Raw genomic sequence first — 143,167 nt, forward strand, 5'->3', positions numbered from 1 at the left:
TAATTGTCTTTAATTTCTCCTAATTTGTTTCAACTTCATTTTGCAGTAAATTGAGATTCTTCCTGAGTTTTATAAATCTAGCATGCCACCATCTGGCCATTGCTGTAGTTACACATTGTCTTAGCACTCTGCTGAGCAGCCTATTGTGTAACTCCATCTTTTTAATGCAATAGAAACTATTTGTCAGACATAAAATGCATTCTAGTTCCCTCCGATAATATAATGAAGCAAGAAGGGGTATTGGCGGGGGGCAGCAGCAAGGGAGCAGAGTTCTGGGCCTTGATCTGGTTGGCTACATGCCCTTCTGGGATTCTTTTTTCTTGCTTATGAGTTTACAGCTTTAACTCAAGCCAGGCTGCAAAGGAAAAATCTTCCTTTGCAGATGTGGCTCATATTCAAGCAGGAGATGCAGGTAAAGCTGGGCTGAAAAGGGAATTAAAGAATTCAGAACACCCTTACAGTTTTTCATTCTATAATTCTTATTAACTGTTGTTAATTCTTAATTTTAAATTGTTGTAACCTACATTGGGAACTGCTAATGAAGGGCAGATTAAAATTAAATCAAATCAAATCAAATCAAATCAAATCAAATCAAATCCAATCAAATCCACAGCAGTAATTAGAGGAAAAATGACCACTGGGAGGAGTGCAGAGAGAGTTTTCTAGCACAAAACTTTGGCAATAGAACCAGAATTGGGGGTTTGTAGTCAAAAGAGCTTCAGACTACAATTGGTTGCATGGCATGTCTCTTCAGACAAAATTTTTTAATGTGTAAGGAGCCCTTCTTTCAATCAGTTTGGAAGTTCTGTGGGAAAGACATGTGTTTGTTCAGTATCCAACACAACACAGAACTTTTATGTATTCCTATGAAACACTATTACTGCACATTCTTGTCTCGATACAGCAGTCCATAATACTGTGCTCTAGGAGGTATACTGGGTCTCCTCCTTCTTTCCCCATGAATCTATCTTCAATCCTCTCTTATTTGGGGCAACATCACAAAGAAGCACCAGCTATGATCAGCTCGTAGCTTCAACTGGGATTTGCTCCTCCTAAGCTTTTGATGCCCACCTCCCAGTTTCCGAAATTAGCCTGAGAAATCGGATCAAGTCAATCCAATCTTAATTAGGCTGTAGGTCTGGAAAATGGATTACAGAAAGTTTCTGACATCGTAAGTAGCCCAGGGGTTAAATCAAATTGGAGGGAGGGGGTCAGTTTCCTTCTTAGAGAACTAATGGCAAGATTCAATAAGAAGAAAACATCTCTGAAAAGTGCACCCATAGATTCTTTTTTGCAGAATCCCTGTTTCATAAATGAATTTAAAAAGCTTTCAGCTGAGGCCCTTTCTTCTCTATTTTTAAATTTTATTTTATCCCACTTCAAAATGTATTATGCCCCAATTCTGAGTGTCTCAAAAAGAAACTTTTTTAAAAAAAGGAAATTTAGCTGTTACTGTGTATGTATGTTTGATGTCCAAAGTGAATTAAAACAATTGTTTCAGTTCAACCCTATGGAGAAGCGTTGTTTTCACTCCCAACAAACCACCATCTGTAGGCAAGGTTTGTTTTTCCTTTACTCACAGTAGTTTTTGGATCAAATCAAGCTATGATATCTGGTTTGGATGTAACACAGAGGCAGGGATCATAGGCTGCTTCCTTTGCATGGGAGCCACGTAGAGTGGAGAGGAGCAAAGTAGGCATAGTTGACTGGTGCATGGGGTACCTCAGGGCCAGGAGCCAAATGTGGCCCTCCAAATCCCTCTACCTGGCCCTCAGGACTCTCCTCAGGCCACACCTCTATCTCTCTAGGCCACACCCCTGACTGGCCGGTTCTGCAGCCTCCTTGTGTGGTGTAGCGGTTATGAGTGGTGGACTCGTAATCTGGTGAACCGGGTTTGATTCCCTGCTCCTCCACTTGCAGCTGCTGGGTGACCTTGGGCCAGTCACACTTCTCTGAAGTCTCTCAGCCCCACTCACCTCACAGAGTGTTTGTTGTGGGGGAGGAAGGGAAAGGAGAATGTTAGCCTCCTTGAGACTCCTTTGGGTAGCGATAAAGCGGGATATCAAATTCAAACTCTTCTTCTTCTTCTTCTTGAGTGATTTTGCTTGGCTGGAAAGTTTTCATGAACTATGATGGTGTCTTTTACTTGTTTGGATGGAGGCTGACGAGAGAGGTGTATAGAAAGTGACTTTTGTGTTGTCGGAATGAAACCTCCTGCACAAAGAGAAGAGCCACATCCACTGCTCTGACCACTTATGTTTCTGGCCTCAATTGACACTCGAATGCGGCCCCTGGAAGGTTGTCCATGAGGTAATGTAGCCCTCAGATGGCAAAGCCAAGTTTATGGTTTACTATGAAGTGTGGACATGGCCTTAGTGTCCTTCAAGAATATCCAGCTTCTTTTGTGCTATTCCAGGCACAGAAGAAAGAGGTCCTTTTATCCCATATGTGCCCACACGGCCACTTTGATCAAAGGAATTGGCACTTTTATAGGTGCCACATAATACCTGCACCACATCTGTAAGAACTCAGTTGTCTAGGACAGTGGCACCAACACTTTGGAACTCCCTGCCTATTGATATCAGGCAGACATCTTCACTGTACAATTGTACCTTGGAAGTTGAACAGAATCCATTCTGGAAGTCTGTTCGACTTCCAAAACGTTCAGAAACCAAAGCGCGGCTTCTGATTGGCTGCAGGAAGCTGTGCTGGACATTTGGCTTCCAAAAATCGTTCAAAAACCAGAACACTCACTTCCGGGTTTTGATTGTTCGGGAGCCAATCTGTTCAGAAGCCAAGGCGTTGGGGATCCAAGGTACAACTGTATTCTTTTTGGTGCCTGCTGAAGACATTCTTATTTAAACAAACCTACCCTGTTGTTCCGGGAGTTTGAATGTGTTTTATTTTAGTCTGCTCTATTGTGGTTTTAACTTTATGTTTTAATTAATGGTTGTAAATCTTTAGTGATAGTTATATTGTTTTATCATTTGTGTAAATCACTTTGAGGTCCCCCCCCTACACTGAAGCAGTATAGAAGTTGTATCTAACAAACAAACAAACAAATACAATGTCATTAGAAAAACCCCATAATGTAAAAAGTTTGTTTGGTTGCAAGTGAATGAAGATGCAGAAAGTTAACATACATAATAAAACTTTTAGTGGCACTTTTCATAAAAGATATATTTTCTTTGATAGTAAAGGCAAGCATATTAGAATGTAGAGATATGTCAATCACACTTGTACTGGATTACTGAAAACACTGGTTTTATTTTACCCACCCATGTACCAACCCCAATGCCCCTAAATGTAAGAAAGCAAACCAAGTATGTAAAACTCAGACACTAAAGAGAAGCAAAGGGTTTATAACAAAAGGCCACAGAAATATATATACATATTATTCCAACCTTGTACAGAGCGGATTTTGTCTTATGAGTCTGAAGAATAAGAAAATGGCAAATAAAATACATTCAAGGTAAGGTGAGAAAATTATTATTCAGCTGGTTTAGTTTAGCATTTGGGTCTTCTTATTGTATTACACAATTCTACCAGAATATGATATCTCTGATAGATGTAACAGACCCTTCCCATAATTACATATCTATGAATATTCAAAAATATTGCCTATATGACTTTATTTCTGGTGTTTCCACATGCTTTACAAATTGAATGTGCAGCCAAAGAGTTATGTGAAAATGAAGATATTGAGTGATCACGAGAATGATCAGTCTGTTGTGTGCTTTGGGCCAGACCATTCCATGCTATTGCTATACCGTCCAGCGACTGGGGTCAACACCACCAGGCCATTGCTAAGGGCCTGAGCCCTCACTAAGGAAGCACCACCAAATTCTGATTTGGCCACTGAGGCCTGGTGGTCCTCTCAGCGTGGGCTCCCACATGACTGTGGGTGGCTCCTTTCATTTTAACCCCCTCCCCCAGTGTCTCTGGAGCTCCAATATAGCATCGCTTGCTGGCTGGACCAGCTTTTTCTGTTGCTGGGTCTGCAGGTTATCAAGGCAAGAGGGGCACCTGTGCAGTGCCAAGTGCCCCACTAAACCTGGCACTGATCCTGGCTTGTAGTCTCTGGAAAGCTTGAATGTAATGCAGGCCACTCAAACAAATGAGTTCTTCTGTATTTGAAGGGTTTTAATAAATATAATACAATGTCACCTATTTGCTAATGAGCACTTATACCTAGTATTCACAGTGTGCAACGGGCTCAGCAAATGGAGCCTCACCTTATTTATTCACTAATTCATCTGCAAACTTTTAGTGCAAATGTGACAAATCTGCACTGCTCATTTCACAATTAGCATCATTTCTCACCAGAACATGCTGCCCTGTCACCATCCTCATATTCAGGCCTGGGCAGACATCATGATCCAGTACTCCAAACCATGGTTTGGAAGTTTGGGAAGGTACCAAGTGTTCTTGCACTTTCTCTTCCCCCTCTCACCTCCATTGATGCACACTGAGCCACTCGATTATCAGGTTTCCACTAACCATAGTTTGTTGTGATGTCCAAAGATGGCAAACTAAGGGTAATACTTGCCTGCAAACTATGCCTTGAGACCATAGGCTTGCAAATCATCGTTTGGAGTTAGTCATGGTTATTGCTAATCACAGTTTGCCCAAGTCAATAATTATGGCAAACCATGGTTAGAAGAAATAAGGAAAGGGAGTGGGAACCGCCACAAGAAAATGCAAGAGAGAGATAGCTACTGCAAGCGCATGATGTTATGTCACGTTTCTGATTTTTCAAACTGTAGTCTGGAGGATCATCTTAACCAGACCAAAGTTTCCTCAATGACACTAAAATGCCTAGAAAAGGGTTCCGAAGAAGGATCTACCATGTAGAGGAATCTGCCCTAAGACAATCAGTGAGTTGACAGAGGGAAATAGACTCAGAACACAATAGGTGTATGATGCTACAAGTTCAGTATTCATAATATTCTGCACTTGGTCTAGTAAGAGCCTGTCCTCCCTGCAGTCTCATTGCATATAGTAAATAGGTTATTTTCCTGTTTCCAATTCCATATATGCTTGGCTGTGCATTTGCAATGTTACAAAAAGTTGGAACATCTCACTTGCGATTAAACAGCCTCCAAATGGTTTAGGTTAGCAGCAGAATATTAACATCAAGTAAAACCCTTGGAACACACAAACTCAGAATCAGAACAGACTAACCAGCCATCTTCTCAAACTCTGTTACCAAAGAACTTCCTCTCTTCCAGCAAGTTCATCTCTTTCTCCTCAGACATAAAATAGCAGACATACACCTACAAAGAAAGCATTGTGACTCACTAATCAGTCCCTTTGTGCATCTGAGCATCAAATGACACTCGGTGTTCACTTTTGAGACTCTTCTAGGGCAGTCCCTTTTGATACCTGGACCAGCAAACAGGACAATATTTATGCATATGGTTATTTCCTAGCATGACTGGCCAGCCATGGCTCACATAGGTTAGTACCCGTGGTACTTTCAATACACGTGCTTCACAGAGTTGCTGGAGAATGCTTTCAGTTAAGCAAATGATTCTAGAATGAAAGGAAGCACTCTCCATTTGGTTACAACTGGAAATGCAACACACTGAACCACCCGCTGCCCCACACCACATCCTTCCGGTCACAGAGATTTCCTCCTCTGCTCAACAATCCATCCTCCTGGGTTCACATCCATTTGTAGCATCTTCATCACCCACTTGTCTTTTCGGGCCCCGTCAATGAATTCATCCAGAGAAAGCTGCCCTAAAGAATCAATGCAATAGAGATGTTTATCAAAGATGAAAGGGAACAAAGGAAGCATGCCCTCAAAGCTCTACCTATTCTGTACATCTGCATGCCAGCACTTGGGTCACTGCACCTCTTTGCCACCATGTGCTATCAAAGACTCTCCTGCCACCTACAACCTGCCATTTTCATTGTGGAGAGAGAAGGGAATGGGTATCCTCATGCTAGTGGGTCCCAAATGGTGCTTCTGCACTTATTCATTGTAGGAAAACAAGTTATCAGAATGTTCCAATATAGTCGCTTCAGATTCTTACCAACCAGGACTATGAGTGTTGAGAGCATTTAAGTCAGCCAGAATCTCCTTAAGAGAGTTTTCACTTTCAGACACATTATTTGCCGAGTTCCCCCCACCCTGCCCTGAGTGCTCCTCAAACATTTTCAAGGGAGTTGTGAAGTGCCTGAGCAAGTCTAAAAGGGGAAAGCCAAGAGTAGGTGCTCAGGTGCAAATCAAACATTCAGATTTGGCTCAGCACCAGCAATGATTGGATATGATGGTCCACAGAAAATCTGAGTAAAGGTTCAAAAATGTAGAACCTTTTATGTAGACCAAGGGTGGGGGGACCTGTGGCACTTTGGATATTGTTGGACTCCCAGCTCCAACAATCAGAAGAAGATCAGTCTCAGCCAGCAGGGTCAAGGGGCAGAGATGATAGGAGTTGTAGTCAAGCCATGTCTGGAGGACTACAAGAGCCCAACCCTGATCTAGGGAATCATAGAATCGTGGAACTGTAGAGTTGGAAGGGACCATGAGGGTCTTCTAGTCCAGCCCCTGGAATGTAGGAATATTTTGCCCAACATGAGACTTGAACACACAATCCTGAGATTAAAAGCCTCATGCTCAACCAAATGAGCCACCCAATGCCCTTACATTTTAAATCAGTTGACTTGGGCTGTACTAAAATGCATACAATGCTCCTTCCCGTGAGTTTTGGTGTAACCATTAATCATTGGAATGGCATAAGTATTACAGATCCAGACACAAATATCACCCAAGGTGAAAATTTCTTACCATCTCCATTCTCATCCACTAACTGAAATATCCTGTCCACAACTTCTTCTGGAGTGAGACGAGGTGCCCCTTGCTCTTCATCAGGCTGGCATACTTGCTTAAGCCTGTAAATAGACTGGAAGACAGAAAAACAGCCATGGTTTTTAAAAACAAACAAACACTTGCTGGTAAGAGAAGACCAGAAAAGAAAGCAACTTAAGTTTCCGAGACAGAGATGCAGAAAAATCTAATGAATATTTTGCTCACATTAGTAATCTGGGGAAATAATCTGTGCGTGTCAGGATCTGAGACATCAGAAAATGGCACAGCAAGAGACAGCATGTCAGATGGGGTGGACATACACCTCCACCTCCTCAATTTCCTTTAGGTAAGTTTTGTTCATGGTCACTGAGTCAGAACCATCTTGAGGATTAGTACGTAAAGTCTCCCTGTCTGCTTTGCTGGGACTTCAGTGCAGTGTACCTTGCTTTCTCCTGTTGGTTGCACAAGGAAACATGCTCCTGGGATGCTCTGAACAGAAAAACAGCTAGAAGGTGCTATTTGTAGCAGGAAGGGAGTGGGCAGCGAGAGAGGTTAAGGATTTACCCCTTCTCTATCCATAGTTGCCCTTCCCAAAATGACTTTTCCAGATTGTGTTTTGGTTTTTTTAACAAGACCACTAGGCTATTATGAGATGCAATCACATGTAATGCATACCATTTGACCCATGCTGGTCTAAATTATGATCTAAACAAAATGCATTGCAATGCTGTTCCTGAGCTCCTTTATTCAGTGCACTGGGGAGGAAACAAACCAAAGGCTTGCTTGCCATTATGTGCAAACCAATGCTCATGATTTGTTTTTCTCCCAAACAGCTACTTTGGAAAGTTATGGTTTGTTTTGGGCTTACCATCATGGTTTGTTAAGAGAGAAATGAACTATGAGTGCTGGTTCACACACAACAGCAAGCCAGCCTCTGTTTCTCTTCTTTCCCAGACGCAAAAGAAAGGAGCAGAGAGGAGAAGCATGCTGCTCATTCACATTAAACCACAACTTAATTTAAACAGTACAGTACTTTAATGTGGTGTGCAGATTGGTCTTTGAAAACATGACAAGCTGATGGAGCTGTTGTGTGATTAAGGACTAAGCTCAATGGCCTTTGATCACTTCCAACTCTGTAATCACCCATCCTCCTCTAAACCGCATATTCTCTTTTTGAACACTACTTTTTCTTAGTCCTGTGCTTAGGATAGCAGTTCCATTCAAATGTAAGTGAAAATATAACTTCTGTATAAAATAGAAATCGAATGTGTCATATGACAAAGAGGTTGATAAAGATAGTGAGGAGCTTGGGGAACAAGACCTAAGAGGAAAGGTTGAAGGGGTTAGGTATGTTTAGCCCATGAAAGAGATGATTAAGAGGCTTTATTTATGATGATCGTCATCAAATATTTGAAGGGCTATTGCACAGGTGATAGAGCAAATTTGTACTCTCTTGCTCCAGAGAGTACAAGTAGGTTCAAATTTAAATAAGTTATTTAGACTAAACATCATATGTTGTTCAAAAGTGGGACAAACTGCCTTAGAAAGTGCTGGGCTCTTCTTTGTTAGTGGTTTTTAAAGCCAAGGTTGGGTGGCCACTTATCAGGGGAGCTGGAGTAGTGGTTTTCCTGCCTTGGCAGGTGTTGGGAATACATTTGAAGTTCCTTCAAACTTCATGATTCTACATTCTGATGGATTTGTGGGATTATTTGTGTGGGTTTTTTTTTTTTTGCAGTTTTGGGGATTCTGAGTCATGGCCTCTCTTTCCCCTTTAGGCTTAAGAATTAGAATTCTCTTCTCCCCTCCTTGATTTTCTTTACATCTTTCAACAAGGGCCAGGCATCTCACCAGACTGTGGATTAGCCAGGGCATGACCCAGCTATGGCCAATTCTCTGCGGACCTTAAAACTGGGACTGTGAATCTGCCTAAAGCAGACCTCTTTGTTGGCACAGGTCATTGGCTGCTTATCTTCCTGATGCTTATGACTCACCAAAGGAATTATGGCTTTGTTTTACTTGAAGCAATTAACTACTGCATGCAGTTGGTCTTGGATACAGGAAAGAAAGAATGGCTAGTGTGATAAGTGCAATGGCTTAGTCCTGATTTCTCTCTCTATAATCCTTATTCTTACGTAATGCTAGCTGAAACAAGAATTTTTTCCAATAAATTTCCAATCACTCCTTTACACTGTTTGCTCTTTGTTATGTACAGCATGCCGTGTGTGTAAAAAGAGCTCCTCAGATCACATAGCATTGTTTTTCTTTTCTGGTATATATTACCAAAAAACAAAAAACAAAAAACAAGCTAGCTGCATTTTCTCCATTTGGATTGACACTGTTCTAATCTCCAGGGACCTTTACTTGTCCATTGTGAACATGAGAGTGCTGGATCACTTAAATGTACAAATTACTATTGGAATGGCATCTAAAAGTTGAAGAAGTCAAATCAGTAATGATACATTGGGCGAAAGATATAGGACATAATATACCAATAGATGATTGGGGGAGGTTATGGAGAGAGGGAATACATTTTACTGCCTGCAGCACATTAAAAGAAAATATAATGAAAATGATGTATAGATGGTACGTAACACCAGTGAAACTAGCTAAAATGTATAAAACGAATAATGTTGGAAATGTAAAGAAAAAGAGGGCACATTTTACCACATGTGGTGGGAATGCAAAAAAGGGAAGACTTCTGGGAAATGATCTATAATGAAAGCAAAAAAATGTTGAAATATACAATTCCAAAAAAACCAGAAGCTCTTTTACTGGGTATGGTAGGTACAGAAATTCATAAAAATGATAAAAAAACTGTTTTTATATGTGACCACTGCAGCAAGAATACTATTAGCCCAAAGATGGAAGCAAGAAGAAATGCCAACAAAAGAAGAGTGGCAAATAAAATTGATGTACTACGTCGAGCTGGCAAGACTTACAGGGAAAATTCGAAAGCAGCGGGGGCGGACTTTCCTAAAGGACTGGAAAAAATTTATATTGTATTTGAAAGACAACTGTAACTACTTGACATCGCTTGTAGGATTGCAAGAAGTTTTGTAAGGAGGACTATTCAAATTATTGTGAGAAGTATTAAGATTAGTGATGTAAGATTGAATTTAAAACAATAAGCATAGTAATAAAATGCACAATTAGAAAGGAATTCAGAAAACCATCAGAAGGGGTTGATGGAAGCCCTAGGCTATGATAGCTGAGGATTTGTTATGTAGTTGGAGATGTTGTGTTGAAAAATTGTGTGAAACTTAATAAAAATTATATTGAGAGAGAGAGAGAGAGAGAGAGAGAGAGAGAGTGTGCTGGATCAGGCCAATGGCCCATCTAGTCCAGCATCCTGTTCTCACCGTAGTCAACCAGATGCCTATGGGAAGCCCACAAGCAGGATCTGAGCACAACAGCACTCTTCCCACTTGTGAATGGAAACCCATTACCATCTCCTTCAGACTGTCTGGAATCCACTGCTATCTCTCAAGACTGTGTTGCCACCTTGTTCAAATAAAGTGGTACCTTGGTTTGCAACCGCTTTGGATTACAACCGTTTTGGATCACAACCACGTCAAACCTGGAAGTGTGTATCCCTTTTTTTGGATTACTACCCTTTTTTTATTACAACTAATTTTGGGGGGGAGGCCCCATTGGCAAAAGCGCGCCTTGGGTTACAACCTGTTTTGGTTTATAATTGGACCTCTGGAACAGATTATGGTTGTAAACCAAGGTACCACTGTACTTTCATCATGATCAGAAGCATTACAGGAAGGCCACTGCATCACCCCCGACTTGTCAGTCTTTGATAATTTAGAAGAAGCTGGATCCTTTCCTTGATACTGAAGCCCATTCCTTGTCACTGCTCTTTCTGACCATGCACATAAAATTAAGAAAGCATGTGTGCATATTAACATGATAGACAAAAAAGTTAAGATTTTTAATTTACTGTCAATAACATCAAAACAAATTCCTTCCAGTAGCACCTTAAAGACCAACTAAGTCAGTTCTTGGTATGAGCTTTCGTGTGCATGCACACTTCTTCAGATACACTGAAACAGAAGTTTCCAGACCCTTCTATATAGTGAGAAGGTGGGGAGGGGTATTACTCAGAAGGGTGGTGGGAATGGGTGATTGGCAGATAGCTGTGATGAGCCTGTTGACGACTCTTAACTACTGCAATAGGTCTTACAGGAAAAAGCAAGGGGTGAAAAGGTGAAAAGTGGCTTTGTCATGTATAATGAGATAAGAATCCAAGGTCTTTGTTCAGACCAGGTTTCTCCATGGTTTTGAGTTTGGTGATAAGTTGTAATTCAGCAGCTTCTCTTTCCAGTCTATTTCTGAAATTCCTTTGTAGTAAAACAGCTACTTTGAGATCTTGTATAGAATGTCCTGGGAGATTGAAGTGTTCTCCTACTGGTTTCTCTGTCTGTAACTGTCAATAACATCATTTGGGAAACCTCAGTGAAAGTGAACAGAGCAGAACAAAGGCACCATTTTTTAAAAATCAGATTTCAAAATCCCAGTCCGTTTCCAGGGCCAGTTAAAGTGCCAGTTTTAACCTTAAAGCCCTAAATGGGGTTGTCCAAAAGACCACATTCTCCCATCTGTATCTTCCCAAAAGCTTAACATTTTCATTGGAGGCTTTGCTCCTCCAGTGAGGGCCTTTTCAGTTGTGGCACCCTAGCTCTATAGTCTTTCCAGGGAGCCTTTCTGGCACCATCTTTGTGGCCTTTGGGGCACAAGAGGAAGATCGTTCTGTTCACCCAGGTATTTAAAATAATCTATGTAGTCTGGTCCAGGCTGAAATTCACACCCTGGGTGCTCCTACTGCTTAGTGGTGTGAGGGGGTCATTGCGACATCTGCAGCCCTGATGCTCCCATGATGGGAGGAGGCAGGCAAATTGCTTTGGGTGATTGTATGATGGCTTTCCTTGGGAGTCCTCCAGGCAGCTGCTGCTGTCGCCCCTGATCTCTAAGCTTCCCTCCACCTCTGCTCCAAAGATAGGCCTGTGAAGAGGATACCCCCAGCCTTAGTGGTCCAATGGAGAATAGCCAAAAGTGACCATGAGGCCATCATCTTACCTTGGGAGGCAGCAGTGGGCACTTAGTTCCCAGGCAGGCCTTGCACACAGCAAGCACAAGAAAGGCCAAAGCAGCGCTTATCTGCCCAGCCTCCCAACAGCAAGGGCTGGTGGACTGGCTGGCTGGGCTCCCTTGCCTGCTTGCTTGTTTACTCCGAGGCCACCTCAGCTTCTGGTAACCAGCACCCCCTGGTCAGCCCGAGAGGCACCATTCGCTTGCAGAACTTGTAGCCAGGGCTGCTGCAACAAACAGCTGTGCAAGCCTTTGGGAGGCAGAGACATGAGAGGGGATCAAAGGAGGGAGGGAAAGAAAGAGGGGCAGAGGCCAGTGTTGCCCGCGACACCACTGACCATCCTTCAAGGCACCCCAGGGTGCCACAGCACACTGGTTGAAAACCACTGCTGTAGGCAAAGACTGGCAGAATCAGGATACCCCCCCTCCCAGTTAAATGGGCTTTGGATTATGGTGCCCATTTTTCAATCTGTGTTTTAACTTTGAGAGTATTTCTTTATATGTACCTTTTGTTTTTATGATTTCATGCCCTAGGTTGCATTTAAATTATTTTGTTTTATGTATTGTAAAAAAAAAAAAAAACTTATACAAATGCTACAAATAAATGAAACAATTCAAGAGGGAAGGTGAGCGATCAACATCATAGGTCTCACACTCACAGCAGCAGATCTAGTGTCATGACAGTGCCGGACACTAGGTTTCACATATCTCTATGGATGGCTGAAATGTCCCATTTTTGAGAAACCCTGCAGCAGTTCTTCAAGCAGGACTGGGTTTATAGAAGCCTCCAAACTCAAGTTATGAAATCAGACAGAGTGTCTGGCAGCAAATACTAAATTCCTACTCACCTCAACTATTTCTAAGAGCTCAGGTTTGTCTATGCAGCCGTTGCCATCCTTATCATATATTTTGAACGTCCACCTCAGTTTGTGTTCCAACTTCCCTCGTAAAACAAGATTCAGAGCAGCCACATATTCTAGGAAATCAATGGTGTTGTCCTGTGGATTAAAAAACATGGAGGGGTTAATTTGGAAAGAGTGAAGCAAAATGTAGAGTGAACTTGTCAAAAAGATCTTAAACTAATGGAAATGGAGTTAGAATGATGGCTGCATGCCATAATTTCAATTCCCTGATGAAATCTAAACGTAGTCATTATGATATTTACTCATGTGCTATCTACTTTTGTTTTCTCCTATAACCTTTGGCTGACGTAATTACTCAATGTAATCTTAAAATCTCTTAGATTATCATTACCAACCAGTTGTGCCTTACATCAGGTTTCTATATTTCCAAAAGGAATCCATTCTTCACTTAGTGCTTTGTCCCAGGAAGCATTTGTGCACCTTGAATCTTAATCGCAAGAAGTCTTTGTGGTAAAGTCCTTCCTGAGGCCAGATCCCATCTCCATTTCTGGAGGCAGCAGCTGCCCAACATTTTGTAGCAAAAATACAGCTTATGTTATCAAGCGCACTACGTTGTACAGATTCCTGTTATCAAATGAAGTTATCAAGTACACTTCTTCATGCTTGGTACCATGTGTCTGCATGCACACACGTTTATCCACACACCAGGTCTTATTATTGTGTCTAGCATATGTTATCTTCTGACTTGTTTTCAGTCTTAGGATAGAGGGAGAAAGCTGGAACCCTTCACTATTTTAAATGCAGGCTGTAGCAGTAGGCTTTATTTGGATTATTTGTAAAGGTCTCCGAGAGAGAGCTTATGTGGTCACCACCCCTGATGTAACGTAAAAGATCATTCACATTTGAATCAGGGTGTCTTCTCACTTTTTGTGTGTGTGCTATATTCCAAATGATCAGCATGGCTACAAATACCGGTACTTTGTCAGCTATTTATAAATATTGCCTTCCTACTGTGTTTCCTACCGAGAAGAGAAGACTCCCTGGAAAACCCCTGGTGTTGGGAAAGATTGAGGGCACAAGGAGCAGGGGATGACAGAGGACGAGATGGTTGGACAGTGTTCTCGAAGCTACCAGCATGAGTTTGACCAAACTGCGGGAGACAGTGGAAGACAGGAGTGCCTGGCGTGCTCTGGTCCATGGGGTCACGAAGAGTTGGACACAACTAAACCACTAAACAACAACACTGTGTTTCACTCTCACAAGCTTCATTCTTGCCTAATGGTTTTTTTGTTTTTTGTTAAAGACTATATAGTGTTTGAAAACTTACTTTAAAGGGGGGGAACCTTTGGAATTGAAAGAGTAGTTTCTACTCTTCCCAGTGATCCTGTGATACAACCTAATTCATGATAATCTAGTCTAAAGAGTTCCTTGGGTGTGGCAGTAACCCTGCAGTGGGTGATCCAATGTCTAAGTATTTAAGTTTTAGATTCTAACAAGGATAATTTGAAGATCTTTTAAAATTGATTCTTATCACAAAACTCAGCTAATAAAAAGTGACTTTAATTACATTTGAATTTTGAAAATAGTTGAAGATTAGACCTTTAATCACAGAACACAGCAGACACTAGTGGTTTCTGTGGAAGTGTGCAATGATTCCAAATGGTGCAATCATCTTTTGTATATTTGAAACAACAGACGTGGACTTGGGCTATGTGCAAACTATACCTTAAAAGCACATTTGAGCACATTCTTTCCATTTAAAGAATTCTGGGCACTACAGTTTTCTCTCACAGAGTGAAAATTCCTAGCAACCCTTCACAAACTACGATGCTCAGATTTCTTTGAGCGAGGGTGCTTTAGATGTGCTTTGGATGTGCTTTAAAAGTATAGTGTGTGGTACACAACCTTAGCATTTCTATACCATATTATCACTGGCATTCTGTTCTCCTTGCTCCTGTGTGGCCGTGCTGAGGTCATGTTTCCATTGTTTATCTAATCCTATATGAAGCGTATAATCCCTGCTTACTCTTTTGACTTTCTTTTCCTTACTTGGCATATCTTCTTGACTTTTGACCCTGCACTATTGACACCTAGTTTCCTTGATCTATATAAACCTGATTTGACTTCACTATCTTGATCCTCTTCTGGTGCTGATACACAACTTTGCTTCCCATGTCTGACTTTCTGGCTCCTATTTTGATGTCAGTTTCCACATCCCTCTCCCTACACAGAGTACCAAACACCTGACACCATATTCTATATTGACAAGCACATGAACTGCCTGCATGGATTAGTTGACCTGAATGGCTACATGAATGGAGAGTTATTCTCAAGAATCTTCTCCACCAAAGGTTCCATTCAGACAGAAACTGAACTGGTTAATTCAGATGGCAACTGTGTCATACATGCCGAGTGTCCCAGAAAAAAGGGGCACCCTATTTTTTAAAGCAAGACTGTGGCGGCCATTTTGAGTGCTGCTCTCTCTTGCACTCTCGCCCTGAAAAAGCACTTTTTTCAGGGCAGGATTGCGAAGCATGTCACGTGACTCACCTGGGAGCATGTCGCAGAAGACGCGTGTCCTGGTTTTTGAAATGAAAAAGTTGGATGGCGTGCTGTGTTTTAGAAACACTTCGTACCATTATTTGTTTGTATTAACATGTTAGATAGAAATCACCGATTGCATATGCTATATTAAAAATCACAGGTTCTGCCATTGGAGGACACTATGTAAATACAGTGGTACCTCTGGTTACGAATTTAATTCATTCCGGAGGTCCATTCTTAAGCTGAAATCGTTCTTATCCTGAGGCGCGCTTTCTTTAATGGGGACTCCCACAGCGCACGTGCCTCTGGCGCGTGATTTCCGTCCGCATCCTGGGGCAAAGTTTGCAACCAGAAGCAGCTACTTCTAGGTTAGTGGAGCTTGTAACCTGAAGTGTTCGTAACCAGAGGTACCATTGTACAGAATATAGCGCCTTTTTCTTTGGTTTTAAAGGAGCACTGGAAGTTTGAAAACAAATGTATTTTTGCTTATTCTAAATTTTAATTGGCCCTCTGCTTGTCAGCTTCAAATGTAGCCTACATTTTTGTTTGTCTTAATCTGGCTCCTAGCATTGGGAAAATATTGTAGAACGAATGATGAATCAAAATGAATCCATCACCAATGCACTATTATTTTGTCAAGGATATGTTGCAGAATACACCTGTAATAAAACTCCTAAAGGTAGGAGGTGCCTACAATCTCTATGTCTGGCTTTCCTGTTCTTGTCCTGCATACCATTTAACTATACTGAACAGGAACAATGGACAGTAACCTCTTTCTCAAAGCCAGTCTTTGGCATCCTGACTGAAGGAAAGAAGAGAGCAGGATTCATTATTGACAGAATCAGGCTTTGTGAGATAAGGATTAGAATAAGTAGGGTAGACAGTGTAGCTGCTGTAGCACCCTCCATAACTAGTCTTCAGACTGTTTTCGGTTTTAGTTTTTCATTGCATCCACTCAGCTCTCTGTATAGCACAATCTTTATTTAAATTTGTATATGGTCAAATCTGATTGAAGCCAACTTCCCTCAAGAAGAAAAGTTATAGAAGCTTGCTTTTCCAGTTCTTAAGCATTGTAGGAGCTTGCTCTTCCAGTTTTTTAATTGTGAGCCATGCAGTGATAGGTCTGCTATAGTTTCAATTAGCTGGGCTTGATCTTCCTGCCATTAAGATATATGTGAACTGACCTCAGGGCTGAACATATACTTATGCTAGGTAGACCATGATGTCCTGTCAATCATACAATGTTCTCAAAATTGGAGCATACACCTAAGACAGTTGGGATTTTGCCAACCCCCAGAGCTTCCATTTACCGTATTTTTTGCACCATAACACTCACTTTTTTCCTCCTAGAAAGTAAGGGGAAATGTCTGTGCGTGTTATGGAGGGAATGCCTACGGGTGGCGGGGGGGATCTGCTGCAGTCGTGAGCAGAGGATCCATGGTTCCCCTTCCTTCCCTCCTCCGTGGCTCGCTTTGCAACAGCAAAGCGGGAGAAGAGCCGCTGAGTGGGGAGGAGAGAGGGACAGAGAGCCTGCTTCTTTAAAGGAGCAAAGCGGGAGATGAGAGGAGCCGCTTACACGAGTGTAAGCGGCTCCTGTCCGGTTGGTTCCTTTAAAGCAAGCAGGCTCTCTGTCCCTCTCTCCTCCCCACTCAGCTCGCTACATAGCAGCAAAATTTTTCAGCTTGCTAAACTGGGGATGAGCGGGGAGGAGGTAGAAAAGCAGAGCCTGCTTGATTTAAAGGAGCAAAGTGGGAGAGGAGCCTTCTTCTCTTTTACCCCTCTTCTTCATTACTAACCGCATCCTTCTCCATACACCCCACTAACACCCTTAAGTGTCTTTACAAAGCTTAAAGTGATTGCCAGCCCAGTCTAATGGGTAAGGCTTAAGCTAGAGGGGTGCAAGCAATAAATTCCTCTGCAGTCCCCAAAGTGCATTTCATCATATTTCTTCAGATAGAATACACTGCTTTCATTGCTGTCAGCTTTAAGCAGTGCACCTCTGTGCTCTCCTTGATTCCTATGGGAATTTTTCTGCCTCTGTTCCCCAAGCCAATGGCTCACGTCCGGCCCAGAGGCACTTAATACAAAAGACTGTATGAAAATTCTTGCACGGCAAGCCAGTTCGAGCTGATACCAACACTGAAACAATCAGGTCAAATTCTACTACTCTTAAGAGTGGAGCACTTTTTCATAAGATCAGGCCATGCAAAAGCCTATACTCCCATTCATCTCTCTTTCTTGGGGTCTGTTCACTTTTTATATTTCAGGCACAAACCTCAAGCTGGTATGAAGGATGGCATCTAACAATGCAGCTCTACTGGCACAACAGATTTCTATGTGCACACAGAACTTGTGCTCGGGGGTCACTTGAGAATTTGTTTGACTACTGTGAGAACAGGATTCTAGACTAGATAGGCCATTGGCCTGATCCAGCAGGCTCTTCTTATTCTCTTAACTTCTTCTTCCTCTCCTCCAGCCCTTGTGCACCCTCGAAATCAGCTCTGGAGAACTGGGGGCACTAAGGAGCAACTCCTGCAGCCAAGCTGGTGCCAAACGTATTGCTCTGCTTTCCTTTGGAACACATCAGCAAGGCCAAGAGGTGGGAGTCTTGTTGTCTGGACAGCTCGGGACCTCCACACACACTGCCGAGGCTTGTGCCTCAGGGAGGTCACTTTGGTGCTGCTAATATAGCAAAAACAACGCAGGAGGCAGCAGTTATGAGTTATCAGTCTCTGCAGCCACAGCAGGTGCTGTGATTCTCCAGTGGTTTGACTTCAACTTGGAGGCACACTCCATTGTTTCCTGAGATGGGTGGATGCCAACAAGAACAATCTGCGCTATCCAACTGCATATGCATCTTTCTTTCCCCTCTGCTCTTACCCTTGCTGTGAATTAGTTAAAGCTTGCATTCAGTATATGCAGTTGTGCAATGTCAATGTCAAACTAAAAAACACCCAACATACAAAATGCAAATTCTAGAATATTCTTCCTAAGGACATTTACCTCTCAACTGTGTTATCCATTTGTAGCCTGTTGCCCTGAATTGGTGCTTTCCTGCTGGAAATTTCCCTTGCCATCAAAGCACATGATAATTATGTGTTGGAAGTAACAGGAGTTGGGTGGGATCTCCCACTAAGTTTTACTCAGCGAGTAGACCCATTAAAATTAATGAACATGGCTAAGTTAGACCTATTAATTTCAGCAAGTCTACCCTGAGTAGAACTTAGTTGATGACTACACCTCATTTTTAATTAATTGAGCCGGTTTTGTGATTAGTTTAATTCACTCCCACACTGCAACTCAGCCCATCTAAGTTGAAACTTCTCAGAACGTGTTGAGTCACAACTTGGATACAAGCTGCATCTTTCATATGTCCAGTTCAACACAATGCACTCCTTCTATGTCTATATAGTGGTACCTTGGTTTAAGAACAGCTTAGTTTACGAACAACTTGGATTAAGAACGCTGCAAACCTGGAAGTAGGTGTTTTGGTTTGTGAACTTTGCCTTGGAAGCAGAACATGTTCCGCTTCCTGTTGAGTGTGTTCCATTTGTAAATTGAGTTCCCCGCTGCTATGGGAAAGCACGCCTTGGTTTAAGAATGCTTTGGTTTTAAGAATGGATTTCCAGAACAGATTAAGTTTGTAAACCAAGGTACCACTGTATAGTGCTTCTCTTCTTGGAACAGGGAAAATGAAGTTAAACTGATATGAATTACCATGACATTTACAAGAAGTGTGTAAGATAGGTATGGAGGTTGGCTAAAAAATATCTTCAATATTTGACCTGCACTTGAACAATAATAAAAATGTGGCATTCCAATGTTATTTACAGGAAATTCAACAACAAAATGGTGTTCTGGCTACTGATTCTTTGTTAGTTACAAAGCGTCTTGTCCTAGTGGTGCAGCAATAAAACCATTAGCATATCTGCAAAGCTAAGCATGGTCCAGTATGATTTCAAATTGGATAGTGGGGGGGGGGGTGCTGCGTATTGATATTCCTGCATTGCAGTGGGTTGGACTAGATTTTATAATCTAAGGCCCCTAAGTCAGCAGAGTACCTTCCTCTCACTGACGTTTAGAACATAGTCAAGTGACATCTTATGTAACAATAGTCAGTGTGACCTTGCAGTGACTGCTATAAATCAGTGCACCAAAACCACTCTCCCTCCACTGTGCAGTGACAACAGCCTGTTTCATCAGAAAATCATTTCACTACACAGATAAATGATTATCATAAAAATATTAAAGTTATATTAATGGCTACAACTGAGAGAACCCCTTTAAATGTGTCCAGCTTTGTTTTTCTGAAGGTTGTTCACTGTGTATCGTCTTGAATCTGAAGTACATTTCATAAGTCTTTAGACAAGAATGTAAAATGTAGGTTCCTAGAATTTGACAGATAAATCTACGGTTCAAAGAACCCAATTTTGGGGTGGGGTTGGGCTGGAGGGAATATTGAACAAAATTAAATTTTATTAGTTGACTCTCTGTGAAGTTCTGGAAATTATTACCCACCTCCTGCAAGTTTGGCACATCGGTAACTCCTTTGAACAAATAACACTTAACAAATAAGGTCTAGTCCAAAGGAAAAATCCACATTTAAGGTGCTTCCAGAGTGTTGCAATTTTGGGGTGGGATGCAATCACATATCAGAAAATTCAGGTTGTGCAATTAAAGTTGATTTGGAGGTCTTGCGCAACATATCCACTTCCTAAAAAGATCCAGAAAGTGACAGGCAAATAAAATGGGGAGTGTGGAGTAACCCATGTGTGGTGCAATGAATGCTCAGTAAATATCCAACATTGTTTAACCTCCCTGAAAACAAATCCAAAAGATGGTTCAATATGTGGGTTGTCTGGAAGCTGCCTCAGAAAAGAATGGAAAGTGACTTTTCTTCTTTCAATATAAATCTAAATTAAATTAAATCAAAAGCTTTTTAAAACAGCAAATGCTGGAATGATGCTTACCCCATTCTTATCAAAAGCTCTGAACATGTTCTCCACGTATTCCGCTGCCTCCTGATTATCCTGTACTCCGAAGAATCGCTTGAATTCATGCATGAAAAGGGTCCCGCTTGGACATTCCACCACAAACTTCTTATACCATTCCTGCAGTTCAGCCACATCAATCTCAACTTGTTCCCCCTCCTCATTTGTTAAGCGTTGTCCCATGTTGTTTCACGAAATGGAAGTGGTGGGATTTTCCCCCTTCTCCTCTTTCAGCTTGGTATTTTCTTTCTTGAATAACTTTAAAAAAAACTTACGATGTGAGTTTTCTTTTTCTTGCTTTGGTAAATATTGCACGATTATGCTGGGCTGCTTCTCCTTATCATTTTTCCTCTTCTTTTTACCCGTCTTCCATGCAGCGGCTACTCAGCCTTCCAGTGTCATTCTCATACAAGCGCAACTGGGAGTGGATCCCCTGAGTTAATCCAGCACAAGATAAGAAAGTATAAGAACATTAGGAGATTCCCCCATACACGTCACAGAGACCTTCAGAGGTTCTCAGGTCAATGTCTCATTTAGAAGTGTTTCCCAAGTCAGGTCACTGGGGTCTCTGATGCCAGTCTAAAGACCTGAAAGCTCCCCTGTTAAGACTATTTATAACACTTTTCTGAATGATTCTGCATTTGGAACATATCAAAGCTATTGCAGCTGTTCTCAGTTGTCGTCACAAATACAGGTGAATGGGGTTGCTTCTCTTAAATCATATGAAACAACAACAAAGAAAAATTAAATGTAAATCACCATTATCTATACGTGGACCCAACATTTCTGTGGATGCAAATTTGGTGTGTATATCCTACTGTCTCTGGCGTATGAATCACGATGTAACTATGTACTTCTGAAAATCAATTGTAAATCCCTCTTCAAGTGTATGTAAGTAAACTAAATAAAAAAAAACAGAAACATTTCGCATTCTTCTTACAAATGAGCATTTTGCTTTGAGCTCCTTAGTAGAACTTCAGGGCTAAAAGTATTATCATACCTGACAGCTCTTTGGATACAGAAATGACTCCCCTTTCCCATAAAATCACCTATATGCCTAAGTGAAACAAATCCTCATCAAAGTAAAATCTGAATGGCTATATTTTATAGCAAACAAAAATCATATTATATTATTATATAAAATATTATAAGTACACATTTACTGTTTTATTTATTCAGTATTTTTCATGTCATCCTTCCTCCAAGGAGTATAGCCTCCATGGCCCTCCTAATTTATTCTGATAACAACCCTGTGAGGGAGGTCAGGCTGAATTGTAATAGCTTGGCTGGCACTGTTTGTTTAGTGGCTGAACAAGGATTCAAACTCAGCTCTCTACAGTCCATGCCCAACACATTTTCCAATACACCATAGTGGCTCTAACAGTTGCTGTAAGGCCTTATCCACACATATCTTTCCTCCACTCTTTCCAGACATAGCCCACAACTTAAAGCTCTGTGTCTCCATTTTGAGGAGCTTTCCCCACAAAAACCTGCTCTCAAAAGCTCATGTGGAACAAACAACAATCCAAGGAAACCTCGAATTGGTGTTTGCTTCGATTCAGCTTTAAAGAGCGGGTTTTCACAGGGAAAGCTTGGGGCAAAAAGAAAAGCATTTGGGCACAGAGCGTTAAAGCCTGGACCTGTGTCTGAAAACAGTAGGGCAAAAGGTAAGTGTGGATAGGCCACAAGTCTGTGCAATTCTCTGACAACCTTATGCGGCATTTTGGATCTATTTGTTTGAGTGAAATACTTCTGCACAGCTTCTGCTCAGTTGTGTCTGCTCTGCTCCCAAATTCCTGAGGGTTTTGTCAAAAAGTTGGGGGCTGCAGGAAGCCACATCATAAAGACAATGATGACCAGGAACATGATTATTATTACTGTTATGAGTTTGTGGGTGGAGTAGGTTGAGATCCTTCTAACCCCTGGATCCAGCAAGCATTAAAATAAATGAGATTCACATATAAAATTGTAGATTTATCAAACACACCTTTTTATCATTCAGTTCATTATTACTGTTACAAAGTGCTTAAAGTGGTCGAGTGCTGTACAGATATTAAAAGAATCCTAATAATATGAACCTTAATACAGAGAAATTTCAGAAATGAAAACAAAAAATGTGCAGTAGAGTATTAGTTCAAAGGAAAGGACCCCTGTTTCTATAAATGACCCTTTAAAAAGAAAGCCATTGTTACTTTGGGTTATCCAAGACTAAATCTATGTTGTTATGTTATCTGGAAACAAATGACCTGTGGCTATAAATGTACTTGATCTCTCCTGATAAGCAGGCAGGATTCCATTCTAAGAGGATTGGTACAGTGTTAATAGGAAACAATAGTCTCTGCTGTAATAATAGTAAGGCACTGATGATTAAAAGGGGTCATCTACAGAGCAGGTCATTTTACATAAAAACAAGCTAATAAAAAACACCCTCTACAATCAATCAATCAATCAATCATATCTACACAAATATCTGGCTAGTTAGATTACATCAGTATCAGGTAGCCGTGTTGGTCTGATGCAGTCAAACTAAGTTTCTTCTTGGTATAAGCTTTCGTGTGCATGTAAGTGGGTATCTTTGTAAGTGGGTATCTGAAGAAGTATGCAGGCACACGAAAGCTTATACCAAGAGCAAACTTAGTTGGTCTCAAAGGTGCTACTGGACAATTTTATTTATTTATTTTAGATATTTCATCAGTATCAGGCATTTGCCTTTATAAATCATGTTAAACACAAACTGGAAACATGGGTGGCACAGATACTTTAAAATAAATAAATACTTAAACCAATTCTGCTCCTCCTGTTTTGTTCACGTCTTTCTCCCTTCTCTACTCCTTCCTCCTTTGGAAGGAAAAGCGGGATAGAAATGTAAGAAGAAATAAATAAAAACCCAGCATATAAAGCTTGCTTGCTCGAGAATGTCCCTGGTGCTATCAGTGGAGAGCCTTCCTGTTCCCCAGTGCTGTGCTTCCTTCTCCCTTTTTAAACTACCTGCTCTGATTCACTTCATAGAGCCAACTCTGCCTTTTAAAGATCTGTGTCTGTGCAAATAATCCAAATGAGATGGGTCACACTCATGCCTTCATGACCCGCTCTCATGCAGATATGACCACAACATTAATACACTAATGTAGTGAAATTTGAATCTTCTCCACTGTTTTACTAGTAGTATAGCATTTGTTTAGTATTTTTATTATCTTTACAAAACGGTGCACTGTAATTATATCAAGACTTTGTAAGTGGATGGGATCAAAAATAGGGAGAGAGTGTACTGAGACCTGTTACTTTCTGCTGTTCTGTTGTCTGTGAAACTGCTGTGTTTTGAAATTTAGCTGCTAAGAATGTGCAACAGGATTCCACATGCCCAGATTCTTATCGCATCACTTTGTTTTGCACCTCTCGGATTCTACTTATTTCTTCCCAGGTAGGCAGAAGAGTGCTGTTGCATTCACTTTGAAAAATAAACCAGAAGGAATGAATTGCGTTTCCTGAATTGGGCAGCTGGTCTTTTTAAATACTTGTGTAGGCATTAGATTGAACATTCTTGCAGTTACTAGTTGGGATCCTTTATCCTGTGAACCTTTTTTCCTCCCTACAGCTTTGTAGAACAGTTTTGGATTATGATAATCCACTGAATTTGTTCCACTGTCATTTCAGTGCAGGAGCTAGATGTAAAAAGAAGTCACCATCAAGACAGATGCACATATAACAAAACAAAAATGGGGGACTGGAATGTAAAATGTTTATCATTTCCTTGTAGTGGAGATTCTCCAATCCCGTGATTCAAGTAGCAGGAACAAAACAAATTCCTTCCAGTAGCACCTTAAAGACCAACTAAGTCAGTTCTTGGTATGAGCTTTCGTGTGCATGCACACTTCTTCAGATACACGGTATCTGTGTATCTGAAGAAGTGTGCATGCACACGAAAGCTCATACCAAGAACTGACTTAGTTGGTCTTTAAGGTGCTACTGGAAGGAATTTGTTTTGTTTTGACTATGGCAGACCAACACGGCTACCTATCTGTATCAAGTAGCAGGAGTAATAGGAGCTGCAGAAGGAGAAGCTGTAGTAGAAGGAAGATTAGCTACAGGGAGTAGTGAGCCTTGTTCTTTAGCTTGCTTACCTTTTTGTGGCAGCCCTACAGAAGATGTTTTTGCTCAGAAAGCTCCTGCTGAGAGGCCTGTCACTGACCTGACTCCAACAGCCCTGCTTCACTGGACTTTTGTTCATTGGTTGCTGCTAGCAGGTTCTTTTGAGAAGCTTAGAAGCTGAGGACACCCCACTCAAGTCATAACTATTTCAAATATCTGAGGAACTATGTGGGAAGCAGCAAGAACGTCAGGGGGTGCATGTAGTACACTGTGCAGAAAGTGGTCTGTGAAGCCATGCAGTGCAGTTCTTCATATGTTTACTCAGAAGTAAATCATATTATTTGCCTTTATTCCCAAAAGAACATATGCCAAGCACCACTGGATCAGACCAGAGGCCCATCTAGCCCAGCCATCTGCTCTTACAGCAGCCAACCAGATGCCCAGGGAAAACCTGCAAGCAGGAAGGACCTGAGGGCAACAGCACTCCCCCATGGGTGGTTTCCAGCACCTGGTATTCAGAGGCACTGCCTCCAAACACTGGAGGTAGTAGATAGCCATCATAGCTAATAGCTATTGATAACCTAATCCTTCCGGAAGGTGTTCTTAAGATTGCAACCCACAGGGCAATCCAACATGTTTAATGAAAAGCAAGCTTCGTTGAGTTCAGTGGGGTTTAGGTTGCTTCCGGATGACCTGTTTATTAAGCAGTCGTTCTGATTTGTTTGCAGGGAGATTAGATGACATCATGTCAAGTAAGTGTTATTCCACACTTTCAAGTGCATTTCTCGATCACTTTCCTTATTGCAAAAAGCACAATTATTTTAGGGATGTGTGTTTGCTATGCAAAAGCTTTAATTGCTCGATCTGAATTTGCCAGTGTGTGACTGAAACCCACCCCAGAATAGCAATGGTCTGGAAGTACCCTTACTCCTATATAAGGATTGCATCCAGAGTCGCTGTGGAAAGACTTCATGTGTCACCTGATGCCATATGTGCTTCTTTTAGTTTCTTTGAAATAGTGCTGTAATTTCCTGATAGAACACTGTTTTATGAAGCCAAGTAAAAGAATTAATCTGTGTGAGAGCCTGATGTTAGTCAATCAAGTAAGGAAGCATGTTAGACAGATGCCACAGGGAGAACTACTTGGGTAACCAAGGTACAAAGGAACAGATTACATTCAATAATATGCTCTGCTAGGTGAGTCATATTATTAACAGTGATGAGAGCAAAGATATTTCCAAGCTGACAGCCTGGGAGGATTCAGCAATACAGATTACTCATTTTCCTTCAGACTGCTTATGGAGCATGTTCCCACATGCCAGCTATATTGAAGCCTGAAGGAAATTCAGAAAGTAGCTGCAGTAAGGACAGAATCATCTGCTTGGGATCTGCACTAACTGGTAGGTTTGCCTTTGCTGGGCAGAAAAACAGGCAAAGGAAGAGGATTCCAGTCTGGATTCCATGCCTGTGGCCTGACAGCATCTAGTGAAGGTTAAGGATGAAATGTTTAACAGTGTCAAAAACGTAAGACCATGTGCCACATATGCTACTTAAACTAGCTGTTTTATTTAGGAATGTCCTACAGCTGAGAAGCATCCTTACCCAGGCTGCCCCTGAAGAAGAAAATTGTATTTCTGAGATGCATTAGAATTCAATAAATGTTGGCTCTTTTGAAAAGCTTTTTCTCCTTTGCCTTCCTTTCATACACAGTGCCTTCCTTCCCTCCCTTTTTCTCCCCTGCAAATTATTGTAACAGGAAAAGAAGGGCATGTTCCTTTCTCAAGTGTGCTTTGATCAATACTGTACCCACCCATTTTGTATACCTTTTCTTCTTTTCCAAATTTTAATCTGAAAAGGAGTTCTTTGAAGGCAGTGGCTGCTATTCAAAACAGACAAATTCCTTCCAGTAGCACCTTAAAGACCAACTAAGTCAGTTCTTGGTATGAGCTTTCGTGTGCATGCACACTTCTTCAGATAGGTATCTGAAGAAGTGTGCATGCACACGAAAGCTCATACCAAGAACTGACTTAGTTGGTCTTTAAGGTGCTACTGGAAGGAATTTTTTTGTTTTGACTATGGCAGACCAACACGGCTACCTATCTGTATTCAAAACAGAGTTAGGGAGGCTTAATCCCATTAAATTCAAGTATGCCGTGTGTGTGTGTGTGTGTGTGTGTGTGTGTGTGTGTTTCTCTAACGTCGGAATACAATCTTACTTTAAAAACAAACAAGAGTGAAAGCATGGCTACATCTAGAACATTGTATGGCTACAAGCTATAACATGTAGCTTCCTGCAGAAGCTACATACACAATAATGTTATGGTGATGGGCTATATTGTGAACTGCCCTGAGATCTTTTGATGAAGGCTAGTATATTACACACACATGCACATGCACACACACACACACAGTCTAATGATATTGATTCAAGGCTAGCAGAAAATAGCAATGGGGGGGGATCTAGGCTTTAAAATCTTCCAGAAATGCCTCATAACTAATTTTGAGTTTGTGGTTTTGAACCTTGCACAAGCCCGTCTTTCCAAAATTAGCAACACCTTGGAAGCAGACTACTGTCTGTGTGGGTAGAAGCAAAAAAGGAAAATGCTTTCCTTTTTCCTGATTCATTTCCATAGAATTACAGTGTGTTACTTGCTCTCTCGAAACCAAGATTTGTTGAGTCATAGATCCCCACCTTAGTTTAAGGTAATGTGAGTGAAGAATCATATCAAGAACATACTGGAGAAGACTTTGTTGGAGAGAAGAGTATGCTGTCCAGAAATTACAAGCAAAGGTAAGCTGCTTCGTACGAGGGGAAGTGAGAGTAGATGGAGCATTTTGATGCCCTTAATCTTTCAATTGTTTTCTATAAAGGTTCCAGAGGATGGCACTAAGGAATACTGGCATACTGTTTCATTCTGAAATAAGGAAGTTAAGTGTCGTAGGCTTGCAATGCCCAAGTTTTGTTTTGTTTTTGTAAAGAACTACTACAAAAGATAATACCGTTCATTAACTATATTTGAACTGGAATATTTCACTGTAAGGTGCTTCCAAAGCATTTTGTGGGTAGGGAAAATAAAAATAAAATGCAGGGCCAAATTAGGAAGAGAATGAAAGGACAAGAGGAGACCCAAACATTTTGTTCAGTCATATGTGTGCCTGCCTGGACTTCGAGATCTTCTGTGAAGGCCACTAAGTGGCTGTTGTGGCAGGGTCTTCTGAGGGTGGGAGTTGTACTTTTTTCTTTCTTCATTGTCGTGCTTTTTAATGGTTTTAAGTGTTCAAATTCAGTGGTGTTTTAATATGGCAACTTATTTGTTTTTTTTTTAAAAAAATTTACAGTGGTACCTTCAGGTTACAGACGCTTCAGGTTACAGACACTTCAGGTTACAGATTCTGCTAACCCAGAAATAGTACCTCAGGTTAAGAACTTTGCTTCAGGATGAGAACAGAAATCGTGCTCCGGCGGCACGGCAGCAGCAGGAGGCCCCATTAGCTAAAGTGGTGCTTCAGGTTAAGAACAGTTTCAGGTTAAGAATGGACCTCCGGAACGAATTAAGTACGTAACCAGAGGTACCACTGTATATTGATTGGTATGTTTCCAGTTGTATCTGTTTCAGTTCAAGTTTTGAGCCTCCTTGAGTCCTCTACTGGGAGGAAGGTGGGATATAAATAAAATAAGGATAAATAAGAACATAAGAAGAGCCTGCTGGATCTGGCCAGTGGCTCATCTAGTCCAGCATCCTGTTCTGACAGTGACCAACCATATGCCTGTGGAAAACACTCAAACAGGACCCAAGCATAAGAGCACTCTCCCCTCCTGTGATTTCCAGCAATTGGTATTAAGAAACATACTGCCTCCAACTATGGAGGCAGATCATGGCCATTAAGCCCAGAACCTTGTATTTAAACACATCTGTAAGACTCTTTTGTGACATGTTCAGATTATAGTATGCTGCATGCAAAGAGTAAAAATGAACAAAACGTTTCTCCGAAAAGGTGACAGTAAAAATGGCAGAAATGAAAAGGTTGCTGCTTGAAAAAGTAATGTGAGAGGGTGTATAGTAAAAATATAAAGCAAGTATTTAATTTATTACAAACTCTTCTTACCATATTCTTCAGTCTGAACACCTTCAGAATGGCTTGCATCAATTTCAAACAGCGAGAGATAGCCAACTAAGCCATAGTCATAGCCCACCCACTGAAATCAATTGACTCAAGTTACGCAACTCCACTGATTACAGTGAGTCTGCTCTGCGAATGACTAACATTGGGTATCATGCAGTAACAATAAACCATGTAGTGTATCATGTGGCTCTCTGATCTACTGATGGTGCTGAAACCAAAAGAAATAATTTAGTTTACTGCTTTGTGGATCAATGCTATCTGGCATTCGCCCAACTAAAACGGATGGTGTTTAAAGGAGGCTACTGTGAGTGTGAACAGTTACCGGTAGCCGCTAACATATCACAACTATGCGTGTAAACACTTCTTCCCTCTCTTTTTTCATATTGCCTGCCATTGACACTTATAGGCTGTGTAAACAGACACTGCCTCCAGTATGTCCCCACTGCTGGTCTGGGAAGCAAGTTTACCCACAATCCATTTTGAACCTGTATCTATCTTGTCATTTCTTATGAAATACTGCATTTTGATGTATTTCCCTCCAAAGCAGCTTCAACCCAAATTGAGAAAAAGAATGATATTGAAGTTGATAATGTGTATACAGCAATGTATCCTCAGAGAGAATTTTATTTGTTTTTTAAAATTTGTTTGCCTCTTTATATTGCCCAAGGAAACCCAAAGCAACTTTGGTATTTTGTTGTATTTGGTTGACTTCATTGTCACAAACAACAAAGGCTTTTGGGGCACCACAAACATTAACCCATTTACAGCACATTCTTATGCGTGACCCACAAAACGAAGTCTCACTATATTCCAGGAGACTTATGTTCAGGCAAGCATGCATTGCATTGCAATCACATTATTGTGGGAGCTATTGCAGGCAAGGGACTACTTCATCAGTTGTATGGAGCGGAGAGAAAATATGTGCACACATATATGTATGCGCTCAAGTCTTGTGCAGGGAAAAACTAATATATTTTTATTATCCTCCTTGTATGTTTGTGGGGGGGGGGAAGCTATTTATTTTTTAAAAAAAATTATAGTCTGCTGTTCATCGCGTACTAATACCAGGGTGGAGTACAACATAAAACTAAGGACACAACACACACACACACCCTCCCCAGGTACATATTCACTTGTTATTGAAATGATAACAGGATCAGCACTTGACATACCAGTCTGGAAACGGAACTCCACAAAGGAGGCCCTACTCCACATCAGCACCTGAATGAGTCTCCCTGAAAGAGAACTAGGATATGGTGGCAGTTTTGTGTGGGGAAGTGGCTAAAAGGAGGGGAAGGGTTCAGCTCTGAGGGCCTTCTGGCAGTTCCCTCACTGTGAGAAGTGAGGTTACAGGGAACCAGGCAGAGGGCCTTCTTGGTAGTGGCACCCACCCTGTGGAACGCCCTCCCATCAGATGTCAAGGAAATAAACAACTATCTGACTTTTAGAAGACATCGGAAGGCAGCCCTGTTTAGGGAAGTTTTTAATGTTTGATGTTTTATCGTATTTTTAATATTCTGCTGTGAGCTGCTGAGAGTGGCTGGGGTATAAATAATAAATTATATTATTATTATTATTCAGCAGCTCCACTCTCCAAGCTTGGTGCTTCTCACAGTTGCTTTTCATTCAAGAACAGGACAAAACCCAACAGCATTGGGAGACAGTTACACATATCTACTGGATGACATCTAATTTGACCCTCACAATTTCAGCAGCAGAATTCCCCTCCAGCGTGGCTGATGGGTGTGTTTCATCGGAGAATTGCTCATCAGCAATTTTATGGGAACCGCTCTTATGATGCCGCGCTTAACTTTCAAGGAAACTGAGAAGTTTTGAGTAATTTAAGTACAGTACGAGTAGCAGCGGCAGCCAGAGTTCTGCAACTCAAATCAAGTTTTAAACCCGCAAGGCAGAGAAGCAAAAGAGACACCTGATATTGGAGAAGGGGAGTGGGGGCGTACTGGTTAAACCAGTTGCACCGACACCAACACTTTCCCATGAAAACGAGAGGGTTTTTTTTTTTTAAAGCTCCAAATACACTACATCCTTTTACCTCTGTTGTGGGAGAGGGGAGAGAGAATGAAGATGGTCAGCTTGTGCTTATGCCGCGGCCCCAGAGAAGAGCACTCTGTCCATGCGCAAGGACCACTTGGTTTACAGTCCTAGGCTAGCTCAGCCACGACGTGCCTCTCCGCAAAGCGGCCCGTTTCTTTGTCCCGCCTCTCCTCGCCCCTTTCGCCTCCTACTCCCTTGCTCCTCGCCCGCGCCCCTTTCGCGCCCTCCTCCTCCTTCCTGCAGGGGCGGAGCCGGCAGCGCCTGCGCCCGGCAGCACCTGGCTCAGGTGAGCGCGCCGCGGAGCAGAGCCGCAGCCCAGGTGAGGAGCGCCCGAGCGGTGAGTGTCGCGGGAGGGGGGCGAAAACGCCGAGAAGGAAGCTTCCCCCTCCCGACCCGTCTCTTGCAGGTAGGCTCCGTCCCCTCCTGGGCTATCGTCGACGGTCATTCCTCCTCCAGAAACCTGCCCGGGCCTTTGGCGGCTCCAGCTTCCCACCCTCGTGCGCTTTGCTTATCCCCCTGCTCTCTGCGCTACCTTCTCGCCCATGTGTTTCCTCCTTGCCAGGCCCTCTGTGGACTATTATTACCTCTTGCCCTTTCCCCCCGCTCACTCTTCCAAAGCATTTTTTTTTAAAGGCTGGTGTTTGTTTTGTTCACAGTTTCTGTTTCCCAGAGTCCTCATTTCCCTCCAAACTTCGCCCTCGTTGCTCTGGGCTCGAATCTAATGGAGGCTTCCTTGCAAATAATGGCTTGGTAGTAAGAGGACACTGCGAAAGCCTGAGGGAAAGAAGGGCTCCTTTGACTATAGCCTTGGGTTGGAAGAAAAGTTCCTGCTCTGGGGCCGTCCATACAAGCAGGAGTTGCTTTACTTGGGGCAAGTGAATAACCTCTTGGGATTTAAATCAGTGGACGATCTACAGGACTGTTGTGCTACACGACTCTGGCGTGTTTACTGTGAAGTAGATGGGGAAGGCAAGGGCGCTGCACTAGATAATACTGAACTTGGTAGGAGCTGCTCTTTAGTGCATGTAGCTCCTGCTGCTGGAATGTGCCTGAGCCTAAAGTTTCCAGGTGATTTGGGGAACATTGGAAGTTGCCCTGTGCCCAGATTTTTGTCAGCTCAATATTGTCTACAGAGCCCCCCTCCTCTGGCCTGGATTTCAGACAGGAGACTTTCCCAGCCCTACCTGGAGCTGCCAGGGCTCCGAATGGGAACCTCTGTATGCAAAGCATGGGCTTTGCTATGGAGCTACTGTCCTTGTATGCTGGGACACACAACTGGAGCAGAGTTGGCTGGGAACTGAACTTCCTGCCTACTCCTGAGAACAAAGTAACTGGGTCCAGTTAAATGGATCCAGGAAGGATCTACCATGCTTCCAACTCAGTCTGAGGATAATAGGCTGTCCTCAGTCCATTTTTCTTGTGGGTTATTTGAGTTAAGACAGACCTTTTGTCATGGTAACTGAAGTGTTTGATGCAGGTTGATTAGTTAATGCCAAATTAGTTTGGCATTGTTATGCAGATTGTCCTCAAGTTTCAGATCTGAGATTAAAGCCTTCATTTATAGCAGGCCTTGTGCAGCTGCACCAGAGAGGAGTTGTAAACACTTATGTTACCTCATCATGTGTATTTCTAGAATGACCACTTTTCTTGTGCCTCATCAAAGGATAGGGTTTAATAATATTTAATATAAGGGCTTAACTTTGTGGTATTTGGTCTAAAAAGCCAGATAGCCTAGTTACAATAAAGTGGGGAGCTTTATCTCTGTGGATGACGCTTGGTGATATTCAGTATGGAATAATAAAACTGAAAACAGAGCTTTAAATTTTGATAGTTTATTATGTTAAAAATTAGTATTGGAGGTACGACCATGCAAAGTAAGGGGTGAGGAGCCTCAGGCCCAGGGTCCTCCAGGCCTCTCTGTCTGGCATGTGGTCCTCTCCCCAGACTGTACATCCTTCTCAGCCACACTTCCTTCCCTAGTCTTTCTTCATACCCTGCCCCCCTTGATTTTTTTTGCCTCTCTGAAGTGTTTCCTTGAACTCTGAGTGCCTCTTAGTTGGTTGGGGGTGGGGGAGTACAGCTTAAAGATAAAATTTGCATTTGTTTCTTCATTTTGCTTTTGGCTCTGCCCATCACTATCTTGTGGCCTAGAGATGTAACCCTCATTCTGAAAAAGGTTCCCCACTCTGGATGTTTAGAGAAGCATTTATTTATTAACTTCTATCCCATCCTTCCTCCCAAATGAGCTGGGTAAGGAGCTGGACATCGAAGTGGTAAGACATTCTTATTTAAACAAACCTTACCCAGTTGTTCTGGGACGCGAATCAGAAGGTCGGCGGTTTGAATCCCTGTGACGGGGTGAGCTCCTGTTTCTTGGTCCCTGCTCCTGCCAACTTAGCAGTTCAAAAGCATGTCAAAGTGCAAGTAGATGGTGGGAAGGTAAATGGCGTTTCCGTGTGCTGCTCTGGTTTGCCAGAAGCGGTTTAGTCATGCTGGCCACATGACCCGGAAAAACTGTCTGCAGACAAACGTCGGCTCCCTCAGCCAGTAAAGCGAGATGAGTGCCACAACCCCAGAGTCGTTCACAACTGGACTTAACTGTCAGGGGTCCTTTACCTTTTTAGGTCTTTCAGCTATCAAATATATATGTGAAATAGAATGTTCTTAAGTTGCTTCTAAAACTCAATAATGATAAATTAATAACAATAAATATGCCACTTCTTTCCAACCTAGTTCATAGGCATAAATATGCTGCAGATAAGGGCTAATGGGTAGGATATTGGTCCCTGTGAACAATTTTGAGGATAGGGTTGTGATCTATTACGTGATGTCTCCATATGGTGAAATATCCCTAACATTGCATCTTTGTGCTTGGAAATTCTGCACCTAATGAATTTCTGCCTGCCTGTTAAAGGCACTGTATCTCAGTTGGGAGTGGGGAGGAGGGAAATGAAGCAGTCCTTTTTGGATATTTGCTGCTCCAGACAAAGTTTTTACCCTTTGAGGATGGAACACTGAAATAGTGTTGGTCTGTTTTCCAGCAGTCGTTCTTTGAAGTATAGCTCCCAAGGAGACAAATATGACTGGGGGATGCATCTTGCTTCTAGTGCACATGCATATAAGTATGTGCACATGAATGCAAATGTGTTTATGTGCTGCACAGGCTGCTATTTGACACACCGTAGGCGAGAACAAGAATATTGGAAGCATGTCTGTATTTTTCTTTGTGGAATGTTTGAGGGGGTGTACTTGAGACAACTTAAGGAAAACAAAACTGCATTTGAGATTGGTGACGTAAGATATACTGAATGTGCAGCAATGACTTCACAGGGTCAGAAAAGTGTTGGGAAGGTTTATTCAACTCATTTAGGAGCTTAATGATAAGAATTGCATAAAACCATTTTGAGCCGCATGCCTTCAAGCTACGAGCATGGGGCATACATCTGAAGAGCATTCTTAGATAACTGTCTGCCTAGTTTGCCGACATGCAAGTCTGTGAAGCAAGAGGTGGGATTTGTACTTTCGGTTTCCCTAATTTGGTTGTGCCAGAGCCCTGCCTAATGTTAAGTGACTGCAGTACAGTAGTACCTTGGGTTAAGAACTTAATTTGTTCTGGAGGTCCGTTCCTAACCTGAAACTGTTCTTAACCTGAAGCACCACTTTAGCTAATGGGGCCTCCTGCTGCCGCCGTGCCACCGCTGCATGATTTCTGTTCTCATTCTGAAGCAAAGTTCTTAACCCAAGGTACTATTTCTGGGTTAGCGGCGTCTATAACCTGAAGCGTCTGTAACCCGAGGTACCACTGTACTTTGAATACTTCTCTACAGTACTTCCTTAGCTCCCATGAGGAATTTTTCTTTTCTTTTATGATAGGGCTTGTGATCAGTTGTCGTTGTCAGAGAAATATCCTTCAGTATATATTTGGTTTCACTGTAATAAAATCACCTTTTTAAAAAGGCTGGGACAAATTTGCATATGGTCAAATTTTGTCTGGGCTAAAATAACCAATAACTATTACAGAAATACCTTTTTTCTTTAAAAAATGGTATTTGAGCAGGAGGGAAGCTGCATTTCAACAGGAGGGACAGAGGATGCCTTTTATCATCAGGCACAGTTATGCATATACATTATGTCTTCGTCATTGTGCCGCACTAGCTAAAACCTTTAAAAGGAGATTCCAGCACACAGCTGTAGGAATTCATTTACAAAACTGAAACTATCAGACTTGGGTTCACATAAGAGACTGGGAGTGGCTAGCTCCCTACAGAAAATTGTTGTCCCTCTTTAGGTGCTTATACATGTGACTAATCTTCCTTTGCCAATTCATCACCGGTTGAGAGTAAGTCACGCCTACTATGATTTCATCTCTTAGTCTGGCCGGATCACCTTTTCATTTGTGCTCTGCATGGTAATCTTTTACATTGTTTGGCTTCACATTCCTTCCTGCCCTCATTTTCTTTCCCTTCTCTCATGGTATAACTGATGCTGACATTAACACATGCTTCTGATGAAGTGGCTCGCGAAAGCTTGTATGAAAGCAATGTATCTGTTAGCCTGTTGCAGGAAAAATGAGGAGTTGTGTGGCAACCCCTCTGGCTGGCTTCTTGCAAGGTGTTTGGCGAGCACTGCCTACAAATATAGTGTTTTGAGTCTTCCTCTGTAGTTAACCTGTGCACTTCATTTCACTTATACTGCACGTAGTTGGAGAAACTGTGTTTGCTGCTGCACATGCCTGCTGTAAAGGTTTGCAGTCAGTTTCTTGAATGCTTCCTTTTTTTTTGTATTGATTGTCATTTTCGCTACTGTGGCTAACAGAATAACAATAGCAATCTGCTTATTTAAATTTATACACATCCCATCTTTTTGCAGAAAGCAGGTCTCCAAAGCATCTGACAATAAGTGAAAAATAATAAACAATAAACACAAGGTTCTTTTTAAAAATAGTGGTGGGGAGAGTAATTGAAAATATCTGCTCCCCATGTCTTATGGCTTCAAAGAATCATAGAATTGTAGAGTTGGAAGGGATCCCAAAGGTCATCTAGCAACCCCCTGCAATGTAGGAATCTCAACCAAAGCATCCATGATAGATGGCCATGCAACCTCTACTTAGAAACCTCCAATGAAGTAGAGTCCACCACCTTCCGAGGGAGTCCATTCCATTGTTAAACAGCTCTTACCATCAGAAAGTTCTTCCTGATGTTTAGTCAGAATACTTTCTTGTAACCTGAAGCCATTGGTTCAGTACCTACCCTACGAAGCCGGGGAAGATAAGCTTTCTCCATCTTCCATGTGACTGCCCTTTAGATATTTGAAGATGGCTGTTGTATCTCCTCTCAGTCTCCTCTTATCGAGGCTAAACATACCCAACTCCCTCAACCATTCCTCACAAGGCTTGGTTTCCAGACAGTTTATCATCTTGGTCACCCTCCTCTGCATATCCTTCTTAAATTGTGGTGCCCAGAATTGGACACAGTATTCCAGGTGGGGGTCTGACTAAGGCAGAGTACAATGGGACTATTACTTCCATTGATTTGGACACCATACTTCTGTTGATGCAGCCTAGAGGAGCATTAGCTTTTTTTGCTGCTCAATCGCACTGTTGACTCATGTTAAGCTTGTGGTCTACTAAAACTCCTAGATCATTTTCACATGTACTGCAAGTAAGTCAGATGTCCCCCATCTTATTTTCATGCAGCTGGTTCTTCCAGTCTAAGTGTAGAACCTTACATACTGGTATGTCTCTACTGAAATTCATTCTGTTAGTTTTGGTCCAGCTCTGCAATCCATTAAGGATCTTGAATCCTGATTCTGTCTTCTGTGTCATTAGCTACACCTCCCAATTTGGCGTCATCTGCAGATTTGATGGGCATCCCATTAATTCCTTCATCCAATCATGATGAAAAGACCACCTGTGCCCCAAGTCCCTTCAGGAACCAGGAACACCATTCATATCAATTCAATGTCATGTCCTCAAGGCATTAAATGGGATTTGTAAACACTCCAGTGTTGCCACCTCCCCCCCCTTCTGGCCTCTGCATGGCTCAGCCTTTCTTCCCTTTGCCAGGTTCCTCTGATGCTGCTGCTTTCCCTGGGGAAAACTGCTCTTTAGTGGTCAGTTGGAGCAAACAGCAATTGAGTTTTCCGTGGATTGCAGTTTGTTCTGGCTTAAAGCTAGAGAGTGGGCTTACCCTGGGAAAGGAGCGGGGCAAGGGGAAAACTGTTTGGACCCGTTTTTTCTAGACACTGGACGAGCAGAAGTGGTGGCAAGGCCTTAGATATTTCTGCTGCTGATTTGACTATCCCAGCTGCTGCTGTTCAAAGATTCTCTAGTGGACTTCCGGGTTGACGCGATCGGTCTAATGGCGGATTCCCTCCGAGCTCCGGAGGGAATCGGCTCTGCTGAAGACGGGTCTTGCCGCGCCGGCGACGCGGGGACCCTTAGAAACCACAGGTGCTGATACCTGTGGACTTGGTGACTCAGTGGGCACCTTAAGCGCCCTCCTCGACAATCGAAGAGCCTTTTTAAAGGCTGCGGAGAGGGTACGAGGAATGGCGTGGTGCTGGGAGTAGACCGCTACTTCAGTGGAGTGAAGCCGCAAGCCATTACCGGAGAGCGTCAACTTTCTTCCCGACATTTGGACTGGAAATAAATACCCCGTGAGTAGAAGGAAATTTGGACTTTAAAAGAAATTTATACCTTTAATTTGGAACGAACTGGGGGATGTGCTAAAGGGAAGTCCGCACCCCCCTACATACAGACAATTTAAAGCAAGGAGTGAAAACCTAAGATCGGAATAAAAAATTTCGTGTCTTTTGGGACTGATAAGAGATTCCATTAATTTGTGAGAACAAGCTTTTATTTATTCTTAAGTTGCGCTGGAGGGAAGAGGTGAACTTTGAAAACTTTTGTGTACCCCCCCCCCCCCGGACCCGGGAGCGTCCTGCATCAACCTAGCGTGAAAGAACAGGAGATTGACAGCTGTTAATTGAGCTGTCAAACGGCTGGATCAAGATAAGAACTGCATTACTTTATATCTCTCTGATTTAAAGGTGTTACATTTAACTAGAAGTGGTTGGAAACAAAGTAAATAACAAGGTATAAGACTGTTGGCAAAGAACTCTAACAATGGCAATCCCCCTAGGGGGAACCAGTGACACTACAATGGCTGCAGAAGGAAAATTACTAGCACAAATAGAAAGAGCCTTTTTTCTCGTGGGAACTTTACAAGAGCAAGCTATGGCTATGAATAAACAACTGACGACCTTGATCGCTAAAACAAGCAACCTTGCTGATGGAACTAAGGATCTGACTCTGAAAGATTCTGCAGCTGAAACAGAAAAGATATCTTTGGAGCTGGTGGAAAAGGAGGCTGGAGGGGGAAAAGTACAGATAAAAAATTTCGAACAGGACCTTTTGCAGTCAGGGAACAGAGAAGTTTTTTGGATTACAAATCATGAGAAGAGAAAAGCAAGGGAGGAAGCCATTGGACACTATGGAACATGGGAAGTTAAAAGAGTAAAGAAACATAACTGGGACTTCCTCCTCTTTTCTGGCTTGGATGACTTTGAAATTCGGGGACCCCTGGCAGAACCCTGGCAGCAAGCTTTTCCAATTAGGTTTGATTTGAGAAAAGATGAAGTGACTGTGACAGACATCCCTCGAGATCTGAAGACCAACAAAAAAGACTACCAACAGAACAGACAGAGAGAGACTGAAAGAGACTTAAAGGCCTCTGATGTGAGGAATCCGGGCTAGGAGTTTCATGGGAGGACAGTTATTTGGGAAGGGACAGATACCTGGGCAGGGAGGAAGGGGGAAAAACAGAATTCAAAAATTTTATGATTTTGGGGTTTTATAATTTTGATTTATATTTCAATATAAAAAAAGGGAAATTTATGGTATAAGAACCTTGATCGATCTTAGATAAAGGATCTAATGTATATAAGTGAATGGGACAATAAATTGGGCCTAACAGAAAGAATTAAGTCTAAACATAATAAGAATAGGGTTAAGGAGAGAAACAAGAACTTGCTGAATTAAATATGGAAATTGGGATGTATGGGGTGGGTGGGGGGAAGTCAGGGAAAGAGGGTTATGAAAGTATTTTTATTTTTTTGTATGTGTTGTTATAAAATGTGAAAATCCAATAAAAATTAAAAAAACAAAACAAAACAAAGATTCTCTAGTGATCATAGTCACAAATAATGACTATGCTGTAATAGTGGTACTATTTATCATGTGTTGGATGCTTTGTCTTTGCACTATGGCCAACAGCCTAATGAGGAAGCTGACCTTCTTTCTCTTCTGTCTTTTGTCCTTTTTAACCATCCCTCTTCACCACTGATCCCTTTGTTTTTCCTCTTGTCTGTCATATTTGCTGTTGTGTTAGTTTTCTGTTCTTATAGGGTTGTCTTTTAGTGGGGAATGAGCCTTGTTCTGTGTGTGTGTTGTCTGTTTCCTTATTGCTTTTATGTGTGTTTGGGCTATGATGTCACCTGTTGACGTACCACTGCAGCTCTGGCAGTACACCTGAGCAGTTGCAGGGATTCATTACTGGGTGACTGGGTGTCTGTCCACTGATTCCTTAAGATTTTGCAGTGGTGGATGGTGTCTTTGCATTGGAACTTCAATCTTCTGCGTTGGCACATGAAGTCTAAATGCCCAATCATACTTTGAGTGTAAGGCCCTACTTTTGCACTTGAGTATAAGGCATTGCTGGGGACGCTGGTGGTGCTGTGGTCTAAACCACTGAGCCTAGGTAGGTCAGTGGTTCGAATCCCCGCAACGGGGTGAGCTCTCGTTGCTCGGTCCCAGCTCCTGCCAACCCAGCAGTTCGAAAGCACATCAAAGTGCAAGTAGGTAAATAGGTACCACTCTGGTGGAAAGGTAAACGGCGTTTCTGTGTGCTGCTCTGGTTTTGCCAGAAGCAGCTTAGTCATGCTGGCCACATGACACGGGAAAACTGTCTGCGGACAAACGTTGGCTCCCTCGGCCAGTAAAGTGAGATGAGCACCGCAACCTCAGAGTCGTTCGTGACTAGACTTAACTATCAGGGGTCCTTTACCTTTACTTTTTTATAAGGCATTGCTGCTTGGTAGTTCTGTTTGTGTGGCTCCACTTCTTCAATGATGGAGCTGTTGACTTGCTGTGGATCATATGTTCCTCCCCTGCTGTGTAGCATCATGCTCTGGTAATGGATGCTTTAGTGGACTGCATTGATGAGTATTTAATATTATGATGAATAATTCTGAAGAAAAAGGATGCTGTAAGAACAATCAGAAAAAAGTGTGTTGGTTCAGATTTTAAAAATGTGTTTTATCTATGAGGAGCACTTCCAGAAGTATAATATTTAATGAAAATGTTTCAACCAAGTGCTCCAAAAAAATTAAGTATTTTAATGCATGAGGAGATGTCGTGGTGGTGTGATGATTTGCTGGGTATGGGAGGAGCAGAAGAAGCAAGAGGGTCAGAGGGCGTCTTAGAAAACAAAGGTTGAAACAGGGGGTGCTGCAGAAGAGAAGAGATTAGACCCAGGGAAATGAAGGAAACTGAAAAGAGTGAGGAAGTTTGCAGCAACTTGAAATAATCGGTTGTATCCATTGGTACAGATCTCTTAACATTATTGTGACATCACTCTGGTTATATTTATGTTGATTGTTTATTTCATAGCTGAAAGCTTACCCAGGGCAAGTAAACATGTTATTGCAGCTGCCTGTGCTGTGGTGCCCTTTCTGGCTAATTCGTTTTATTTAAAAGCATTTCTAAACCACTTAATATTTAAAAATCTCTATAAACAGTGTACAAAAACATAACATTAAAACAGGAACATAAAAACAGAGACATAATCTATGGCATATTTCTAAGGAGTGTACACATTTATTAGGCCAGGGGTGGGGAGGCAGTGTTCCTCCATATGTTGTTGAACTTCAATTCCCATCAGTCCTTGGTTGCAGATGATGGAAGTTATATAGTCCAGCAACATCTGGAAGACCTCAGGTTCCTCATCCCTGTATTAGACCTATTATTATTATTATTATTATTATTATTATTATTATTCAGATTTCTTCTTGGAGCAGAATAAGGTTGGGATTACATGTGTCCTAGATAGAAGGGCTCAGTGGTAGGCCACATACTTCACATGCAGAAGATCCCAATTTGAACCCCACAGCATCCCTAGGTAGGCCTAGTAAAGGCTCCTAGAGAACCCTAGAGAACTCCAGTGTTGACAAGATAGACAATGCTCTTACTGATTAGCCTGGTTTACAAGCCACAGTAAGCAAAACAAAGACTTCCTGGGACTGCACAAATGTGCTGGCTTCTGGCAAGAAGCTTGCAGCTGCTTTGTTCCTTCCTGGTCTTTCCACCCCCTAAACATAGCCAACATTTGCTGTCTGAACCTGGGCTCTCTTCTAGCTAGCCACATGACCTGTACCTTGGATCATGTTTGGATGAAACACTTTGCCAAATCTTTACTTAGCTCAGTGGGGTGCAAAAGTAAAAAATACCACAAAGGAACAAGGTGAATTTAAGCTACTCTCTGGAATCCTACATCTTTGTGCAGTACTGGTAAACCATAGTTATTGTGATGTGTGAACCAAGCCACATGTAATGTACAGAGGAACTGCCATTTCAAAGCAAGTCAACTTCAGACCATGACCTATGAAGCTGATGGGTTTAACCAGAGTTTGTTTTAAGCCAGGATTCCTGATTCATACTATTTAACGAGCTGACTGGGGGAGCCCAGTGTATTGTTCTACCATGGCTTCGCATTAATTTATCAGTATGGGTAGTATAAACCATTTTCCTGTGTTCCTTTGTGTGGCTGCTGTTTTCAAATGGTCTGTTTCAGAGACATGCCCCACAGTGTGATGCAATGACAAAAGTAAAGTGTCCTAGATGTTACTGGTAGGAAGAAAGAAGCAGACACAATTTTGGAGGGGCTAGAGGCCACAGATATGTTGCAGTATCTAGTTGTGGTCTTAAAGACCAACTAAGTCAGTTCTTGGTATGAGCTTTCGTGTGCATGCACACTTCTTCAGATACACGAAAGCTCATACCAAGAACTGACTTAGTTGGTCTTTAAGGTGCTACTGGAAGGAATTTGTTTTGTTTTGACTATGGCAGACCAACATGGCTACCTATCTGTAACTAGTTGTGGTCTTGTTAGTTAAAAACTAAAATTAAACTGTACCATATAACTTAGTCCCATTTGTTCAGCTGTTCTATCCCATCTTAGAATTGGTGTCCTCAGTGTATTAAAAACGGATAAAGGCTGAGATTTTAAATTAGAATTCTTATTTATATTTTGGGGAGCTATGCTCACCTGAGTTCAGCTACTATTTCCAAGCTTATCTTGATAAGTTTAACTTGACTGGATTCTCCCCTCCCACACATTCAACAAAACTCAGGGAGTTGGCATGGTGTTTAAAGCAGCCACAATTGGTTTCTATTGCTTTGTTATCTAGAAAATGAAATGCTATTTGCATTTGCTCTCCCCCCCACTCCAGATAATGGCGTTACATCCACGGAGAGTTCGATTGAAACCCTGGCTGGTAGCTCAGGTAGACAGTGGTATGTATCCCGGTCTCATATGGCTTAACAGGGTTGCAAAGCGATTTCAGATCCCTTGGAAGCATGCAACTCGGCACAGCCCTCAACATGAAGAGGAGAACACAATTTTTAAGGTAATGAAATAATTCCATTCCACTTTGGAGAGCCAGTATAGATGAACTAGTAGTCATGGACCGGTGAAATCCAGATTCATGTTCAGCCATGCACTAACCTTGGTCAACCATTATACTGTCTCACAGAGTTATTACAGGGATAACATAGAAAAAAACCCCACCCTTATTTGCCATCCTGAGCTCCTTAGAGGAAGGGTGGGATGCAAATGTAATAAAAAGTATTACAGGTGACTTGCAGCAGCTAAGACCATTGTTTGCTAGCACCTTCTGCTTCATACTCCAGGAGGATCACTGCTCCAAATGAATATGCATTTGCCTCCACTTCTTCCATTTAGAAGGCTAATGCATTTCCTACTGTTCGTTTGTTTTGTTCATGTGATAGCAATTGCTTTAAACTTGGACATCATGGCATGCCACTGTATTCTGTTACTGAATGGTGTTTTAGTTACCATGGGATCAAATTGGTCAGCTGTGCTTTTAAAGCAAATATGCAGCACCAGGAATGTGTGCTCAGATCATAATACGACTTGTACTGGGAAATACAGTGGCAAAGCAATGTGAAAGGGGCTGTTCTATTTAAATCATTCATCTTTCAAGTACTTGTGGGATAGAGAGATGCCTCGATAGTTTCCGCAATCAGTTCTGTCACCTTTTTTAAAGAGATTGATAATTTTGGCGTAATGCTGGTGGTCAACAGAAAAGGTTTAAAGACTGTCTCAACTGTCTCAAGGCAAAGCTAAAAAAATGTAGTATAAATACCGACAACTGGGAAACACTGGCCTGCGAGTGCTCCAGTTGGAGAACAGCCTTTACCAAAGGTGTCATGGACTTTGAAGACACTTGAACTCAGAACGCAAGGGAGAAATGTGCTAAGAGGAAGGCACGCTTGGCAAATCCACACCATGATCAACTCCCGCCCGGGAACCAATGTCCCCACTGTGGAAGGACGTGTGGATCCAGAATTGGCCTCCACAGTCACTTATGGACTCATTATTAAAACCGTGTTTCTGGAAGACAATCTTAATCGGCTACGAGTGATCGCCAAAGAAGAAGAAGACGACCTGTGGGATACAGCTTCCTCCCTCCCAGTCAGATGCTTTTTGCCTTATCATCACTCTGTGTACTCCATGCTCCTGCAGAGTTGATTTTCCTGTCCTTTATCTGGTTGTTGACTGTTTCTCTTTGAAGGTAGCTCTTTAGTGGCTTCCCTTCTGAGAATCAAGGTTCTAGTTATCTACTTCTTAAGTCTTCCTCTCTTCTCAAGTTAAGAGTCCTGTGGCATGCCAGCTGAGTCCCGTAAACCTGCATAGACTTGCACTGCACAAGGCTCTTCTAGTTTATTGCTGTTGGTTTTTGACCTTGTTCTGATAAACTGTTTTTATGTTGGTTCTCAGACTGAACTGAATTTGATGCAGAAATTATTTTAGATCATTTTATACGTTCTGGAAGCAAACTCCTAGGCATCAGCAATGGCTACTGTTTTAAGGAGAATTTTACAATCTTTCTGTGTTAAGAGATTTTGTTAGAAGATTATTGAGCAAAGCCATGCTTTTGTGGTAACCTGTGAAATGTGGAGGCTTGCCTGGCACCTTCCTTACATATTTTTAGGCACCAGACAAAAGCACTCCTCTTCTCTCAGGCTAAGTAAACAATCTATGGCCTTTTATATGAGAGGGTTGTTTGTTACTCTGTTATGTATTTTTTTGTTTTTAGATTGTAAACTGCCCTGTGATCCTCAGAAGAAGGGTGGCATAGAAAATTAATAAATAATGCTACCAGGATAAATCTGGGACCTTAATCCCACATACAAATAAGTAAATAAATGAGAGCCTGGTTTGCCATTAGGTTGGGTTCCTTTAGACACAATTGGGTGGTCTCTGTTGGAATGGTCTGTCATACCATGCATAAAAAATTGGTTTGGCTAATCCTAAAATGATTTGTACTGCTTTTGTCTGTTTGTGTTGGGAAAGGGAAAAAACAGTGCCAGTCATGTCTGGCTGACTAGCTGCTGCACTAAGTATTTACTGCCTAGACTTATGTGATAAATGCAAGTTTGTTTGGTAGCATGATTCAACATTAGCTGGCATGATGACAGTACTTAACTGAGCATGATGTACTTTGCTCCCAGGCCTGGGCTGTGGAAACAGGAAAGTATCAGGAAGGAGTTGATGATCCTGACCCTGCGAAATGGAAAGCCCAGCTCCGGTGTGCTCTCAATAAAAGCCGGGAATTCAACCTGATGTACGATGGCACCAAAGAGGTGCCAATGAATCCTATTAAAATTTATGAAGTGTGTGACATTCCACAATCCCAGGGAGCAATAATTAATCCAGGTGAGATGCACAGTGACTCTGTTGGTTTTTAAGGAAGTCTGGTAACAGGAAGTCTTCTATATGCCATGATGTTATGTTGTTAGTGACTCCTGCTGGGTAACTCGTTTTTAATTGAGTAAGCACTTCACCTTCTCATTTGTGCAACGTAACTAACACAAAGTGAACTGTAGGTGACAGTTCTACCTAGTCAAGGTTGCTTTCTGCTCACCCACAAATTCAACACATGGATGTTATTAATTGTTCAGCTTTCTGTTTTGTTTTTATTCAAGTCTAAAAGAGAAAAGATTTCAGGGGAAAGCTTTGCAGATCAGGTGCGTGCTACTAAAAGCCAGACACAAGAGGGGAAAAGGCATGGTGTCTGGGCTTAAGGGCTTTCACTTCTTCATGGCCTTCCTTTCCCTTGTTCCCTCTTTTGCACATTGTCCCTAAGCAAGCATTCTAATAAGATGGCAGTCTTTAAAATTCCATTCTTCCAGAAATGAGTGTTTCGTTAAATGAAATTCACTGGGAATTTCTCCTGCATGTTTACCATTGAAAGAAATGGGCCTCACCGGGCACATGTTTATGTACCTGGAAGAAACATTTTTGGAGTTAGCTGTTGGATGCAGAAGGCTAGCAGGTTCTGGGATTAGGTAAATGTTCATCTGGCCCTCTGTGCACCTTTGTCCAAACCAGCTGAGAGGTTGGATGAGGCTGGTTGTGGGATTCTGGTTGGATAGTACAAGGGCTGGGAGAGAGTTGCTTCATGATATCATGTCTTCCATGCATAAGCTGAGAAGCATGAAAAGACTATTGGCTCTGGTGCTGTTTCTGGAGCTATGAAGCAAACCAAACAGTACTTTGAATAAAAATCCACAGGAAAGAGATGGTTATACACAGCGTTACTAGTAGAATTTTCCTGTGTAACTTCTGTGGGTCACACAAATGTCCATTCCACTTCTTTATTCTTTTCAGTTGATAAAATTCCATATTACTTGCTAATTGTCCAACTGCACTTTTTCTACAGGTTCTACTGGTTCCGCTCCATGGGATGAGAAGGATAATGAGCTTGATGATGAAGATGAGGATGAATTAAACCAGCCTCAATCTCATGTAGCTATTCAGGATACCTTTCCATTTCTTAATATCAATGGTTAGTAGATAGACCCTGGCATAGAGTGCACATCCAACCCTATCTTTTAAATGACATTTTTCTCTTCATTATTACAATATGAAGCAACCATGCTTTCAGAAAACAGTCTTTTAAAAATCTCTGGATTGCAGCTAAGCTAGCAGTTGCTTGACTAGTATGCTGCAGAAAATGGCAAAAGGAGAAAGGCAAAGTCTGCATTATATGAGAAGTACAAGATTAGTCTGAACTGAAATATTCTTATTGTTCTGTGTCGATATGTTCATACACATGTCTAGTGTGGTCTAGTTGTTCTAAAGCTAGCTAGTTGTAAAGGAAAAGGCCATTCCCTTGAAATCTGTCCTGCTGTCAGGGGTTGAACTGGGCCCTTGAGAGTTGTGAGACCAACTGGGGCAGGGTGTGGAGAGATACTTGTGCCTTCCCCTTTGGTTCCAATGATGCTGTTCCAAGTGAGGCAACAGGCTGTTGCAGCGGCTCCCAACAGAATATAAAAAATAGAATCAAACATTAAAAATTTCCCTAAACAGGGCTGCCTTCAGATGCCTTCTAAAATTCAGATAGTGTTGTTTATTTCCTTGACATCTGATGAGAGGGCATTCCACAGGGCCACTACCGAGAAGGCCCTCTGCCTGGTTCCCTGCAACCTAACTTCTCGCAGGGAGGGAACTGCCAGAAGGCCCTCGGCGCTGGACCTCAGTGTCCGGGCTGAATGATGGGGGTGGAGTTGCTCCTTCAGGTATACTGGGCCGAGGCCATTTAGGGCTTTAAAGGTCAACACCAACACTCTGATTGTGCTCGGAAACGTACTGGGGGCCAATATAGGTCTTTCAGGATCGGTGTTGTATGGTCTTGTCAGCCACGCGCAGTCACCAGTCTGGCTGCCACATTCTGGATTAGTTGTAGTTTCCAGGTCACCTTCAAAGGTAGCCCCACATAGAGCTCATTGCAGTAGTCCAAGCGGGAGATAACTAGAGCATGCACCACTCTGGCGAGACAGTCCGCGGTCAGATAGGGTCTCAGCCTGCGTACCAGATGGAGCTGGTAGACAGCTGCCCTGGACACAGAATTGACCTGCACCTCCATGGACAGCTGTGAGTCCAAAATGACTCCCAGGCTGTGCACCTGGTCCTTCAGGGGCACAGTTACCCCATTCAGGACCAGGGAGTCTTCCACACCAGCCCACCCCCTGTGCCCCCAAAACAGTACTTCTGTCTTGTCAGGATTCAACCTTGGCACTATGCCAAGACCACACAAGTCACTGTGACAGTCACTTAGCTAGCATTCTAATAAGAGGGTTAATTCCCACAGTGTAGCAAGAGCAGACACACCTTTTTGCCCAGTGTGTAGCCTATAATGATGATGCAGCTTTGTAAGTCTGTTCCTTGGAGTGTGGTTCTGGTTTAACAGGTTTTAACAGTAATATTGTCTCAGCAGACACATTTGCATAAATTTCCCATGAACCAGACCTTGTTTAAAGTTATATTTTGATGGTGATGTGTTTTGAAATAATATTACTAATCCACAAATGGTGTTTATTATGGTGCATTTTATAGTATACACTTTTCATTCAATGAACCTTTTTTAAATGTTTATTTTCTCTTACAATCTAATTGTCTGTCTGGCGCATCTCTACCACTATTAATTCTTTGATCTCATAATGGGGTACATATTTTACTAGTAAACTGTTGAGTTATAAGTGATAGGCAAGTTCACTTATTATTGCATAGGGGGGAGTTTTCCTTCAGTAAGTTTGCAAAAGGCCTAGAGACTGATCTTTCTTTTTCTGTGTACGCTTTGAAAGACATTTTAGGTCAAGTTGGGACATGTTGGCTGTGATGTTAGAATTACACTGGAGAAATCTGAGGGCATTGACATTGTGTTCAGTAAAGGAAGTTGCTTCTGATTAACCTTGCCAATTATTTCCAAGATACTATACTTTTTACAGCATGAATGCTAGGCATATGTTGTTGAGTATATTTTGTACAGAAAGATGGGGTAAATTATTAAGTGAGATAACTCCTGTGGCCATATCAGGACTTTAGGGGGTCCCAATGTGTCTTCTAGAAGTTCTTCCATGCTACATACATTATTAAATTAACTTCAGAACTGGGAAGTTGGTGTCTTTCCCAGGCAAAGCACTAACCACTCAGAGCTGCTGTTGGATTCCACAGCAGTTGGTAGAATCCAACATTGTGCAAATGGCTTTCTGCTTGCGTAGTGGGACTTCACCTTCCTCTCCCTGCACCCCCAAATGTGCTCTGCAGGATCCAGGGGGCTGCACCGGAGAGGATTAGGTTATATCTCCTTTCCTATGTATTGTTATAAGTATTGCATTTTTTGTTACGTTCATATTATGAATGGTTAAACATAGGTAACTTACCCAATCTGCAGGGGGCTTTTTAAATTTTCCCAGTGCTAATGTCTAATTGAGGCATATTGATAGTTCAATGTTAAGGTCAGTTGGAATTGGCACTTTTAGTGAACAGTTATAACCTGGCCCTAGGGCATCTGCTGGATAGGGGATTTTGTTCTCCAGGCCTTCTCGGTAGTGGCACCTTCCCTGTGGAACGCCCTCCCACCAGATGTCAAAGAGAACAACAACTACCAGACTTTTAGAAGACATCTGAAGGCAGCCCTGTTTAGGGAAGCTTTTAATATTTGATGTACTCATGTATTTTAATATTTTTTGGGAAGCCGCCCAGAGTGGCTGGGGAAGCCCAGCCAGATGGGCGAGGTATAAATAAATTATTATTATTATTATTATTATTATTATTATTATTATTATTATTATTATTATAATATTTTGACTGTGACACGCTTGCTTTATAAATGCAACTGGGGGGAAAGGAGGAAGAGCTGGTGGTTCTGCCCAATTTAATTTATAAACCGAGTTCCTAGATATCCTCACTACAATTTACAGAAGTATGAGCCATGGATCCCCACCCACCCTTTCTTGGCATAGCAGTTGCACCATCTTGATCACCAGTGCTTTTCAAGTCATTTGTTAAAAACCTGGGAAATGAACTGTCTAGAGTGGTCTTCAACTCATGGGCTGGGACCCATTGCTGGGTCACAGTTTGACCCGGCGTGCAGCAGCACAACCACCATTCAAATGTAGGGCAAAAAAATTAAGTGGATCCCCAGTTGCATGTGTGGGCTAAAGGCGAAGCCTTGGTTGGAAAAGATTGAAGTCTATTGATCGAGAGCATACATTTAGTGCTGATACCATGTCATTACAGTGCTTGGAGCTAGATAATGCAAGCTGCATTCTTGCTTCTTACCAAGATATTACTTACTGGGGGGGGGGGAGTTGTAACCACTGGGGTTCCTTTGCTGATTGAAGGCACTTTGATCCAGTGGAGGCTTCCAGCAGCAGAACAAAGAACACTATTTCTGTTGATTCTTCCCTTCTCCTGCAACTCCTTTGACCACCAGCTCCAAACTGCTTCAGAGGGTTGTGAGACCTTTTAGAGCAGTGTGGGAGGTGCTGCAGAGGGAGTCGGAATGAACAAAAGTTGCCTCCCTCTCCATTCAGCTGATGGAAACCTCTGGACACAAGCCAGAGTATCCAAGCTTTCAAGTTCTTTTTTGTCAGACTGAATGAAAAGGAAGATAAATTACCATTGGTAGAAGGTTAAATTCTTAGTCACATAAAGTAGTCGAGCTACGCTTGCCATTCCAGTATGAGAAGTGTCCGAGTGACATCTTGAACTGTAATTTTAAAAATGTCAGCAGTCCCTCAGGAAATAATAATAATAATAATAATAATAATAATAATAATAATAATAATAATTTATTATTTATACCCCACCCATCTGGCCGAGTTTCCCCAGCCACTCTGGGCAGCTCCCAATCAAGTGCTAAAAACAATACAGCATTAAATAGGAAAACTTCCCTAAACAGGGCTGCCTTCAGATGTCTTTTAAAGATAAGATAGCTGCTTATTTCCTTCACATCTGATGGGTGTTCCACAGGGCGGGCGCCACTACTGAGAAGGCCCTCTGTCTGGTTCCCAGTAACCTCACTTCTCGCAATGAGGGAACCGCCAGAAGGCCCTCGGCGCTGGATCTCAGTGTCTGGGCTGAATGATGGGGGTGGAGACGCTCCTTCAGATATACAGGACCACAGGACCGAGGCCATTTATGGCTTTAAAGGTCAGCACCAACACTTTGAATTGTGCTCGGAAATGTACTGGGAGCCAATGCAGATCTCTCAGGACCGGTGTTGTGTGGTCCCAGTGGCCACTCCCAGTCACCAGTCTAGCTTACATAAAATGTACTACTTATGCTTAGATTCCCCAATGGCACCCACCAGTGTGGAGACCTGCAGCCCTGAAGCTGCATGGCCAAAGAATGAACCTGAAGACATTGAGATGCCTATGCCTCCTCCGGTTATGCCCCATGATATGTTCAGCTCTCCTGAAGTCTGGATTAATTCTCTTCCAAGTAAGTCTGTTTGTTGACTATGTCGCTAGATACATCTAGATTGTTGTGTGCATGTAAAGTCCACATAGGGAGTATACTACATATTGCAAAAACATGTTGAACATGTACCGTTTCCCCCCTGCAGTTATTTCTGTTTAGATTGGTGTAGCCCAGAGAGCCTTCTGTGTCTGAAAATGTAATGTACTCATTGACATCAGCAGATGAACAAAAGAAACCCAGCTGGAAACTGCTGTTGAATTTGGCATAGTGTGTGTCAGAAGTAACTTCTTACACTAGAAGCTTGTGTAAGAAGAAGCTTGAGGTGGTCGTAATCAGCCATACCAACTGATAAGTTGTGTCTTCTGATCAGTGCTGCATTCGTGTGAAGAACAAGCCTCTCTGCGATAGATTGAAAATGAAGTACTGCTGCCGTTATTTGGTGTTATCTTGTGATCACCCTGACTTTGGTGGTTGGCTCTTGGTTTCCTTGACACTTGTAAGGAAGACTAATAATTCTGCCCCTATTCTGTACAAATTTCATTCAGCCCTAAAAAAGAGCCATGATAACCGGAAGAATAAGAAATTAAGATAACAAACTTTTTATAAAAAAATGGAAATGGTTTATTGAATATTTACAGATAAATTGCAAACAGATAAAAACACTGGCAGGATTATTGTAATAACCTGCAGTTTCATAAGAGTTTATATTTAAAGTAGATAATTAAATGATCAAATTAAATGAATTCGGATATGCAGAAGATATTAAAAAATAAATTTAAGGAACCACAGAAAGAGGGGGAAGGAAGTCAAACTTTGAAATGTTAAAATGATTGGAAAATTAATGAAATGTATACATTTGCAAAGTATAAATAAAAACTTTTTTTTTAAAAAAAAGTGCTATGATAGACAATGCGGGTTGTTGGAATTATGGATCCTGTTGCAGTGTCTGATATTCTAACAATATATCCTTCTAATCAAGTGACAGACCTAGAAATCAAGTTTGAGTATCGAGGCAAAGAGTTTGGGCCAACAATGACTGTGAGCAATCCCCAGGGCTGCAGACTTTTCTATGGAGAACTGGGTCCAATGCCAGATCAAGAAGAACTCTTTGGTCCTATCAATTTGGAGCAAGTAAAGTTTCCAGGACCGGAACAGATCACCAATGAAAAGCAAAGGCTCTTCACAAGCCGTCTGCTTGATGTCATGGACAGGGGGCTGATCCTGGAAGTCAGTGGCCATGCTATTTATGCTATCAGGCTTTGCCAGTGCAAAGTGTATTGGTCTGGACCATGCGCACCTTCTGGCACCACACCAAACTTGATTGAAAGACAAAAAAAGGTCAAGGTGTTCTGCTTGGAAACATTCTTGAGTGGTGAGTAATTATAATGCTCTTGGTTCACCATCACAGAGTAGCCAATATGTTCTTTTTAATCCCTGAAACATTTTGTATACCCGATTATGGTACTGCAGCCCATTGGGATTGGGTCCCAACCAGTTAAGTCACCTGGGACTGTGTCTGGTGTTACTGGTATGGTGCAGGTAACAATTTGTGCAGAACTTGCTGGGCTCACAATGTGCACCTTATAGTGTTTGCATGCAGGCATTAGTGAATGGGCATTGGTTTGATGTTTGTTGTGCTCTAACATAGCTGGTTGAAGAGAAGCAATTCTCTCTTCTTCCTTTATTTTTTGCCCCAAATCAATCACCAGAAGGCATAGGTGTGGTTGAAGTTCTCACCTATGGTCAGTGAAGTGGCATCCCTTATATTTGTTATAGTATACAGGGTCAAAGGGAAAACAGCATTGATAGCTAATATCATTATGGCATCTCTAGACAAAAAGATTATGGGAGAGAAGATAGAAAAGAGAGTAGGAGAATTGGGTTTTGAACTAGAAGAGGCAATATGTGGGAAATAGTGTGGCATCCAATATGTGGGAAATAGTGTTGTACATCACAAGCTTTGCTTTCCCTCCCGCTTAGAACTGATTGCTCATCAGAAAGGACAGATTGCTAAACAACCCCCATTTGAGATCTACTTTTGTTTTGGGGAAGAATGGCCAGATGGAAAATCCAAAGATAGGAAACTGATTGTTGTTCAGGTAAGAGAACAATGAATTGCTAAGGAGCGTTAATTGTCAGAACTTACTGTGAGAACATTTCGTTGACTCCTAGTTTTCACAATATATAACTATGTGCCATTTTATAACCCATAAACTTTAATTCAGCAGCCTATGTAAATGTACACATTAGCATGCATTCTGCTTCTATCAGGCATGGACAATGCAAAGAACAATGTGTGACGCTAGAGCCCTGGCCACTGGAAGTCTATTGTCTACAAACATTTAAGACTTGGGGCAGCCTCGATATTTGAAAGCTGGGGTTCTTATAGTGTTGAACCACTGTACCGATACCAGTTTCAGCACTTGCGTATTCATCCACAACACAGACACACTTATTTGCAATATTTATAGACCACCTTTCCAATGAAAAGGTTTTACAGCACTTTAAAATACAAATAAAAACCATTCATACGAAACAGGGGGAAATATAACTTAAGTAATAGTGGTTTAAAGCTACCTAAAAGCATAGTCTTTCCTCTAATGCCTGAACACCCAAGAGAATAAACAAATATCAGGGAAGAGAATGTGGATGTCCCCTGGGAGAGCCACCTGGCAACTTGGAACATCTGTGTAAATAGCCTCAGTCTGATAGATAACAACGTTGCCTTCCTCAAAGAAAGATCCTGAGGTTGGAACTCATGAGTATGGCCCTGTGGGGTGTGTATCTGTATGCGTTTGGGAGAAGGCACTCATTGAGTTGCTTAGGACAAGACAAAACCACCAAAAACTGGTACCTCTGAATTCTGCCCTGAAACAAACTGGTTTCAATGTAGGTGTTATGGAATAGGTGTAATGTGCTTGTGCCAACCAATCCATGTCAATACAGTGGCACCTCTGATTACGAACTTAATTTGTTCCGGAGGTCCATTCTTAACCTGAGGTACCACTATAGCTAATGGGGCCTCCCGCCGCCACCGCACGATTTCCATTCTCATCCTGGGGCAAAGTTCTTAACCCAAGGTACTACTTCTGGGTTAGCAGAGTATGTAACCCAAAGCGTTTGTAACCTGAGGTGTTTGTAACCCGAGGTACCACTGTAGATGGCCAATGACCATCACTGCCACCTGAGAATCTAGGAGTAAAGACAGGTCCAGGAGCACCCCCAGGCTAGAACCTGCCCATGAAGGGCCAGTGATTTCATCAGTGATAGGCATTTTCTTAGCTAACAGGTCAACTGGGTCCCCAGCTACCATAAGAATAATTGAATAAGTTTGTTGAGTTTGTGCAGTAGTTCATACTACTGCTCTTTCATCTTGGCTGCATCTTGGCTTAGCATCCTATCTGTCTGCAACCAATTCTACTTGAAAGGCAGTGCTGACCACGTGGGCCAAATGTTTTATCTGAGGCCTGGATTTTTACAGATGATTGGAGCTAACGTCCCAAATTGGTAGGCATTTCAGAATAGTTACCAGTGCATCTACTCTGCTCACATTGTGAGAACATATGTTATTTTATTTATCTTACATCCTTATCCTATCTCTCTTCTATCATGACTAATAATGACTCAAAATGAAAATGAATGCAAGAGTGAGAATTTTTGTGTGTGTTGCTATTACACCTTCTACTTGAGCTTTTAGCTTATTCTTTTCGGATGCAATTGAAAATCCCATCTGGATTGACGCTGCATAATTTCTTTCCAAACAGGTAATTCCAGTTGTAGCTCGCATAATCTATGAGATGTTCTCTGGTGACTTCACCCGCTCCTTTGACAGTGGCAGTGTGCGGCTTGAGATTTCTACCCCTGATATCAAGGACAACATAGTTGCTCAGCTGAAGCAACTCTACCGCCTCTTGCAAAATCATAATGAAGGCTGGCCAATGCAGCCACCAAGCATGGAGATGGCCCCGCCCCTTGCAGCACAGTGATGACCTGGTTTTACCTAAATGAGGAATTAGCTGAATTAATGGATTGTGTGTTTATATTTCAATTAATTTTAAATGTATTTTGAGTAAGTGCAACAGGAATGTATTATGTACAACATAATCTGTTTTAAATTTATACTTTGCAAAAACTGCTCTGGATTAATGCATGTAAACAAGAACATTTGTCTTTCTCTTCAATTAATGTAAATATATCAAATGGCATTTAATTTGTGCCTTAATTTGTGTGTTAAATGTTACACAGTTTTCTCTGTATATGTGATCAGCGGTCAAGTGCTCTTTTTAAAAAGTAGTTTCACGAGGCTAACAAAAACACTTTCACCCTAGTTTTCTCTTACCCACTAGCTTGATAACACAGTCAAATTTATTACATAAATTGCATGTTTCTGTATATTTTTTTAATATATAAAAACCCCCAGTGCTGTTGGCACACATGTGAAATGTTAGAACGAATGCAAAACATTTTTTTAGTGGCCGTAATTCTAACTGTTCAGTAAAACTGCTTTGCAAAGTAGTAGTAGACTGAGAAGTTATCTGGATTTTCCACTGCTATTTGATAGTATTTCCTGTCTGTATACACTACAGATGAATAGTGCAAAATAATGACTTAAGTCTTAAAAGGCATAGTTCTTATTAAAGTTACTTTACAATCAGTTGAGCCAGATCTTACAATAAATGAAGTACAGCCAAGGTATTCGGATGATAATAAACTGTTAACTGGAAATCCAAGAAGCTGCTTTTATTGTAGTTCCACGTTGTATGCAGTACAGCAACTGGTGGCGCCTTCTGTTGGACTAATCTTTGCTAACCTGGATTTGTCCAAAAAGTCTCCATTCTTTGTAAGTATATCAGATTGCTAGAAGATAGGGAAAAGCACCAAAGCCCTCTGCTTGCTCTGTGCAGGACCTGTTTGACATAGATGTAAGAAGACTGTGGAACCTAGGAAATTTGAATACTGTTTGAGATGTAATATAGCTGGCTTTAAATATGACAGTGCTTTCAATGCTAAGCTTTGTTCTGAACTGGTTAAATGGCGGCATTTTTGCGTGTTTCTTTCCTCTGCTGGAAAATGCCTTAAAATGTCCCATAATAAAGTTTCTGGTTAACTATAACGTTTTCATGTCTCTTTTACTAGCAAGAGTTAAGTATCTTTAACTTGCACATTCAAGAAAACTAGTATTCAGATCTGTCCTATGTAGCATTTTGTTTGAAACATCTTGAACTGAATGGAAGGAAAATATATTGTGTACTGCAAATGTTTTCCTATGGTGGAATTCAATGCTATGCTATTACAGACATTCCATGTGCGCAATAATTTCAGCTTGCCAGATGGAATGATCCCCCTTAATGTGTTGTTCTGGGGGTTCTCCCAACCCTCTGAGCCAATTGCAGGAGACGCATGGAATGTGTGAAGATTTTTAATTTGTAGGCAGTTCTGGACAAAATGCAATTATTTTGTGGTGGAGACAAGGGAATGCAGAACTGTGGTTGGTATTTAAATATCTGTGATGGTGCAAGGATGCAACAGGGCTCACATCCTCCCCTGTGTACCCCACACTATCCCCAAAGCTACCCTAGAGGGTCAGAAGAATGTTTGGTTGTGCAGGAAAAAATCCTTGCACTGACATGCTGTTCTCCGTAGTGCTACTTTGTAATTTTTTCTTGATTTTAGGGTGTTATCTTTTCGTAAACCACTTTTGAGTTCTTTTACAATAAATTTTATAAAATAAATACTTTGAATACAACCCTAAAACTATGCTATACTAATTACTTTAGGAGAGTGAAGGTGAAGGGGTGGATTACCTGCTTAAAGCTGCTTTGCTGGTATGATGCTATAGCAACAAAAATAAAATGCTACAAGGCGGCTATGGTTAAATGTTTAGTTTCAGCCCTGCAATCGGGAGAGCTGGGTGAGTGGGGGAACATTGTCCATAGAGGGCATCAGAAATGCTTCTCAAAATTATAGTAGTGTTATTTTAATAGCTACTGAATGACTTCATATTTGCTCTAGATTGAATAAATATATATATTTAAATATGTGGCCTGAAGTGCTCTCCCTATTTGATGGCAGTAATCTAGTCCAACCCGCTGCAATGCTGGAATCTCAGCTAAAGCATCCATGACAGATGGCCATCCTAGTTAACATTGTATGTCTTTTTAAATGTGTTTGTGGGAGCGGTCATTATTTACTGGTTGTTTTTTGGTTTTGTTTTATTCTGCATTTTGTCTTCTCATCTTGTATTTTTCTGTTGTGAATTGCCCCTGGGTCAAGGGCATTATTATTATTATTATTATTATTATTATTATTATTATTGACTAGCTCACTGCTTGTGAACTGAAGAAATGAGCCCCACTGCATTCAATGAGATGTACAGTAGTTCCAAGTACATCTGCCTAAGTTTGCAGCCTTAAAAGTCGTAGATGTGGGGCTGATGGCCTTAGTTAAGCCACTATGATCTCATTCTCAACTTAAGTTTCCTGTCTGCAATATGGGACGACCCACTACTGGCCCTGCCTTATGGGGCTGCTGTAAGGTGATGTGTGCGAAAGTCTTTGAACACACTGACATACTGTACTTTGTAAATGCTAGAAGAGAAACCATGCGGAAACCTGAGAGCCTGCGAGAGAGAACTTAGCCTCCTCTCTGCCCTATACCAAAGAAACGCAAAAGGTAGATAGCGTTGCATTTCGTAGACACCAAGGCGATGAAGAAGATCAGCATGTCCCTAAGCAGTTCTAGTGGAACTTGCAGCAGCCATAAAAAGGGCTTGTTACAGCAGTGAGAAAACCAGTCCTCTCCGATTCCCATGATCCCCAGCCACGCCCAGGATGATGGGAGTTGCAGTCCAGCAACACTTCGGAGGCCACGGTTCCCATCCAGGGAGAGCGACTCGCATGCCCCGGGCCAACCTTCGCAGGTGGAGCCTGCCCCTTGGTTTCTCCTAACCCCCGACGGGCCGGATCTGCACAGCTGGGCGTCTCCTGCTTGCCGCCGGACTCGACCCGGGCAGGTCCGCGAGACCGGCGCTCTGCACATGCCCCGGCAGCGCGTCGACCCGCGGGATGCTGCCTCTTTAAGAGCCGCCGCCTAAGCGGACGGTGCCCCTTGCTGCGAACTCAGCGTCCGCCTCCTCCGCTCAGGCGAGGGAAGCGGAAACGCCGCCCGCTGGCCCGGCAGGGCGCATGCTCGGGCTGGAACGGGGCGAGAGGTGAGTGAGGCGCGTGCAGAGGGCGGAGAGGCGGGAGAAGCAGTTGGCCGGCTGCCCGGCGTCGCTTCATGTGCCGGTAGAGGATCCTCCTGTGCACCTGAACTCCGACCCCGGTTGCTCAGGGAACCGAAGGAGATGCAGCATCCCTGTGCAGATAACACGCATAGCCGGATGCTTCATCAACACACGCATTCACACATGCACACTCCCACCTAGCGGGAAGGGGATGCCGGGCGGGGAAGCAGGGCTAAGAGCACGTTCTGATAAGAGCCCCGAATTTCAGAATTAAGAAATTACCTTCAGGCGTGATCGCGACTTCGAATTCTTGCAGCTTTTCTCCTTTGCTACAGAAGTTTTATCTTTGGAGATTGCTGGCGAGTTCAACCCCAAGAAGGGGCTGCTTAATTCTGAAAGGCGTTGGGTCTAATAAAATGCTTTGGGTTAATGCACAAGCATTGCAATTTGGCTGCTGCTAGGGCATGCCTCTCTCTAGCTGCAGCTTCTCCTCCCAGGTAACTTTAAAAATTAGAATATAATAGGGCATTAGAACTGTAGAATTGGAAGGGACCACAAGGGTCATATACTTTAATAATAATAATAATAATAATAATAATAATAATAATAATTATTATTTGTATGCTGTCCATCTGCTGGCTTGCCACAGCTGCTCTGGGTGGCTCTCAACAGAATATAACACGATAAAACACCAAACATTAAAAACTTCCCTAAACAATCTAGTCCAAACAAAATAAAAAAATTCCTTCCAGTAGCACCTTAAAGACCAACTAAGTTAGTTCTAGGTATGAGCTTTCGTGTGCATGCACACTTCTTCAGATACACTGAAACAGAAGTCACCAGACCCTTCTATATAGTGAGAAGGTGGGGAGGGGTATTACTCAGAAGGGTGGTGGGAATGGGTGATTGGCAGATAGCTGTGATGAGCCTGTTGACGACTCTTAAGGACTGCAATAGGTCTTACAGTCCAACCCCCTGCAATGCAGGAATCTTTAACCCAGTGGGGGGCTCGAACCCATGACCTGGAGATTAAGAGTCTCATGCTCCAGCGACTGAGCTATCCGGCCTGTAAAAACACTATTCATTTAAGTGTTTCAGAATTAGAAACATGAACCGACCCAGACCCTGTGATCATCTGAGGCCCTTCTTCGTAGCGTCCCCCATGAAAGGTCTGGAGGGTGGCAGCAAGAGAAGAGGCATTTGCTGCGGTGGCTTCCTACTTGCAGAATGCTCTCCCCTAGGAGGTTCATCTGGTGCCTTAGTTACATAACTTTAGGTGCTAAGCAAAAACATTGCTCTTCTCGCAGGCCTTTGGCTAACTAAACAATCTATGGCCTGTTGAACTGTGTGTGTGGCAGGGGGTATTGTTTTTGTTTGTTACTATGTGCTTTTGTGTTTTGATACCACCCTATGATCCTCATATGAATGGCAGTACAATAGTACCTCGGGTTAAGTACTTAATTCATTCCAGAGGTTCGTTCTTAACCTGAAGCACCACTTTAGCTAATGGGGCCTACTGCTGCCGCCGCGCCGCCAAAGCACTATTTCTGTTCTCATCCTGAAGCAAAGTTCTTAATCTGAAGCACTATTTCTGGGTTACCGGAGTGTGTAACCTGAAGCGTATGTAACCCGAGGTACCACTGTAAAGTTAAAAGATCTAGTTAAAAAAACAAATGGAAGTTCATGTGCCCTGTCCTGTTTATATATGTCATGTGTACTAATTTAATTGTTTCCCCAAGTCCTTATCAACTCTTGAATAGCTAACAATAGTGGATGTGGCATACTTATCTCTTCCATCACTGAGACTCCTGACCTCATATTAACAAGAGTCTCCACCCTCCCTTCCTTCTGTCTGTGTCACATGCATATATAATACTCGCAGACGGAGGTTAATATTTAACGTTTAATAAAGTAGGCTCTGCTCTAAGAAAGCTTGTTGGTCTTTCAGGCGCCACCACACATTTTTTTGCAGGGGAAGTGAACCTAGACAATTCAGTTACAGATAGGTAGCCGTGTTGGTCTGCCATGGTCAAAACAAAATAAAAAAATTCCTTCCAGTAGCACCTTAAAGACCAACACAATTCAGGTTCTGGAAGGGTCTGGAAACAATTCAGGTTCTGGAAGGGTCTGGAAACTTCTGTTTCAGTGTATCTGAAGAAGTGTGCATGCACACGAAAGCTCATACCAAGAACTGACTTAGTTGGTCTTTAAGGTGCTACTGGAAGGAATTTGTTTTGTTTTGACTATGTAACTAGACAATTCAGGTTTTAATGGTGAGATGCCTGTCTAAGTGGTTGATCTTAGGATGAAGTGGTGAATATTTTTATTGGTTGTTGGAAGGTGGGCTGTTTTGCTAGTCTTTGGTGCTGAAGTGGTACAGAGAGCCTGCAGATGTGGTTTAGTCCTCAATCCCTTTTATAGCCCTTGTTACAGCAAGGCTGATTGATCCATTTTCATTTTTGTAATACCCGTTTTCCACTTCCAAGATGCAACTACTGTGGCTTAAATGAGGCCACATGTTCATAGTTTCATCAAGATACTTCTAGCTTCCTAAAGATAAAAAGTGCACTGGTTGTTGTTACTTTAGCTATATTGATTGCTGTGATTTTTATTCCTAGATCCAGGTTGAAGCAGCTGATGGTTAAAGGCCTGATTGCAATGAGGTGATTCAGTTCCCTAAGCAAACCCAGTCTAGGACTTCAACGCACAGAGTTAAGAATGGCCGAGCCCTTCCCTCAACTCCTCATCGCTGCAGCCCGCCAACACCTCAGAATCGGGAAGAAGAAAGTCTTATCCCGCTCAGCCTCCTTGAACCTCGCTGGCGAGATACTGGCTGTAGCCGCCGGCTTGAAGCCAGCTTTCCTGTACGATTACAATTCTGCTGGGACTTCTCAGATCCTAAGCTACGTTCAGCAGCTTCAGACCATCAATCCGCTTGGATGCCGGCTACACATTCTGAGCATAGCTGAAAATGTTCTGATTGTCAACTTGGGGCTGATGCTGCTGTGGTTGGAGACAATCTTGCTTAAGGACAACATCCCCTTTGTTGACGTTTCTGCTTCCAGGACATGCCCTAGCCTTTGTGATCTGGAAGACGTGGGTTTCATCAAAGTCCATCTGTCGGAGATACTCAATCATATTAAAGCCCAGGCAGCAGACACATCTCAGATGCTTTCCTCCAGTGCGGTCTTTTGCTCAAAGTGGAATCTATGCACTCTCTTTGGTGTCTTGCTGGGCTATCCTGCTGCTTACAGTTTCCCTGTTCAGAAGAGCTTTGACAATTGCCTTTCTCTGACCCCACTGAGGGTGTTTACTGTCCAAGCCACATTCTGTAAGATAAGCAACGATTTTAGAGTACGCTTTTACTCCTTCAGCATCCCAGAACTCTTGTATCCCGTCATGAAAATAGGCCTTGACGCGTGGTGCGAAAATCTCAAGGATGCTTTTAAAGCTCAGAAAGACTTTGCAGATCTTTGTATTACAAATGAAGTCGTTGCTCTGGCAGCAGTGGCCTTGTAAATGTGGGCTGCAATCCAGAGGAATGCAGCAATTTTTCCTCACGCCATATTTGAGCAGTATTTTGGGGAGTGTGACTCACTGCTTAAGAAAAGGAAGTGGGAAAATGGTGCAGCTCTTATTCTGTTGGAGTCAGGGGTAGCCAATATGGTTCCCTCCAGATATTGATGGAATAAAGCTCCCATCTTCCTTGACAGGAGGCTCTCACTTGCAAATTTCTGTGGGTGTCTATACCCAGGCTCAGCATATATATAGAAGGTGGTATATAAAGCCTCATTTTGAAAGCCATCCTGCATTCAGTCTTCTCAAAATGAAGACCAGCCTGTCTGGTCTTAATTCTGTGAGGATCAGGATTAAATTGGCAAAATAAAAAATGAAGCCTTGTTAACCCCAGCCAGAAATATTTCAGCTGTTTGTTTCTTTGTTTTTACGAGTCCCAACTCCTAGGCCTGGAATGGGGAAGCTGCAGTTCTTCAGCTGTTGAACTCCATCTCCCAGCCAGTGTGACCACTGGTACAGTCAAACCTCGGTTGCCGAATGTAATCCGTTCCGGCAGCCCGTTTGGCTTCTGAAATGTTCAACAATCGAGGCGCAGCTTCCGATTGGTTGCAAGAGCTTCCTGCACTCAAGTGGAAGCCGTGTCAGATATTTGGCTTCCGAAAACGTTAGAAAACGGGAGCATTTACTTCTGGGTTTTCAGTATTCGGGAGCCGAAACATTCCAAAATGGAGGCGTTCAAGAGCCGAGGTTTGACTGTATAGGATGATGGAAGTTGTAGTTCAATAACATCTGATGGGACATGGGTTCCCCAGCCTTGTCCTACATGGTCAGACAGCACATAGCTGGATTGTGGGTTTTGAGGTTTCCAAAGCTATGGGACAATTGTGTGATGTTTCCATTCAAAACCCTCTGGAGGGTGGATGCATCAGACAGGCACTGTGCTTTTTGTATTGTAGCCTTTAATTTTTTTTAAAAAAAAATAATACAACAGCCAAATGAAGCAACATACAAAGCCAAGCAGTCCAACAAACTTCTTTAGGAGATAGCAAAGTTCAAAATTCTTTAAGAAATTAAAAACATGTTTGATACAAAAATAGTCACTCTTTGTAGACAACTCAGAATGCCCAAATGCAAAAACAGTAACATAAGCAAAACTAAAGGTAGGTTGTACTCAGGGTACAAAATTTATTAAGTAGGATACTACAGCTGTTGCCATCACTACCACTAGTAGAGGAATCCAATGATCCTGCCATCTCTAGAAAAAAAAAAAAAGAGAAATCTAATAAGATAAACAAACTAGGGTATAATGTGTCTCTCTAATTCCTCCCTCTATTCGATCAGCTACACTTACATCTCTCCTACACTTCCCTTTTGTATTTTATTCCAACAAAGTCTGTGGTTCTATTTGCATGGAATGGTGATATTAGTGAATTTTTGGGAGTTGAATATTTCCCCCACTTTGCAAAGACAACAAATGAGACTCACTGCATAGATGCTGAAGACTGATTAATTCAGAACTTATCATAAATAAAATACAAGAACTGCCAAAACCCACCACTCTAGTGAACCTAAAAGAGTTGCAGTTTCCTGTATCTTGCTGGTCCACGATGGTTGTCCTAGCGTTACTGTTTGAGTTTGTGCTGAAATCTAAGACCACTGACTCACATTTTGACCTGACATCATGGGTGTAGCTGGGAGCGGGGGCAGCTGCCCTCCCAAATCAATAAAAATAAAAATACGTTGCTAACTGAGGTTCTGCCCCCCCCCCCAAATCCTGGCTGCGCCCATGCCTGACGTGGCACGCTCTATCAACAGACTATATCAACAGTATGAGGTAGCACAAAGGGGGCATTCAGAGTGAATTCCTACTTTGGTCTTTTTGCTCTGAGGGTGATTGATCTCATCTCGGCACTGCTGTAACTTGGCAAGGCAGCTGCGGTACTCGTCACTCAGAATCTCTAGCTCACAACGGAGATCTATGCACTGGGCAAGAAAGCAAATAAGTGTTTAGTATGGTTGTTCACTCTGGTTTTTTCAAATGGTTTTGAGGGCAGCAGTTACCAATAAGTTACTGTGGTGGCACCTTGAGCATCCCTGATTCTGAACCAGGGTGGTTAGTTCTACTGTCCTAAACCTGGCTTTCTCTCACACCTTACTTCACAGCACATTTAGGGCTTCCTTCACCATTGGCTAAAAACTTCCTTCTTGTTTCAGGCTATGAATAAGGTAAACGCAGCATGTAATGCCAGAAAATGACATTGAACCTGAATGACTTCTAGTTCCTATAAATGTTATTGTGAATGAAGTGTATTGATACAAGTCTTCCTATCCTGATGAACAGGCATGGCATTGAATTCAACAAAGTCATTGCACAAGCAGAACAACTTCCACAAGTAAACTTTCCCCTGTAAACACCTGCCTGTTTTCTCCCCCATCCCTCCAGAGCAAGTTTGGGGTCCGTGTGCAGGGAGAGGGGAGAGGGAGAGTTTGCATTGCATTGCGTGAGCAGAGACCTTTCCATTTGCACAATCGCTTTGTGGGATTCAATCCATGGTCTTCAAAAAGTATTCATTGTCAGCTGCTATTCATACAATTTCCCCTAAGAAAGAAATGGTATCCGGTCTCTCCTCCTGACTCCAAGGCCTAGCAAACAGTGGGGTTTGCTGTTTCTACATTAATATTTGAACATGCATAGTGCAATTGGGTGTGATGTCCTGTGAAGATGGTTCATGTGCCTTTGACATCACCTTTAGTTCAGAATATTGGAGAATGCCATGCATGTGCATCTATTTGTAGAAACTTTGGTTTGAAAAATCTGGAATTTCTAGTTATTGTGAAGCCTTTATTTTTAATAGCCCGAGTCTCCCTTGTTTTGTGTTTTTAGCTCTTAAAGCCAATTCATACAAGCATTCAAAGTAGGCACCAGAGACCCACCTGAACAAATCACCTGTTATCTGCTGGCTGTCCACAACCAGCTAGTCAATAGTATGCAGGTGCCATCCTGGGCAATATTTTTGCATGCTGTGTGCAGGATTTCAAAATGAATTCAGATGGTCACATGAATCAGCAGTGATTTGTTTTCTTCAAGCTGACGTGTCCTAGGGAATCACAATTTGGAAGTCTACACATAAGATGTTTGCCTGCTTTTTTTGTTTGGTTGCTGTTCCATACATGTCCAGGAGGGTGCTTGTTCCAAGACAGAAAGAAAACTTACACTGGATGTGGGTCATTAGGATGAGCTCTGATAGGAACATTGCTATGAATATTCATTTCACTGGATAGCTCAGTTGATTAGAGTGTGGTGTTATTAGCACCAAGGTTGCAGGTTTGATCCCCATATAGGACAGCTGCATATTCCTGTATTGCATGGGGTTGGACTAGATGATCCTCAGGGTCCCTTCCAACTCTACAATTCTATGATTTCTATAAAGCACAGAAACAACAATAACCTCTAAAAGCATCTAAGTCACCTTTCAAATGTCCCTTCTGCTCTCTTGTCACTCAAGTTGCATGTACTCAGAAAATACTCTGTTCCAGAAGGAAGCAATGATCTCATGAAGAAAATGTTCAGAATATTTAAAGACGGTTGATAATGACTCCCAGCAGGATATGGAATATTTGCCAACAATCAAAATCTAACAAGGGCTAGAATGTCCATTGTTCATATGCCTACAGCCTGTAATTAAAACTCCCACCTTTTGTGTGCCATAGATTTATACTGCTAATAAAATATTTTACAATTGTGAACAGATCCTTCTAAGAATCTTTTAATAAAATTGTAAACTTGTATATTTTTTGTTTCCTTGAACTATGGAATGCAAGCTGTTTGAAAACTCCAGATATGCAGGTAACAGGCTTACCTGTGTCTCCCTTACCTTTCGGCATGTTGCTTAGAGCAGTGTTAGAAACTGAGATATAAAAGCTAGGAGCTAAATGGCACCTTAAACCTAGGTTATGGGCACAATAATGGAATGTCTAGGCACACTTTTTTATAACAATACAAAGCTGAAAATGAATGAACAGCTAAAATACTGTGTTCATCTTTTACATGGTCTAGTCCTTCCCTTGTCCACCCTGCTAATATTCATATGAGGCTTCAGAGAATAGCTGTAAGTGGGGAGGCAGAAAAAGGTCCTCCTTTCCTTCCACTCTGCAGTTTTAATCTGAAAACTTGGCCTCAGTACTGCACCCAGAGCTCAGAAACTGCTTGAGCTAATGAAATTCCCTGTTGCAAAGTGTGCCCAGAACAATGGGAGTTTCGAACACTGGCTTAGAGCCAAACTAGACATGAGTGCAGTAGATTTAAATATGTTTAAATCTGGGGTATCCAATCGCAAGAGCAAAAGGAGGATGGAGGTAAAGTCTGTTAAATCCTCATGTACCTGCAGCACAATCCATGTAGTCTGCATACTCCCAATGCTTTCCAACTAACCACAGGTGAGTGGCTGGGAGAAAGGCAGTGGGGGCAGGGAGCAGCAAGCAGAGGGAAGGTTCTTACTCAATACCCAAGTGCCTCTTTAGATGATAAACCCAGAATGCCACCACCATGGGTTGTATTCAACTAAGTTATACTCTAAGTAGCTCCAAAGAAATAAATAAACCGATGTTAGTCATTCCATTAACTTCAATGGGCCTACTCTGGCATTGAGTACTACAGTGATGTAACACAGGTTTGTCACTACCATGTCCAGTTCAAATGGGGACAGGAAAACTAAGGCCTGGGGGCCAAGTTTGGGCTATAGGCTGGGGAAAGTCAGTCTGAATGCAGATGCAACCAATGAGAAAAAGTGGCTGAAAGCAAGCTTTTCAAATCAATGTGCTTATTTTTATTATTTTTTTAAAGAGTTTTCAGCCGTCTGGTTTTCAGCCTGTGCATCAGGTATACACACTGAAATGATGCACACATAGCAGGTATCTGTTGCCATCCAGAGTTTTCAGATGTGCATTGGAAGGCACTTGAAAATAGAAGTTAATCTCCCAATGAGATCCTTTAATCTCATTAGCTGCTTGAGTCACTTCCTCACCTCTTTTTCCTTAGCTGAAAGCTGGGATGTCCTCTTTTGCAGCTGGTCCTCCAGGCTGCTTTCTCTCCCCCCTTCGTGGTCTTTGGACTGTTTGGTTCTGGCTGAGCTGAGTCCAGAGCTGCTAGCTACAGAACAAAATGGATACTTTCACAATTCTCTGAGCTATCTGGGAATCTCAGCAGGCATCACAGCACCAGTGTGCTCTCCTCTGTTTATACTTCATAGTTTAATTTTTTAAAATAAAAAAATCAGCAAAGCTGTACATCTCTCCCCAAACCTTATACTGTACTGTATAAAACATTAATGTCTCACATCAAATGTAACTGATCTGGAGAAAAAACCACTGAGTCTAGAGCTTGCCGATCAGAAGGTCAGTGGTTCGAATCCCCGTGACAGGGTGAGCTCCCGTTGCTTGATCCCTGCTCCTGCCAACCTAGCAGTTCGAAAGCACGTCAAAGTGCAAGTAGATAAATAGGTACCGCTCTGGCAGGAAAGTAAACAGCATTTCTGTGCACTGCTCTGGTTCGCCAGCTGCTGCTTAGTCATGCTGGCCAAATGACCTGGAAGCTGTACACTGGCTCCCTCAGCTAGTAAAGCGAGATGATTGCCACAACCCAGAGTCATCCGTGACTGGATCTAACGGACAGGGGTCCCTTTACCTTTACCTAACCCAAGAAAATCTTTAATAAAAACTACTTTGAAAAACAACAACAAAGTGGACATCAACGTTTGAGCAAAAATCATTTATTGTACAAGAAGCTTGCTCCAATAAAAGCTTGCTCCAATAGATACAGCTTCATGCCAACAGAGGAGAAAACTTCTAACATATATATATATTTCAAGCAGCCTTTTGCAGACCAGTAACAATACATGCTATGTGTAATGCTTCTATTTGTGATTCTTAATCTGAGCGCACATAAAACTAGAGTCTAGATCCAGTCCTATCCTGCGAGGAGTGGTTCTTAGAGTACCAGTCACAAAATCCCAGATGCCCAGAAGTCCCACTACTAGTTTAGATGAGTTCTTTGCATCTCATCTTCATGAACTGGACTGATTCTGCATCCCATCTGCAAATGGAAGAAACCAGAGCAGATCATAATGCAGAATGTTTGCATGAACCAATTGCTTCTTTCTTTCCACACTGCTTTTCTGTCTCCAACACTCGATTCAGTTCTTCACGAACAATTCAAACAGTTGAATAGGTGCTGAAAACAGTTGCAGACCGCATAGACTGTACTGGTGCTGCAACAACCCCTACTTAGTCTAAAGGACAAGCAGGGAACCAGCACACACTGAAAGAACCTGTGTACTTATTATGGTGGGTTAGGTGCACATCCTTAAATAACTTGCCACCTTCTCCTGCCAGCAGGTATTTTGGACTTGACTTGGGACTGAAAAAAATGCCCATCAGTTGCTCCAAGGGTAGATCTGTTGAAAACCTGAGCAATGCGGTCTCTTTTATTCTTTTGGTAATCAAGTAACCATGGAGTTCTGAGAAATTAAATAAAATCTCTTGATCTTTGGTAGTTTGAATCATCAAATGTGTGCACTTCACAAGTTATGATTGGGGACAGCTGGCTCCTTTGCAAGTAGGAGTTAACGTGGGAGCATAAATCACAGCTATTTTTGCAAAGATCAATGTATACAACATTTTCCTGCCTGTGCACCACATGTTCAAATGCTCCGTGTGGTGTACATGAGAAGTACATGTTATTTGCCAACATGGGAGTTGTGGTCATATGCAAAAATCCTCTTGCACAAAGCATCCTTCATTATGTCATCCCTTACTGGGCACTCTTTCAATGACACAACCTATTATTAAACATAATCAGAAAACTATTGTCACATTCAGATGTACAGCTGGCAACACCCCCTTCCTGTCCCTCTCCACAAGTGATTGTAGCAAAGGAAAACAGCTGTAAAAATGGAAGTATACAGTAATTATCTCTGTACTCTCAAATATTTACACTTTTATAGGAACCAAATGAATTATACCCAGAGGGATTTTAAATAGGGCTATTATACCATGAAGCACAATGTGTGAACGCTCTCTTTGTGGTCCTGCATGTTCACTGTCAATTTCTTTGGATCGCTATGATTTACTTACTGTGCAAATGTTTAATTGTTGCCTCCAGCTGTAGCTTATCTCTTTCTTCACTTCGCAGCTTGCCTGAAATTAACAAAACCATTCAGGAACAACACAGTTGACTCCATGCAGGGCTTTTCCTTTTCCCAAACAGCAGTATTTGCCACCACAGGTGAGAGTTGTATTCAGGTGGGACTCATGCTTTAGCCCACTGAAATTGAGGAGTCAGCACTACACTGTGGTTTTCCAATTTGTAAATGTTTTGCTTTTACTGAAACAACAGGAATCAAAAATGTGTTATTGCCGCTGCTCAGATGGGGAAAACAGATCTACACATTACATACCTTGTTTGGTATTCCTCAAGCAGCTCCCAGCACAAACAGAAATAGGATCCACGTTTCCCAAAAAGTTATTTTTTCCTGAGGAAGTGACCTGACTTTGACTTCTTGTACATTGCCTGAATATATTTTACATGGCAGGCTGTATATGCATATTCGAAACAAAAAATAAATACCCACATGTTCAGGGAGGTATGCAGTACAATCGTCCATATGACTGAATGCATACAGAGAATTGCTTGCTCACAAGCATCTCTATCCCAGCATGTAGAAAGCTAGCACTTTTGGTAAGAAGTATCCTCAAGTCTAGCTTCCAAGCTAGACATTAGAGTCATCTTTCAGACAAGCAATCTACTCTGCCCATTCAGAGGAGGTACAGCTGTAAATAAGGGCTGTGTCACTTGTTTCTCACCAACATTTGAATCACCTTCTTCCTCCTAAAAATAACTGACTGAAACCTAACAGTTGACACTATGCTCAAAACAGCAGGTTAGTTCTAAGAGTCATGTATTTATTTATTTTTGGAAACCTGTAACTTTTCATTTTCCTGCTCTGCCTAAGACCCAGATCAGTCAGCATCCAATCTCCTGTTTCCTCTACAAATGTCTTACCTTCCACTACACTGAGACACTCAATTGTGACCTTGTAGTCTTCCTGCAGATTATTAATTCTGGAATAGAGCTGGGCACGTTCAGTCTCAGAGCTCTGCAAGGCTTGGTGCAGCTGAAAGTTCTGGTTGTCGGACCACTGCAGGTAGCAAACAGCCGCAATAACAAGGAACTGGTTAGCAAAGAAATATCTAGAGAAAGGCTGGTGGGAATTATTGTGGCGTGGTGAGGTGGAGGCACTTACCTGACATTCCAGCAGATGAGCAGTTGCTGCTCACCAGGAGAGAGGTGGGAAAATGAACAAGGTGGCAAGTGGGGGGATGGTGTGGTGCAAGCGCAGCAACAGAAGCCCCAAACTGGCCTCCTGTACTGGCATAATGAGTCACTATTCTCAGCACAGCAGCTATGAACTTGACCATCACATTCAGGATGAGGTCTAACATGGGCCCAGGATGCTTAAAGGATCATTGTCTCCCATCCTTCATCCTGTCTGCTCCATAAGATCAGAAGGAGAGGCCATTCTGTGTCGCAACTAGGATATGGGTATGGCTGATGACAACAAGAGATAAGACCTTTTCAGGGACTGCTGCACCGACACTTTGGAATACCATAAAATGCAGATGGCCCCTTCTCTAGTTGTTGTTTTAGGATGGTGATTAATTTTTTGGTTTTGTGTGATGCTTTTGCCTACTAAGCAGGGCTTTCTTCCCAGCTTGAACACACCTCTCTAGGCTGCTGTGGCTGTGGTGGGCGTTCTCTCTAAAAATAAAAAAAGGTCAACAAGTTCCTGCACCTCTTTTTCTAGAAAAAAATGCCCTGTTGCTAAGTATTATCTGAGGCCATTTTTACCAGTGATCTCTGTTGCTCTTAATGCTGCATATTTTATGTATTTTTATTATTGTTTTAATATTGTATTGTGATTTTTAATGGTTGTAAGCTGTCCTGAGAGGTGCATGGGCATTAAAAGGGCAGGACAGGGGTAATATAGGTTGAGCAGTAAATGTGTATAACAACTATCCATTGCGCATATTCAGGCCTCAAGCACATAATCTGCCTGTGAATAGAGAATTGTGCACCTTTCCCAGTCATTATACATGGTCGCCAACAGGTCTTCAGAAATGTACATATTGTTTTATATGTATATTATATTTTCCAATAAAATATCAGTATTTTTTTTAAAAAAACAACAACCATGTATCAACTGAAATTTGTACAGTCTCCGTTCATTACGCATGCTATCAACAGGCCCTGGGAAATATGCATATCTGCAGTGAATTTTGTACATTCTCCAGTCAACACGCATAATCCCCAGCAGGCTTTGGGGAATGTGCATTTCTCAGCGACAATTTGTTCACCCTCTCAAGAATCCTGTGATGTTAGCCACTATTATTCCCATTTTAAATTCTGACTTTGAGAACTGATTGCCAGACCTGCTGCTGTGCAAGGGAAGGTGGTCTCACAGAAGGACAAGGAAGCTACCTGAAGTTTGTTCTCCAGGACATGAAGATTGTTTTCCAGTTCAATGTGCTTGTCAGTCAGCTGGCTCCAGTCTTCGTTTAATGTGTTGTAGTGTTCTTTCCAGAGGGCACAGTCTTCTTCTGCAACAGCTAAGGCTCTCTAGGAGGAACATGGTCACATGTAAGGGTGAAAGTCAACAAGCATGCCTTCTCGACAGTGACAAGCGACAAAGGGAGCAGGTGGCGTGGATAAAGCAAGCTGTGATCTCCATGACTTGGGATGGGAACTCAAGAGGTCAGCTGTGTCAGGTGGCAGGACTAGAGCCAACAGGTGGAGATGGCACGGAAATGAAACTCCCTAACAGTGTCCCAGGAGGAGCTGGGCTCTCTCTTTCAATGAGGGAATTTAAGCAGAGGTTAGCAGGCTCTCAGGCATGCTGTAGTTCCAGGCTAGCTGAGGGTCTAAGGGCCACACTGTCTCATTTTGGCCCCGCCACAGGCCATAGGTCAGCAGAGGGGGTGGCCACAAAGTGTATGTGGCTAACTCACAGTCTTGTACATACATGCACAGAACACAAGTCTCTCTCACACAGAGGCAGGCACAGAGCTCCTCTTCTGATTGATACAGATCAACAGAGGAGCAGGGAAAAGCTTTCCTTCCCATGCTAGCACTGGGCAGGGCCCATCCCATGCTACTGCAGGCAAAATTGGTGGCTGTATCTCCATACTAGCCCACAGGCCTCCAGTTAACCACCCCTAATATGGGTGGCATTGAGCAGGGATTTGGGCTAAATCACCTCCATGATTCTGTGATTCAACCTGCTGTAGATGGAAAACACCACATTCATTATAACACAATGGAACTTCCCTTCCATCTCTTCTGCCCCTCCCAAAAAATTGTTCCTGGGGTTTCCCAAGAGGGCAGAGAAGTTCTGTCATGCAACTCAATCTTCGTCTTCTTTCTGTCTGCATTTATTTGCTTGTGTCACAATAACTGATCTGTCCCTGAGATTTATGGATGTGGATACCTTAGGCTAACCTTAATCCTCCCCCCACTGCTGTTTTCCTTCAAGATGTGTGCTATTAAAGAGAGCTTCAGGCATTTGCTATTTTCAAATTTACTTCCAGAAATACTATCTGGCAACCTCAGAAGCAAGAGGGGAATCATCATCACCAGACACATTGCCCCCATTTCTCTGCAACAAAGCAGCAGTTGATATTTTTGCCTGAAGGAGGGCTGGGTGAAACAAAAGCTCAAACATTTCCGCCAACAGATCTTGCTCCACTAGCAATCTTCTATTTTATGCCAAATAGCTTTCCATATGGTGCCATCTAGTGGGGATGTGAAGGGCCAATCCAGATAATACATTTAATATTTGATCACATTTATGTATCCTTCATTCTTTCCAAAAACAAATAGCACAAGCAGGTTCCCAAACTGGACTAGGACAATGTGGAGGAAGGAAGCGAAGTCTTCCCTTATACCAGAGGAAGCCAATGTGGTTCCCTCCATATATTTTTTTCTTGGACTATAACTCCCACCAGCCAATCATGAGCAATGGTAGAGAGTGATGGGAGTTGTAGTCCAAAAAATAAAAATCTGGAGGGAACCACATTACAACCCCTGCTCTATATGATACATTCCCAATGAAAAATTACCCTCTAAAACTGCTGTAGAAAATAGCTGCTCCAAAGGGCAAGAGGGATAAGGCCTTTTTCTCTTTGTGAGATGGTGCATGAGGAATAGGTTAACTCTCCTCCCCATGTGGCTGCTGGACAACCAGTTTTCAAAGACATAAAAGGTCTGCAATGTGGCCAGTCACTGTGCACATGTGTGTCACTGTGCACATGTATGTCGGGCTCTATTTGGGATCTGTAGAATACTGAAGCTTTGCTGAAAATTAATTCAAATGATTGATAAATGCATTCATTTATTAATGTGGGATTTTATTTAGAGCTTTTCTCTCCTTTGTGCAGTATTGTATACTGCTAACAGAACATTTAAAAATAAGCACAGTAAGATGCCTTGGTTGTGTTCACAGTCCTGTTTACTGTGCACACGTCATTCCAAGCACTGGGTTTTTAATCCATGTTCACACCAAGTTATCCAAAATGCATTTGCATCCTGTACAGTGGTATCTCAGAAGTCAAACAGAATCCGTTCCGGAAGTCCGTTCAACTTCCAAAATGTTCAGGTTTGTGGCATTCGGGAGCCAAAACGTTCGACTTGCAAGGCGTTTGGGATCCAAGGTATGACTGTACCTTGTTTCAAAAATGCTGGTGTTTGATGCATTGTTTCTCAAACCAGATTCACAATGACTGGAGTCCTTAAGCCTATGAAATACATCCGAAAACCCAAACAACTTAAGCACACTCTAAGGAGGTAATGTGAACACAGCCCTTGTTGGAGCTTTAGGTAGAGAAAAAGTAGCAGAGGTGAGATCTGAGCCAGAGAATGCCTGATCGGCTCAAGTCTTTTAGTAAGTATACTGCACCAGCTTGATACTTTCTGAAGGTACATAATTAACCACCCACCACAGAAAGACATGTGGCTGCTTTGCAGAGTTGTTACACATGTTACCTGAAATAACCCCCTTGTACATGGCGTGGGGTAATAACATGCTTAGAGGGGTAAAGAAAAGCCTGTGGAAGTTGGTGTAGTGAAGGCAGGCAAAATCCCCACCATGCTCTTTCAATTGAGCAATGTGGTTAAGGTTTTGCTTCAGGCAGACCTGACCACAATGATGCAGCCAAGTGGTTATTGTCAGCAACCATGCTCCAAAAACACACCTCTCACATTGCTCTGGAGCCTCAGCCTTGTACTGAATGCACAACAAAATTCCCACAAGTATGTAAAGATGGAGCATGTTGTGTAAATTGCTGCCCAATCCTGTCCTTGTTCCAGGCTAAAATTCCACACCTACCTGGGCATTCTGGAGCTGCCCTTCCACCTGCAGTTTCTCCTCAAGGAGTTTCTGAAGAGACTCTTTCGCTTTCAGCTCATAGTTCTGCTTTTGATCTTCCATCTCCAGCAGAATCCTCTTTAAGCTCCGCTTTGAGTGACTCTAAACAAACAAACGGAGAACTGAAGAATAATGCCCAATTTAAAAATATTAAAACCATTACGACCCAAAGTTCACCAAAGTAGACAACATGCCCTGGAATTTTTTCACACTGGGCAATTATTAAACCCATTTGCTAGAGAATGTGGATGTGCACACACTCCTATTTATGCCGCCATTAAGAAGCAGAGGTTCTCCGTTTAATTGGATCTTTAATTGGTTTTAAAGTACGGTGGACCTCGAGTTACATACCACTCTGGATACGTAACTTTTGGGTTGTGAACGCAGCAAACCCGGAAGTGTATACGTCTGGGTTTTGCCACGCACACATGCATAGAAGTGCTCTGTGCGCCGTACGCATGTGCCAAAACACTCTGCGCGCTATGCGCGTGCAGAAGCGGCGCCTCCAGTTATGGACTTTTCAGGTTAAGTACGGAACGCCGGTACGAATTTAATTCGTATCCGGAGGGTCCACTGTCCCAGCACATGATGGAAAAGGGTTGTAACAACATACTGCGGAATATACCAGTTACATGGATCAAAGGTTTGAATTGAGATAAGATTTTCTTTGGCCTGAGATGGTTGGGGAGAGGGAAACCCATGGTTTGTTTATTCTAAGCTTCTTTTATATATTTATGATTCAGCAACCCTCTCCGGAATATAATATAAAAAGATATTCATAAGTGAGGAAGGGACGTTGGAGTAATATTGATATTAACAAGGAAAAATGGAAACCGCGTGTGATCTGAAATGAAGGAGGGGGAGGGGAAGCTCAAGTATGACTATGTTGGAAAGACCATGTAATTCCCCTCACCTCCGTTTAAAAACAATAGACAAGGAAAAAGAGACTGAGATTTGTGTGTGCAACTGACGGAATATAATCTAAGATAAAGTTTAATTGGGCCATAAATCTCTTGCTGGAAGGAAAAGAATTTGGGGGCTGTGATTAGAACGCCACAGAGATTGGAAAGTTGGAAAGGAGATTTGCGACATGTTTTGCTAGTGAGACAGAATGGTTTCGAGCAGACTGTTGCCTGTTCCGAGACATCAAAGCAAGGGATGGAGAGATAAGAGCTCTGAGAAACTTCAAGATTCAGTTCCACCCCAAGCCATGATGGGAGAAAACAACAGCTAGGAAGTGAAAGAGACAACACCATATATGGACAGAAGGAATCTCCAAGGACATAACGGTTTTCACACACAGGGCAGAATAAAAGATAATAGTTTGAGTTCCTCACTGGAAGCTTTATAAATTTATATATTGTAACATCACGAATGGAAATCATTAATTATGTAGCATCTGTTGACTAAGGGATTATTATAATAAGTGAAATGTACCTGGCATTAAGTAAGATTATGGGAAGCAGTGATATAAGATCGGAATTGCACCCAAACCACCATGCAGGTAGCCACATTAACAAAAATGTATTAATTGGAAATTGATTGGTTTTTTGATAATTGTATAATTTGGGAATTAATTGTTATTGTTATAATTTGGCTATTATTGGGGGTATACTGGAAAAGAAATTTTTAAAAAGGAGGGGAGAAAAAAAAGGTTGCCCACTTGTGATCTAGAGCATGGCAATGTTATAACAGAATTGGAATCTCTATGAGGGAGTCAAGTAGGTCATGCCCAAGCACTCATCTCTGAAACACAGAGCAGCCCCAAGAATACAAAGACTGGCCATTCTTGGCATAATTATGAAAATTCTCTCAGAGAGGAGAAACCACCCTTCTTTTTTGAGCCAAAGATGATTACTTTATATTATAATTATTATATATTTATTTATACCCCACTTTTTCCCCTGACAGGGACTCAATGAGGCTGACATATAAAACAGGAACAGCTAAAAACATTTTTTTAAAAATACAACAATCAAACATTTATAGAATTGAAACAATGTTAAAACTATTAAGAATATGTTACCTGGGTGCAAGTCTGCAACTGATTCTCCAGGGCACTCAGCCTGCACTTGAGTTTGTCTTCATTTAGCTGACCCTAAGAGGAGGGTGAGGGAAAGGTTGGAATTTTACATCCTCAACTTCCAAAGATTTGTCTAACAAACAAACAAAGAAGAAAAAGAACCCACGTCCCCATATCCCTGTGCCCTGGTTCACTCATGTTTTCCAGAGTTGTTTTTTGCAAAATATGAGCAATTCAGCTGAAATAATGGCAGTCTGGAAGTGCCTCTCATCTCCAGCACTCCCTAGTTATTTGTATCTATGCATTTTATCACTGTCTTATTGAGAGTGACTTGGTGCATCACAGAACAGGCTTCCTGGACCTTTCGTCATTGGGTAGAAGCCATCTCTTGTGCTGAGGAGAACATTTCAACAGGTGCTGCTTTCCTCACCACTGCAGAGCTCTGTCATGACAAGGCGTACCTTCCAGAATCTTCTCTTCTAGGCACCTACCTAGCAAAGTACTGCACACCAAACCTGAGTGGAGCATTTCTTAATATGCTTGCGATTAAGCACAAAAACGGTGGCTCAGATCCCTAGGAAATGCCTCTGTACATTAATCCAATGTGCAAAACGGAAAATCTGCTTTCCAAAGAGCAATGCTTAAAATTAATGGAGCTGGTGCCTAGGGCAGCACCCTTTGAAACACCAAGGAAAGGGGAATTTAGGTACTTGAGTCTCTTAAGGCATGGTAACAAACTAGTGCTTCCACTTGTGTCCAAAATGGGCTAACAACACCTACAAAGAGGTACTAGGTTGCAGCAGACTTTCAGTAACACCACACAATCCTAAGGCAACAGAGAGACATCACATTCACAGGGCATGTCTGCACTGGAGAATTATCTAGCTGTTAATCCACTTCTTCCCTTGTTCAAATTAGATCACATGTGTATGAGGAACTTTGGTCTTTCCTGTTCATACCAGTAGGTGTTCTCTTTTGTGTTTGTCCCCATCTTCCAAACTGCTGAATCTATTATGCAAATTCTATTATGCCTATTAGGCATAGACAGGGCATGCCCAGATAGCTGTGTGCACAACTTGGGGGCTGTTTTTTAAATCTCCCTGTCCAGGAAGTGTGCAATAGCATACAGTCAAGGAACTGTAAATTCTCAGCACCCAATTTTCACGTGGTTTGCTTGTACAGTTTTCCGATTTTGTTCAAATCTGAGAGATATGGAAGGCTATGCTTCTCCATTCAAGAGCACTCCAGAAATAATTGTCTGCATAGCTGGGAAATAAAATTAAAAGAATCGTAAATTGTCAGCACACACTTTTCAGAATAATGGTGCTGCTCAATAGCTGGTGTGCATATATTTAATGCTGTTTGCTTGTGCAGTTTTCTGGTTTTGTGCAAATCTGAGGGATCGAAAAGAAATTAAAGGATGCTACAGGACACTAGCCTATAGGTTTCCAGAGGAGCCACATAGCCATTTCCAAATCAGATTTATTTCTCTTCTCTTATTTGGAAACAAAGGGGTGAAAGCTTCCCCCCACTTACACTCCTGATCCTGACTCTGTGCCAACTGCTTATTTCTTTAAAAATCAAACATGGCAGAACAAACTACAAGACAGGCATCACGTCAAGTTTGCTCCTTAGACATTTTGAGGCACTGAAAATGTTAGATGCCACTTACGGTTTTAAAGAGGCTCTTATTTTTTAATTAACTCATCTCTCATCTGACATTTGCCGTGCCAAATCTCAAAGCTTCCAATCTGTGTTTGTTTTTGAAATCCCAGCAGCAGGCTATTTGTTCCTCTCCAGAGGTAAGCTGTTAAGGCAAAGGCTGCAGTGGAAAACTATTTTCTACAACGTCACTGCTGAGAGGTGAAGTGCAAACCCACCTGTTGCTAAGTTGAGGTTTCAGAGACACTTCCTGCCAGCGAGGGTGTCAAGCTATTTTTTCCTCACTCCTCTTGAAGCTTGACTGAAGTCTTTCACAGAGGAAGTCTCAAACCACAAAAGCATCAGACTGTACATATTCTTTGGCATTTCTCTTCTGTCAGAGCTCTTGCTGATCTTATTTTTGGGCAAACTACTTTGCATTGCTTTTCTTTTTTTAAACTGCCTGCAGCATTTTAAGGGCTTAACTTTCAATGCTGCCTACCTGTCTAACTGTGAAAAGCTGTTTAGGCTGTAGACAGGACCTAACATTTTGTGGGGTTTTGGGGCAGTACAATAAGACCATCCTTGCTAACAACCGAAACACATTTCTTCCATCCCATAAAAGGATGTTCTTTTACTGGTCTGGCAGTTTTTCAATATGATCCCTGCTGAATCCACGAAAACTTGATTCCTCCTCTCAAAAGGGCGATAAAGCCTGTCAGTATGGCTCCTATAAGCACCTATTTGCAAGTGGCCTATGATATTACCGCAGAAAAAACACATGCACTGCAATAGCCCAGTACAGAAATGGCCTGCTATTTAAAAGATCGTTTCCTTGTTTCCAAAAACCATTTCCCCCTCACCTCAGCAGAGTGAATTCCCACTTCTAGTAGACCTACTAACACTGACCTAAAATTTAAAAACTTCATATAAAATGAGCACAAATGTTCTCCCGCCCTCTGCCCCACATGAAGGCACTCTACCGGGGAGCAAGACTCCTACTCTCTGGTTATCTAGTCTGATCATAGTGAAACAGGGACTGGAGTCACTAAACTGATACTGGGCAAAATCACTCTCAAAATGTGATACTTCTCTGAAATACTGAGGTGTCAGGCCCCAGGTCTACTGCAATTTCCTTTCTGTGAGTCTTGTTTACACACTATGGACAAATGTGGTGGCACATGAAGCACTTGATTGGACAGACTTACACAAGTCTCAAGCACTTAAAATGCATTTTCTAATTTTCAGGGTGCTAACTCCACCACCTTGAATCATGGTAAAAAAAATTGGGTTTTTTTTAAATTAAGTTTTTCAAACAGAATAAAAGCCAGGTAAGAAGGAAGCAAAGAAGTAGGATAGGAAGGAATAAATAACAATCCTGATATTCTGTTAGTTTGAACCATGCTTATACAGTAGTTTCTAAGTCCATAGCTTTTATCTGAAACATGTGATGCTTTTATGCATTTCAAGCTTTGTTCTATGGAAAGCAGGTAAGTTGTTTTTGCACACAGGGTCAAGTTGAGCATTGGTGCATATGAGTGCATGGCTAAATCTTAAGCGTACTTACCAGGAAACGTTCAACTCATATTTGGAATGTGGTACTTTTCTTGTCCCTCTTGTAGATGCCTAGAAAGGGAGATTCTTGGCAAGCACACCTTGTCACAACAGAGCACTGCACCTACTGAAATTGTCTCTTCTGGACAAGGAATGACCTGGGCCTAAGAATGAAAGGTTCAGGAACCATGTTCACTGATGCATCTGATCACTCTGGGTAAGATAGTGATAACATGTGTAGATGCCTTGTCCTTACTCCTCTACCTCCTGGTAAACAGCAGCATTATGGCAAATCAAAGATCAGGTGAGTGTCACCACCCCACCTTGTCACCTGCTATAGATAATCTCAGCATGGCTAATCAGTACCTTCCAAGACTTTTCTGCCGCTTGCAGCAACGCGGCAAAAAGTTCCTGTAAGATAGCCATCTTCTGCTTCAGCAGTAGCTCCCGATGAAGTGCCTCCTGAAAAAAGGAAAGGAGGAATCAGGCTCAGCAAAGTGCGCAAAAGGTGTACTTATTCCCCAATGCATCCACACTATACATTTAAAGCACATGGCTTCCCCCAGAGAATCCTGGGAACTATAGTTTGCCCCCAACAGAGCTATAATTCCCAGCATCTTTCACAAACAACAGTTCCCAGGATTCCTTGGGGGAAGTCGTGTGCTTTAAATATATGCTGTGGATGTCACACCCATCTGCTGTGTCAGTAATGAGGTTTCCCTTAATCTCCCAGTAGAAATTGCTGCCAGGCTGGTTCAGAACAGCTTGACTGCTTCACACAAAAGAGGCACCCTTCATTGCCAAATCTCTTCTGGGGCTCTGATTCTGCACATACTCTCACACCAGCTTCCCGTAAGCTGGCTATCAACCTGCATTTGTTGACCCCATTGCTCGCAAGGGGCCACCTTTAAACCGCAACTCTTCCCCTCTATCTTCTTCACTTATCTGTGCCTGAGATGCCATTTCCTGCACACCACTGTTATCATTCCTGTTAGGCTTTCAGAAGGAAATCCCAGCGTTGCGTTAAGATCAGACCGCTGGTCCCTCTAGCTTGCCCTTTCCAATGACTGTCAGAAGCTTTTTAGGTTTTCAGACCTTTCCCCACCTCCAAGGACTAAGGCTGCTGCTCAACAGAGCAACTCATAGACTTCAATCCTATTCAAGCTCACAGGTGAGTAAGTCCCAATGAACTCAAGTGGGTTCACTTTTGAGTAGATACATACACAATCATACTGCTCAGCAATAAATTGGATGGCATTGTAATGACTGCTTGATGAAACTTGTGCAAAACTGCAGATTATTATTATTATTATTAAAAAATGTGGTTTTGCACTAGCAGAAATCACTTACTCGCAACTAAAGGTAAAGGGACCCCTGACTGTTAGGTCCAGTTGTGATCGACTCTGGGGTTGCGGCGTTCATCTCACTTTACTGGCCAAGGGAGCCGGTGTACAGCTTCTGGATCATGTGGCCAGCATGACTAAGCCACTTCTGGTGAACCAGAGCAGCACATGGAAACGCCATTTACCTTCCCGCCGGAGCAGTACCTATTTATCTACTTGCACTTTGACATGCTTTCTTTCTTTTCTTTTCTTTTAAATGATATTTATTGAACATTTTCAAATATAACAGAAAAAAGAAAAGAAATAAAACATCCATTTTATAACCTTATTTTCATTAGCATCTTGCCAGGACTTCCCCACCCCACCCCCTCTTGTATTCCAATTCCTTCAAATAGATTCAGCAAGTTCTTACCCCAAATTTTAAACTTATTATAGTTAACCCAATGTTAAGAATGTTTTTCCATCCCCTAAAATCGACCCCGCTCCCTTCCACGAGTTCCCCTCTTTAATATGCAGAACAGATTAAAATAAAAGAAAATAGAACAAAGAATAAAATATAATTTAACACCCTTTGGATTCCAAATTTCCCTCCCCCTTTCCTGGTTGCGTTCCCCAATGTCCATCAATGCCTGTTGTCATCCTGGAGATCCCACATCTAGGCCGAAATCCTTCACAAGTCCACTTTGCCGTCTTTTTAATAGTCTTTGCCGTCTTTTTGATCATCTTTAGTTTCAAGCGTCCAATCTTGGAAAAGCTCTATCTCAAAAAGGTCCATTTTTTCCATCCAGATCTCTGTATTTAAGAGTAAAAACTCCAATTTTGTTTCTTTAGACCTTTCAAATCTGGATGTCCCAAATGTTCCCACTTCCAGCTTTGTCCAATTCTTGTTATTCATGTTGTTCTTATTATTCTCTCTCCTCACTTTCCTCTAGTTTCTTTTCCTGCTCTCCTGCAAAAATGTTCCAATTCCAAAAGCTTCTAAATCCCCTACAGAGGCTTTGTTATTCAGGAACAAAACTTTACGTCAAGTCCCTTCCGTTCTTCAATAGATAAATATATTGTCTCCTTTAGTGTAGAGACCTCTGTAGACAAAATAGTGTTCCATTTCTGCAGTTTCCCAGGAGATAAAAAGTCCAATTCAAATTCCATGCCAGCAATACTTGTAGTGTCCCACAGCCCCTCTAGAGGGATTATAGTAACTCAGTTTCCTTCCAGATCGCACCCAACAGTCAAAGTAACTTGTTATTCCTTGTTTTAAACAATTTATATCTAATTTTTAACAAATGTAACCGGTAAAGTCCTCATAACAAAGTTCTCTTTTTATTCTTCAGCTTTGACAGCTCCTTTGACAGCTGTCAAAGCCTCTGTTTCTCCTCTCCCGGCGCTCTCGTGGATCGCTCCTGGTTCCCGGGGGGGGGAGGGTTGCATTTTAGCTCACGTTCTACTTTTCTCCTCCAGCCCAGTCTTATAGTTTTCCATCGTGAAATTAGTGACTTTATCAAAATAAGGTAGCACTCGATCTTAGCTGTTAAATCCCTTGCTTTAAATCCTCTACGACAGGGGGGAGACTGACTTCCTTTTTGCACCTCCCCCGCTCGCTCCGAATTTAATTTTTTTTCCCTTTTTAAGTCCAGTTTCCAATTACTCACGGGTTGTTCTTTTTAATCCGAATTTTCAATGGAAGAAGTCAGCGCTCTCCGCCAAATGGCATGCGGCTTCGCTCGGTAGGGGAAGCGGAGGACTCATAGCACCACCCCCCCCCGGCACCCGCTCCGTAGCCTTTAAAAAGGCTCCTTCGCGGGTCGGGGGGGTGCAAACAGTGCCCGCCGAGTCACCATGCCCATGGGTTTCAGCGCCCATGGTTTTTGAGGGTCCCCGCGACGCTGACGCGGTAGAACCCAGCCCCTGCCGAGCAGGCTCCCTCCAGAGCTTGGAGGGAGTCCGCCATTCGGCGATGGCGCCAACCCGGAAGTCCTGCACTTTGACGTGCTTTCAAACTGCTAGGTTGGCAGGAGCAGGGACCGAGTAATGGGAACTTACCCCGTCGCGGGGATTCAAACCACCGACCTTCTGATCAGCAAGCCCTGGGCTCTGTGGTTTAGACCACAGCACCATCTGCGTCCCCTCGCAACTAGTTATTGCTAATCCATCCCTGCAACTCTCCATGTACTACAGCTTCCTATGTCCTCTACAAAGATGCTTCTGATGGTAGGGGGACCTTCTGGAACAGCAAGGATATGGCAAGGAGTGATGCAGTAGGCAGGGAGAAGTTGGCTTTGCATGAATAGAACCTGAGGACTTTCCAGGAGTTCAGCCTCACCTCACCTAAAGATGCTAGGGATTGAACCAGGGATGTACTGTAGGCAAAGCAATTAATTGCATTTTAAATAATTTAAACTTTCTTTTTTAAACCTGCTGCTTGATTCACATGGGGTGGGATTATTTATTTTTTAAAAAAATACTTTAAAAGATTATTAATCCATTAATCTAACTGTCTGTTTTTATACTTAACACTATTGGTAATCCAAATGTCCAGGAAAATGGGTAGCAGCCTTTACCTAGTGAAAATATGCACAAGGCCTAAAGCCACACGCTAACTTTTCTCCATTGGTATTGCCTTCAAGGTGTCTGCTAAGGCACCAAATGTGAGGAAATGTTTGACTCTAAATAATGCTTTTGTCAAGCCTCTGAGAGCAAAATCTGAGGTAATTTTCCCAATTGGTGCATGTCTCATTTACAGTTATGGTCCTATCCGAAGGACAGAAGTCCTTTCAGAAGAAACAAAAAAGTCCTGGCACATCTCTTCTTGAAAAATGTTCCAATTTAGTGTTAATTACTCACCTTGAGGTAGTTAGAAAGTTGAATAATCTCCTGAAATTGAAATAAATGGATTTAAAGTTCTGCTTGAGTTGAACATGGAAGTATTAGCGTATGTCAAGGAAATTAAACAGGCACTATCAATCTGCAAGCCTCAAAATGAAGCAAGGTAACAGATAGACCAAACATTCAGTGTGTTTAGGCTATGGATACTGGTGGGCATTGCAAAGTTAAGGGTACTTGATAAGAAGTATTCAAGGCAAAGCCTTCTATGATACAAAGACTATTGGGAAAGGCAGCTCTTCCCAGCCTGGTGTGCTTCAGATGTTTTGGGCTACATCTCCCATCAGTCTGGTGCAAATTGTAGCCCAAAACATCTGGAGAGGAGGCTGATTTGGAGAATAATCCACAATTCACTGCAGCACAGTGATATGACCTGCCCAGGTTTATCCAAGATGAAAGTCACTGCATGGCTCAGTGGCCTTTAACAATTGCCTACCCTGCAACAGTTTTGAAGTCCCAGACAGGCAGCAGAAAATGAAAGTCTCATTATTTGTTTAAAAAGCTCACAAGGAAGGGATCTAGAGGTCATCCAGCTCAACCCCAACCCCATCAAAATATAATATAAGCTGTTTTCTTTGAGAAGTTTTCCAGAGCTTAGTCAGTATTTTTCAAGGATTCCCCAAACCCAGTTTCAAATTGGTATGATGCTGCTGTGGTTGTTTTGCAATCCCAGGCAGGCAGCAGAAAAGGAAAGTATTACTATAAGCTAAAGTGGAAACACATGTACAGGTTTGTTTGGGCAGCTTATAGTCTTTACCACCAAATATATTTTATCTCTAGGATCTGATGTGTGCTGCTACACAGAGTATATCAATCATTAATGTCTTAAAATAGGTTTCACATTTCTTGTATTCCATACCTTGTCTAAAACTGCTGTTCCACAACTGAAAAAGAAAAAAAGGAGAAGACTATGTCAAAAGAGGATGTGCCACTATTGCAAAGAATGATGCCGTAGGAAAGAGGTAAATGATCAAAAGTGTCTAGTGAACAGTATAGGTAATCATCAAATGTGTCCATACAAAAACCAAACAATGTGCTTCCTTACTCTGTCTGTTGGCCTGAGCTTTTCTTTACTGTACTCGACTCATCTGTGGTTTGGGTACCTGTAAAAACACAAAATGAATAAATTCCATATAACTCCTTTCAAGAATGGAAAGTTAAATATGATTGGACGTATTTATTTTGCATTTACGTATGCTGTTTATTTATGAAAGGAACAGCAGAGGGGGGAAATACTTCCATTCCAGAGTCTTTGAAATGGAAGCGTTTGCATCTTAATGCATTTTAATCATGTTTATGGGAAATAAATCCCACTGTGTTCAGTGAGGCTTTTTCCTACCTAAGTGGACATTTGAAGTCTTGTCATTATCTGAAAAAATGTCCAACCAGTTCAAATGGAATCATGTAAAATTTAGAAATAAGTTGCATACTAGTTTTTGCTAAACTGATTTCAAAGTTTGCAGAGTCTTACCTTTACAGGTTGTGTAAACTTTCACAGTGAACATGTTTTTGGGAGAGGAGTTCAAGCTGCCATGTGCAAAAGTGTCAGTGAAGCTATGCTGCACAGATTTGGTATGAAGCTGAGAGGTACAGTTATCCCAAGACTCCTGAAACAAAGTAAGAACATGTCTCTTCAACATATTGGTCTCAAGCTTGAGTAATGATGTCACATCTTATAGCCACATTGAAATAGAGTTGGGTGGTATTAGTGCCAAATTACCTCTAAATTGCCCCAGTATCAGATTGTCTGCCTGTGGAAGGATGGGACTTAAAAAATAAAATAATTAGAGGAAATGAACCATTTAAAATAGCATTACTTTGCTATTAAAGAAAACAAAACACTGTTGTCATCACCAGTAATTGAAGCTTTCCGACTACAAGAACAAAAACTGACCCTGGGGTAATTTATGAAAGCTATTCAGGGCCTAATTTATTTATTTGAAATATTTGTTTTGATTCTTTTATTTCCAAAACGTAAAAACAAACAAGAAGAACAGCAGAGTTACATCTTGTAATTATTAATAGGAAGTAGTATGTTTAAGTAGTAAGCCCTGTGTGTAAGATCCATTGGCAACTTGGAGACTTAAGTCTCTTTCCCATGATCTGAATAAAAGCTTTGATAAATAGCTGTTTGATTTGTGTATGAGGTAAAATCATACCACACTATATAATAATCAAATATTTTAGCTTTGCCCTTAGCTCATTCAAGTTGTTAAGTCATTTCCCCCCCCTGCCATGGCCATTTGAAACATTTATATGCCACCGTTTATCCAAAGATATCTAAGCAGTTTAACAAAAGATAAAACCAGAGGCTATTCATGACTAATCCCCCAGCCTTGATCAACAGGAAGTTATAAAACATCAGGAGCGGCCTCAGTTAGAACTTTGATACAGCTAACTCAAGTATGTCCACACTGATGGGAAATGGCTCTCCAGCAGGGTTCAAAAGAGGGGATATTCCCAGTCCTATCTGGAGCTGCTGGAAACTGAATCAGGGATTTCTACCACTGAGATACAGACATTTCTCAAGGAAAATGGGCCACTGAAGTCACTGAGGCCACATTTGTATCATTCATCTAAAGCACTGTTATACCACCTTAACAACCATGGCTTCACACAAAGAATCCTGTGAACAATAGTTTGCGATAGATGCTGAGAAAGACCTCTCATGGAGCTACAATTCTCTGAGTTGTAACAATCAATCTCTCTTCACAGGGAATTATGGGAAATGTAGCCCTGTGCGGGGAGAAAGTCCCATTCCCCTTATGTTCAGATATTACCTGGTTAGTAGGAAATGATCTCAGATATGCTGATCTCTCCCCTAAATCTCCAGGTCTGTTCTCAGGAACCAGGGACATGTCTGTGCCAGGAGTCAAATGCACTTCCTTCCTTCCTGGCCCTTCCATTATTAAATTTCTTCTTCTGAGGATCACTTTTTCTCGGCGTCTTTGAAGTAGCTCCTTGGCTTCTTTGCTCTGGCGTTTATCTGTGAGACGGCATGTGGTCCTGTTCCTCCTTCTGCGCAGGGTTTCTCGCTTTTCCTGCCGGCGTTCATATTTTTCTTCATAACTTTCATGCCTGGGGCCACGCCAGCCATGGGATTTGAAAATCTCTTTTATCATACTGATGGCGCAAGATACACTTGAGAGTCACCTTCCTGGGGAAACCGTGAGAAGAGAAATTAGCAGGATGTTAGGCTGTGGGAGATTTCTGTATACAAATAATACACACAATGTATCTATGGAATAGGATGCAATTAACCCCAAAATGAAAACGCTTTTTCATAAAATCAAACATGCTGTCATGAGGGTAGGGTAACTAAATTCTGAGTTTCTGGAAGCTGAAGCAAACTGTACTGTTCATATCATATTGCATATTGTGGAAATTTTACTGTTTCACTTGAGCAGGGTTATTTTAAAAGCTCCAGACCTTACTATTCTCCTGTTATTCAAGTCTTTTGTGATTTCAACAACATGTGGGAAAATCCTAGAATAATATTTTAGAAGAGGATCATTCATCTAATTAACCTTCCCACTCACCCTTCCCCCTCCCCCCCCCCAAGTTTTATGCGGACCAAAATGCAAATTCCATGATTTTTTTAAAACGCATGTGATTTTTCAATGAAACTAAAATTAATCTACTACTAAAATACAAAAGAAATACAATGTAGTGCCCAATATTCTGAGTATTTTTTTTATCTCCCTGAAGATCTGTAAAGCTTTTGGACTAGGAAAATCACTGGTTAATGCACACAGCTATCTGCAATAGTTGCAATTTTTGAAAGTGGGTTTCTTCCTCCAGATGCTTTTTGCATTTCACCTTCTGCTTAGGTTTAAGGGCTGCAGAGAGTGTGCTTTGCAGATTGCTTGGGAGTCATCAAAGGAACATCTAGAGATGACAAATTCGGAGGGCAAAGCTCACTGTAACAATGAGCAGGCATGCCACTGTTCCTTTAAAAACCCCCGCCACCACTTACCTCCTGTAGTAGCTTTACTTTCTCTGTTCTCCACACTGTCCAAAGGCTGTTGGATTAGGGATGCCATGTTCTATTGCTTAATGCTACACAGTTAAATATATTTATGTTCACTTTGAAGAAGGCTTACAAACTAAAGCCCCAAAACTGCAGCTAAAGGCAGTTTTCTGTGTATATCAGACTTAATCCAAGTTACATAGGCAGGTTGTGCCAGAATTCAGACAGAAGAATGAATGCCTTTGTTTTGGCATTACCTTGGTACCCTGTGCCTATATAAAGAGTGAGTTGTTAACCTCCTCCTTCCCTCATTAAAAGCTTGACAGCTCATATGTTACAAGTATGTACGTAATTTGTCCTAGGAGTCAACTATATGAAAGGATTCAGATCTTTGCTTTTCCATCAGAAATAGAAAACAGGGTAGTGGGGGTAGGGGAAAGAGAACCCAACAAACTTCAAAAAAACCCTTATCCATGCTTTAAGCCAGTGGGATAATCCCTGTGCATATTCTAAGAATGGTGGCTGAAAGGAGGATCATGTGAGCATGCTAGGCATTCAGGAAAGAAGGTTAGAACAGGATTGGCCTTACACTACAATTTAGTGGCTAGCAGAGCTTTATTTCTGTCCATACCCTCCCCAGTTTAACAGTTATCTAGCTGCAACAGTAAAAGGGACGCGGGTGGTGCTGTGGGTTAAACCACAGAGCCTAGGACTTGCTGATCAGAAGGTCGGCGGTTCAAATCCCCGCGACGGGGTGAGCTCCCGTTGCTCGGTCCCTGCTCCTGCCAACCTATCAGTTGGAAAGCACGTCAAAGTGCAAGTAGATAAATAGGTACCACTCCAGCAGGAAGGTAAACGGCATTTCTGTGCGCTGCTCTGGTTCGCCAGAAGCGGCTTAGTCATGCTGGCCACATGACCTGGAAGCTGTACGCCGGCTCCCTCGGCCAATAAAGCGAGATGAGTGCCGCAACCCCAAACTCGGTCACGACTGGACCTAATGGTCAGGGGTCCCCTTTACCTAGCTGCAACAGTATGCTTGACCATGCGGACTAGGAAGCTGGAACTGGTTTAAAATGCAACAGCCAGGATTTTAAGTGGAATTGCTTGCTGGGAGTGTAACTTGACAGTTTTGAGAAATGCGCACTGTTAGCCAGTTCACTTCCAAGCCCAATTCAAGGTGCTGCTTTTGATGCTTACAGCCCTTCAAGCTTTAGGTCCCAGGTACTTTAAGGACTGTCTAGTCTCATATCTACCTAACTGTCTCAGTTTTGCAATACTAAGCCTAGCTTGGTTAGCAACATGGCAGAAAGCGACAATGTGGGCATGGGAGAAGAAAACCAAGAGTAAAAGCGGACCAATGTGTGGCACCCAAGATGAAGAAGGAACCATAATCAGGGAAACAGGAGCAAAGGGCTCAAAAAGTTTATTGCAGAAGGTTCTGTAGATTCCAAGTATCATTACTCACAGGTTCAGTGTGTGTTTCGTATGATCTGGTCCAATTCTTCCTGCAACCTACCTCTTTCTTGGAGTCTTGATTTCTGGGCTGGACCAATGTGGAGGACGGTTTCCGTGAACTGCGGAGGCTTCACCTACTGGGAATTAAACACATGGCAATCAAGGGGACTGTTGCTTTATTTTGATCATTGGAACAGTTATATTACTTACAGCTCAGCAGCTTGCCAAGGGCAGGGAAGCACTCGCAACAGATGCTCTGCGTTGCAGTTTGAAGAGGGCAAGCAGAAACCAGGATGTATGGCTGTGGTTGCATACTTTGGAACCATCTTCACCGTGATGCTCAATTAATACCAACATTATTATCCTTTTGGCACTGAGAGAAAATCTTTTTATTCTTCCCGACTTTTAGCATATCTATTGGGTCTGGCTTTTACACTGCTTTAAACTGCCGCTCTTGCTGTTTTGGGCTGTATTTTATTTTATATTGATGTTTTATTGTGTTATTGAAGGGTGATACAGAGGGACTGATTGTTAAATCGCTCTGGAAACTATATGTGAGGGGAATAGGTTTCTTAAAACCTCTTAGCAACCTTAAAAACTACAGTTCCCAACATTCTTTTGGGAGAAGTTCTGAATAAGGCCAGGACCCACAGAACTATGAAGCTAGCTTTTGTAAGCCCAAGGGTTTACAGAACTTGCTTTTTTTCAAGCAGCTGTCGCATGTAAAACTGCTTTTAAAACAGGGGTGTTTCAAAAGCAGTTCGCGAGAGATGATAAGGGAGGGGATCATCAGTTCAATGAAAAGTGAAAAGTTTTTTTAAAAAATCCGTTAGTATAGTGTAATGGCTCATTTGTGAACTTAAGTAACTCTTTGGATTCTGAGCTAACATGCCCAGACTTCCAGAAGTAATGGCCAGCACTTTCTGGCTGCAACAGTTATTCTTCATACAACGGAAAGTAAATACTGATGCTCTTTGATTTAGAAGATATATACATCTTCATAATGTACCACAAAAATCAAATACATGAACTACTGCTAATGTATTGGAAACAATGGTAGCCCCCCCCCCCCCGCATTGCAAATACCAGATGGAGTTGTGATTCTAACTGGAGCGGGGGGGGGGGTGTGTGCTAAATCCTTCTCCCCATGCCATGGTCATGCTCCAGCTCTGCCCCACCCCAAGGTATTAGTTAAAAACATAAAACTAGCCAAACTCTGTAACTAACATCACCTGTAGCTCGGCTCTTACAGAGAAAGGCAAAAATGCAATATTCTCACACAAGCCAGGTACTCATTTATAAGTACAAAACAAATGTTTGTATTGAAATTTAGGTTATTATCCTTATTTTAAAAATAAATAATCAACTTAAAAATAACCACTTCTTAATGTATATATATAGAGAGAGAGAGATAAACACAATCCCTACCTACAGCCTCACCACACTGCAATAAAATAAGCACTGTTACCTCTTTGATGCACAGCTGGAAGATGTGTAAGGGAACGTAATTGGTGTCCATTGCACTCAGCTGCTTAAAAAGTCACCCCTCTCCCAGCTGATGCCTTTATCTCTGGCTGCAGCATTTTGATCTGACTACTCTGCAATGTCCTCCATCCAAGTCTGTGCTCTGGGCCTGCAGTTTACTAGGCTGTAGGACTCCTAGGCCTGCTCCACCAGGATACAGTAGCTTCTCTTTAGGTCAAACCCCCCATCACAGACAGGTGGGAGTCTGTCCCTCTTGGCAGATGAAGCGATTCTCACCTCACTTCCAAAGTGAAGGTAAGAGCCCCATGTTAACACAAAGCAGAATGAAAGTGGGATGCAAGGGGCTTTAAAATGGGCTGTACCATTCCAAGTTGCTGGTGGATTGCCTTCTGTTAAAAAAAAATGTTATTGGGGCTTCCTTTTCCATTTTTTATGAATGCCATTTAAAAAAAAAATTACAAGCAGTTTTGCTTACGGCCTTAAATAAGTTGGAGACCTTTGGTGTGTTTTACAAGCAATCAACAATCTATAATAGTGCTGAAAATGATGATAATGTGGGAATGGGATAAAAAAAATGGGACAGCCCCCTCACAGTCTGAAATGGTACAGTCCACTCTGCCAAACCCCATTATTTCGTTTATATCCTGCCTTTTCATATTTAATGCCCAGGGCTATAATACTATATTTGGGGGCAAATATCTTCCACACTCAGTGTAGGGGTGGAGCACGTGCATTGACAATTTGTTTAAAACATTTCTATATAGTTTAAAAATTATCAGTTTACCGTAGCTAACAAATATAAAAAACAGCAGCAAAAAGAAATCGCCCTAGAAAAAGAATCGCCTTGATTTCAATGTGTTAGGCAGTGCTCCCCCCCCCCAAAAAAAATGTTTAGGGGTACTGCATTCTCATTTTCCTACTCATATTGAAATACTGCCCCTCAATGAGGCCAAACTTACATTCACAAAATGTTTAGGGGTATGCGTCCCCCTGCATCCCCCCAGGAAAAAAGCACTGGTGTGAGGTGAACATTATTTTAGGGGTTTACTTCCATCTTGCATTGGCTTTTTGGTTGTGATTATGATTGCTAGCATTCCTAGGTCAGGAGCATCCCAGAACCTGAGATTTCAGGGCCCAACCCTGAGGCGGCCCCTGATGGTGTCATAATGGTGAGCCCTAGAGATGGAGATTAATTGGGAGACGGGAGCAGAGGTGGGCTGACACCTCAGAGCATCAATACTGTCATTTGCAGCCAGGCCCTGCCAGGTTGAATATTATTATTAGTAGTAGTAGTAGTAGTACTCTTGCGCTGCACCTGGAGACTCTTCAGGTCAGACTTGATTGTCTAGCAACCCTAGTGACTGCACACATAGCAATTACAAAGCTAATAAAAACAACAACAACCACTTGTGGATATAAAATACCCTAGATAATCTACAACATTACACGATATAGCTTTATAGGCTAAAAATCAAACAAAAGCCCAAATGAGCAGAGGACTTTGCAAGCTTAAGAGCAGCACCATCTATTCTTAAAGGCAGATTTTTTCCCCCTAAGAGAAAGACAACTTCAAAAATACTTTATCCACCTTTTTGAAACAACACCATTAGCCCACATATATATAGACTTGCAGTTTCAGAACGTATGAATCATCTGCTTCCCTTAACATGCAACCAGGAAGTAGAGACAAAATGCTGCGGCAATGTGTGGAGGGATAGGTTGTGTCACACCATAGCAGCACAACTGGTTAATGACTGTGGGTGAAGTAAGAGCACTTGCAGAGTGTGACAGAGCTAGCCACAGGCCTCTCTGCTGCTGCACTTCAAGCAGACTGTGCTTTATTTAGCAGATGTTTTAAGAAACTGACAAATTTCCCAGCGTTAAGCACTTGGTAAATTGCCCATCTTCATTCCCTCATTGCTTGCCAGTCCAAAGGTCATCTCAAATACAGCTGCAACACGTGGCTAATAAGTATGGTAAACGCATTATTAGTAAGTATCCCATTTACCTGAATGGATAATTTATTAGAAATTATTTGGTATGTATTCCACCTTTGTTCATTTTTTATTTATTATCTAATAGGCAGGTTGGTCACTGTTATTTTTGTTTTCATACATTGTATGTAATGTATTTAATTTTATTATTAGCTGACGAAGATTCATCTTTGAAACAGATGACTTAATCTGGAAACACTGTTCTGCTTGTTTGCTGTTCATTATTGAATTCTACATACCCAGCACTACAATACTGTTGGACAATATCTGTTGAAAGGCATTCTGCCTGCGTCATGGTGTTCCCTGACAGCAATTTATTACGTTGACTATTTCTTGTTTATGGATTTATATATACATTATATAATGATGTTTATGATTTGTAACTTTTGGGTTATATTCTAACTGCTACTAAAAATACATTTACCATACTTATTAGCCATGTGTTGTGGCTGTATTTGAGCAGATTATTCTGTATTGCAACACAGGGGTTTTGTTTTAGTCCAAAGGTCAGTGCATATTGGATGCCAGGCACAGCATGTATACCCACTGAAGCTCCAGGGCCAAACTACACTTTGAGAATGGATTTCCCGAGGCATGGATTTTCTCTTTTAAACAACCCCCAGTCTCTTCTTCTCTAATAGGACTGGAGAAATAATGCTGGGGAAGTAGTTTTTTGTAAACCTTCCCTCCCACTGTTTCCCAACCTCAGCTGCTCCCTCCTCAAGCTGCTGTTTTCTCTGCTGAGGAAAAAGACAGAGGCACCCACAGTGCATGCTGGAATGTGTACTTTGCTGAACTAATATTATTCAAAGCAAGCTTCACTCTCTGGATTTAGAAAAGACATGATTGCTGCCCACCAAAGAAGACAGCTGCCACACATTTCACATACTGGATCCAATATCCCAGACCCTCCAAGTGTCCCTATTTTCCAGGGATGTCCCTGATTTAGAGAAGCCGCCCTGGTTTCTGATTTGATCCTGGAATGTCCCACTTTTCCATAGGACGTTCCTATTTTCAGTGGCGAAAGGTTGGAGGGTATGGTAGGATGTCCCTATTTTCATTGGTGAAATGTATGGAATTATCTGACCCCCAAGCCTTCTGAAGGCAATCCTGTATAGGGAAATTTTTTTTTTACTGTTTTTATTATGTTTTTATATATGTTGGAAGCTGCCCAGAGTGGCTGAGAGAACCCAGTAAGTAAAATAATCATTATGAAATGGGATGTCCCTATTTTCACTGGAGAAAGGTTGGAGGGTATGTTATTCAGGCCACTTCTGGTAGGAGCCAGTGAAATTAGGAAAATTCTATGATGAATGTATGTGTGATTATGCATGTGTGATCTCAAAAAGCAAAGGCCCTCCTCCCTATTATGTACGGTATCTCCTGTTTTGATGTGCAATGCAGTTTCTGTTTAAAAATAAGTATATGGTTGACTTCATTTTCAGTCTTTCTCTTGTGAAAGTATTTCCTTCTTAGATGGGAATAGTCTCTTAAAAACAATTGAAAGAGTTAACACAAAGGGTGGATAATTTATACATGACTTGAAACATTCATCTAGCCAACCACAGAAATGCAGGCTCACAGGATGACTTTCAAATGAATCATCTTTCTCAAAGTATGAGAAGTGTACAACAATTTTTCCATTTAGTGCTTAGGGAGATAGAGAGATAGAGAGATAGATAGATAGATAGAGAGAGAGATAGATAGATAGATAGATAGATGCTTTTTTAATGTCCTTTTTGAATAACCAGAAACATGGGAGATAGTTAGGCCCTGAGTACCGTATTTTTCGCTCTATTGGACGCACCGGATCATAGGACGCACTGGACCATAGGAGGGGGAGAACAAGAAATATTTTTTTTCCCCCTGTTCTCCCCCTCTAAAACAAGGTGCATTCTGTGCGTTCAAGGTGCGTTCACCCGAAGCCTCCAGAGGCTTCCCGCTGGGCTCTGGAGGCTTTGGGTTCCTTTCAACCTGCTCTTTGGGGCTGCTCCGCCTCCCCGCTGTCCCCCAAGCTTGTGGGGCTGGTGGTGGGGAAATATTGGGATATGTGCCCGAGCCTGGGATATGTGCACTGACCCCTCTCGCTCTCCAGGCTTCAGCGAAAGCCTGCATTCGCTCCATAGGACGCACACACATTTCCCCTTCATTTTTGGAGGGGGAAAAGTGCATCCTATAGAGCGAAAAATACGGTAGGTACCAAGCACATATTAAGTGGTTGGATAGCTCACCAGTCTAAACCCATCTTCAGTCCTTTAGTACCTGACTGTTATCTCACGTTTTATGACAACCTGAAATTATCAGGATCGGTATTGCTGGAATGATCTAAAAGGAAGACTGTAGTGCAGAAGAAGCGCCCTTCGGATATTATTGGACTCCAACTCCCATCATGCCCTGCCAGCATGGCCAGTGTTCACAGATGATGGGAGTTGTAGTACAGCAGTATCTGGAGGGCATTACATTGGCTAGACTTGCTGAGGGCTATGCTGTTCATGTACAGAACCCTACTGGCTACCTTGCTGTAGCACAAAGCTTTCTAATCTTTTCATGTTGGCAACAAACTTTTTAGACATGCATAATTTCGTGACATGGTAATTCAGTTTTATTAGCAAACCGGAAGTTAAACTGACCCCTTTCCAGCCCCAGGAGAAGTGCAGGGAGCATTCGTGCGACACACCTACATACTGCAGCCGACACGCTAATGTGTCGTCACACACAGTTTGGAAAGCTCTGCTGTAGTGTAAACTCGATCCAATATATATTATCAATCCCTATTTCCCAGTTTAGCACTGCAGGAAATCTGCCTCTGGTGCAGTGAGAAACTGGAGACAGATTGCACCTAGCAAAATTCATCGTGCTTGGAACTCGAATCTGCCTAGGGTCTGTACCAAAACCTTTGCTGCTTATTGCTAGTCCAATGAGATAACATGAAGAATAGCAAGATTAGTGAAAAAAGATTGTATCAAGGAGCCACAATAAGCAATATGTTTTGCCTTTTTAATTTTTATTTGGTAGGATTCCTTTTACTTGTATTCTTCATAGCCTTTTTGTCAAAAACCATTCAGGAATTTGTTCTTCATTTTCAACTCTTTCTCCCACTCACAGCCTGAGCACCTATCTTCTTCTTATACTGGACAATGTCGTTGGCCTACTGGATAGCCTTATAAAGGTAAATTGATTAATAATAATACTATTAATAATAATTTATACCCCGCCCATCCTATTATTATAGGATATAATAAAGTATTAATTTAAATAACAGAAAGCTGCAAAAGCTGAACAAGTATCTGTCCTTGCTGGCCAGCTTCTTATCCACAACTCTTTGTTATGACACGAGGCAGCCAATTGGTGGGAACGTGTTCCATAAGTTGTTCATTAATTGCCACCACATTTGATGTTCACAAATGATTAGATAAAATGGTTGAAATAAGCAATTCAGGTTTCGTCTCCCTGCCACTAAAATTTAATTGTTCATTTTTCTGCACGCACACACAATATATTCACATTTGCATTTGCCACATGGTTGTTAGACAGGCTGTCCTCTTTCTAAAAAATTCTGTCTGAATTGAATTCCATTTACTTTCTAGTATTGCAACACTGTACTAAAGCTCCTGCTTGAGGGCATACAGTAAATAGGTTTGTTTTGCAATTTCCTTGCTTTTTTCTTGCATTCAGATTGTCTTTGCACATCTCCCCCCCGCCCATCATCTGATTTTTCTGTGTTTTTTTATGAGCCAAATGCCAGGGCTGGACCAAGACATTTTGCTGTTTGAGGCAAAGTACAGGATGCTCTTCCCTGAGCATTCCAAGCCTAGAAGCTTGGCAGCTAAATCTTTATTCAACTTGGGTGATGGAACAGTGATACAGTTCAGAGAGGCAAAGGCATGCCATGTAGCAAACACAGCTCTGTCCTCCAACAGAGGGGAATGGCCAGGCTTGTCTTAGGAGGAACAACCAAGGGCTGCTGCTGCCGTCCCCCAGTATCTGCTACCTGAGGCAGGTGCATCTCATTTCCTACTGGTGGGGGGTTGCCCTGCAAAATTCTCAGGTGAGATATCCTGAATGCGATATGTTACATTATTATTATTAACATTATCATCATCGTTAAATTAAATTTGTATACCACCCTATACCCGCAGGTCTAGTTATTTAGCTGACACATTTTTTCATCTTCATTCTCTCTGGTTCCATGCCACCTTTTCCCTCCTCTATTTTCTGCCGTGTCCAGTTTAGATTGAAAGGCAGCATGAAAAGCTGCTATTTCTGCTTGCTTGAAGAAATAATGAAAGCTATGTGCTGTAAGTGTTTGACTGTCATAAAGGCAGGGAGGGGGAGAAAAGTATGGTGATCACCATCTCACTCCCTCTTAATGCCCACTACCACTGCAGTCATAGTTTGTTTGGTTTTTCCTGATAATTCCTTTTAAAAAGTGGAAGGTTCAGACATATCATGTAATTTTATACTAAAAATAACCAGTTCTTTATTTTCAAAATCAATCCATTTTAAAGTCTAAAACTAGATAATATTTTAAACAAGGATTTTGAAGCCCATTCAGCCTGGCATATGATTACTTCTGTACCCCAAAAAACTTATGCAACAGGTTCCCCCCCCCCCCCGAGAGCTTAGGAACTACCTACCTTCTCCAGATGCCATTACTTTATTTTGTAGCTGCTTGGAAAAAACCTTAGATTCAAACCAGACTATGAAGATGAGAAGTACTCTCTTTATTCAACCCACAACACTGGGCACACTGCTGAGGCCTTTTAATCACATTATTGGTTTCCTTCTTCCAGTCTTGGCCGAAGTATTTGCTTTGGATGAACACAGATGCCCTTTATCTTTCCCTTGCAGACATGGCCGCATACACACCAGTTTAATTAGGGGAAGCAATGCCTGTTCATGTTATGGCTGCACGTTGTCAATTGTGTTGTCAGAGGCTCAAAGCAAAACGTTCCTTTTTGTAGATTGCGTTTGCTTTCTATAATCAACAAACAGAAATGGAAGGTCATTATGAACAAGGGAAGTCCTTACCTTTGCTTTTCCATGGTGGGCCCGAGTGAACTCGACAAGATCCGAGAAGCCTGGCTCTTCACTTGCCAAGGCACAAACGAGAAGATGCCCGTTTAGCTATCAAGTACTAACATGCTGCAACTGTCATTTTCATCCGGACGGCTTCACTTTGCTGCTCCGTTAAAAAAAGCAAAAAAACAAAACAGGAACTATAAGCCACAACACTTTACCCTAGTTCCTCTCTTTCTCTGTCTCTCATTCTGGCTTACTCTGATATGACAAGGGAGGAGACAGGAAGCCCACAACTCTGCAAGCAGGTTCATGGTATAATAGTTTGACCTCATTGTGGTTGGGCAGTCAATGTATTTCTTTCACTATCGTTGGGACTGCAGCAACCGTTCTTTGCTGAATTTCTGTTATCAGTTTTGGCGCCTTGAGCCTGTACTTCGTTCCAAGGGACTGTGGTTTGCACCCTGGAACCGAGTCAACCATGATATAATGGCATCAGCCATGATACCTTTTGGATTAAGAAATCCTTGATTTGAGAAGAAATTAATGTTCATCCATTCTCAAGCATTGTGACAGTCAAGCTTTTAAGGTGGCAGTAGAATAGTGGTTTCTTTTGTGAGCTTTCAACCAGGAAGTCCTCCATCATTCTGACTTCTGCCAACAATTCAATTTTTTTAAAAAAGATGTGCCCTTAGACTAGTCACTGTGGCCCATTGACCCATCCTGTATCTAGTGAGCCGCAATTAATACAGCAGAATTTACTTCTTCCTCTTCCTCTGCAGGTTGTTGGCAACACTGAAGATGGTGTCTGTGTTATGCCAAATTCTAGCTTGTTTGTTTAAATATTTATCCCACCTTTACTTACAAACACTCCCACAATTGCTAATGCTAAAAAGAACAGTAATGAAATCAAGACAACAACAAAAAAAATAAATTTAAAAAACCCAGATGAAATATAAATCACGACCATTGGTGCAAAAATTGAAGCCATAGCAGCAGATTATAAAAAATATTAACTAAGATTGGTTTTAAAGGCTTGGGGAAATAAATAGGCCTTTGGTGCAGAAAGGATATAAGAGCAGATGCTTTGCGAACTGTCCCGAGGAAAGTCAATAACTAGGATGTCACAACTGAGAGAAAAAAATAGCACAGACAACTGTTTTAGTAGATATTATTTTAATGTATGCCCTTAGTTAGAAGGCACTTTCCTTGGTGTACAATCCTACACTAGTAGGTTGTGAGAAGTAGGACAAGCATCTCACAGTCACAGAAGAGCCCAGTTCCCTCCATTGCATAATCCCATCAGTTTAATTGAAAAATTACTTGGGGACCGATTTGCAAGTTCACACCAACCAGTTCACTGTTTAAAGCAATATTCACCCGATGGATCCCATTATGTTACCTGTCATTCTTCCTACTATAAAAACACAATACTGATACTGAAAGAGAGGGTGAAGTCTACTGAAAACAAAGTCTAAGTCCAGTCATGAACACTGGAAAATGAACTCTAGAGGCAGAGCTTAGAAATGGCTGGCAAGAGTGGCAAACAAACAAGGTGATAACATTAGTATTGTAGTATTGTAAATATTAGTACTGTAAAATTTGGGGTGCTCTAAAATGAAGTGAGTCTTGATTTGATGGCATAAATAGGTGATATGGGAGTAGGAATGGGTGAAGATGTTAATCTGGTTTCTCTTGGCTTCTAATTTTCCAGTTTTCAGCTCAGTTCTTTACACTTCCAAGTCAATTTGCATTTTTTCAAAATAAGTCCTCATGAAAATTCATCAACATTTGTGTGTGAATTTTGCTTAATATAGGGCTTATCCACGCCTACCCTTTGCCCTGCTCTTTCCAGGCACAGGCCCGCACTTAAAAGCTCTGTCTCTGAGCAGAGTTTTTGCTAGGAATGCTCCGAAACAAACAAACAAAACAACTTCTGCTAATATAATGCAATTTTGTATCTTATTTTCACCAATAGATGTATTGTTATTCAGACTTTACCCTACTATGTGCATTTTTGTACACATTACTTAGCTGGAGAACTGCACCACAAAATTTGGAAAGTGTGAATTTTGAAGCATGGTTGTGTTTTAGTTTGCAAATGATTTCAGAGAGTGAGAATCGGGTAAGTTTGGCTAATCAAGTTTCTCCTCAATGCCTGTACAGCAGACAGGAAAATTTCCCAGGTTGCCACCAAATTGAGGTTTTATTTGTTTTGATGGTGTCAGAAGGCAACGTATGCCTCTCACCTCTGACCTCACCAATAAGACAAACCATAGTTGTACAGCTTCAAACTTGTATTGTTTTTACTGTGCCGGGGGACAACAGAACAAACACTTTCATTTTCTAGGCCTTCCCTTCTTCTTTAAAATCCTTCACATTTTGCCATGAACCCATGCATCAATCCCCTTTGCACTGATTCATCTGGCTCTGTGTTCATCTGGGCTCAAATAGCAAGCTTTGCCCAACAATTTGTCTTCATTTCTCCGCAGTCTCAGTTGGAGAAGCTTAAAATAATTTTGTTTCCTGATGAGCAAAGCTTTCAGGTTGCAAGTCTAACAATTTGCCTAAGCTAAGCCTTTGATACAATAAAATGAGAAGAGCTGTGTTTTCAGTACAGCTCATTTCTCATGCTGAGCTTTTAGGAGAAATGGGACAGAACAAAAACTGCTGGATGCCTAATATTTCTGAGAATCAAAAAACTGTGCTCTTTCCCCTTATGGTTCCTGGACTTCACAGTGAGGGTTACAATCTTTCTGAATGAGAGATAATCAAAGGCAAAACACCTTGAAATTAGGGGTAAATTAAGCAGCATTGCATTTTCTTTTCAAATATAATCAAGTAATACTTTAAGAAGCAATGTCAGTCTTTGAATGAGATATTGGTCATTCAGGGGACAGAAACCGGGATTCCATAGGAATTACTTCATTTGAATCTCTGAATAGGAAGCCTATTTGCTGGGACAAGAATACTCTGAAATAAGGTGCATTTCCTAATAATGATATTTACTCTCTGGAGAGGAGAGGATAGCTTGAGATCAAGATGCCATGTGGCTATTTAACAACGGTTAGAGACAAATCTAGACAAAGATAAATCATAGTAACATCAGGAACATTGCCAACCTAATGAACAGTGGCTAAAATAAGTAGGGCTCAAATACAGGAATCCCTACTGGGAGGGCATTCCAGAGTGGTGGGGGCTGTGGGACAAATAGAGTATTTTCTCATATTTACAGTTAGGTTTTCCTGAATAATGCTGAACTGTGGTGTAACTTGCTTCTCCCCCTTCAAATAAACCACCAACAAGATTATATAACAGTAGTTTTAAAAGTATACAATTCTTACGCAGAAGCAATATATTAAAGCACAGCATGGTTTCAAGAGCTGCCATGCCCTAGTTTCAGCTGGCTGGCATGTGTTCAGATCAATGTGTCGCCTGTGAATCTAATCCACCAGATGGGGGAGCCATTGGATGCACAAAAAACATTGCTTAAAAGGCCATAAATACAAAACCACCCCTTAATATAGTCAGTAGCATAATAGCTATGTTATAACTTTAAAGATCAGGTTTTAAAAATGAAATAATGTCTTTTTTCTGGAGAGAGGAGGGAAAGCAATATAAAGACATATTTACATATAGCTTTAATTTTACGTCTCCTTGTACCCATTCTGGGCAGCTAGAGCTAAAATTTTGGAGACAATTTCTTGCAAGAAATCAACTTTATATTTCCCTGACACTTTTTTTTACAACATTTTCAAATATGGATTTAGGTAGTTCAGTGTTTCTCTGTTGGTTTATTTTTTAAAGTGCAAAACCTCATGGGATGTATCAATCGTCGTTTCTCAACTGACAACAAGGCTTCCATAAATGATATAGTAAGGAAATCAATTTCCTTCTTCTAATCCCCATGCCTCCCTAAATCTACTCTGAAGGGTCTCACAGCAGATTGGGAGGGGGAATGCAGATTGGGAGGGGGTGCTGTCATAAAAAGCCCTCCCTTCCCTCCTCTGTCAATGGAAGATTTACAGTCAGTTGAGTGACATCTTTGGATACAGACCTATAACTTTACCTTTTTATCAGCAAAACTAGCTCTGTCAAAAATGAACCCCAAAGACTTCAAATTTTCACATTTGATTTTTGTATGTGGGTGCCAAATCTGAAATTTGGGCAGAGCTTTATTTCCAAGTACACTAAGTTCTCAGTGCTCTTAAGTTCTAGGTGCTATTATATTTATTTATACCCCGCCTTTTTCCCTGACAGGGACTCAATGTGGCTAATATATAAAATAAGAAAAGCTAAAGAGCAGTTAATCTTTCAGTTTTTCAACGTTATAATTCCTCTGAATGATATAATCCAGGAGATTTGGAGCCCAGTCCCGGATCAATAAAGGGATTCTTGTAGATAAATATTCATAATAAATCTCCCTTTGGCGCAGGGCTCCTCCCTTAATGATTTCCAATGCACATTCCTCCTTTGGTGCTGCAGAGATCTGGACCACTCCAGAAATTGCTTTCATGGCCGTTTCTAAGGGAAGAAAAGGAGCTCGAGTTAAGTAGGTACCCTCTGTTCAAGAAGTCAGTCAACAAGTGCCTACTGGGCAGAGTGAATTATACCCAGGGATCAGCAACCTTTTTCAGCCGTGGGCTGGTCCACCATCCCTCAGACCATGTGGTGGGCAGGACTATATTTTGGGGGGGGAGGGAGGGGGGAAATGAATGAATTCCTATGCCCCACAAATAACCCAGAGATGCATTTTAAATAAAAGGACACATTCTACTCATGTAAAAACACACTGATTCCTGGACCATCCGCGGGCCGGATTGAGAAGGCGATTGGGCCACATCCAACCTTAGATTGTCTACCCCTGCTTATACCTGTCTACTCAGAAGTAAACCCCATTAGGTTTAATGGGGCTCAGCCTCAGATAAATGTGTAAAGGATTGCAGTCTAGTGGAGCTGATAAGAAACTTTGCCTGGTTTTGTTTCCACTAAATACAGTGGTACCTTGGGTTACATACGCTTCAGGTTACATACACTTCAGGTTACAGACTCCGTTAACCCAGAAATATTGCTTCAGGTTAAGAACTTTGCTTCAGGATGAGAACAGAAATTGTGCTCCGGCGGCACGGCAGCAGCAGGAGCCCCCATTAGCTAAAGTGGTGCTTCAGGTTAAGTACAGACCTCCGGAACGAATTAAGTACTTAACCTGAGGTACAGGACAAAATTGAAGCTTTCTTTGATAGGCCGAATTGCTGCTATTAAGATGAATGTATTGCCAAAAATGTTGTTTTTGTTTCAAACATTACAGATTGTGGATAAAACGGAGTGCTTCCGGAAGTGGCAGAAAGATATATCTAAATTTGTCTGGCAGGGCAAAAAGCCCAGAATTAAGTTTAAGATATTAACAGATGCGAAAGAAAGAGGGGGCTTTGCCCTGCCAGACTTAAAGTTGTACTATGAAGCCGCAGCTTTCTGCTGGCTAAAAGATTGGCTACTTCTCGAAGACACTGACGTACTGGACCTGGAAGGTTTTAACAATGCTTTTGGTTGGCATGCATACTTATGGTATGACAAAGTTAAGATCAATAAGGCCTTTAAGAACCATATTGTCAGGAAAGCAGTGTTTAATGTCTGGACAAAATATAAAGACTTATTGGAAAATAAAACTCCAAGGTGGCTTTCACCTCTGGAGGCTAAGGCCCGAAAAAGACCCAATATGGAGGCCAAATGGCCAAAATATTGGGAAATATTAGAAAAAGATGGAGACAATTGGAAATTGCAGAGTTTGGAGAAAATGAAGGATAAGGTGCGAGACTGGTTACATTATGCTCAGATTAAAGAAGTTTTTAAAAATGACAAAAAGTTAGGGTTCCAGGTGGAGAAATCGAAGTTAGAAACAGAATTGTTAGAACCAAAGACCAAGGTACTATCTAGAATGTATAACTTGCTGCTAAAATGGAATACACAAGACGAAATGGTTAAATCGGCTATGATAAAATGGGCACAGGACATTGGGCATAACATTATGTTTGAGGACTGGGAAAGGTTGTGGACCACTGGGCTGAACTTCACCGCATGTAATGCTCTGAAGGAAAATGTAATGAAAATGATATATAGATGGTACATGACCCCAGTTAAACTTGCCAAAATATACCATTCGTCTGATAATAAATGTTGGAAATGCAGAGAAAATGAAGGAACATTCTTTCACCTCTGGTGGACATGCCCTAAGGTGAAGGCCTTCTGGGAAATGATATATAATGAGCTGAAAAAGGTATTTAAGTATACCTTCACAAAGAAACCAGAGGCCTTCCTTCTGGGTATTGTCGGCCAGAAGGTGTTAAAGAAGGATCGAACATTTTTTATGTATGCAACAACGGCAGCAAGGATTCTTATTGCAAAAAACTGGAAAACTCAAGATCTACCCACACTGGAAGAGTGGCAGATGCAGCTGATGGACTATATGCAACTGGCCGAGATGACCGGCAGAATCCGTGATCTGGGAGAAGAGAAGATGGAGGAAGACTGGGAGAAATTTAAGATGTATCTACAAAAACATTGTAATTTGGTTGAATGTTAAGAAGGATGCTGGATTATAAAAAATTGGCCACCACTAAACTAGATTTAAATTTGATGATAAGTGAGACTAAAGAAAATATAAAAAATTTTTGGAAGAAGTGCTAGATTATATCTGAATGAGTGGACATGAGATTGTAAACAAGTTGATAATTTGTTTGGAAAAATTTTTTAACGATGTAAATGGGAGCGGGAGACGTGAGGGAGTCCAAAGAAGTGTTGAAATTGTTGTAAAAGAAGTAAGATTGTTTATTATGTGTGCATTTATATTTAAAAACCTTAATAAATATTTATATATATATATATAAAATAAGTACTTAACCTGAGGTACCACTGTAGTGCATCACTGAATTTCCAAGTGTGTGGGGGTGGTATGTGAGAATAGACGATTTCAGAGGAATTCAGATGACTAATTGCAGTGGCAGTTTCCACATCAGGAGTGTACCGTAGATCATATTTGGTACTGCCTTCATAGGATGAAACATTACAGCTTGTGGTGGTTGCCATCCGGTCATGGTTTTGCCCAAGTGGATCCCTACAACTTGTGCATTAGACAAGTGATTTGTTAGAAATTCTTACATGTGCTGGCTGTTTCCAATGGTAACTCTTGTGTCTTTGTGCCGTTGCATGTGCAAGTGTGTGTTTATGTAAAAGGGTCTCTATGTAAAAGGAAGTCGAAGAAGCTCACATGGTTTGGAAGGAAGGAAAGCTCACAGTCAATTCCAGACCTAGAAATGTACCGTTAAACATTGCCCTCTTCTCTTCAGCACTGTTCCTTCTCTTCTAAATAATATATGATATATAGAGAAGAACTGATGCAAATGGAGGCTTTCTACTGATGCAAATGGAGGCTTTTGAGTTAGAAATAACACTTCATTATTAATGCAAAAGTTTGCATATTCACTTCAGAAGCAATTTGCACGCCTTATCGATTGGCTTCACTGTCCAAACATAATTTATGGGCAAGCCCTACTTGAGAAGACGTTTCTTGGCAATTTCATGGCATTACAATCTATGGTGTTTTAGATTAGAAAAAAGGCAATAAACAAACGATCCATATTTACGTTCACGTTGTTGAAGTTGAGATCTGAAGGATTTTGAGCACAGCACAAACCTGCCAATGAAAGCCAGGTCCTTATAGTCAGGTTTCAAAATGTTAAATTGTACCTGTATCGATGAGTCCAAGGACGCAGAGTGTGATGGAAACGTTGGTGTTCTTCATGGCAAATTCTTGCCTCAAGGAGCTGAAAAACCCATCCAGGGCAAATTTTGTTGCAGAATAGTAAACAGTGAATGGGAATGCAACTTTGCCTGCAAATACAGTATAGCAATAGTACAGTCATGGGTGAATTCCACTTTAATCCTGCAGGTGGCAAAGTAAAACCAGCATTGCTTGCATCTCTGTGAGAGATATTTTTCCCCTTCCTGCTTCCATTTGTTTACTTATTATTTTGTTTATAAAATGTTTCCAAGTTATGTAAGCACTCAGAAACTTGAACTTATGGCATAACTGGACCTTGTAAGAATTTTTTAAAAGATATTGCATATCTTTCAAAGCTCTCAAGATGAACTGTTTCTCCCTCCCCACCCCCTCTATAGGGCTGTTTTGTATATTAGCAGTTATATGCAACTCTGATTATAGCCTGTGAAATTTTAAAGCAGAACAGAAACTCTCTGATAGAAATGCAATGAAGAATTGTACAGAACCACACTTAATAAAAGCACAAGGCTGCCGGACTGTGACCCAGAGATCCTGTCAAATGCTTAGGGCACAAGTGGAGAAAGTTTAGTCCTCCAGAGGTTGCTGGACTACAACTCCCATCATCCCTGTCCCTTAGCCATCCTGACCGGGACCTAAGGTTGATGGGAGTTGTAGTCTAGCAACACCTGGAGGACTATAGAGTCCCGTCCCCTGTGCTAGGGTAAAGCTGCTATGAGGATTATTATGAATATATGAAATTCAATTGAGATACCAATAGTAGAACACTTGAATGCCGTTCCCTGAGCAGTGGCAGGAGACATTCAAAAATTAGCCCCTGGCCTGTCTCACAAGCAGAGAGAGAGGTGAAGGGACTAGAAGCCATCCTTGCAGAAGTGCCAATGGAAGAATTGAGTAGACCCATCCATATAATTGACACCGGGTTTGTTTTGCACCCTACAAAGGAGAACAGTCACCAGAATCACTGTTATGGAAAATTCCTTAGCCTTGCTATTGCTTAACAAGGTGAGCAGCTCAGAGATGGTTTTTTTCATTAATGGGAGCATTTCAGGTAAGAAAACACATTAAAGATGTGAGTTGATCACCACAAGTGATCTTTTTTGGAGTTGGCTGAGGGTGTGCACAATTGGAAGCTGCAACCAGCTGAGTGTGCAGTCATATATGTTCGCAGTCATCAACATGCACAGCTATCATAGCAGGAAAATCAGAAATGTTTTAAGGAGCTCTAAGGCTCTGAGGGCTGAGAGTTGAGAGCTACTTCACACAAATGCTGTTTGTACTCACCTGCCAAGGATGAAACCACTACGATGCTTCCTCCGCTGTTCTTAAGCATGGGAAGAGCTGCAACTGTCATGGTCACGTAGCTTAAGAAATTGATATTCAGGACCTTTTGCATATACGCAACATCACTATTGAAATAGCTTAAGAAGGCAGGGCTAACATGATTCAGAATAAGCATATCTAGACCTCCTAAAAACAGAAAAGGGTTGTTAGAATTGTTTGTCTTGATCAGCTATCCTAGCAATGCTGTTTAATTTCTAAAAGAAGAGATACTTGAATGCCTGGTTCCGACCCATGTGTCTGCATAACTTGAGGTGCCTAACTGAAGGACTCAGCTGTGTCACTGCCGTTTTTTCCTGCGTTTGGTCCAGTTTCTGGACTCAGCTTGTGCTTGCAACAGGCTTGTTATCTCAAGGAAACAATGTTAGAATGACAACCCTGAAGCAATGATTCACATTTTCCTGGGTGTGATCTAGCTCTGATCTGCAGCAGAGGTAAGGCTGGGCAAGGTTTTCTATCAGGCCATCTATATTTCAGTGAGTTATGATGCTCCGTACAAGCCTGTGCCTGATTCAGGGCATATAAGGCTGTTAACACTTCACACTGGAGCCAAACTCTTCAGGTAGATTTGGAGTACTTCCAGTTGTGTGCTTCTAGCTAGGGAGGTCCATGGTTCAGTTCCCAGTGTGTCAGCCATGCAATCATGTCACAAAAGCTTTTGCAAAATGGTTTGGTGAGTGTGAGCAACTGGGGTCGTACTGGGCCAGAAGGCTCCACATTCCTGATTCACAGAGAGTTGCTGCCCATGAGAATAAAAAACAGAGCTTAAAGCTTTGGAAAGCTTTAAGAGCACTTAATAGCATAGCAGAACTCAGACTAGCTTTCTCTATCAGGTTAATGAGAGATGCTTATACTACTATGGTAGTGGCCATTTTGGAACTGAAGATTTCAGTAGTGGCCATTTTGGAACTGAAGATTTCAGGACATCTTTTCTTTGATTAAGTACTTCACCAAAGCCACAGCATAGTAGTATGTGTTAATTAGCTAAATATTAGGCATAAAAGGGCATTTTTAACAAAAACAGGGGAGTAAGTAGTCTAGTGTTCCACCAAGGAGTTCTGTTGGAACACATTATTATGATTTGGAGTCAGGGTGAGCATTGCGGTGACCAAGGTTGTGAATGATACCAAATTACGGTATTCAGCATAGTGAAAATCCAAGTGGACTGTGAGGAGCAGGTTTAGAAGAATCTCTTCAAATTGAGTGAATGTGTGAGATTCAGGTTGCTTCCAAACTTGCCTTTCCCCTGGAATATTTTATTCATTCATATATTACAGGGAATACAGATAAGCACTGCATTCCAGTGTTTTGTCCGTTATCCTCCCATGCTTTTACAGGGATGATTTTGGGATTCTTCTTTTCTCTACTCGTAATACACAGCACTTCCACACAGGGCCTTAATATTCTAACGATGTTGGTAACAGGTTTTATTTTCCTTAGAAAGGATGCACTTAGATTAAATAGAGGAGAACAGGCTGGCAATGGTGCCAATGTGGATGCTGTGAAAAATCTGCAGCTACAGGGAGTGCTCATCCCACAATAAACACCTCCTGGAAGCACCTGCGCCAGTGTGGGCAGACATACAGCAGGAGTGAGTTGCGAGGCACTTGATGGCAGGGTTGAGTTTCCTGCATTGCTCTGACCCACTAAACTTTCCACTATTAATTTCTGGAATTTGTTGCTACAAGATGTAGTGATGAATGATCACCAACTTGGACAGCTTTAAAAGGTGACCAAACAATCCATTATGGAGGATAAGGCTATCAATTTATGATGGCTGTGTAGAAGCTCCAGGTTCTGTGGCAGTCTACCACTGAATATTGATTGATAAGATCATGAGTGGGAGAGGGCTATTATCTTCATGTCCTGCGTATGAGCTCCCTATGGGTATCTGGTGTGGAGAGAGTCTCTTCCTTTAAATTCCTGGGAGTTTACCTTAGGGAAGACCTCACTTGGAAAAACAATATAACTCAGGTGGTTAGGAAGGCCCAACAGAGACTCGATTTTCTCAGGGTCTTGCAAAAGAACAATGTTAAACAACAGCTGATGACCTCCTTCTACTGGTCCACAATAGAAAGTGTCCTCTCATATTGTATCACAGTGTGGTACGTTGGCTTGACAGCCACGGACACAAAGTCTTTACAGAGGGTGGTGAACACAGCACATGATATCATGGGCTGTCCCCTGAGCCCGCTAGATGACATTGCAAGGGATCGTTGCCTTAGGAGAGCAAGAAAAATTCTCAGGGACGATTCACACCCCAGCCAGCACCTGTTTAATCTTCTACCTTCGGGTAGGAGATATAGAAGTATAATCTATGAGCACCTAGAAAGGAATGTGAGCACCTAGAAAGGAATGCTGTGATCACCAATAGTCAGCATGGATTTCTGAAAAATAAGTCATGTCAAACTAACCTGATCTCGTTTTTTGACAGAATTACAAGCCTGGTAGATGAAGGGAACGCAGTGGATGTAGCCTACCTTGATTTCAGCAAGGCATTTGACAAGGTGCCCCATGATATTCTTGTAAAGAAGCTGGTAAAATGCGGTCTTGACTATGCTACCACTCAGTGGATTTGTAACTGGCTGACTGACCGAACCCAAAGGGTGCTCATCAATGGTTCCTCTTCATCCTGGAGAAGAGTGACTAGTGGGGTGCCACAGGGTTCTGTCTTGGGCCCAGTCTTATTCAACATCTTTATCAACGACTTGGATGATGAACTCAAGGGCATCCTGATCAAATTTGCGGATGACACCAAACTGGGAGGGGTGGCTAACACCCCAGAGGACAGGATCACACTTCAAAACGACCTTGACAGATTAGAGAACTGGGCCAAAACAAACAAGATGAATTTTAATAGGGAGAAATGTAAAGTATTGCACTTGGGCAAAAAAAATGAGAGGCACAAATACAAGATGGGTGACACCTGGCTTGAGAGCAGTACATGTGAAAAAGGATCTAGGAGTCTTGGTTGACCACAAACTTGACATGAGCCAACAGTGTGACGCGGCAGCTAAAAAAGCCAATGCAATTCTGGGCTGCATCAATAGGAGTATTGCATCTAGATCAAGGGAAGTAATAGTGCCACTGTATTCTGCTCTGGTCAGACCTCACCTGGAGTACTGTGTCCAGTTCTGGGCACCACAGTACAAGAAGGACACTGACAAACTGGAACGTGTCCAGAGGTGGGCAACCAAAATGGTCAAAGGCCTGGAAACGGCTAAGGGAGCTGGGCATGTTTAGCCTGGAGAAGAGGAGGTTAAGGGGTGATATGATAGCCATGTTCAAATATATAAGAGGATGTCACATAGAGGAGGGAAAAAGGTTGTTTTCTGCTGCTCCAGAGAAGCGGACACGGAGCAATGGTTCCAAACTACAAGAAAGAAGATTCCACCTAAACATTAGGAAGAACTTCCTGACAGTAAGAGCTGTTGGACAGTGGAATTTGCTGCCAAGGAGTGTGGTGGAGTCTCCTTCTTTGGAGGTCTTTAAGCAGAGGCTTGACAACCATATGTCAGGAGTGCTCTGATGGTGTTTCCTGCTTCGCAGGGGGTTGGACTTGATGGCCCTTGTGGTCTCTTCCAACTCTATGATTCTATGATTCTATGATTCTATATAATCAGTCATATCAACAGGCTAAAAAACAGTTTCTATCCATGGGCTGTTAGGCTGCTGAATGGAAAATAATATAGTGCAACTGACATTCAGGGTTGGTGTGTTGTGTGACAAGCACACAGACTGCAATGAGATTGAGTGTTTGTCGGGGGGGCGGGGAGGCTCGGTTAATTTCATTGTACACAGGTTGTACATTGACAATAAAGGTATTATTTTTTATTTTTTATTTTTTATTTTTTATTTTTTATTTTTTATTTATTATTATTATTATTATTATTATTATTATTATTATTATTGGTTGACCACTGTGGCAAACAGGACCCAGGACTTGATGGGCTTTTGGTCTAATCCAGCACAGCACTTCTGATGTCCTTATAAAGTAAGCATACCCCACAATTCCTCTGCTTTCTTCACCACAGACTGAGCGAATGCCATGTCTTCCATGCTGCCATTTATGTAGCTGGCAGATGCTGCCCCCAGCTCCAAGCACTGAGCAACCACCTGAAACAAAGAGGAAAGGAGAATTCTGGAGGCTCGTTGCCCTTTCAGCCCCTTTTGCATCCCAGCAAATTAAATTCCTATGCTATGCAGCATTGCAAGGAAACAGCTGGCTAGTTCAGCTTACCAGAATACTCTGAGCACAACATTTTTTCGGGGGTGGGGTGGAGGCTGTGTGCTTAAAGGGTCAGCATTATTAGTGGGGAATTTCCAATGGAAAAAGCAGCTTCCAGCTGCTGAGTTTCCAGTTGCAAGAACACCGAATTTCTCATTTGTAAAAATCAAAGTTTCTCATTTGTAAAAATCAAAAGTTTCCAGCTGCAAGAACACCGAATTTCTCATTTGTAAAAATCAAAATGAAGCAAAATGGGCTTGAACATTCTTAAAATGAACTTGCAAATTCTGGGTATGGGCTCTGGCTTTAGAATTTTATCCCTTACTGGTGTCACTGCAACAGCTGCTGTCACAGCCATGTCAGGCTTCTAGCTTGCTTTTACAAATGTATTGGAAGTCCTAAAAATGTGTCTGTAATCATGACCATATTTAGTATTGAGCAAGAGCTGCATTTTAAAGTCTGCAACAATATTCAGGAGACCATTGGATTTTCTATAATCAGGGCAGGTGGAATATCCTCTTCATTATTCCAGTTTGACAGACTTAATTGTAAGTGTCACTGGCTCTCTAGTACCTAGTTTTTGCATTCTTCTTTACAATATAACAAATAATTTAAATATAAAGGCTATTAAAATCTAAACAAAGGTGATGCATAAGTATGTACTAAGCATAGAGTGCTGGCGTAGTTGCAGTAGTTAACCCTATCATAGGCTTTGTTACTTTTTCTGTTAAGTAATTCAGTCAGTGTACAAAGATAAAGATCCCTAGCTTGGACCCACTTCTGCCAAAACTTGCTAGGCTGAAAGTCTGGTGCAGGGTTTCCCAGACTTGGGTCTCTAGCTGTTTTTTGAACTACAATTCCCATCATCCACGACCACTGGTCCTGCTAGTGAGGGATGATGGGAGTTGTAGTTGAACAACAGCTGGGGTAGTCAATGTGCTGCCCCCAACAGATGTTGTTGGCTACAGATCCCATCATCCAATGTTCAAGGATGATGGATGTTCAAGGATGATCTGGAGGGCTCCATGCTGGCTGTCCCTGATGGAGACAGTGCTGAGCTAGATGGACCAGTGGCAACTTCCTGTGTTCCCATGAGTGGCTGGAGGAAAGGCAGTGCACCCATGCCAGAAAGAAGCAAGCTCAACACTAGACATGCAGATGCATGCATGCAAGTGGGCACACCAGCTTCAAGGCAGAAGCCACATCAATGAAGGAATCACTCCACCCCTCACCAGCCCTTCTTCCTTGACTTTGCAGTGAGTGATGGAGCATGTTGGGCGCTGCTGGCAAAGAGGTTTCCCCCCTCCTGTGCTGCAAGACTGGCTGTACCAACACTATCCTAACAGCTCCAAGCAGGCATTGGCTCAGTGCTAATGCACAGATTACACTGGCAAAAGGTCCCAGGCTTAACCCCCTGCGTCCTTGGTGGTTAAATCCCCCTGTAAACAGTTGTTCTAGCGCAACTGGGGTTTGGGGAAAATATAGCTACTTGTGGAGCATAAGGGTCCAAGGACTGATATTGCTGGATGTTGTTAAACTTAATGTGTCTCAAGAAGGGATAGATTAATGCAGGCATAGACAAACTCAGCCCTCCAAATGTTTTGGGACTACAACTCCCATCATCCCTGACTACTGGTCCTGTTAGCTAGGGATGATGGGAGTTGTAGTCCCAAAACATCTGGAGGGCTGAGTTTGCCTACGTCTGGATTAATGGCAAAGGCAACCAACCAAGAAGCAGGCCAATAGGCATTCCCATCCCGCTCTAACATGCAATCACAGGACCTCAGATTTTTAGAATTCTTTGAAATGATGGCAGTGTCTGATTGTTCGCCAACTCCATGTCCCATTTCTGGCTTGACAATCTTGCAAAAGGGCATGTTGTTAATCTCCTAACTCTGAAATCAGAAGGGTTTGGTGAAGTCATTTACACTATGGTGCCTTAACTTTAAAGTACTGCTTCTTGCCTGCCATGTCCCAGAATTGTATAATGGCATTGCCAATGCCCTGTTCTCTACTCAGACAGTGCAATTTCATCAGCTTGGCTTAGTGGCCAGAAGCGAAGCAGAGGCAATGCCCACAGCTCTGTGTGATCATGGCAGGATGAGCCCGAATGCTCTAAAATGTTGGGAGAAAATCCTTGAAAAGATATTAGGCGATGTTGCATACAAATATGTGTATGTCGGGAGCAATGTGAACAATTCAGGTTAGGAGGGGCAGGCCTTAGGGCTGCACAGCTTCCAGTCTCATTGTGAATTTGTTGTATAAAACACAAATAAAGTTGTGGCCCTTAATGAACCTAATACACACTGCCTCTTCTTGCCTGGCTAAGGGTGCAAATAGGAACAAATGGAGTTGAGTTCCAGCATTTCAAGTCGCTGTGTGGGTTGCTATTGTCTATTGTCTATAAAACCTCCTGGGTTGTTTCTTTTTCCACTCTAGGGCAATAATCTTCCCACATCTGTGCTTCTCACACTGCTGTTTGTCATTATTGACATGCATGGTGACCCTTGGGTGGTTTTTCCTAGTGCTGTGTACTGAACTCTCTGTTCTTCAGGTTCTGAAAAAGTATTCTTCCATTGCAGAAGAGACTTCCACCGTCCCGCCTCTTTCTCACTTTAGGATTTAGAATTTGAGTGGATGAGGGGTCAGGCTTATCTTATCACTGCAAAGTGGCTGTGGGTGCGTCTTGTGTTTTTCTTTCCATGAAATGTTTCTCCAGAGCTCCACAGTCTTCCCAGCAGCCTGCACTTCCTGATCTGGTAAAGGCCCATGGGGGGATGTTACTGCATGATTTTTTCCCCTGAGTTTGAATTGAAACATAGGAAGCCAGGAGGGCTTGCTGCCAAGGCACAGAGAACAGTGTGATCACTGATTTGGTGTTTTTTTGTTTTGTTTTTTGAAGGAAGTCCTTTAAAAATCATTTTTCAATGGTTTCTTTAAAAGGAAAAAATAAAATTAAAACCCTTTACTTTTCAAACAACAACAGACAATAGCTGCCAGGAGCCTCCCCGCTTTCCCATGCTTACAGAAAAGTGCAGCCAAGGACATCATGGCTTTTTCAGGAAATGCAGGCACCCAGGAATGCTGCAGAGTACAGACCACTGGAGAGAGGATTTGCAGATTGAAAGGGAAAAAATGCTCAGAAACATCCCATAACCAACCTGAAAGTAATGTAAGCACAAGAAAAGGCCTGCATGCAACCCACCAGGAATTCTCCAAATTTTTATCTTTTCTTTCATAATTTTTGAATGCCCTTATATGTGGATCCCTTTTCCCATGAGTCACACTTCTGTAACGGCACCTACTGCCTCTCTCTTCTATTTTTATGAGCAAATGCATTGATATTCCTGTAAATTGATATTCCTGTAAATTGAGACATGCATTCACACTCTGCTGGTGGTAAAACTGCAAAACCTAAATTGCATCTGGAAATAAATAAATTTATATAAATCTGAATTTTAGTAAAGCATATGACTCTCCCTTCCTTCCTGTCAGGTTTGGCAATCTATCGTCACCCGTATGTTAATGTTTATCCCAATGCACATAAATATGAATTTTACATTCATGGGGTTACACATTATCTATCACCTGTGTGTGCAGGTGACTCTACAGAAGCATGCCCAGTAAAAGGCATGCATATATGAGTATATGACATTTACTTTCTGGAGCTTGGCTTCTGTTCGCGCAGTGATCAGTATGTGGGAGCCCATGCGTGCCAGGTGGTATGCCATCTGCTCACCAATTCCAGTGCTTGCCCCAGTAACAATCACACGCTTCCCTTTCAGCATTTCTGGAGAGCAAGATATAGGGACAGCCATTTATAAAGATCGCATTAAACACACCACCCAATCCTAAATCAGTCTCTAAAAGGGCAAGAAGCTCAAGAAGAGAAACAGCCATTTCTGCCTGCCGATCAGTTGCCCAGTCCAAACAATCTTCCAGTCTAATCTGCATTCTTCTCCCAAGAAACCAGCAGTCATAAGAATTGCTAACATTCCAAAAAGGATGCAGAATGCCAAGACAGCCATTTATTTTTGTTGTTGTTGTTATTTTACTCTAATTAAACATGAACATGCATTTCTTTTTCAAGCCACTTCATACGTTCAGCTTTCTTGAAGTTTTTGAAGCAATTGTACAATTAAGCAACTTTAAAGAAAGCCCAATCCTTTTCGAAATAGACAGAATATGAAAGGCTGTTGGAGAATCCAAATGGCAAGCCTCCTAACCACACCTGTTTGCAGGAAGAAGAAAAAAATAGCCCTGCCTGTTGCATGATGTATTTCAAAGGCTTGCCAAGCAAAGCCTTCTATTATCGGCAATGCAAGCAACGCCCAGACATGTTTCGTTTTAGGCTTGCACCAGTTCCTGTATAAAAACCATTCCAGTGTGACTCCTTTCTCTTTCTCCCCCTCCGTCTCCCCCCTGCTTCTATTTTAAAATGTCTTTACTTAAAAACAACAACAACTTACCCGGCTTAAAGTCTTCATTTCCCGAATAAAAAAAGAAGGCCAAGATCAGTCCTGCAAAAAGAACCAGAATCTTTTGCAGCAGACCCATCCCACTGCAGAGTCAGGAAATAATCAAGCATGAGAAGCAAGGAGGAGGAGTGAAAAAAAGCCCTGCAGAGCTGTTCCAGACAGAGGGAGCAATGTCTATGCTGCAAAAACCTGGTAGCATAGAGGCAGCAACTTGCCCAAATGTCCAACCTTCTGACAATTCAGGGTACTCGTGGCAACAGCTCCATCACAAGCCTCTAATTTACTGTTTGTCAAGAGTTGATAAACTTCGGCCTATGTGATCTTTGGATCCTGGCTGTCCCATTTCATATTTCCTGTCCCTACGGTTAAAATAGAGAAATTTGCACAACACCCTGAAAGAGGTGTGTCTTTGCTGAAAAGCATCAAGTTTCACTTCAGAGAAGATCCCAGGCTGCCTACTCCAGGTGGGCTATTTTTTTATAAAAAAAATCATTGTTTAACATCTGCCAGGCATAGACCCCACACACAGCACAAGGCTCAAGTGCAAGAAGCTTATGACTTCCACCCCAAAGAGCTTGCAGAGACTGAAGTGCAGAAGCAGAGGATGTTGTTGTTATAATATCAGGGATTCAGAGCAAATGGGTGGACATGACTAAGTTGCACATGTTTGGGAAGCTGAGCCAACAAACGTGTTGCTGTGAGTTTTCAGATCCTTTTTGGAACTCTTGACAGTCTCGCAGAGTTGTTATCAGTCTCCAAAGTACTTTTATGCCCATAATTAGTAGAATATTTCAAAACTTCATATTCATCATTGGCATTACGTGGTGCTGTTTATGCTTTCTGATACCACAGAGTAAGCCATTCTAAGATATGTTAATCCCCACTTTACAGTCGTGGGCCTCCAACTCTGAATGTGTTCTAATACAGATTTGTGAGCCAGATCCACCCTAATTGTACCATGGTGTTCATGTGACGCCCAGTGCCTGCGCAGCTATGGACCAGTCAAAGATTCAAGTTGCCAATGAACTCAGCACTGCATCCAATGCAATTGTGGTACCAATGACTGAACCATGTTAGGTTCACTAGCAGCACTGTGTTGTGTGCCATTTTGTTCTTCATACACTAGGTGCATGGCTTCCCCATGATGAAAATGAAGCAACTGGTGATACGGGCCCAGAACATACCACCCCATCTAGTCCACCCCCCTGCAATGCCGGAATCTTTTCGATCCCTGGTTTCTCCACCCACAAAGATCTGGGAACAACCTCTGTTGGAGACCCTGGAGTACCACTGTCAGACCAGTCAGCTATGGGGCAACTTTGTATGTTTATATGATTCTTCCAAGACATACTGGAACATACAAAAAACCCCTTGTGCTTCTCTCTCTTTCTTCCTAATCTTTTTCAAAGTCAGTGCCAAAAGTGACTAGCATGACCAGTATGACTAATGAAGGAGCTCTAGATGAAGATGAGGAGGCAGAGTTATGCAGAAAAGAGCCAGCCTGATTCTCAACATTTGGGGTTATTAAGGTAATAAAAGACAAATAGTTTCTCTCTCTCTCTCTCTCTCTCTCTCTCTCTCTCTCTCTCTCTCTCTCACACACACACACACACACACACACACACACCCCGTAGCTTATATGCTGCACAGTGCTTTTTTTCTAAGAAAATGTTTAGGGGCGCTGTCATTTTCCTACTTATATTGAAATACTGCCCCTCAATGAGGCCAAATTTAGATTCACAAAATGTTTAGGGGGATGCGTTCCCCTGTGTACCCCCAGAAAAAAGTCCTGGCTGTGTACATGTTGCTTATAAATGAACTGCTGCCATCCATGCCTATGGGAAAAGGAAAGCAAAGTAGACACTGTTCCAGCAAAGGGAGGTGGCAGAAGCAGGGGGTCCATATCAGACACTGGGTGGCCTCAGCCTTCCATGTCAGAGATCCTGTAAGGCAAGTGTGGGGGAGCTTCTTCAGCCCCTGTAACTTTCCAGGGGCCACATGCCAGTGTTGGGTAGAGCAATGGATACCAATTTACATTTATAGTGGTGGACCTACATTTTTGGAGCTCTGAAGCTTGAACTGTTATGGGGCCTCTTCGCAACCAGTAAGGGGGTCTGGGTAACCACTGTTACCTTCTTCAACCTTTACAACATCTGGGCTACTAACTCTTAAACTTTAGGATTGTTGAAATATATACAACAAATTTTATACACACACACACAACAAAAAATAAATCTGTTTGAGTTGTGTGACTCAAATTGGGTGTACTAGATCCAATTTTTAAAGGACGTTTAAGCCATTTTTTAATAAGAGAGAGAAATTAAATGTAAACTAAAAAGCCTCTAAGGTCTCTGTACACTAGGAATTAGTAATGACAATTCAGCTCTTATATAACAGGTGTCATCTTAAATTACCTACTGCTTAGATCTATTTCAGAGAATCTTCCTGGATAGTACAGAACAGTAGAGTACATCTCATTACGTGGCGTTCTGGGCATGATGCCATAGTACTTATAGACTAGGCATGACCCCAGTTGGGCTAAGAATCACCTAACAGGATCCTGAACATCTGTGTTTGGAGGAATAACACAAGATTAAAACCAATGTTCCACAGGAAACATTGTTGGCAGCAGTTTGATGATGTTGAAGTGTTCTAGTATAATGGGCATCTCTCCCACAGTCTATGCAGGCTCTGGAATCTTGACTGCTAGAATCAACTTAAAAAACAATTAGGAAAGGGGGAACTTAGCAATGTATCCTCTCACTCAAAAAATAATCCACTGAAAAGTTAACCCTGAAGTATCTGTTCTTGGTGCAAATCCCCAATGGCATAGCAGCCAAGTAGTAATAGAGTATCAGAGGGAGGGAGAGAGGCAAGGCACTGGTAACACTACCAAAAACAAAGCAAAGGATGCAAATTCCATTCAATCATTAGTTGCAAAGTTATTCTTATCTAGGGGGCTGCAGTGATGGTTATAGTTAATGAATACCTGCCAGTTTACTCTGTCTTGGGATCATCTCAATAGCAATAATTGCCAGCTCCTGGTAATAAAAGCCAACAAATTATGAGCCATGATATTATGAAACAAAAATTGCATGCAGAAGGTCCCGGTTTCAATCTTTGACGTCTACAGGTAGGACTGGGAATGCCCCCTGCCTGAAATGCTGAACCGCTGCCAGTAATGGATCAGGCTCATTATTAGCTTCCTATTTTTCTATCAAATGATGTAAGTTCCAGAAGTTCTGAAAAGTGACAAATTGTCAAAGGCTTTTTGAAAGTCAAATTACACAGTGCTTATTGGACCACCTCAATTCATAAGCTTGTTGACACTCTTGAAGAACTAGAAGATAAGCGAGACTGGGCTTACCTTTGCAGAAGAAGTGAAGCTTCAGGCAAGACTTGCTCTCTGCTAAACTCCATAATTTCATATTGAACACTGCTTTCCATCATTAGGAAGTGCGGTCAGGCTTGATTCATCATATAGTCAAGAGGTTACTTAGTGACTGAACTTCCACATGATTAGAGCTGCCATTCAGTCAACTTTTGAATAGCCATCACATGCTGAGCTGTATGATCCCACCTTGTTATACAGACCATGAATGGGACAAAAAAATAAAAATGAAAGTTGGTTTTCCCCTTCCACACCCCCACAGCAGTCAGTTCTGCAACTGTTATATTACACAGATTTTGCTTGCTGCAGTGTTTATTTCTCAACTTCCCATTGTTGGTGAGGAAAAGATTTTCCAAAAGAAGCAGCAGTAGCAGCAGCAGCAACCCCCTCCCCACTTCCTAATAGACATTTAAATAGAGCCGGATGTTTAAAAATGCTTATCACCTGCACATCCCGTTGTGCTAAACTGAACTCAGCACTCTGCGGAAGTGGGAGGCAATTGGTCTTACAAACACAGCCAACCTTTTGTGTGGCTTTTCAGTTATATAATGAGTCCTTGTTTTGCAGGGAAATTCTCAGCTTTCCTGTGACTCTCCTCCTTTTCTTGTTCTAACCTTGAGGTCACAGACTCAGACACTTGACCTACATGAGTGAATAAATGAGGAATTAACAGCTGTCATATCTAACACCTGTATGCTACACCAGTGGTGGGGAGCCCCAGCCCCTGCACACTGCAGAAACTAGCTCTTCTGTTACTTGGCCACATTTTTTAAAACTGCAAATTCAGGATGAATCTAATGAGTTTGTTCAAGTTCATAAATATAAAGTTCTGTCGTCTAATGAAAGAATGCCCAACTTTGACTCATACCCTGGCAGAGTTTGCAGGTACTGTGTGTGGTTCCCTCGTAGCTCAGTTTTGGATTTCAAGCATGGCTTTTAGTCAATAACTTTGACTTCCAAGTCAAATGAATACTAAATAACTCAGGACTCTTTCAGACAACCTATTCATAGAACAGCCCCCTTCTCCCCCCAAGACTGTGTTACAGAGCTGCCTAACTAGAGCATGAATGGTTGGGGATAGATCAGGACATACGGTGGTGAGAAGAGATTCTGCCCATCTTGAAGGCATTAAAGTTATGAAGCCATCAAAAGGATGGCAATTCTGCTCTGACAGACGTGCGTCTCTTTTAAACTGACCCTGGCCCAGTGAACTCAGCCTTTGGTATGGAACATGCCAATTTGCTGATGTTTAAATGTGTCATTCCTTTCTAAAGAGGCCATCGTAAAAACAAAATTAAGCTTTTGGCCACTTGCCTATACCACATATGGTAAGTCTGTGGCCTTCCAGGTGCTGTTGGATTCAACTTCAATCAACCCCAGCCAGCATGACCACCAGTAAGGAATGATGGGAGTTTTAGTTCGACAACATATCCAGGGCATCTGGTTCTCATACCCCTGATTTGACAGCAACCCTGTATTTTTTTTTAAGGCAACAGGAAAATGCTTAATAAATACTGCAGTGGAGTTAAAATGCTTTCCTCCACTGCCAGCCCACCCCACCCACCCACCCACGCTCAAAGTTGCTATGGAAACCTGTGAGTATCTAATGATTTGAATTCTAGATATGGTCCTGTCCACACCAAACGTGGAAAGCACTATCATGCTACTTTGAGCACTTATGGCCATCAAAGAATCCTGGGAATTAAAAGTTTGCTGAGAGGTGTTGGGAAACACCGGGATTGATTAATAAATCACTCTGAGAATTGTGAGGGAATAGGGGTCTTCCAGGATCCAGTTCCCAGGATTCCTTTGGAGGAGCCATGAATATTTAAAGTGATATTATACTGCTTTTTAAGAAAACAGCGCAGAAGGGGCCATGAAACAGTAATTGGGGCCAATCCCTGGTAGACACCCGTTTGTATTTTCCAGGATTTTGCCTGTTGCCTTTTCCAATACAGTGTTACAGTAAAACACATCAAATGAAGACTCTGCCATCCCAGGATGAGTACTCCCATCACAGCCAAGAGCACACTTCCAAAACCTATTTCTTTTCCTGTATGTCATCTTACATATTATCTCTTTTTTATTATTGGCACCAAGCTGCACTGCACTGAATCATTCCTCTCCACTGCAAGTGCTTCTGTTTACATAAGGGATTAGCACGCCTCCTACTTGGCTGATCTCTCCTGATTTTGGCTTGATGAGCTCTTTCAAACATTCAGAGGAGGCTCATGGCCAAACCCTCTTGGGGCTGCACCATTTCAGAAGGTGAGCGGGGGAGATAATATGTTTCACTGGTCTCCTATGAAAACCCCACACATTGCATTGCAGCCAGTGGTAGCTTTGTGCTGGTAGAAGTGCTTCCACTAGCGCAAGGCCAGGCACCCCACTTTCATCAATATATAGGTAGCCCTCTATACCTTGGGTACCCAGATGGGAGACTACGACTCCCATCACCTGCAGCCAGCTTAGCCAGTATTTAGGAATGAAGGGGGTTGTCTGGGGGCCCAATGTCGAAGAACACGACTCTATACCATATACCATGCAGTTCTGGTGGGAATTCTAGGGAACCCTCAACCCTCTAGGGAAGATTTTCAAGGGGCTTGCATTGCATTGGAGGAATCAGCAAAGACTTGTGGAAAATTCAGTGTACCTTCTAGCACAGGAATTAAGAAGCTTTTTTCATCCCAAGGGCCATATTTCAGTACAGTGGTACCTCGGGTTACATACGCTTCAGGTTACATATGCTTCAGACTCCGCTAACCCAGAAATAGTGCTTCAAGTTAAGAACTTTGCTTCAGGATAAGAACAGAAATCGTGCTCCGGCAGCGCGGCAGCAGCAGGAAGCCCCATTAGCTAAAGTGGTGCTTCAGGTTGAGAACAGTTTCAGGTTAAGAACAGACCTCTGGAACAAATTAAGTACTTAACCTGAGGTACCACTGTATTGGACACCTTCCAGGAAGTATATGGAACTGGTGGGCAGGACCAGAAGCAGAGCAATGGATGCTACCATTGCCATGCAAAGTCAGAGGTTTCTACACACACACACACACACACACACACACACACACACATCATTGTCTCTGCTTCACAACCTCTACATCTGCTATTATCCTTGCTTTGTTTTCCCGACTCTGGAATGTGTCCTCTTGCTTAGAGACAAGATAGAGAAGTAAGAAGGGTGCAGGAGTGCATACAGAAACTAGGCTGTTGTACAAAGGTAAAAATTTATACCCATTGCTCCACCCAGGAATGGCATGTGGCCCCAAGAAAGTTGCTCAGAATGGAATGTGGCCCTCAGACTGAAAATGGTACCACACCCCTGGCACAGTTGTAGGAAACGGAAGGACACTTTTTACAAAGTCATTTGCACCTTCCTTATTTTACCCATTTTACAGCTGGGGAACTGAGGCAGAAAGATTCTATGGATTTCAGCATTTAAATGGCGTGGAAAGCATCCATGAAGGGTTTGAAGAGGTCTGTGTGTACAAGAATAAGTTTGATAGAGGCAAAGTGATTGCATGTAAAATGCTCATGTGGTACCTTAAGGGTCAACTGGTTCATCCTCCTGGATTCACTGGATCAAACCCTCCTACTACAGCAGCCCTGACAAGTAGCCATCACAGGGATATAGGATTATAGGAAGCTACCTGATAGTGGATCAGACCACTGAGCCATCTAACTCAGTATTGTCTACACTGACTATGAGCTGCTCTCCAGGATTTCAGGCAAGAGTCACTTCCAGCTACACCTGGGACTGAACCTGGAACTTCTACATGCAAAGCACTGAGCTAGGGCCCTCCCAGCCTCTACTTAAAGACAGCTAATGAAGGAAAAGTTCACTATATTCTGACACAGTCTGTTCTATTGGTGAACAGCATGTACCTTCAAGAAGTTCTTCCTAATCTCTAGACAGAATCTCCAGAACGAGACCCTTCGCTGGAGGACCTCTTAATAGCCTGCATGAGCTTTTTTATTTCCAAAGAATGATTTGTCCCAACATCTTGGCAAAATATCTCTCACACTTGGTTTCTGTTGTACCAGACGGCAGGGGTATGTTTACTAGACATAAGGAAGAACAACTTCTGCTGAAGCAACAGAAAACAACAGAAAACTCTCACAGAGTTTAGTGGGACTTACTCCCAAGTATCTCTATTGATTAGACTATGAGTTGCAGAAACTGCTTGTCAGAAAGACTGACAAGCCAATTCCATTAGCTTGCTGCATAATTTTTATCTCTGATGTACAGATCATTTCATTAGCAGCTTCAATGGTGTTTAAACATAGCAGGTCTCATTTCCTTTCTGACATGGAACAAGACTCTGCCGCACATGTACAGAGACCATATAGATCAAGCAAAGGTATTTTGTTGTTTATGAACAATACAATGACTGTCTGGGGGTCTCTGGCTGTTAAACACCCGGCTCCCTGGGCACTCCTTAGCCTATCATCAAATGAAAAGAAGAAAGTTTCACGAAGCAATTGGTCTTCTGACATCTGCTCACATGTATGCTACACACTACGCCTGCTGCTTCCTTTATCCTTCACAAACATCTTCTAAATTGAGCTGGGAAACATAGTCAAACATGAGGAAAAACCCCAAGATCTAGTCCAGACAGTTGGGACAAAAGATACATCAAGATGCCCTTGAAAAAAGCATCATGAAGAAGTCACTACTGAAGCAAGGAATTCCAAACTCAGTGAGACTCCAGTGCCCATCAGCTACAGCCTATGCTGGCTGGATAATAAAAAACTGCTAGATTCAGGCAGGTAGCCGTGTTGGTCTGACGCAGTCAAAATATATATAAAAAATAAAAAATTGTCCAGTAGCACCTTAGAGACCAACTAAGTTTGTTCTTGGTATAAGCTTTCATGTGCATGCACACTTCTTCATGCACACAAAAGCTTATACCAAGAACAAACTTAGTTGGTCTCTAAGGTCCTACTGGACAATTTTTATTTTTTAAAAAATATATTTCAAAAATTGCTGGAAAGCATCAAGTTGGCAAAGGCTGCCTAGAACTCCATTTCTCACTTGAATATTCAAACTATTTTCAGTCAAACTATTTTACAGTAAGTGCATTAAGGACTGTAGCTGTAGATCTTATCAACAAGATTTTGGCAATGCCTGTTTCTGGATTTCATGCAGAGTGAGTCACTGATCCAAAAGATTTTTTTAAGCATACCACGCGGTTTAAGATACTTGTATATTTCAACCACTTTCAACAGGCAGAAAGCAGTATATCAAATCTGTCTCTTTCTTCTCATTTCACATTTTGCGTCAGCTGTGGGGAAAGGGTGCAGTTGAAACTGGATCTTAGCATGCTAGGCACAAACCTGGGGAATTGTCTATTCACACCTAGCCAAAGCGAGCTGATTCCATGTCATGGTAAAGAAAGCTTGAGAGCACGTTCACGGTTGGGTCTCAGATTTGGGATGCTTTAAATTTCACTGGAAGTCCAACAGCTTTAGGTTCTGAATAGCCTAAAAGACAGGGAACTGTTGCCACTGCGTGGCTCTCCTCTCTTTTCCTTGCAGCATCTAGCACAAAACACGTTGCATGTCATTGCACTGTGCAACTTGTTTGGAAGTCACAATGCCACTATGTACCACAGCCTTGGGCTCACATACTCGACCCCACCTTAAACAAGAAGAACAGGAGAAGCACAGGAAATTTCTGACACCAGCCAGATACAAAGAAATTCTGTGCCACCTAGTGACTAAACCCTATAATGACACTATCCGCATAATAGCCAAGTCTTGGGATCCAAATGTTTCTTTTATTTTATATTTTTCTTCTATCATGGAGCCTGAGGTGGCACAGATGGGGTTTTCAGAAGCTCTCCCATGCTAGCACAGGCCAGCTCCAAACCTGCTTAGCACCAGCAAGATGACTGCCTCATGTGCACTCAGACCTTGCCCTTACACATGTTTTTACAATTCTACCACGACCCCTTAGGAACTCTTCAAAGCTGCTTTCAAACCTTGGGAAGCTGATTTTGCTTTTTCAAGGACACATGTTTCCGAGACTACAAGCAAGAAATGGATCCTTCCCCCAAGCTGCCAAATATCACCAGGAATTCTTTATGAAAGGTTCAATTGACACCATCAAACAATCATTTAGGCATCTAGAAAAGCAAGCCAATGCCCGCCTCTGCTCTTTGGAGAGGGTAAGATTCTATTACAGGGAGTGGAATGCACTTTTATTGTGTTAGGAAGTTGTTTATTGGGCAAGTGTCACACTGAGTAACACTGGACGCTTTTGCAAGCATTTTGCTCTCCATGTAAATAGATCAGGGGGGCAGAAGCCAACGCCATTTTGTTCCGCCATGATGCTGCTATGATTTAAGCCAGGCATGTCCAAAGTCTGTTTTGGGGGCCTAATGAGGCCCGCTGGTCGGTTTAATCCGGCCCCTGTGGCAGTTTATTTCCTGGGGTAAAATCCTAAAAAAAGCTCAAAACTTCAATCCTAAAAAATCCTTGCTCCCCAAACACGCATTTCAGGGATTTCTTCCTGCCACCACCAACAGCTCCTTTCCACCCACCTGGACCCAGCTGGGACCTCCATCCATCAATGATGGTACTCCTCTATCTGCCAGCATCCTTTCTGCAGACAAGTTCCTAATGTGCCATACCACCTTCCTCCACTATTCAACACGGTGATGGTAGAATTGTTCCCTTAGTAATTTGTCAGTGAACACATTCATGTTATGGTCGGGAACTTACCGTAATCTTCTGGAGCCACTCTTTTGTGAACGTTTACTGAAGGGCATGTAACCTCAGCTATCTCAGAAACACTTCTCTGCCAGCCATGTGCATTCCCAACTCATGTAGGCATGCATCTGGCAGCCACTCCTGGATACTATTCTTGATACTTTCTTTTTAAAAAAGAAACACCACCCCTCTACATTTAGTCTTGGTGGCATTTGGAACCTGATGCTTCAAGCCTGTAAATAGCAATATCTCCTTCAATAAACAGCCTCCCTGCCCTTGAGAGAGGTCTAAAAGGGTGGGTGGAATTTGGAAATAATACAACACTCACTTGAGTGTTCACTTGACTGAACTGGCTTCCTGTTAGTTACCAGGCCCAATTCAAAGTGTTGGTTTTGACCTATAAAGACTTAAATGGCACTGGACCGCAATACTTCAAGGACTGCGTCTTCCTGTATGAACCATCCCAGACAATCCGCTCCTCATCTGAGGCCCTTCTCCATGTGCCTCATCCATGAGAGGTGTGGAAGGTGGCAACAAGAGAAAGGGCCTTCTCTTCAGTGGCTCCCCTGTTTGTGGTTACATTGCCCTTCCACATCATAGTTGCTATTGTGCATTTGGCTTTTATTGTGAGAGAGAAAGGATTGCAACTAGTTATACTATGAGCTCAGAAATTTGTCTTCTACAGTCATACTAAATGGTCCATTTAGCTCACTATAGTCTACTGTTTCAGAAATCAGTCCTTTCCAGCCCTACAGGGAGATGCTGGGGATTGAACCTGGGAACTTTTGCACTAGCACTAAGATATGGCTCTTTCCTGCTTTAAGTTTTAGAGTAATGGTAGCTATGTTTGCTGAAGTACAGGATTCCCCTTGTCCTGGAGTCTGCATGAATACCTACTTTGTACTGAGTCAGAGCAATGGCTCATTCGTTTCAGTTTTCGCCCTGTTAAGAAACAACTTTCCAGTTTGGATTTCCCAAACAGATTGCATAAGATGTTATATAAAACAGGCCTGAAACACATATTGTACTCTGCCCTCAGAAGCTGTGCCCACATCTTTTGATTAGTTAAAAAACACACACAGAGATTTTATAGGAAGGAGGTTGAAATGCTCGAAAACTTTACACATATTATTGTATCAAGGATCCCCCCCCAATTTACTCTCTAGCACTTTCCACATTAGTCTGGTTATTAAATGCCACATTGACAAAGTAAGATGGATGGGTCGACCTCTTTCAGTAATATTACGAGAGTGTTGACCTCTGAGATTACAACAGGTTAGGAGGCAGAAACAGTGCTGGACGGAAGGACTAACATAATCCTGTCTATTCTAGCTGCCTGAGCCACCTGGGTGCTATTCCAACAGTTACACATATCTCTTTGCATTAAGCTTATAAACGATGACATTGCACAACTGCTTCCAAAACGGTACAGGCTGCCGTGCTCTGCCCCGTTCATCCTGACAAGAATCAAATTGCCATTTTTAAGTGTGTGAAGTTGAAAATATTCATTAGATTAAGCTCTGCTCAATCAAGCCTTAGGCAAGACCAGTGTTGCTTTTGAATAAGGTGACAGGGGTGTGAGAGAGTGGGTTTTCTAATTTACATGTCTTTTTATTGCTATATTTTATATCAGTAGCCTTGCTCAGTGGAAACAAGGTTTAATAGCTAATGTGTCTTCTAGGAGGTGAAGTATGATACTCTGCAGTTGGGCATTTTCACTGGAGCAGATATGACATACTGTGTTGATGGATCATCACTTGACAATAAATTACTACTACTGTGCTGTATCCAATTTTTGCATTCCCCCCCCTTGCAAAAGTTGCCTCTTTAGGAGTGGTGGCAAAAAAAAAATCCATAGTAACATTGCTACACTCCACTCTTTCACAGATTTTTTTCACATCTATTTGTCTCTACTTCTGTTTCTCCTCTTTTTAAATTTGAAAGCTTCTTCACTGTGTGATTTCAGTCAATCAAATGTCATGTCATACATACATACATACTTTGGGGATTGGAAGCTGGTTCCAAAGTACTAAACTAATTTTGGATGTCAAGGCTGAAATATTGGAATTCTCTGGAGATCATAAGCTTTGGTGAATACAGATGTATAGTGGTACCTGTAGTTACAAACCTAATTTGTTCTGGAGGTCCGTTCTTAACCTGAAACTGTTCTTAACTAGAGGCGTGCTTTCGCCAATGGGGCCTCTTGCTGCCGCTGCACCTCTGGCACACGATTTCCGTTCATCATCCTGGGGCAAAGTTCTCAACTCGAGGTAACTCTTCCAGGTTAGCGGAGTTTGTAACATGAAGCGTTTGTAACCTGAGGCATTTTTAACTCGAGGTACCACTGTACAAGGTTTGAATCATCATTCAACTTCTAATATCAGTGAAACAAAAGCAAGCTGCGTTTTAAAATTATTATTTACACCATTACCTCTTTGAATGGATTGGGGCCAAACACTACATTAATAAGCAGTAGGGACTCTGGTTTCCTACCATTCATCACTGCCCCGCACCAGTTAGCTAGCTTGAAGTCACATAAGTAGTACAAATTCCTGTAGACGACTTGTTCCTCAAACATTTTGACCCCAAATATGCAGGTGTTGAAACAAATTATGTCTAAAGTGCTGTCTTCTAAAAACTAGGTTTCTAGCCCCAAATGGTACAAATATGAACAATGCAGAGTGAGGTTTCAGGTGCCAGATGGGTGGGTGGGAAAGAGCGGAACTACTAGGGACTAGAGGGTGGGGGTTCAATGCCCTGTGTTGTCTTTGAAGAAACAGAACAAATTATGGAAATTGAGCATGCATGGATATAGAATTCAAATGATCAATGCAGAGTTTTGGACCAGAAGCATCCTTGGAAAAGAAGTTGTAACAGCAACGTCAGACTACCCATGAAGAATGACATGCAGAATGAAAAATCCACATGGATTTTACAGGAAAGCTCCACAGACAGAAACTGGGGCCCTGCTCACTTGGCATCATAGTCCTTTCCTGAAAAATATGTATCAGAGGTGCATATGTATCAGAAATGCACCTAAGAGGTGCATTTCTCTCTGGATCTGTGTAGGGGGGGTATTCCCTTTGAACTGATCTTCTTAACCCAGCATTTAAGACCTCAGCTGCCAGTGTTAACATGCGAAAGCAAGAATTAAAAACCAGCAGTTGTTTGTGAGTCTCTGTTTGCAAAGGAGACCATGATGTGCTGGCAGTCTCCCTAATTATGCTCCCTGGAGATCACATTCTCTAGGCCCAAAAGCATGAAGTTGGCAGGCTGGCTGAACACTTGATGGAAGGGTGCTTTTCTTATCACTTAAATCAAGCATGGAATTGGGCCAGCCACTTGTCACCCCAGAGTGCTGGAAGAGAGGTCAGACTTATTTTCCCATATTTGTTTGAAAGTCATCACGACCTCATAACTCTTTTTTCATAGCTTCCTTGCTGGACACTCTCCATGCAGAGTGTTTTAACTAATCCCCAGTGGACTGGCCAGATTCAAAAGAGGAAAAGGCACTTGTGCCTTTAGAAGCTGCACGACATGCTACAACTGCTAAAATCCTTCTTCTACATAACCATTAAAGGTGCAGGAATCCTGAGTTTCCATTTGAAAATCTCATGCCAGTAAAGAAGGAAACATTTACTTTAAAAACATACAGCTATCAATGGCATTTCAGCCATGGGCACAGCATTTCACATTATTAAACAGGTTTTCTTGCTCCACTGGAAGAGTCATATCAGAGCTACAAAATCCAGTTGAAATGGAACTTCTGCCATTTCAGAATCACAAGCTTTACAGTGCAGTCCTATGCATCTTTACTCAGAAGTGCACCTCATCATGTTTTGTGAACCTTACTCCCTAGTAGCACAACCTGACTCCTTCATCTGCCCCAGCTGCTACAAAACATGTCTCTCCCTTATTAGTCACTACAGCCATGGCAGGTGCTGCAACCTTCCAACAGTTTGACTTCACCCCCAGAGGCACACTTCTCCATCGTCTTCAGAGACAGATGGATGCCCACAACTCCCTAGTAAGTGTATTTAGGATTGCAGTCTTAAATGTTTCAAAATATATTTGTAGTGTTTTCTGTTGCTCTCCTTATTTGAAATCCATTGTCCTCTGTCTTCCTTGTCTGTCAGGCAGATGGGCAGGGGACCAACATGGGCTCATTTTAGGGTGATTAGGGGGAAGTGAAGTGCCCCCACATCCCATAAAAGCAGACACACCCTTAAACTTAAAGTCGGTTTGGGTGGTGTGTGAATGTTTGGGTCTCTGAATCAACTTCCACCAACATGTGGGCTGTGCAGCCAGAACAGATGGGATCAGTAACTTAATTACATTTTTTGAAATATCTGCCTTGTTTTTAATTTACTGTGTGCTGTGTCTGTGGCTGGGATTGCAACATGCCTTTTAGGGCATGGGACTCTTTGAGAGCTGCAAAGCTGAGTGAACTCCAATCTTGCTCCCGACTTTATTTGAGGAAGGCAATTGCAATTTTATCCTGGGTGAAGTTTGTTCTCATTTGTATGCTAGCTGCTAGGGAATGCAATTATCTTGGATCTTGACTGCCTGAGGAAATGAGCACTGAAAGACTTGGTGGGAACAAAGTACTTTCTCAAATGGAACTGTTGGCTGACATCCTAAGATTTCCCAGGACAGGGAAACTTGTGTGGGTTTTGCCATTACAGGAGCAGAACATATCACATAGCATTTATTCTTTTTTTGCAATAAAGGGGTTTTTTGTGGGATGATAATACCCATTTCCATTTGGTTTTTATTTTTTATACTGAAGTCTTGTGCAAGGGTGATATTTTCCTGATTAAGGATTGCCTAAGAGTGATAACAGGGACGTGGGTGGCGCTGTGGGTTAAACCACAGAGCCTAGGACTTGCCGATCAGAAAGTCAGCGGTTCGAATCCCTGCGATGGGGTGAGCTCCCGTTGCTCAGTCCCAGCTCCTGCCAACCTAGCAGTTCAAAAGCACATCAAAGTGCAAGTAGATAAATAGGTACCGCTCTGGCAGGAAGGTAAAAAACGTTTCCATGCACTGCTCTGGTTCACCAGAAGCTGCTTAGTCATGCTGGCCACATGACCCAGAAGCTGTATGCCAGCTCCCTTGGCCAATAAGGCAAAATGAGCGCCGCAACCCCAGAGTTGGTCACGACTTGACCTAATGGTCAGAGGTCCCTTTACCCTTTACCTTTTAAGAGTGATAAAGGGGTGTTGTGAGAAATCTCTGAACTAATTTTTTTTAAAAGTCTGATATATGTGATTACGGCAGAACAACTACTCCAAACAGGGTTGCTGAAATTTGAGCATGCCTTTTAGCTTACGGCAATTGGTGGAAATAGTCATAGACTTACAATATTGGTTGCTGGAAACAAAATGGTTAGGTTGTGCTCTGGTAAGGAAGAAATGAGAGCGGTGATAATGACCACACATATGACAACTTGCCTATCCCAAATAATGCACTAATCACCTTCCACACTGACTGGAGATGTAGAACAGGCTATGTTTACTGATCAAATCTCCCATGGTAAGAAAATACTCTGGATTAAATTTAAACTGAAGTATGGGTTGGCATTTTGATGGCAACAAGGTTGTGTGGAGGCTTTTCTTAATCAGCAGCTATGATTCCGCAACACACTCTCACCAAATAGGAGCTCTCTATTGGAAAATAAAAGACAGGTCCCTTGGTTGCTTCTCCTGTGTCAGAAAAAGGACTCACCACTGCCTCCTAGTGCTACTTCACATTATCCCCACTTCTCACCCATCCCTGAGCCATAGGCAGTACAGTACTCTCCTCCCCAATCAATCATTTCCTAGGGCATGATAAGGTTATTGTTGTTGCTGCTTTAAAAGGAGAAAACAGAGCCTCTCCCTCTCTAACCTCTTGGCTTCTCCAGACACCTGTAGTGATAAGATTCAGCCTATGGCACCCAAATCTAAACCACACCTCTCAATTCTTTGCACTACAGCGTAGCTGCTTGTGGAAACTCCATCATGGCTTTTTGTTGTTGTTTAGTCGTGTCCGACTAAAGAACTGTAAAGGACAACTTGACCCCAAAGGGAGCAGTGAACCAGAAATATGCTGTTCGTTTGAGCTGAACAAACAGGTTCTTTATACACACTCCTTTTCATACACAGGTGGGTAACCTGCAGCCTGAAGGCAGCAGCTTCCAACCTAATTTATGTGACTTCCAGAACCACCTGAAGCTGCTCCATTCTTCCATCCCCTGGAGAGCTCCTTCATTCCTCTTCACTTCTTCTTTATTTACCCTAGCTTTTAAAAGAGCCCCTCGCCCCCACTTACCCGTGCTTCCTTTCTATGCATTTTTCAGAACTGGAAGGGGCAGTATTTTATTTTACAAAAATAAAAATAATAAAATAAAATAAAAAGAAGATAAGTTTTTCAAAAAACTCATTCCTTTTCCCTTTCTTGGTTGTACGGTCTGACATTTCCTCCCCTAGCTGCCTAATAACAAGTTGACAGGTTTAATATGAGTGGAGCAGGGCTTTTTTTCAGCTGGAACTCACTAGAACCTCCAGCATCTCTCAGGTGGGCACCGTTGCCATTCTAAGAGAGGCCTTCATGGCACCTCTTTTTCTAGAAAAATAGCACTGGTGTGTGGCATGCATTAGTACACAGCATTCATCTTTTAACTGGGTGTGGTATGATGTGCTTATATGTTATTGCAAGCTGGATACATTTAGTTAAGAATGTTGTAAATCTTTTGATGTATTGCAATTTAGTATTCTTTTTAAAAAATTGTAAATTGCTTTGAGATGTTTTTGTAGGGACAACTATCTCATAGTAACAATAGTAACTACTGTTATAGTAAAGTCAGAAAGTAGTTACAGTAGCTATATTCGTCTGTTGTACTAAAAATAAAATAAATCCTCTGTCTACACATTTGAGAGTAATCCCATCAGTGGGGCTTACTTCTGATAGAATTCCTAGTCCTATTCAGGTCTGTCTGAGAATTGAAACAGGGTTGTTTTCAACTAATTGATGGAGACCATCATTTGATCTGCCTCTACCCACCATTGGTATACACCCCTTCCTTGATGGAGTATCCCCAAATGAAAGTGGTTCTCAGCAGGAAAAAGTGGCCCATCACTGTTTAAATACTATAGTAGCATCATGACCTGTGGCTTCATTAATTCTGTAAAATCTGTTCATTGACAAAGTGGGCTTTTAACTATCCTCTGAGAGCACCAGCTATTATATTTCACTGGGCACAGAGAGGCTGTAGAAATCCCAAAACTTGTTTGTGTATGTGACAGTATTCACTGGTAGAAAATACCAGCACCACTTTTTTGCTGCCCATGGCAGCCATTTTTTACTGCCACCGATGGCACTTTTATCAGTGTATGAGTACTGACACCTCATTTATAATAATAATAATAATAATAATTTAATGATAATAATTTATTATTTCTACCCCGCCCATCTTCCTGGGTTTCCCAAGCCACTCTGGGCAGCTTTCAATGGAACATTAAAAACAGAATAAAACCTCAAGCATTAAAAACTTCTCTAAACAGGGCTGCCTTCAGGTATCTTCTAAAAGTCAGATAGTTATTTCCTTGACATCTGATGGGAGGACATTCCACAGTGTGGGCACCACTACCAAGAAGGCCCTCTGCCTGGTTCCCTGTAACCTCACTTCTCACAGTGAGGGAACTGCCAGAAGGCCCTCGGAGCTGGACCTCAGTATTTTTTTTTTGGTGGAGGGGAAGACAAACTTTATTGGAAGGACACAGGGTGGATTACCTCTCTGACCAAGCTGTACAAACATGTCACATAGGGGAGTTTTGAACCCATTGGGCTAAAATCAGCAGCGGGCCTCAGAACAACCAGTGGGCCTCACGTTCAGACTCCAGAAGTGTGAGCACATCCCCTTCTCAGACTGGAATATGGAATATGGATGATCAAAAGGCTGATGTCATCCTTGAATTCCACACAGACCTGGGTGGACTGTGCCTGCGAGTTAGTCCGGTCCAGCACTTTGGTGACTCAGGCCAACTTGATGGGTCCATGGCAGAAGTGACACCTCATTTCTTACAAAAAAACAACCCACCCCAAAAACCAACCCATTGGAAATTCCTAAACCTGGCTGAATCTAATTATTAAATTATACTTGACCTAATTATCTATTATGTTTCCTCTATTTTCTGATGGAGTGTAGTCAAATTAGTAAGTTAGCTATAATGTAACCATGTAAAGAGTATTATCAATATAAGGCAGCACTGTGACTGCGGAAGTATACTCCAGAAGATCCCTTTGTAGCAAGCTACGTGCTAAAGCCAAAAGATGACAAAGCACAGAGCAAAGAGGAACTGCCTAATGAAGTTTCCAGGCTGGGGAAGGCACAGATGATCTAGTGAATTTGAAACACCAAATCAACTGACAAATATTTCATGATTTTTAAACATTGTATTAATTGTTTCAATTTTTAAAAATTGGCAAAATGTGTGGGTTTTTTGAAACAGAACCAGGAAGTGTTCTTTTTTGGGTGATTTCCCCCAAAATGCTCAACAACTTTCCCAAGAAAAGCTCAACTTTTTGCATCTGGATTTCTACTTTTTGAAATATGGCAACCCTAGTCTATAGGGACATCTCCCTTTTCTCCTCCTGATATATTCAGGTTCCCTAGTTTAGGGATGGAAAACATGTGCTTCCCCCCACCATATATTGGTAGGCCAGCTGGGCTTATGAGAGTTTGATGCCCTATGGAAGGCCCCAAATTCCCCATTTTTGTTGTAGTATTCAGTTCCTAAATTACCAGCCAAATATTCCTGTATTCTGATGAAAGGTTTCAGAATTCAGACACTTACCCAAACATATTTCTCATTGCTTCAGTAGCAGTGGACACCATTTCCCCCCTCAGTAAAGAGTGCTCAGGAACACAGACCAGTTGCCCCAACCCTAAGTGTACTTTCATAAAACTAAGTTCTACAAAAACCAGAAAATGATGATGAAAGATCCCCCACCAATGCAAGATGACCAAAGCCAATAGTGTCAGGTATAAAATAGTTTATTTAAAATGAAAATGTATGTAAATTGTATGCATAGTTATCATAATAACAATAATATAAAAACAACCACCCCACACAAAGGTGGGTACAAGATGCTACAAGCTTCACATATCCATACCTAAAGAACAGGTATGTAGATTGAAATGGCTGTGTAGTTAAAACTGCTGCATGGCAGCAAAATAAAACTGTCTTGGTTTTAGGTATAGAGTCCATTTGCATCTCGCATACAAGTCACAGTTCTCTTGCCTTCTGGAAACTACACTGTCAAGAAGGAATGGGGCAAGGAATGTCCTGTGCATTTCACGTCACCATGTTTTTGCAGGCGCCGGACGTGCTCTTATGATGCATGCTGCCGGTTCACCAAATTTCTCACTGCTAGCACCTGCTTGCTTTTTTCCATTGTTACACCCTCCTGTTTCTGAGGCACAACCTCCTCTTTCGTCAGGGGGGTGGCAGGTCTCTCCGCTTCCTTCTCCCTCTCCTCCTCCTCCTGCCTCTCCTCAGAGGCGAAAGGGCTGCAGACCGTCTCCACCAGGCCAATGACCACACCAAAGAACGTCAGCACGCTGCCCAGCATGTACAGCTTGACCATCTTCCCGTTGGGTTTCTGGCTGAGCATCTCTTTGGCAAAGGGAATCAGCTCCTGCATCGTCTCCATCGTTAGCTAAGGGAGTAGACACAGCGAGTCACAGAGACCTGCAGAGCAAAACGGAAAAGAGAAAGGACATCAGTTGCAGTTCAAAGGATGTCTCCCCCTCGCCAAAAAAATCCCACAAGCTGATCTTTGAAGAAACCGACAGCACTTACAGAAGTGCAGCTTACAATGGCCACGTTATCTCTGCAATTACAATGCAGTTCAGATTATCTACCTGTCTCACTGCAGGACGCATACATAAGGCCTACCAATGCAAAAAGCATGGGAGCTCGGAGACCCCCCCCCCATGCAGCCCCACGCTTGGAAACCTTTAATTCAAGGAATTCGAATCGCGCTCTGCACAACCTCATCCCAAACTGGATCTAGGTGAACTGAGCCGCCAGCTATCGACCTATCTCAGCGCCTGTCGTTTAACATCCTGGTTTTGCTTTCAGAAAACAGAAACCCGCCGTACTCACCAGAACCACAGAGCTGTCAATCTTTGCCTCGAGAGATCTCTTGTTTAAGCAACAGCGGTGCTTTTTCTGTCTGCTCTTTAGATCCGACCAGGCACTCGGCGCTGCTCAGCTGTTGCCTTTGCAAGCGCGCAGCCCGGGCCTTTATATTCCCCACACTGGGCGAAGCCCCGCCCCTGGCCCCAGTCAGCTTGCAAGAGGTCGCCCAGGCAGGCGGAGGGCCAAGGGGGCTGTGCATGCGCCGAGCACGCCGCGAACACACGGAGGGCTTAGGGGGCCGGACCCTCCCGGGACGGCTAGCTGGCAGGGCGCAGGGCCGGGGTGGGCGCCAGCTGCCAGTGACCCGGGCAAGGAGACGGGAAGGGGGAGGCCCGTCTCCTGCGCCAGGAGAGAGGGGTGTAGTTGTGTGTCACGTAGCAAGCGGCGGGCCCTCAGACGGGATCTTTACTTTTCTTTTTGCAAAGGTGGGGGGGGGGGGGAGCCCATTTTGCGCAGCCAGGGAATAAGCAGGCGGAGACGTGCGCGGGTGCCAGTGTTAGGATGACCTTCACTCCCCCCACTCTAATAAAACAGCCTTGCGCTAAAGGGCATGAAAGCTTTGCAAGGAGGCTTAACCGGTGACTTGGCTTATATGCCTCTTCGTTTGCTTTGTTTTGCTCAGTTGAGTGATTGGGGTTATTAACCGGCCCCCAAGCGCAATGGTTTAAGAGCAGGGAACACACGCTGCATCCAACAGCAACCAAGTGCCCCTCATTTGTTGCTGGGCTGCACCTCCCATCAGCCCCAGTCAATGCACTGGGATAGTGGCTCCTCTAATGACCCTGGGGTAGCTTTGTGGATAGGCAAAGCTTTAAACCCTGGTTTTCCTGCGCCAAACTGAGTCTGTAGACTCTGCCATACTTTAGATACCCGGTTTCCATATATCAGAATTGTAGAGTTTTAAGGGACCTATATATGGGTGGGTGTGTTTCTCTTGTACCCCACCTTTCACTCAAGGAGTTCCACTGCCCCCACTTTTTATCTTCACTGCAACCCTGTGAGGTATGTTAGGCTGAGAGAGAGTAACTGGCCCAAGTTCACCCAGTGAGCTTCATGGCTGAGCGGGGATTTGAACCTGTGCCTTTGTGCATGCGCAGAAATGCCGAATCGCAACCCATGCATGCGCAGACACGGGTTGCAAACGCTGCAGGTTGCGGACGTGCATCCCGCACGGATCACGTTCACAACCCGAGCTTCCACTGTACATTTAAAGCAGTATTATACCACTTTAAACAGTCATGGCTCCCATCCTGCAAGAATCTTGGGAACTGGAGTTTGTTAAGGATGCTGAGAGTGGTTAGGAGACCTCTATTTTCCTCACAGAGCTACAATTCTTGAGCCGTTTCACAACCAGTCCCTGTATTCTGGGAGCTGTAGGTCTCTGTGGGGAATAGGGGTCTCTTAACAACTCTCAGCACCCTTAATAAGCTACAGTTCCCAGGATTCTTTGGGAGAGTGGTATAACAATTGTCTTCTTTGTGTTGTGCAGATGGGACCAAAACTTGTCACACTAACCACTACACCACACTGGCTGTATGTAGGTTCTGTTTGTTAAGGCCCAACAACTACCTTCAGAATCCAGCAGTGGGGACCAGCCACCTCTGAGCAGATCCTTCCAGCCCCTTCCTCCAGTGCTTGACTCATGTGTTTTTTTTTAAGGGGAAAGGCAAGCAACCCATGTTAGCATCGTTTCTGTTCTTGCCAGCTTTGAGAATGGTTTGGAGAAATTGCTCTTCTGGTACACAGGGCATGGTTTTCGGCCTTTTGGGATCTGTGTTCTATTTCTGTCCCTAAAGCCGCTGGGCACTCTTGCGTAAGCCTTTATGCCTCCCTCTCACCTCTCACCCACTAGCTGTGTCGTCTATTTGGATAATAAGGGGTTGCGAATGCATGCAGTCTGTTGCAAAAGTGTCTCTCATTGCAGCAGAGACCTTGTTGCTTTATCCAGATAAGGAAGGGTTGAAAAAAGTGAATCAGGGAAGGGTAGAGCTTGGTTTAAGCTTTCCAAATGAAAGTGTAGAGGACTGCCGATATCATGGTCGTGCCCACAGCCCCCAACTTCCATGCATTGTATGTCTGGAAGGGTCGTCACATCAGCTGGCGTGACCAGATTTCATGTTTTTAGAAATATGCTGAGGTCTACCAACTGGTGCCAGGTGCAACACAATATCTCTTTTTTTGGTGTGTGGAGTTGTGGAATCAGGTGCAAAATAGTGTTTAGGTGATAAACCCATTTATTTATTGTACCCCATGAGCTATACACCGGTATTTTCTGTATTTACAGGTACAAATCTATATCTGAGCTAATACAAATCAAGGTTTGAGCAGCAAAACGTCACCGACCTTTTGCATTTGTTAAACTGTTGGGAGTTAAAAACCCTTGCCAATCCACTGCAAGTCATCCAGCAATGTACCTGCAGATCCCAATTTACCTTCTGCCCATTGTGGATGGCCGGTGTTCTCAAATAATTTAGACAGAATAGTGATTCACAAATGATTCCGGAAGTTGTTAACCATAGTTGTCTAATCCATAGAATTTGGTTGCCTAACCATATTTCCATTTTATTGGTTTTTGCCGATATCTTTAATTGTAGAGTTGGAAGGAACCACAAGGCTCATCTAGTGCAACCCCTGGCAATTCAGGGATCTTTTGCCCAATGTGAGGCTCAGACCCACGACCCTGAGATTAAGAGACCCATGCTGCTGTGAAGTTTCAAACAATATTACTCTGTCTGATGTCCTCTCTTTCTTGCATCTCTTTTTCTTCATGTTTTGGAGAGATCTGACTGAAGTGTTTAGTTATTCCTTTTCTCCAGAAGCATTCTAAAAATTCTTGTTCCCAAGTAGATTGAGTTTGATCAGTTGGAGATGTAGAGGGAGATGTGTTTTAAATCTGAATACAGACATAGGTACAGGCCCACATTTATAAAATATCCCCTCCCGGCAAAACTACTATATCTGAAAAAGAACACAGCAGTGAAACTATTAACAGGGATTTAAACTAAAATTATGCTGCATGCGACTATTTCCTTTCCCCTTTCTACAAAACTTTCCTTATGCAATGGGCTTCCCTTCTCTAATAAGGAAACTATGCAGAAACCAGCAGCGAGTCAGAATGACCACTCCCCACATTAAATGGGGCGGCGGCCGCCTTTGCGTGGTCGCGCGCAGCCCCGGGGACTGCAGCACCATTAGCACAGGCTTGGCTTGGCCTTCCCCAGGTGAGATACCTGGAGGTCTCCGCCTACCTCAACCAGTTGCCCAATCCCGCCTGGGGAGGCGTTGCCAAGGAGACCAGGCCAGGGACCACCCTGCCCACACAATAGGGGGAGGATCTTACCTGGGAATCCTCTGTTGGCTCCAGAGCTTCTCCCGCCCTACACACCCTCAGTTAAGACTTCTTTTGCAGGTTAACCTTTTATTCACAGGTACATGGGTGCTGCTATGTCAGGGTCACTGTTGAAGGGCTGGACAGGAATTCTACTGCATTGGCAGGTTTGCCCTTCCCGTAGCAAACCGTCACAACTTTGGCGGTATCAGGCCTTGGGCGGAATCCTTTATCATCCCTAAATAGGGGTGGGCATGTAGCGGTGACCCATGCTCCCTCCTCTTTGTGGCGGCGATTCCAGGGTTCCCCGTTAAAGGGGTTGTTTTGAGGGGAGGCTTTGGCCGTATGCCTAGAGGTTGTCATTGCTCTCCCCTGCAAAGGCGACGTAATGGGGGTGGGCTCTCTCTGCTTGAACATATGCTCTCCAGAGCCACCCCAACCCCTCCACACACTCTGGATAAACCTCATGTTTCCCAGGTCCCCGGCAGGATAAACCTGGGAAGGATAAACGCCCAATGCCTGAGCCAAGGTCTACTCACACCTGAAACTTAATAAAGTTGTGGCCAATTTTAACTCCATAGCACATTGTCTTGAGTTGTTATTCCACATGGGGCCGCCCAGGGTTTGGGGGACTCTGCCTGTCCACGCAAATGGAAGGGATGCACATTCTGTGAAGGTGATAGTGAATCTCTCCCTGCCACTTTCACACTTCTTCACCTCCATCTCCAAATGAGCATTGCATCAGCAGCATAAAGCAGGTTACATAAACTTTGGTAATACATTCTCTAACCTCAAGCTGCTATTAACCCATTTCACATAAATAGTAAATACGTTCTATATTTTGAAAGGCTGTGTTTCTGGAGGATGAGAAAGATGCACAATCAACTCCAGTGCTGACACAAGGCATTTTCTCACAATTCCCCCCCCCCCCGATGTGACTGTCAGCATTTGTTTTAAGGGCCAAACTGGGCAAGATGCAGTTAGCATTGTGTGGATGGCTTTAAAAAACTAAATAGCAAGTGTAGGAGGAAGCACTGAATCCCTTTGATCACTGTCTCAAATAGCCAATCCACTTCTAACCCAAATGCAGCAGCTAGGTAAAAAGTGAGCACACTTCCCAGCATTCAGTGTGCCCTGTGTCTTGTGCTTGCCCTTTGCCCTCAACGGCTTGCACTGTTTTCAGTTGTGCTTATACACCCAGACATTTTTCCTGCGGTTGAGACAAGGATCTGATTTCAAAACAAAATTTCCTTGCTAGCCTCACAGGACTTAGCTGGGCACTCTGCCTCTTATCAGTGTGCTTGGGATGTCTAACTTTACTAATAGGGAGAGTGTTTCTACCTTGCTATTCTCAGACAGCAAAGCATTGGGGTACCTAAGGAACAGGCATATATATAAAAATCCTTTCTCCTTGAACAGACCTTCTTAAAGAATTAGCATGGGCTTTGCCACATCAGATGGGTTACATCTCTAAACCACCTGTCTGACACTAATTATATTGTCCTCAAACTTTCCCTACTTAATTTCCTATCCCTGGAAGTTATCTTCTGTGCTAATGCTCACTTTTCAGTCCACAAAGAGGAAAATATACTTTAAACATGTTAATCGGCAGTAACCTTTGGTGTCAAATTGGAGCCCAAGATAAGAGTTTGGTTTTTTTAATCAAGCAGTCAGACCAGCAGTCAGACCAGTAATCAAACAGCAGCTGTTTACATGCTGCAGAATGTTTCAGCTGTGTCTGGGAACCAATGTAACCAACCTGGAATTTAAAGCATTGATTGCAGCCTGTTCTATCTTAGGAGGAGTTCTCTGTTTCACACATTATCCAGCAGCAAGGGTAGGGAACCAAAGCCAGTCCTGGCCACCAGTTGCATGCACTGGAGGAGGAAGAGGAAGCGGGGGGAGCACCCCGCCCCTGGCAGCGCGATCCCGGCAGGGTGCCATTGTGGCCGCCCCTTGACCATGCTGGGTGCCATGCCCCCGCAGGTGGCGTGTCCCGCCTCAGGACGTGCGCTCTGCCCCTGCAGGCAGCACACCCTGCCCCCAGGATGCGCTGCCACCCCCACTTGCTCTCCGCCCCCCGGTGCTGGAGCATGAAGCTCCACCACTGGTTGCATGTACCTGCGTTGCACATCTTGTAAAACATATGCTTATTGCATCTGTATTCCAACTTTTTGCATGCACATTTTAAATACTTGAATGTGAGAAATAGCCATTGGTTTCACACTATTTCCATCTGAAGGTCCCAGGAGTGGGGAACTGATTTGGATGGTCCACCCCTAGAGACTAATGGAATATGGTAGATGCTCTGGGGAATTTCCGGATGCTCTGGGGAATTTCCCAGGAGACAGACCTGGTGCTCCATGTTTTACTGTAAAATGGCTCCCAAGGGTTCTCTTCATTGCTGCAGAGCCCACATTGCTGCTTGTTCTACTGAGGAGCTGCAGACAGTGAAGCATGCTAGAGTGCAGGTAGTGGAAAACTCACTCTGAAGGTTACATATGTTAGGTTACATATTTTTGTTTACCAATTGACAGTGAAAGCTTCAAAGGCACTTCATTGCCATTGCTGGGTCATACCAAAAGTGGTGGATGGGCGCCTGGAGCATAGTGCTTTGAGCATGAAGTCTCCCAGCTCCATAGTGCGTTGGATGTTCTAGAACTGTAACTCCAGTCAAAGGCATCCAATGCAGCACCTTCTTACATTTTATGCTATTGAGCTCAGTTTATGAGGCCTGATGATTATGGCCAGCACTGAGATAATGTGGCCAGCTTCCTTGATGCCCCTCCAACCCAGCTGGTAATAGCCAGTTGGATGGTCAGGGGTCTTGCTCAGGTGCATCCAGACAAGTACATCTCTATGTGATGGATTTGTGTCTCCTGCAACAAGAATTCAAAAACGTTCTTGTATAGCCAGGCATTTGTGGGTGAGATGTTTTCAGTGTCCCTCCCTTTTAGTTTCAATGTATCTGTGTGGGTTCTCTGTTGTTTCTATGTTGCTGTGGAGTGCCTTGGGCAAGATAGGACCAACAAATGTAATAAATAATAATAAATAAACAGCAAATTGCTTCCCCTTTGTGACAAACAAAATCTGCTGCCTTGCTCTGCCTTATCCTAGGGTCAGCTTTGGAGCTGGTATAACACCCTTACTCTTCAGAAGACTCATTTTAAGAAAAACAGAAACATTTGGGGATCTGTTGACATATTTTCTACATCTTATCTAGGTTGGTCCTCAAGTGTCTCATAGAATATGAGTGACTATTTATGCCCGTTTCTGTATTATATACCTGCACATGAAATCCCTTCATGTTTAGGAGGCACCTGAGTACATGAGATTTCCTGATCATAGAATCATAGAATTGTAGAGTTGGAAGAGGCCCTGTTGAGTCATGATGCCTTTTTTCTCTTCCCTTATATGGATTTTTAATATGGATAGTTAATAGGAATAAGCATTAAAGAGACACTTTGCATTGGTATCAAATACTGTACCAAATTCTAACCTAGCTAGATACAGCCAACCATTTGAGTCGCAGAGTTCAGGACATAACCTGAACAACTTGCAAGGTTCAGAGAACCATTTCTGCTAGGCTAGTACAATAACTGGTGGCTGGGCAGGGTTCTAACCTCCTCCTGTGTATTTGCACCAACCATAGGGGTGCGCTTATCAGAGGATAAGGAAACTGATGGTGGCCAGATGGCTGCTATTGTAATTGCCCACAATGTCCTGGAATGACACAGCACCTCTTTGGAGCATTGTAGGCAGTTGCCTTGGCAACCACATGGCACTCAGAACTGTGGAACAGAGAGTCAGAAGAATCTTTCTTTGCATCAGCCACTAGCCACTAGCCATAGCCATAAAATAAAATAATAAAATAAAATAAAATAAAATAAAATGTACTGAAGATAGAGGTAAAAACGTAACTATACAAAATACATTCTGGAGGTTTACATCAATAATTAAATAATAGATCTTATTCTAATTGCTCCTGCTAATTTTTTTTTTTTTTTTTTTTTGCAGTTTTTGCTGCCTCTTCTGGCATACAATATCAGGCCTGCTGGAGAATGCTTGTAATGTTCCAGTGTGTACTATCAGGCCTAATGAATGGATGCAATATTATTGTTCACTCGATATCATGGGTAAAATAATGAGGTCAACCAAACAACAGATTCTTTGGAAACCTTACCAGACTAGCCTCCAGTATCTATAACTGAGGTCAATAACCTTATTTCACAGTTAAAAAATAATAAAGTACCAGGCATAGACTATCTGCCCCCAGAACTATTGAAATCTAACACCGACTGGTGGGCCTCCCTGCAATATTCTTATTTATCGATTCATCTGGGTTATTGCACTTGGAGGCTAATCTCCCCTTTATTGAATTACAGATTTGGTGCAGGATATTTAATTATTGGCTTCAGCTAAATTTAAACCCCACTGGTCTACTACCCTTAGTATCGCAAGAGTCATGAGTGCGCTTGCTCTAAAATTGTCAACTGTGGAACAGGTGGCTGAAGGCTGTGGTGTCAGCAGCACAGTGCCCTTGGCACCCGCCTGTGGATTGCCACCTGCTGTAGCTCCAGCCCTGCTTTCTGCATTAATGTGCTTTGCCAGGGAACTCCTGGGCATATCCAACTTTGTGGTTTGTTGTAGGGTGCACATAAAACCCCACCCGATTCCTTGGATCTCATCATTGCCTAATATGCACCAAGCATACTTACAGGAACACCACATTGCAGGGGAAGTAAGTATCAAGTTGCCTTTCAGGGGAAAGTTGTCTGCCACCACTAACATTTCTTATTGAGCAAGGCTGACTGACCAAACCCAAAGGGTGCTCATCAATGGTTCCTCTTCATCCTGGAGAAGAGTGACTAGTGGGGTGCCACAGGGTTCTGTCTTGGGCCCGGTCTTATTCAACATCTTTATCAACGACTTGGATGATGGACTCAAGGGCATCCTGATCAAATTTGCAGATGACACC

The 143,167-nt window shown here is 42.4% G+C and overlaps 6 protein-coding genes and 2 long non-coding RNA genes across 13 annotated transcripts; 3 read left to right on the forward strand and 5 right to left on the reverse strand.

Annotated features, from left to right (window-relative positions):
- Positions 1 to 3,417: 3,417 nt before the first annotated feature.
- Positions 3,418 to 30,650, reverse strand: GUCA1B (guanylate cyclase activator 1B). The gene is made up of 5 exons (XM_081865065.1): positions 30,577 to 30,650; positions 20,289 to 20,742; positions 12,760 to 12,909; positions 6,797 to 6,911; positions 3,418 to 5,745 (listed from the first exon to the last, which is right to left on the reverse strand). The coding sequence occupies exons 2-5, from the start codon at positions 20,490 to 20,492 to the stop codon at positions 5,624 to 5,626; spliced, it is 591 nt and encodes a 196-aa protein (XP_081721191.1). The 5' UTR covers positions 20,493 to 20,742; positions 30,577 to 30,650; the 3' UTR covers positions 3,418 to 5,623.
- IRF6 (interferon regulatory factor 6) lies at positions 27,042 to 55,262 on the forward strand. Of its 3 annotated transcripts, none has more exons than XM_081864977.1 (8): positions 27,042 to 27,189; positions 42,087 to 42,263; positions 44,392 to 44,596; positions 45,603 to 45,728; positions 50,018 to 50,170; positions 51,129 to 51,521; positions 52,130 to 52,248; positions 53,914 to 55,262. In XM_081864977.1, the coding sequence occupies exons 2-8, from the start codon at positions 42,090 to 42,092 to the stop codon at positions 54,133 to 54,135; spliced, it is 1,392 nt and encodes a 463-aa protein (XP_081721103.1). In that variant the 5' UTR covers positions 27,042 to 27,189; positions 42,087 to 42,089; the 3' UTR covers positions 54,136 to 55,262. The 3 variants fall into 3 exon arrangements, with proteins under 3 accessions (XP_081721103.1, XP_081721101.1, XP_081721102.1); XM_081864975.1 differs by lacking the exon at positions 27,042 to 27,189 and adding an exon at positions 30,820 to 30,984; XM_081864976.1 differs by lacking the exon at positions 27,042 to 27,189 and adding an exon at positions 30,823 to 30,897.
- A 1,828-nt stretch (positions 55,263 to 57,090) lies between these two features.
- On the forward strand, positions 57,091 to 62,444 carry LOC309343458 (UPF0739 protein C1orf74 homolog). Of its 3 annotated transcripts, XR_014157279.1 has the most exons (3): positions 57,091 to 57,359; positions 59,993 to 61,589; positions 61,622 to 62,444. XR_014157279.1 is itself a non-coding variant. In XM_081865045.1 (2 exons), exon 2 carries the CDS (start codon positions 60,093 to 60,095, stop codon positions 60,891 to 60,893), a length of 801 nt encoding a protein of 266 aa, XP_081721171.1. In that variant the 5' UTR covers positions 57,091 to 57,359; positions 59,993 to 60,092; the 3' UTR covers positions 60,894 to 62,444. The 3 variants fall into 3 exon arrangements, 2 of the variants coding, with proteins under 2 accessions (XP_081721171.1, XP_081721172.1); XM_081865045.1 differs by having other exon boundaries at positions 59,993 to 62,444; XM_081865046.1 differs by lacking the exon at positions 57,091 to 57,359 and adding an exon at positions 57,408 to 57,435 and having other exon boundaries at positions 59,993 to 62,444.
- On the reverse strand, positions 62,005 to 91,339 carry TRAF3IP3 (TRAF3 interacting protein 3). The gene is given in 17 exon segments (XM_081864978.1): positions 62,005 to 62,145; positions 62,760 to 62,873; positions 65,915 to 66,039; positions 68,022 to 68,084; positions 68,950 to 69,085; positions 70,426 to 70,563; positions 73,328 to 73,468; positions 75,393 to 75,464; positions 78,951 to 79,046; positions 82,769 to 82,798; positions 83,667 to 83,691; positions 83,853 to 83,910; positions 84,279 to 84,414; positions 85,588 to 85,944; positions 85,949 to 85,964; positions 88,294 to 88,369; positions 91,306 to 91,339. Coding segments are annotated over 17 exon segments (1,686 nt in total). The 5' UTR covers positions 91,325 to 91,339; the 3' UTR covers positions 62,005 to 62,061.
- Positions 90,677 to 116,197, forward strand: LOC309343490. 2 transcript variants are annotated; one of them, XR_014157304.1, is made up of 3 exons: positions 90,677 to 90,983; positions 94,817 to 94,880; positions 115,699 to 116,197. It is a non-coding gene; the product is annotated as an uncharacterized lncRNA (long non-coding RNA). The 2 variants fall into 2 exon arrangements; XR_014157305.1 differs by lacking the exon at positions 115,699 to 116,197 and adding an exon at positions 97,513 to 99,049.
- Positions 97,890 to 115,146, reverse strand: HSD11B1 (hydroxysteroid 11-beta dehydrogenase 1). The gene is made up of 6 exons (XM_081865041.1): positions 114,564 to 115,146; positions 113,754 to 113,884; positions 109,871 to 109,982; positions 105,810 to 105,995; positions 104,474 to 104,617; positions 97,890 to 101,254 (listed from the first exon to the last, which is right to left on the reverse strand). Exons 1-6 carry the CDS (start codon positions 114,649 to 114,651, stop codon positions 101,037 to 101,039), a joined length of 879 nt encoding a protein of 292 aa, XP_081721167.1. The 5' UTR covers positions 114,652 to 115,146; the 3' UTR covers positions 97,890 to 101,036.
- On the reverse strand, positions 97,890 to 120,881 carry LOC309343483. Its single transcript, XR_014157296.1, has 2 exons — positions 120,672 to 120,881; positions 97,890 to 98,691 (listed from the first exon to the last, which is right to left on the reverse strand). It is a non-coding gene; the product is annotated as an uncharacterized lncRNA (long non-coding RNA).
- A 12,814-nt stretch (positions 120,882 to 133,695) lies between these two features.
- G0S2 (G0/G1 switch 2) lies at positions 133,696 to 134,976 on the reverse strand. The gene is made up of 2 exons (XM_081866262.1): positions 134,826 to 134,976; positions 133,696 to 134,408 (listed from the first exon to the last, which is right to left on the reverse strand). Exon 2 carries the CDS (start codon positions 134,368 to 134,370, stop codon positions 134,050 to 134,052), a length of 321 nt encoding a protein of 106 aa, XP_081722388.1. The 5' UTR covers positions 134,371 to 134,408; positions 134,826 to 134,976; the 3' UTR covers positions 133,696 to 134,049.
- Between the last annotated feature and the right edge of the window lie 8,191 nt (positions 134,977 to 143,167).

Source organism: Podarcis erhardii, assembly GCF_964252035.2.
Source record: "Podarcis erhardii genome assembly, chromosome: 6".
In the NCBI taxonomy this organism is placed as follows: domain Eukaryota; kingdom Metazoa; phylum Chordata; class Lepidosauria; order Squamata; family Lacertidae; genus Podarcis; species Podarcis erhardii.

What these genes read in the sequence shown, in the direction of transcription:
- GUCA1B (XM_081865065.1), bottom strand. Translation starts at nt 20,492, where the DNA reads ATGGGACAACGCTTAACAAATGAGGAGGGGGAACAAGTTGAGATTGAT. An exon ending in GAGCTTTTGATAAGAATGGG is followed by an intron (nt 12,910 to 20,288) that starts GTAAGCATCATT and finishes TTTAATCCACAG; the next exon opens with GACAACACCATTGATTTCCT. An exon ending in AGTGGATGAGAATGGAGATG is followed by an intron (nt 5,746 to 6,796) that starts GTAAGAAATTTT and finishes TTGATTCTTTAG; the next exon opens with GGCAGCTTTCTCTGGATGAA.
- IRF6 (XM_081864977.1), top strand. Translation starts at nt 42,090, where the DNA reads ATGGCGTTACATCCACGGAGAGTTCGATTGAAACCCTGGCTGGTAGCT. An exon ending in TCCATTTCTTAATATCAATG is followed by an intron (nt 45,729 to 50,017) that starts GTTAGTAGATAG and finishes ACTTATGCTTAG; the next exon opens with ATTCCCCAATGGCACCCACC. An exon ending in CTTGGAAACATTCTTGAGTG is followed by an intron (nt 51,522 to 52,129) that starts GTGAGTAATTAT and finishes CCTCCCGCTTAG; the next exon opens with AACTGATTGCTCATCAGAAA.
- LOC309343458 (XM_081865045.1), top strand. Translation starts at nt 60,093, where the DNA reads ATGGCCGAGCCCTTCCCTCAACTCCTCATCGCTGCAGCCCGCCAACAC.
- HSD11B1 (XM_081865041.1), bottom strand. Translation starts at nt 114,651, where the DNA reads ATGGGTCTGCTGCAAAAGATTCTGGTTCTTTTTGCAGGACTGATCTTG. An exon ending in AAATGAAGACTTTAAGCCGG is followed by an intron (nt 113,885 to 114,563) that starts GTAAGTTGTTGT and finishes CTTGCTCTCCAG; the next exon opens with AAATGCTGAAAGGGAAGCGT. An exon ending in CCTTGGACTCATCGATACAG is followed by an intron (nt 101,255 to 104,473) that starts GTACAATTTAAC and finishes TTCTTCCCTTAG; the next exon opens with AAACGGCCATGAAAGCAATT.
- G0S2 (XM_081866262.1), bottom strand. Translation starts at nt 134,370, where the DNA reads ATGGAGACGATGCAGGAGCTGATTCCCTTTGCCAAAGAGATGCTCAGC.